The sequence below is a fragment of the Hibiscus syriacus genome, unplaced genomic scaffold, assembly GCF_006381635.1.
Source record: "Hibiscus syriacus cultivar Baekdansim isolate YM2019G1 unplaced genomic scaffold, ASM638163v2 tig00111276_pilon, whole genome shotgun sequence".
Taxonomy (NCBI): Eukaryota; Viridiplantae; Streptophyta; class Magnoliopsida; order Malvales; family Malvaceae; genus Hibiscus; species Hibiscus syriacus.
The window spans coordinates 1688129-1832307 of record NW_024063043.1 but is presented as its reverse complement, the minus strand read 5'-3'; the positions used below and the strand labels follow the sequence as shown (position 1 = coordinate 1832307).

Here is a 144179-nt window from a genome sequence, read left to right as displayed (position 1 = left end):
ACTCTTCCGTGAAGTTTGATTTGACTTGAAAGAATCATCCTGCTTGAGATATTTTTAAAATTTTCATTTCCTTGAAAATTGAATGAGAGACTTTGAAATTTGTTTTCTTATTCTTCGAAAAACTTGTTGGTTGGCATGCCCCAATACTTCTGTGTATGGATTGCGTTCATCTATTCTCAAATGTTTTGTCTCTCCAAACATGACTCCTATGATTTGGATTTACCTTATATTTGTAAGGTATTTTGTTCATGTATCTTCTTACAAAATGTATTTATGCAATGCAATGAAATGCATTAATGAAATGCATGATGAATGCAAATGATGTTTTTTATGAATGTATGAATGTCAATCCAAAGTGAAAATTTCCATTTCTTTTGTCTCCAAAGTTTGATCCTCTTCCACTTGATCATTCTTTTGTATTCTTTTTTCTAATATCAATGTAGCAACTTATGCTATCAAACTTGCATTTCCAAAGAATCTGATCCACTTATCTTGGTATCTTCTTTTGCCTTCAGAAGAACTGTTTCATTTATAGAACTCTTACCATACTTAGAATTATGATCTTGTTGCCCCCTTTTCTTGATAATACCAACTGTCCTTATTTGAACTTGTGTAGAAATCCAATAAAGCTTTCGTTTTGAAAAGTGAATTTATCATCTTTGAAAAGATAATCTATCATCCTTGCAGAATGTAGATATAGCTATGCTAAACCCAACAGAGATTAATCAGGATGTTAGCCAGTCTATTCTGATTTGACTCTTGAAACACATCAATAAAGATTATCCTAATTCATTTCATGTCTCCACATCTAATCAGATCTCGAACAAGGTTCTCAAACCATATCATGTTGAGATGTTTAATAACAACCCTGGTTCAATCTTAGTTGACTCCACTAGTTTCTTGTTGTTAAAGTTCCAACATTTTTCATGGAAAGAAATCATTTCTCATTTATGATTCTGGAGTGTGAAGGCAAACTTTATCCTATGTTAACCATGATCACAACATTGGTTCAATACCATAATTTGGTTCGTAAAACATTTTGACAACACATTCATCCTTTCCTATGGCTCTTGCCTAGATTTCTCAACCAGGGAACTCTTTATATGATGTTCAGAGCTTTGTATGATGTCACAATGATACTTCAGTAAAAATACAAATGGGATGCTTTAACTTGTTAGCATCATGTCAGAAAACTTTTGACAACACATTCATCATTTCTTGTGAATCCTGTGGGGAAAATGTAATTAAATTATGGATAAACGATGATGTATGGTCAACTCTATTGTTATTGTCTCACCATTTTCGTTCTTCATACCTTTCTGCTTTAGTGGAAATATTTGCTCAATCGGTAATCTTTCCTTGGATGATAATGGTTTTTAGCATGCCCCAACATTAGCTTCTTGTTAATGTAAGCCTTCAAATGCCCCACATGGATCATTTCTCTTTAGAATGCCCTAGCTTTCTATTTCTGATTGGAATGAGCCTACACAAATGTTTCATATGGGTTATTTCTGTCTGGAATGAGCTTTCAGCATGCCCAACATTATTTCATGCTCATGTGAGCCTTCAAGATGTCCCAACATTCCAAGTTGCAAGGTTCACTCTTAATGTTCATTTGATTTGAATCTCGTGATTCCATCATGATCCAACTTTGATATTGTCCCATCGTGGGTACTCATGGCTTTTCATGTCAAATCTCTTGATCTTGAATGCTCTCATTCCAGCAACTTGAGGAATTCTCTTCATATTGTCACAAACTTAAGAGATGATCAATCCTTCTGATAGAGATGTTTGAGATATGTGCCTCTTCCAAATGAATAATTATCTTCTTCTTGACTGTTTTCCTCAAAAGGAATGGTGTAAGTTTTGTTCCTCAAATTTTTTATCTTTCGGGCCACTTACTTTCAAGAATATGAAATGCTTCATTATTCTGGCCTTGCTAATTCTTTTTCTCAATAAGAGTATAATATGTATCAACTTTCTTCAAGATCTTTTCTTATTTAAAACTATCTTGTTTAAAAAATGTTATTCCTTTCTTATCAATAATGAAAGAATTTTGTAAAATATTGCCCCTTACAGGTTCACAATAGAACCAAACTATAACCATGAATTCAAAGAATATCAAAAGAATCAACAACTTTACTATTTCAGAGTTATAGTTCTTTGACAAGTATCAAGATTGAAAGATTAGTTCAGGTTGGCTTCCCTATTTTCTATGGTTACATCTTAGTGAAGATGTCACTCCTCTCTCATTCTTTTGTGAACATTGTCACATGCCTCACTTTCTTTGACTTGGTATCTTTAACTGGATGTGTACAAAATGACACAATCTAGTATAACAGTTAGTAGACCTTCTAAAGTATCTCCATTTCAATTCTCTAAAATCTTTGATTTTACCCAAAGTAGTGTGAAAACATCAATCTAATAACGAGATTCCTGTGTGGATATGTGTAAAATAGACTATAACAGGTATTTATTTCACTTTTTATAACAACTTTTTTTCATTTTGACTAGATAAATTTAGCTTTGTTGATATTAGTCGTCATTGGGCTAATTGAAACTTATCCATAAAGTCATGGCTATTACCAATTGCTCTAGAGGGATAGCTTTTCTGCTTATGACTCTTACTTTTAAAAGAACCTATTATAGTCTGTGTTTGGTGGAATTCAGAAAATCTCATTACCAAATTTTGATTTACCAGCAGCTGACTTTAGACTAGATTTATCAAAGTTTCATCGTCGAATCTCAACAATAAAAAGGTAATCTAGTCAGTTTCACAATGTCATGAAAGATGCCTCACGTTGTATGCTTAAAATATCAATACCAATCCTTTTGTATAATTCCTTACATTGGAGAAAGCTCTCTCATTTTTTGGGAGGGTGTGATATTTGGGGGATGCATTTCTTCTGAGGTAATGTTAGGGTCTTTTTTTCGGTATTCAATCTTGATACTTTGCCAAGAGATATAACTCTAACTGTAAAGAGCTTTTAATATAATAATATTCAAAGAATTTCAAGATTGCAAAATTGATTCAATGCTCATAACCTTAAAAGCAACACATTTTATTTCAAAAGGCGGAGAAAGGAACAAAAACATATTCAAACAAGATGCCACAAAATGAAAGGTACAATAGTGGTAGATAACAACTTCCACTGCCTCATTTTTCCTTAGATGTTGGATGTATAATCAGTCCAGGATCTGTCTATATTTGCCCCCATTTCTTGATCAATTCTTAGGTAGCTTCTTTGGACGAGCAATCTCAGCTTTTTCTTGAGCTATTTCTTGGTCAAATCCTATCATCATCTTTCCTGACTGGCAATTGGGCTCAATTTGTACTTCATAGCCAATTTCTTTGGTGATAATAGTGTATCCTGGTTCTGGATGTTTCTTACAGTAATTCATTAAATTGCCCCCTGCTTCTCTTGATTTCAAAATATCTGATACAGGAGTCTCCAAGGTTATATCTACCTTATTTCTTTTTAAACATGTAGGCAATCTCGGATTACCTTTCCTTTTGATCTTTCATTGCTCATTTTATATCTTCTTTTAGCTTGAGAGAAGTATCGAGAATTAAATCTGCCATACATACTTCATCTTTCTTGGCTCTACCTTGTCCTCCATTTGTTTGACACTATCAACTTCATTTCTGTAGTTGACTCCCAAATGTTTGATCAAAATGGATTGACTGTTAGCATCCACTTATATAATTCATGAGTCAGAAGATCTTGAACTCGTCGTTTGAAGTTGCCACAATTTTCAATGGAGTGTCCTCGTATTCCAGCATGATATTCACAAAAGACCCTTTTATTATATCATCTGTGTAAGGAGGTACCAAAGGTTTAACCAGACATGGGGTGATAAGTTGGGCTTCATGTAATTTGGCATATAACTTGCTACATAAGATTGAAGGAAAACATGGTAGAGATTCCCTTGATATGATCATTTCTTTGCTATTGCTTTCCTGAAAATGTTTGCTTTGAATGTCTGACTTTTGACCAACGTCTTGAGAGATATAATGACTTGAATATTTTCTTTCTCAACCAACTTTGAATTTCTGAGGAGCTTAGGTTTCCCATTTTCAAAACATAACAACCCTTCTGCCATAAGGTCTTGGACTTTTAATTTCAGCATTATGCAACTTTCAGTAGAATGACCAAGATCTCCATAATGATTTGCATGGATTCTTGATATTTTTTTCCAATTTGGATGCCAATAAGTACTAGGAGGGATGTGCGTCACAAGACCACTTTCGAAGAGAAAGAGTAACAACCCTGAATACGACACTGGAATTGGAATGAGATATGCCATCGTTTTTTCCTTCTTGCCTTTTTTTATCCATTTTCAATAGGACTTGTTCCATGTTTCTCTTCTTTGAACCAACTTCAATGTCCATGTTATCTTTCATATTTCATAATCCGTAAAGCTGAGTTGAATTGCTACATTTCACAACAGTTTCTTGGTCATTTGTCATCATATTATTGAAATCCAATCTTTTTCCTTAGACCTTTATTTTTTCATGCTCAATAGGGTCTTCTAACATTTTATCCCCATATAGTAGAGTAACCATCATACTCATCATTTCAGACATTTGTTCCTTGGAATCAGCTTGGAACCTTCTTGTTTCTTCAAGCATTTCTTGTTGAATTTCCACAAGTTGTTCTTGGATTCTCTCAATCCTTCCAACTCGAGCTAATATTCCATTCATGACTTTCAATCCTTTGTTAAGACTTGCCCCTGATTTTCAGAATTTCTGATTCTAAAATCTTTTATGATTACTCTCATGTACTGTTATGCAAAGTATGAATACAAATATAAATGTAAAGCATGTATAAAAGTGTAATTCAAGAGTAATTATCTTAAACAACTTCTATTGAACATAAAAAGGGTTTTTAATATATCCAAAGATCATTACATATAGGGATAGCTTTCCCTCCTAATTTCTCTATCCTTAAAAAGCCAAGTTAACTTTCATTTATGCTCCAGAATCAGATTGTCATCCTGCTTCAGTTCCCTTGTAAACCAGCTAAGTTTACCAGCTTGTGGGCTACCTTGCTTGCTTGGGCAGCAGTTTTCTTCAAGTCATTATCTTTTTCTTGAATCTTACCTGCCATCTCCTGAAGTTGCAGACAGTATTGTTCATTTTCTTATCAGAGAACCTTTATGTTCAAGAAGTTATTCTACCAGATCTCCATATTTATCCACTATTTTCAGCAATATATGGTTCTGAACTCTAGTATATTTTAATTCAGCATTAATCTCACATTGATGGATCAAATACGAAGTTTCCATATTGGCTATATCCTTCTTCATATCTGGTTTTCAACTTGACATTTCTCCAAATTGGTGACGACTGCATTGTATATTTCTTCAGCAATTTGAAAGTCATAGGAGAATTTCTTTGTTTCATTCTCATTTATCTTTTTCCAGTAGCCAACATCACTCTTCAGTATAATGATTTATGCCATCCATTCTTCAGGGGTATTTCCTATAACAACATTTTTGAAGGTTTGACTGACTTTTCGAAAATCATCAAGCATGGCTTCAACCTCTGTGCTCAATTTCTTGTTTTTTCTTTTCCAAAAATGAGCTTGAGCTTTATAAAAAATTCTCTCCCTTGTGACTGCTTCTATTGATGCTCTTACAAAAAAGCTTTCGGTACCAATCTAACAGGATTTTATGTGCATATCCCTCTCTTATTTAAAAGCTTCCTTGAGATATCCTTCTTTGACTGCTTCACAGTTTACTTGATCATGAAACCCTTTGTCTATAATGAAAACCTTTGATAATCATTTTTTGAATCAACGCCCTTGGGTATGTTATGATTATGCAAATGCAAACATAATAATTAATATGTGCATTTTCAGAATATATACAAAAACTGGTTAGTAAGAAAAAAAATCATACCCTAACCTCATGCTTTCTAGTTCCATGCTTTGTTTGGAAAAATAACCTAACCGCGTGATTTCTAATTCGCATGCATTTATTCAAAAATAAAATAAATAAAAGACTCAATATGCTTTCCCTTGTGTACTTAATTTTACAAGACTTCATCAGGTTAGGCCTCACCTAGACTCTAGTTCTAAGTTTTATTATATGCTGGGTTTTGGCTCTAGAGTAAGAAGGGTCAACGAATTGTCCTTTGTTGGTACCCCCTTGGACTGCCAAGCCCTCAATCTTGGTCCATACAGACTTTCGAATTAAGTTCAATTCAAAGAAACACACTTCCTTAAGTCCATACGAAGGTGAAAACCACGAGGAACATAAGGTGTGAGCTCAGAAAATGGTCCCCTATCTACGGAGGTGAAAACCACACGAGGGAATAGTTTCTAATTCACTTAAACAGGATAAGAGCGGGGTTTTAGCTCATATTGAATGCAATGTACGTGGGTGAGGAAAAGCATAAAATAAAAAATAATATACATCTTATTATTCTATTCTAATAACCCAAAATTAAATCTGTACACACATAAAAAAAGTAGTATGATAATAAAAATAATTAAATTAAAACAAATTTATTATTACTACAAAGATGAATTAATAAATTGGTGGATGAACTCTCATTTAAAAATAAACCAACGGAGTCGCCAAGATGTCGAGACGTTTCTCTACCCTGGCGATAGACAGTGCAAATAGTACACCCCAACGGTGTAACTAGTCTCGAAAAGGTAAGTGTTTATCCTCCATAAATCAGATAAAACACCAAATTGTAGGGTCGCCACCAATCTTTTAATTCGGTGAGATTGGTCACCAAAATGTCATATTATTTTAATAAAAAAATCCTAAGAAGCTCTATCTTCTCTCTAAAAACCCTCATCGGAGGGAGGCCGGTCATCGACCGGCCGTCGAGTGTCGCTGATCTCCGCCGCCGTCGGCCACCACCCACGGTGGCCGGATTTACATTACCAAATCGAAGCTCGATTTTCCTACACCCGATCCGATATTTTCTTCGCCTAAAAGTTGGTAAATCGACCTAGATCTATAAGTTTACCTTTGGCAGACGACGGTTCTTGGTGTCGCATGAAGACTCCTGAATCTTTAGGTAAGCTTCTCAGACTGTCCTCTTTTCCTTTCGGTTTATTTACTGCTGGGGATCGTAGTGATTGTTGTGTATGCTTGTTGTGTCTCTGTTGCTTCTCTATCTCTCTGTGTGTTTGGTCTTATTGTTGTTCTTCTTGCTTGTATAAATGCTTGCTGCCATTGTTGTTGTTGCTGAACAAGGCTATTTATAGCCCTCGTCGATCCACTCTTCGGACTGGTTAAAGAGGAGTACCCCCATGAGTCACCGGCCTATGGCGGTGACTCACCCTAGGGCTGCTACGTGTGCGGCTGATAATCTTCTTCTAGAGCCTTCTGGTGAGATCTAGAGTGGCGGTGGAGTCGTGGCAGCGCCGGATTGGAGCTGTGGAGGCGGCAGAATGATAACCCTAGGGTTCTGTTAGCTTGATTTGGACCAATGATCTACGTTGAGATCGAACAGCTAGGAGCTTCTGGCGGTGCTGGAGTTTATGCGGGAAACCCTAACAGAGTTGGGTTCGCTCGTGGGCCTATTGGATCTGATTCGAGCTCGGGCTTAGTTGTAAACAGGCCTGTGATTTACTTTGTAACCGGGCCTGTGTGCCTTTCTTTTAACCAGACCTTCGGGCTTTGTAAATAATATATATATATATATTATTATATATAATAATGTATATAATAAACGTCACTCGTACGAAAACTAGTGTCGACAATCATTAATTAAGAGATACGGGTGTTGTCGAGTTTTCCGATACTACCTAGATTTTCTTGATTTATTTAAGGAAATATATGTCCAATTGTTAATTTGATTCAAATTGATATCATCAATCTGTACAATTGCACTAAAATCAGGGGAATAAAAACTTAGTCAAAAAGTGGGTTATTAATTAATAATTCTCATAAAACTATGAGCCAATGATCAAGTTGTTAATAGGTTGATAAATCATGAGCATTTCTTTAATTTTGATCGCTTTAATACATGTGTATATAAATACTTTGTTAGAAGGACTCAATATTTATAGGCGTTAATTAAGGGTGATTAATATATCTTACATTTAATTGATTATATTTTCATGTTAAAAATATTATATTTATCATGTTAGAAAACATAAGGCTGTATATGAGCTAATTGTGAGAAAGTAGCTGATTTTGGGTAAACTACACAAAATTACATTGAATTTAGACGGTTTATCATTTATATCATTAAACTTTCAATTGCTCTAATTATAACACTAAGTTTTTATTTGACTTCAATTATACAATCAGACCATTAAAATCCGAACAACATATTAACATGGATAAAATAATATTATTTTGGTACGGTTATTGATGAATGAAACGATGTCGTTTAGGCACTAGACTTTAGGGATATATCTATTTTGCCATTAAATTTTTAAACAATTCACCTTTTGGCACTGCACTTTTCAGTCATCGTTAGTAATGAATCGATGACCGTCATTAGTTATCTTTTGCATCAAGATTGGTATCAAAATGTTCACATTTCACTCCTCTTTCTTTTCCTAGGATTAGTTTTCTGTGAAACCCACCAAAATTGACACTATTAAATAAAAGAATCATTCATTTTTAGGGATTTGGGTGTTTGTTCAAAAATCTGAACAGTGATAAACATTATTTCAAGAAGACAAACAACATACATCAAAACTAGCCTCATCATAGGAGATTGAAGTATTTTGGATTAAAATCCATAATTATGGGCACATATTTATAATGTATATTATTATCATAAAATATGAAATAATTAAGTGACTAATTATGTTATAAAATCATAAGATATTAAAAGTGTCATGGAAATAAAAATGTAGATACTATTAAAGTTGTATTCATAATTTGATGAGGGACAAAGTTTAAGTACATACAATAATTGATTCTTAAATAAGCTATATAAAGGGGTTATGGACCCAAAGAAATAGACAATCTCGTATTTACTCTTAACTCCGTCAGAGAGTTTATACTTAAGGAAACTCTATCTTCTGAAAAGATCACAACCAAAGAAAGAATCAATGATTTTAACCTATCAATTAATTCAGGTACGCGTCCGCATCTAGTATTTGTATTATGATGATTTCACATGATTAGATCCTTATTTGTTTTCATAGTTATTTATGATTTAGTCCTAACATATTAGCACGTCGAACTTTTATAGATTTTCGTCGATTTTGAGTGGATTTCATGAAAAAATAATTCGATGAGAAGAAAGAGGAGTGAAGTGTGAACATTTGAATATCGATCTTCCTGTGATGGCAATCAGTGATGGGCAATGATTGGTCGTCGATGGCGGTTGAAAAGTTTTAGAGCCAAAAAATAAACTATTTAAAAGTTTAATGACAAAATTAATACACCTAAAGTTCAATGCCTAAAACGATGTTGTTTTGGTCATTAATAGCACCAAAACGATATTATTTGCTTATGTTATCATAGTGACAGAAAGATCTATCCTCATTATCGTGTCGTTAAAATTTAACGATCAAGTGATATATTAAAGTCAAAACTAAATTTTAATATTATAATTAGAGTACTTGAAAGTTAAATAATGCAAACGATACATCACTTACAAACGATACATCACTTAAAATTTAATGATATTTTGGTGTAGTTTATTATAAAGACAAATATATCCCTTAAACCTATATTTTTATCTTGAAGATATATTATATTTACTTGAGTTTTTTTTCTATTTAAATTATACTCATTCTACGCTATAATATGATAAATTATTAAATTAATCCATATATTAATACTTATGTAACCAAAGTAACTACAGAACAAAAGAGATGCCTCTCTCGTGCCTAACTTATATGCAAATATTAAAAAAATAGTGATGGGTTGGATGGGTAACGTTACTTTACTAGGAAATTAGCACCCACTAACATGTCAACATTTACGAGGCAAAATCCAGTTAAATATTGGCATTATTTCCCCTTCTTACTATTTCCCCTTCTTACTATTTCCCAACGGCTTCACTTGCAAGTTGCAACCATTTTTATTTTGTCTTCAACCCATACCATAAGCCAGTATGGTCTTTTGCCACTCATTTAATCCAAATTTCTTCACCAGAAGCTTACATTCCCCGTCACTACAAAAAAATTGTTCTGCAGCGGCATTTTGAAAGTAAACGCCACTAACTTTAGACATATAGCGGCGTTTACATTCCAAACGCCACAAAATAGTAACTTTAGCGATGTTTTTATACAAAACTCTGCGATAAAGTAATACTTTAGTGGCGTTTTTATACAAACGCCGAAATAGATTCATCCATAGTGGCGTTTTTCAACAAACATTGTGACAGAGTAGTACTTTAGCGGTATTTTATAAACGTCATAATAGGGTTCATCCATAGTTGTGTTTTTCAACAAACGTCGCGACAGAGTAGTACTTTAGCAGCGTTTTTATACAAACGCTGCAATACGGTTCATCCATAGTAGCTTTTTTCAACAAATGTCGTGACAGAGTAGTACTTTAATGGTATTTTTATACAAATGCCATAATAGGGTTCATTCATAGCGGCATTTTTCAAGAACGTTGCCACAGAGTAGTACTTTAGCGGTGTTATTTTACAAACGCCGCAATAATTTGATATGTTTGTGACGTTTTTAAAATTAAATGCCGCAATAGTCTAGTGCTTTAACAACGTTTGGGTTTTAAAATGTGTTAAATTTTAGAAGTTTTATCTCCCTAACCCTTTGCTTGATCTTACTTTTTATTTCCCTAACATTTCTACTCCCCACCATTTGCAAAGACCCGACAATATATTGTTGATTGGAGTCGTTCGACGCCGTTGTGACCTTCACTTCCACGCCTATAACGATCTCGTCGTTGTTTCGAGTATAATTGCCACCGTTCGATGTATTCGTTGTTCCGAGTATCACCGTCGTGAAAAGAAACATGCGAAGCCGTCGAGCAGCCGTGCCAGTGGTATACGCACGCTCTCATATCTGAACCGCCCCTCTGTACATGATTCTGATAATCCCCAGGAGTTTTACACCGATGGCGAGGAAAGGTATTCTTCTTTTCTTTTTATTTTTTTTTTAAATTTTCCTTAATTTAATTGATTATTTATTTATTATCATAAATCATCCAAACGTTTGCTTGATTGTTGAGGAAAATTAAAGGTTAAGGAAGGATGTTATGTATTGACGAGTTGTTAATGTTCAATCTTGGTTGATTTTCTATGGCGTTTGAGGATGAATTTGAATTTTACAAAAAGAAAAAAGAAGAAAAAAACTTAATAGTGGATTAGAACTTAAGTAAGAACTTACCGGGGGAGTTTGCTAGAGTATATTAAATTTTAGCTTGGTACTCTAGGGTTGGAAAGTTAATGGTTCAAAAGTATTACCACTGCTTTTCACATTGAAATTAGATTTAGTGCTTGGTAAGCTTTCTCGGTTTGAAATTGAGTTTGCTAGAGCAGGTCAAGTTGAATTTATCATTGAAGTTTGACGGATTTACTTTAGCATCAGGTGGGATATATAATCTTATTGAATTTTAAGGGATCTCAATATGTTTCTTTGATGACGCCACTTTTGATCTTATGTGCATGGAGTGCAAGTTGAATCATTTCTGGGATATGCATTCATAAATGTTTTTTTCTTAGATATTATAGCGTATTCAGTATAATTATTGTTTTATTCAAATAAAAACATGCAATCCAGTATCTTGTCACAAACACATACTATTTCCTGGGTTTTTTTTTTTTACCTTCTCATGCCATAAAAACTCAGGGCAAACAAATTTTAACCATTCTTGATTCAGTGCCTGCATACTTGATCCGAAAAAATGAAAAAAAAAAGAGTGGGTGGAATCATAGAATTGGCCCCAGGTTACTTGCCTGCTGTTTATAGAACCGTAAAGAAAGCTGGAGGTCTTTGCACACTACAGCAAAAGTGGCTTATTGCGGCATTTTTTTTATTTCTAGCGGCGTTTTTAAACGCCGCTAAAAACACATACGGCGTAAAAAAAACGCCGCTAAAAGCGCCGCTAAAGTTTGCGGCGTTTTTCAACAAAAAACGCCGCAATAGGTTACAACATATAGCGGCGATTGTTCAACAAACGCCACAAAAGGTATTGATATTTAGCGGCGTTTATCATTAAAACGCCGCAATAGGTTTTGATATTTAACGGCATTTGGCAGACAAACGCCGCAATAGTCGTTGATGTTTAGCGGCGTTTTCTTCCAAAACGCCGCAGTAAATTTTTATTTTTACCGGTGTTTTCCTAAAAACGCCGCAGAATATGTATTGAGATTTTGCGGCGTTTTTATCAAAAACGCCGCTAAATGTATGGTATATTGCAGCATTTTGTTACAAACGCCGCTAAATAACACAGAATTTAACAATTCTAAAAATTATACTTAATACCCCAAATCTGTTTTTTCAACCTGTTCCATTATCTAACAAACAAAACAGCAATAACATCAAATCCAATATAATAAATAAAAGTTTTCATTAACGTAATATAGGTTAAGTTAAACACGGTTCAGTAACATTAACATAATGCTCATAACATAAATGAGGCTACGATGGTGGATTGAGGTTGCGTTTTTTGTATCATCAGCATCATATCATTGAGTCGTTTTTTCAAATTCTTTACATCTCTGCTGATACATTACTTCTCTCTGTTCTGCCGCTGCCTCTCTCTGTGCTGCCGCTGCTTCTCTCTCTGCTTCCGCTGCTGCTCTAGCTGCTTCCGCTGCTGCTCTCTCTGTTTCCCTGCTTCATTTTCCGCTTTCAAGTTAGCCATTTGTTGATCCATCTCAGCCAACTTTTCTTTTAAACGACCAACTTCTAATTGGGAAGATCGAGACTGTGATGACATGTACTGTGATGAACTGGATCCAAAATATTTGGTGGGAGTAACGAATGATCCTTGATAGCGCACCCGACCATATCTTTCAGGACCCAAAACGTCATTAATAGCTTGGTTTTCAATGTCATCATCATTAACAATACCTTGACTCGAAGCAGTAGCATGATACTCTGCCCTTTTCTGCCTCAATTTTCCTAATAATAAAGTGAATAATTAATTAAAATAAAAAATGTCATGGTACAAATATAAATAAAGTCAGGTAAATTTAAAACATCTACCCAATAACGTACCATAATTTCTGCAGCGTCAGCAGTCATAGGAGTGCCATCCTTCTTCGTATGTGTCATGTCGAAGAGTTGGATTCGACCAACTTTAGAACCGGATGTATTTTCCTACAATGTACCATAATGTAATTACTATGAGTTAGTATGTACATGGAATACAAAAAAACTATTTCAATAATCTATAATACCTCCTCATGAGCTATACAAGCAAGCTCTTCGATCCAGCCGTGTGCGTAAACTTTTGTTGTTGCCTACTAGCAACACCAACATGCTCTCGGTCCTACAATGTCAAACAACCACTTATGATGATTTAAATTTTGTTACAAGTATTTATGAAAAACATCATACCTGTCCTTTTTGAGAACTCCAAAATCTGACTACATCTTCCCATTGGTACCTGAGCATTCCTGGTGGGACTGTTTGCAACTTCTCTTCAAGGCTGAGATCATTCTTGAAGTATTTCTTCTTTAAGGAGCTCTTGTGATCCCTCCATCTCTTCCCTAACGCTTGCTTCACATAATCGTCAGAGAGCTCTAAAACAAATTTCTCCTATACAGCAAATAAGTGTGCACCGTAATATAAATTAGTATTGAATTTATATAGATATCTATTATAATGACATTATTACCTTAACAAAATCCAACGCTTGATTTTTATTACTATTAGGCATTTTGCGCCATGACTCATATTGATCGGTAACAGATTCGCATTACGTCCAACTATGCCTAAGTAACCTGCTAGAAGACGTGATTCTGGGCCAATAGGTTGACCGGCATCGTTTCTTGAAACTTTGACACGATGCCCAGGAGGAAGTTGGTATAATTCCTTTAAAGTGGTACGTCCTCGAGTCTTGCGCGTTCCAGCATTTTCAACTATATAAGAAATTATTAAATGTCAGTTTTGAAAATGAACAAAGTAGTAAATAAAGTTTCGAAGATTACCTTGAATTTCTACTTCTTCAACAGTTTCAGGAACTTCGGAAGACTCAGGTGCATTCGTTTCCTCGTTATTTCTTTCTACATGGTCTTCAGAAGCTCGAACAACCCGCAAATCAGATATTTTTCTCCTCGGCATTATATTTGTAATAAACAAACATGAGTAATAAAAACGATTTAATTAATGAATACATTGAAAGACAACATATTAAGGGTTATAACATTATAAATAAATAAATGAAGATAAAATCGTACAACAGTCTTATGTAATGTCAGTTATCATAAATATCTTCATCAACGTCCTCCCGAACCCATTGAAATTGTGTTGTATTACTGATAGTTTCATCTAAGTTTTGTGGTAGTAGAGGTAAACACTCTGATCTTGTTTCAATGGCATCTCTACTTCCATCCCCGATGTCTATCAAGTCTCTGGGAGTATTTCGAAGCACAACATACCAACCGTCATCCATTGGATCGTGACAATAAATACTTGTTTCACTTGAGAGGAAAATACATATGGTTCATCCATCAAACGTTGACCCGTGTGAATTAATCGAGAGAAATTCACCATTGAAAACCCGAATTTATCTCTTTTATACATCTGTTTACATCAACCCAGTCACACCGAAACAACACAACCTTTCGTTTTCCATAATAATCTAACTCAATAATGTCCGTAAGATTTCCATAATCGACCTCTCCATCCTGCGAATTATTGTCCCTTACAGTAGCATAACTTGTAGTTGATGAAGTAACTACGACTCCACAATTTTGTGTCCTCCTTAATCTTTCACGAGATTTCGTGTGAAACCTGAACCCATTAATGAGGAAGGCATTATATCTTTTAACTATTCTATTCGGACCTTGAGAAAGCCATTTAACTTCTTCACTAACTTCTCTCCCACTCCAAACCTATTACACATGAATGGTGAATTAATTTGCATTGATGTCGATATAAAAAGCAAGACATATATATTTATAAGTGTTCCGTAAGATTTATTTGCTTACCGTCTGGCCTAACCATTCATGAAAAGTTTCTGTGAATAACTTATGTAGCTCTCGATGATTTAATCTTCGGGAGCGTGCTCGAGATCTCAATACTTCTTTAAACTCACTATAAAGAATATTATGTCGTTAAAAATTGATAAATATAAAATATAAAGAGATTTCATTAGCATTGGGTCCGAAAGACTTACGTGCGAAAGTGATCTATTGAATCGTGATGGAAAAGAACATATCGGTGTGCTTGTACCCAAGACGTCATCTAAATGTGCAATTTCAACTTTCCCTAATGGTTGACCATAACTTCCAAACAAATAATGTTGAGTTAAGTCATCAGTACCTAACTCATCATTTCGATTTGGTCTATTCCATCTTGTTTCAACATGTTCCAATATCTAGAGCAAAATGTCATACATTCCTCTGCCAAATACCCTTCAGCAATTGATCCTTCCGGATAACGCTTATTACGACAATAAGACTTCAACTTGCCCAAGAACCTATACAGAAAAACATACTACGTAAATACATTTTATTCAAATGTATAATCAGTAGTAATTTGAAACGTGTAATTCAATTAACACCTCTCTATAGGGTACATCCATCGATAGAAAACGGGACCACCACTCTTGCTTCGTGAGGAAGATGAATTAATAGATGCACCATAATTGTGAAGAATGAAGGCGGAAATATCTTCTCCAAGTTGCATAAAGTCAAGGCAACTCGATCTTGTAGTTTATCAAGTTCTTCAACCATTAGAACTTTCCCACATATGGCTTTCATTATATTAGAAAGTTCAATGATACAAGACGTCACCTTACTCGACATGCAACCGCGAACAGCTACTGGTAGTAAATCTTGCATTAATATGTGATAATCAGAGACTTTAAACCATAAAGTCTTCGATCTTTAACACTAACACATCGAGAAATGTTTGATGCATACCCATCTGGGACCTTTATATCCTTCAACACCGTGCAAAACACTTCTTTTTCTTTCTTCGAAAGAGAAAAAATAGAAGGCGGCAAGAAATTTCTTCCATTCGGACGTAATTGCGGATGAAGATCATGTCGAATTCCCATGTCCACTAAGTCAAGTCGACTCTTAAGATTATCTTTAGATTTTCTGCCATCATTCAGAATGGTCCCGATATATTCTCACAGACATTCTTCTCAATATGCATTACATCAAGATTATGTCTCAAAATCTGCTTTTTCCAATAAGGCAACTCGAAGAATATACTCCTCTTTTTCCACAAGTCTACCTCATTTGGATCATCCTCTTCATCATACTCATCATCAGTTTGTTCGTCAACTTCAAGCTCTTCATTGACCTGTTTTGCCTTTTTCTTTGATCGTGTACTAGTTGGTTGATTCATCTTTCCATAAGTAAAATTGATATTTTTCAACATTCTGAATATTTCAGAGCCGGTTGTTTGGTCAGGAGCATTTCGAAACTCTTCATCACCATCAAACATATTCTTTTGACATCTAAATCTATGATTATCAGGTAACCACCGACGATGTCCCATATAAGAGACTTTTTTCCATTAACCAACCACTTCGAACATGTTTGTGCAGCACAACAAGGACAAGCATAACGACCTTTGGTACTCCAACCAGATAAATTTGCACAGGAAAATCATTAATTGTCCATAATAAAGTAGCGCGTAAATTAAAGTTCTCCTTTGTCAACACATCGTACGTTTCGACCCCTTCCCATAACTGTTTCAACTCTGCAATTAGCGGCTGCATGTAAATATCAATATCATTTCAGGGCCTTTCTCGCCGGGGATTATCATGGATAAGATGAAAGATGATTGTTTCATGCAAATCCAGGGAGGCAAATTGTATGGAACAAGTACAACAGGCCAAGTATTATACGAAGTACTCATGAGTTTGAAAGGATTAAACCCATCAGTTGCAACCGAGCCTGACATTTCGAGGATCTCTCGCAAAACTTGGATACTTGTTGTCAAATGACTTCCAAGCTAAAGAATCTGCAGGATGCCGTAATAATCCATCATCGGTTTGCCATCATGATGCCACCTCATAGACTCAGCAATCTTGGAGGACATAAACAATCTTGTAGCCTAGGTATGAGAGGAAAATATCGCAGAATCTTGATCGGTTTCTTTCTTGATCGTGCTTGAGCTTCATCCTCAGTAACATTTTCTGCCTCTCTAGTATCCATCGAGATTTTCCGCATACATGACAAGACTCCTGATTTTTTCGATCACCCCAATATACATACAATCATTCGGACAACTATGAATTTTGTCATATCCAAGACCCAAATCTTTGATCATTTTCTTCATATCTTTGCATGATTGAGGGATTTTTGCAAAAGGAAACACTTCTCCTAGTAACTCCAACAATTGCGTAAAGGAGTTACCAGTCCACCCTCCCAAGCATTTTAAGTGGAAAGACGAATGCAGAAAGAAAGCTTTGAAAACTTTGATCCCTCATAAGTTTGTTCATTCTTTTCATTCAGCAACTTGTAAAACTTTGCCGCTTCTCCATTTGGCTCTTCATCACATCCACTTCTTCCAATCTCAGTGAAATCATTAACATCATCCTGACATAATTTTCTGTATCATACGACTGATGATTGTGCATATTAAATGCATCTCGTAACATCCCTTCCATGTCATCTTCTCTAAAAGTTGGATGGGGAGAAGGAGCACGATAAGTCGAGTAACTCGTGGAAGCAGATCTATCTGATACAATCTCTCCATGAAAGATCCATTTTCTATACCCCCGAACAAATCCAAAATTACTAGATGCTCGTACACAACTTCACGAATGTGCCAATAATGTTCACACAATTCTTACAAGGGCAAAGAATCATATTTTCTTGGCTTGCATTCAGAAAAGCTAATTTAGAAAGTTTTCGACTCCATTTCGATATTCGACGCTTACCCTTGAGAAATCCATCCAACTCTTATCCATTTTTATTTCTGGAGTTTTCAATTTCAAATGTTAATTGCTAATAATATAGATAAAATTAGAACCTAAACAGAAGCATAAATTATCATATTTAGTGCATAATAATATTTGCATAGTATAAAACTAATCACTCGTAAATTATACAACTTTTAAATTGAACTAAATGTATGGGAGCAATGTATCTCAGTTAATTTATAAAAATTATAACGAGAATTATACAACTGCATACTATAGAACTAAATATTTACACATGTTTCATCGAAATGTAGCATTTACATCTAAACAGACTCATGTTTCTTTGTTACAGAGAGAGGCATTAAGAACTTAGAACGAAATATAAATGTTATTGTCTCTAATTTGTAGTATATATCCTGTGGAATGGAAAAAAATTAAACACCATGTTATATTAGCTATTCAACTTAAATCAATGGGTTTTTTTTGTTTAAACTTGAAACCAAAGTTCTTATTAGATTTGAAAACTTTGATCCCTCATAAAGTTGTTCATTCATTTCATTCAGCAACTTGTAAAATTTTGCCGCTTCTCCATTTGGCTCTTCAGTACTTCCAATTAATTCAAATTCAATGTTAATTGCTAATATTATAGATAAATTTAGAACCTAAACAGAAGCATTACATTTAATTTCACATCATAATAAATTGACACTAGAGGAATATTGTAATTTCTGGTTTATGTTAGACTTAAATCTTAAACTTATTTAGCATCTTTTTCTGACTCGACAACTTTTCAATATTTCAATTTAAAGTATTTATAACATGAAGAATTCAATTTAAAAATTCACATAATGAACCCCCAAATCTCTCCCCACACATACACTCAAGCATCTCCTCCATCAAAGCCCTATATTCATGCAAGAAACAATATGTAAAATAAAGTATCCTACTAATTTAGATTGATCACTTGATTGATTCATTATTGTCTTGTTTGACATAATAATAAGGAAAATGCCTAATAGTTAGCAAGTAATTTGCAAATGATGAGAGGTATTGCGAGGAATTCAATGGATGCTACAGTCGTTTTGTCTTTATCTCCCAATGTCTCCTCTACTAAAATCAAGAAAATTCCCAACACATTTCTAGGAAAATTAAACTTTAACGTACTTCTATTGATGATCAAATCATAAACTAACATTGAACATAGGTTGTATAAGTGTCTTAAGTACTACCAAGGTATCAAATGTAATCAAGAAAATATAAACTTCCATGACAAGAGAAATATTGATAAACTTCCATGACAAATATTATGCACTCATAATTACAATGAAATTTATAGCGAGGAACCTGAAGTGATATTTGAACAGGGGCAGCACGACGGTACAAAGGCAGTAGACTTGGGTGTTTGTTGACTGTTCCTGAGAAGACAGAAGGATGCGTTGCAACTTCTCAAGTAAGATAGCACATCCTTATCCTTAACAATATCATTGTTCTTAACCAAAAGATTTTTAATAATGCAAATATCTGACAATACATATAGTTGGCATAGTTAAGACACCAACTACAATGAAAAACCTCCCTGCTAAGTGGTAGATGCTTCACAAGTTCAAGTCAACAAAACTAGAAACAATCTTTTATGAAAGAAACTAGAAGTCTAGCATTTATGGAAAGTTGAATCAATAAAGATAACATACTACTATACATTCAAAGAAAAATAGTTGCAGTGTTTGTTGACTGGAGATAAACATTAGACAAGCACAAACATAGACATGGAAAACAAGCAGAAACATTAAACTCCAAATCCATTAACAAAATATCATGGACTAACCTAATGGTGGAATGTTGAAAAACTTGGTGGGTAAAATATTCCCATATGCTGCAGTAATGCAAAGTTCAGGCTACAAAGCACTTAAACTGGACAAGAAGATCTCCTATATAAATTAGGAAGAAATTTTTTATAAGCAGGTTAGAAAAGTTAATGGCTTTTATAGTACCACATTACACAAAGTAGAAATACTTCTACCTTATTTTCGTTGCTTCAAAAGTGTATAAATACAAACTGAAGCATACCAAACCAATGAATAACTAATCAAGACACACGCTTTTATCAACCCAACCACAAGTTAAAAAGGTAAAAAGAAATAGATAATTACATAAATGTTAACAAAAAGAACATATGAACGGACCATTATGGAGACTAGACTTTTATACTGATTTGAATTAACACAACATTACATTCCACTCAACAATTCAATAAGAGCTTTTAAAGTATTGAGATTGAAAGTAATTAGATCATATACAACACGATATAGGCTCTCACTGTCTAGGCTCCAGATTCTCACCCCCACCCCTCTTTTTCCTTCTTCCGTACAAAGATTTTTAGTTAACAAGATTTCTCAATTTCTAACTGAGATTGCTAAATAAATTCTAAAGACTCTACTGAATAAATTTGATTTTTTTTGTATTTGAGTGACATATCGAGTCTTAATTTAGAGAAAGTATTTGATATACATAATTGTGTAACAATAATTTATATATGTCTATTTTAATGCTAACACTACAATATAAAACTTTAAATTCTAAAACCTAAAATTTAAACCTTAAACCCTAAAATCATAAACTCTAAATTTTAAGTAGAATACTTGACACTAAAACATAACATTGTGCAAACTACAATTTATACAATATACACTTAAGTCCTATACTTATCTACCACATTACTCCATACTCCTAAGGTACATGTCACTTACCAAGCTTTTATCCAAGTTTCAGATATTTGGTTAGAATTTGGTACGAGTAAAAAAAAAGTCCTTTGTGAGTCCCATGAATCTTTTTTTACTATTAAGATGTGAGTCAGGTATTTCGATTCATGAACTCTGTAATTAATATAGATCACATATAATACAATAATAATAATAATTACTTTTTAAAATTGATTTGAACAAATGTATATGAGCTTCACTTCAGTTGCTCGGACTATCAAATGTCACTGAAATTATGACTGATTACACAGAAGTCTCAAATCTCTATAAAGTAAAATTACTAAAACATCAGAATTTATATAAATAGATGGTAATGACAAAGTAACATACACGAACGGTCTAAGTCTAGCTGAATTCACAGGAAAAATCTGAAGTCTAAAACTGGGTTGGCTGATATTCAAGTGATACCACCTTTGTTCACATGAAACATTTGAAGCATCCCTCTGGGGTTTGGAATTAGAAATTCTTATGCTTGGAAGGTCAGGCAATGAATGGAAGGTAAGAGCAATTGGGGTGACCAACATGGAAATGGAAGGTAAGAGCAATTTAGGTGACCAAAAGAGAGCATATCAGTCGTACGAACTTAGCCTACTCATGACGAGTTAAGAAAGATGTATTGCATATTGTTTTCATCAAAAAGATCAATTCATGGTGATGATCCCCAGAAAGGAAATGGAAGTAACTTGATTTTTTTTTCTTCATTGCTTTGGTAGCCGGTAAGAAGCATAGAACTAATGACGATAGGATAAAGAAATAATTAGAAGGATTAGTTAAAGTAAACTAATATTTTCCTACCAAACGAGGGGGTAATTGTTTCTCGTATATTTGAAAGATAATAACTCTTACATCCATGCTTGAATATGTTATGAATTCTGCATCAATGACTCAACAAGCATGGAAAGGCCGTACAATTGAGCAAGCTGGCTTGAGGAGAGCTGTCCATACAATATGTTTTGAACGAGGGCAAGAATAATTTTTTTTGAACAAATGCAGGTATTCAATCTCCAACTACAAAACTCATTGTCATAAATTTGAAACAATAAAAATCAATCAACCCTTAATTCGGTCGATCGATGGTTCAAGGTTGACTAACCGTTTCGATTCTGAGGCTGCGTTGGTGGAGAAACTTTTGGTAGGACGCAAATTGGAGAAGGGTTGTCAGGACGCAAGGTCAACGACAACGTGAGGCTGCGCTGGTGGTGGTTGCACTGGTGGAGAAGTTTGCGCTGGTAGAGAATGTTATGAACGATATTCAGTAAATGGGTACGAAAATTAGGGATTTGGAATGGGTATTAATTGTTTAACTATTGCGGCTTTGTTTTATACAAACGCCGCTACTGTATCATGTAATGGCTGCGCTTTTAACATAAACGCCGCGTTTGTACATGTCAATACTGGCGTTTTTATACAAATGCCACTATATATCAATATTGCGGCGTTTTTAATAAAAACGCCGCAAATGAACTATTTTATGTGGCGTTTGTGGTATAACGCCGCTAATTGCCACCCTATTGCGGCTTTTGTAAAAACGCCGCTATATGTCAACTCTATTGCAGCGTTTTTACTAAAACGCCGCTAAAGTATCAATTTATTGCGCTACGATTGGAAACGTTGTTATATGTTTAACTTTTATGGCGTTTCTTCTCCAAACGCCGCTAAAAACGCCGCTACATATCAGTTTTGCTGTAGTGGCATTGCTGATGAGGTTCAGGCTGGGCTTGCTTGCACAGGGAGCCATTTCTGGGGATTTGAAAATCATGGGGGTTTTCCTGACATAGTGACAATGGCAAAGGTTATAAATTCTTTCAGTATCTTAGTGTTATTAAAAGATCCCACCTGCCTTCCTATTATAGATATGATATATAACAGTAATCTTACTCTGATGGTAGATGTTTTTTCCCTTTAAATTTAAACAAAGTAAACCGCCAGAATCTGTTTTTGTGTAGCTTATTCATTCACTTGTAGCTAACTTTTGTGCATCAACATCTTTCTTTTATCACATGGACAGGGCATTGGAAATGGCATCCCTCTGGGTGCTTTGGTAACTACCCCTGAGATTGCGGCAGTCTTGACTCGCAGGAATTACTTCAATACCTTCAGTGGGAACCTTGTACGTACTGCTGGAGGTTTACCCCTGAGTTTGTTAGCTTTGAACTTAATATTCTTTAAAGATATCATGTATGATGAATGATGATAAATTATTTTCTTTAATAAATTACTTCCACCATATTCTCTAGCTCCGAAAAGAATGTTGATTGATAGAACTAGGCTCTGGTTACTGCAAAAGAACAACTGTCGTTACCAGCTCTTTAAATAATGCCATCAGACCCAAGGTTTAAATTCTTCAGTAAAATAATATTATATTAGTATTAATAAAAGTTTTAAGGATTAATATGGTGATGATAAACAATTTACTGGTACAACGAAGAGCAATCCAATCAAACTTGCCTCTGTCAACCTTTTGCAAATAGCGACGTTTGTGGTAAAAATGTCACTACAAATCATAATATATAGCGGCGTTTAGTATTACAAACACCACTAAAGCAAGAGAATTAGTGGCGTTTGTGGCAAAAAACACCACTAAAGACAGGATAATTAGAAGTGTTTGTGGACAAAACGCCAATATAAATCACAACATATAGCGGAGTTTGAAAGAACAAACGTCGTTATATAACTAGACCTTTTGCGGCATTTTAGGTTCACAAACGCCTCTAACTTTTGCGGCGTTCGTATTAATGGCACTCTTACTAGCACCGGTAGTGATTTTAGCGACGCTTAAAAACGATGCTATATAACTAAAAACGCCACTAAAAACTTATTTTGTTGTAGTGTGTTCTTTATCTTCATACAAGTACAACAGAAAGACCCTCTTATTTTTCTATATAAAAAGGTTTAGGCCAGGGGTAGCTCTCCAGTCCAGAGCCAGGGCATACCTAGGATAAAATTAGGATTTATATAAATTTATATATTGCCTACCAAAATGACAGTGGTAGGATTCGACTTGACCTTAGAAGTTCAATTCCTGAATTTCAACCACTTGTGTTAACACTCGTTGACACGACCTTCTTATTACATGTCAATAGAGAAAATAAATTATGCTGGCAACATCAGCAATTACAATATTGCAGCTACAACCCATTATTAGAGTAGTATAGTGGCGTTTTTCTACAAACGTCGCAATATACTGGTATATTAGTGACGCTTTTCTTAAACGCCGCAATAGATTGGTACATTAGTGCATTTTTTAATACAAAGCCACAATAAGAATGGTATTAGTGGTGTTTTCTTACAAACACCACAATAGGATGCATAAATCTCCAACATTTCTTCTGCCCGATACCAATTTTTTTAACCTAATCTTCCTCTATCCTCAACAGTAGACCATCTTCATCAAATTGGAGCGCCCGTCACCACCGTTGTGCCTTTTAAATGGTAAATAAACCAACAAATCTTTTCCAAAACTTGAAACTCTCCCCATTGATTTCCACAATTGTCAGTTTTGTGAAATTCGCTCCTTTTTCTTTACCCTAGGGTTTTCAATTGGCAGCCCAATGCAGGATCGACCGTGAACAGCCAAATTCTAAATGAAGTATCACAATGCGTGGAGAGCATGAATGGCGTCGAAGTAGGTCGTTGGAACGCTTCTCTCATTTTTTACAAACCAATTTTACGGGGTCAGCTGGCTCTGTCTCTTTCCATTCATTTCCCCCCGTTGTTTCTGAATTCCCGCGTGAAATCATTGGGTTTTCTCCAGTAAGTTTCCATTTGTTCGTTTTAACCCTCTATTTTTCTTCCTATAATTCGCCTCAATTTGATGTAAAAAATCTATTATAATTTATCTGGGTTTTCTTTTTTACTCGACCTGTTTTCAAGTTCTACTCTATATTTATTTACTTATCAGCAAAACTAAGCTAAACGATTCATTTTGGTTCATTTCATTTTCATACAACAAAATCCCATTTAATTCCTAGCTTTAGTTTTTCCTTTTACAACTTGTGGATTTAAAGTGTTGAATTTTAGTTATAATATATAGAAGTTTCTCCAATAGTGTTGTTACTGTTTCTAAGCTCAGTTTAATTTCTTATAGTGATATTTATTGATTGTGATATGTGTAGGTGAAGAAGGCGACAATCGATATTGTACGAGGATTAACAGGTCTGAGGATGGCTTGCTCTCGCTTTCCAACTATGCCAGCTCCGTGCTTCCATCGTTGTCTCGGCTTTTGAGTGACGATAAGGTGTTTATTTTTTTCACGGAACTTTCTTTAGCTAATCATTAGTGTTTGTCAGTTGAGTGATTTGATTGAAAATTTGAATCAATTAACACAACTACCTCTCTTTTGATTTTTTTGTTTTATGGAGAGGTTGTCTCATTTTTTGTCTTATCTCTCGGAATCTTTAATCACTTAGCAGAGGACTTTTTGTGCTTTTTAGATTGGAGATGACAAGATGCAAGGTTTATGTCATGTCCTATGACCCTTTTGATCTTTAATATAAAGTATATCTTGATCTTTAATATAAAGTATTACCAAGCATTGGATATGTTGCATGAATGCTAACATTTTAACGTCACTTGCAGCGTAACTACAGATTAGCAAACTTTAATTTTAACACATTTTTATATCGGAGATCGATATCACATTTACTTCATGCCACTGGGAATCTCAATTTTATTTCATAGTTTGAAATTTGAATAATCCATTACAGTGGAGCATATCTTAATTGATCGGCTATTGCACTTTACAACTGTTAACTAGCAAGATGCAAAGGTGAAGATATTTAGTCGCTTCTAAATTTTTTTCCTTTTATAAATTTGGTGGTTTTGATCATCAATTTGGAATTGGTGGTGTTATTACTTGCCACATTTCCACAGTCCAGTCAATGGGATTAACTTGCTTTTGCATTGAAAAAATGATGTGCTTGCATCGCGGTTTTCAATGATTGCCACGGTAGTCCTTGTGTTTTCTTGTGACTTCAAATTTGATCTAGGTATATTGGATGATGTAGGATGATTGCTATTTGTTAACCCGCTTTGGTTTTTATAGCAAACCTAATTACTTGTCATTTTTTCTTTAGTCTATTCTTGTGCTATGTTTAGATAAGTTGAAACACTTTATAAGAGTCCAAACTTCAATGAAATATTTCTTCCAGTATAAAACATCATTGTTTAGTCTTCTTGTTACTTATGTGGTTTGGGTTTTATGTTTTCTCCTCACTTGTTTTCTGTTTGAAGCATATTCTTTTCCGTTATCCTACCATACTATGTATCCATGTAGTTTTGCTTTTTGCCTAAGATATGTTTATTTAATCCATGTTCTTCAAGTAAGAATATTCCTTTTCCTTTCTCATGTTTTTAGTAATACAGATTCTGCGAATTAAAAAGTACAAGCATGCTTTGGTTTAAAGCTTGAGTTGATGTTGGTGATATTGAATAAAGCTTTTATTATTCTCTTTTCTTTCGATTTTGCTTATGTTTGTTTGTGTTGAATACTTTTGGATATCTACTATTATCACTAATTTCATTGTTGTGTCTCAGGTACAAAGTTGGTTCACATCTAGGTTGGAAGCACATGGTGGACAATCTTATTCAACAGCTGGCACGAAGCACTTGCATCTCAAGTGCATGGTGGAGTCATCGTTTTGTTGTTTCATGGAGCATCTTAAGTGATTTCTTAGGTTCATACTTTGTTTATTCTATTGAATATGTTGAACTATGTTACATTCAGTTAGATTTTGTAAATTTTGATTTATTCATATTTTACATATTTCTACTTAATTTGAATCTTAATTACATTTTAAGGTTGTTATTGATATTGTTACATGTTAATTTGGATAATACAAAATGGGAAAAAACATTTCGAAAATTAGTTGTGATATGGAATACATAGTTAGCGGCGTTTGCGAGGAAAAGCGCCACTATATGTGTAATTATTAGCGTTTGTTAGGGAAAACACCAATATGTACATCATTATTAGAAGTGTTTGTAACAAAAACGACACTAAAAAACTTGACTTGTTTGCGGCCTTTTTAACGTAAAACGCCACTAACCTTGCAGAGTTTGTATGAATATTTTTAGTGGCGCTTTAAAATGCCGCTATAGACCAAATCTGCATATATAGTGATTTAATAATATGATACCATCAAACTGAAACCGATAATCATAAGTAGTGTGCAGGCAGGACAACTTGATATCAATCTTTACTTTGTGATGGTAGAATGGTGACATCAGAGGCCCTCAACAACAGTTACAACTCTTATTAAAATATTTGTGTATCATGCCATATACCAGGACAAAAGGAAGCATACATAATTGGCAAACACATCAAGTACACTGCTTTTGCCTCAGATACATGTGATTGCTGTGACCAAAAGAATCAATCTGTATACGAGATGACAGTAAATCATATACATCTTGTTTGGAGTTAGTCTATATACGACAAACCAAATCATAACCCCAATTTGAAGTACAACTTCGGTAGCCTGGAGGATTGGGAGAAAACTGAAACTGCAACAGTGGTGACAGACAGACAGTAAGGAATGATGATTGTCTGTCTTCACTGTTGCGAGATGTAAAATGCATGTCGACTTGAAAGGCAGAGGGTGGGTTTTAAGACTGTGTGAATGAGACAGTTAGTGCTTGATGATGCATGCCACGATGTTTGTATTGTTTCCAAGACATGTTTCACCAGCTAATTCCAGTGCTGAGGATCTTCGGTTCATATTATATTACCTTGCTGTTATTTTGCAGCTTTATGACGTCCATTATGCCGTTGACACGAATGAAGGGAAGTTTTAACGACCATGTTGGGGGAGAATAACCAATAAGCCCATCAAGTGTTCGAAGGAGTGTTGGAGGCTGTGATCGTGTTGATTATCATTTTAAACATATATTATTTTATATTTATTTTAAATTAATCGAAAAAAAATAATCATCCAAATCATTTTAAATAAATTATAATTAATCATTAAACTTTTAGGTGTTATCTCGTTCAGACTATAATTATTAAATTACAATTATTTTAAATAATCATCCAAATATTAAATAAATTATAATTTTTAATTACAAAAATGTTTAAACTGTATACAACTTGAACTCAAAAACGCTATAAAGTAAATCCATCGTAATTAGCATGCATTTGCAATCCTACAAATATGAATAATGGCCTTTTTTATAACGTGTTAAATATTTATAACATTAAATAAGATTCCTACCAGCCAATTACACATTAAATTTATTTGATGAAATAATCTTTCTTAAATCAGATTATTGTGAAATATTATTTTAAAAAATATATGAATTTTACGTGAAAAAAATAAAAACTCGGGATTTTTTTTTTATCAAGCTAAAGATGATTGCAAAGTAATATATGTTCTAAATACTATAAATTATTTAACAATGAACGTTCAATCACTTTGTTGCAGTCGTTGGTGTTTATACTCGTGACCTCTAGAAACAACAACGATTCCTTCAATACTCGAGAATTTTTTTAATGAGATTATAATTAATTCACATATGTAACTAATTTTGATTCTGTGTATAAAAATTTATTTGTACAAGTCCCATGTTAAGCTTATTAGAAAAAGATATCAACTTGATTTTATTTACATATGTATCATATTAAATTAAGCCAAAGTAGTAAATATTGTAAATCATTCCAAAAACAAAATACAATATAATCAATTTCAAATTAAAATTAAATTATTGAGATGAAATTTGATGACATTAACTATGGTCTTAGACATTATTTTAATATTATTATGGATGTTGTGCCAACTAAACATGGTATCCACTTGTGAAATTTTGGTGTCAAGATTAAATTATGCACGGTCGCACTATGGCTAACCCACCAAAATCCAAACCCAAACCATCTACGACCCGTGCACCTGGTCTCGGCCTATTGGGTAGTGATCCAACCCCTGCACTCGGGTTGGGAAAATGATCATTTGAACAATGTTGGCAAGTATCGAGCATTCAAGTCCGTACCATTACAATCCGATTGCGATATATCAAAGATTAATGAATGAGTTTGTTCACAATCTACAAAAGAACTAAGAATGTTGGTATCTTATATTGACTGTGTAAATTGTTTTAGGAGATATTTTTTTCAATCTATAAATCTTAATCGCATCTCATTTATTTCAACCTAATTTTCTTTCAATATTTTTGTATCGTCTTTTTCTTTCTCTTTGATTTTTGTTTAGCCAGCGGCTGCACTAATCTTAATGTTTTGCCGACCGTCGATGTCTATAGTTCTCTGTTTTTTTTTATATTATGTCTTTTATCTTTTTTGAGTTTTTTAATTTTTAATAAGATTCTCTGTTCTTGTGATATGATTTTCTCTAGTCTTGTGACACGTGTTTTCTTGCTCTTGTGGCACGATCTTCATGGTTTTTGGTACGTGTTTCGCATACCTTTGCGGTCATTTTGGTTATCGCACAAAAACCATCACGCCATTTATTTTCTGATTGGTTAGTCGATGGTCACGTATAGTCAGATTCCCTTTTTTGGTAAAAGGTTGTTTGTCGATGTAATCAGATTGTATAGCAAAACAAACTGTCAGATTATTTAATTCACTTCACTCCTTTTATCACTTTGTCAAGCATCTCATTCGACAGAGACATAAATTTTATGAAGGTTATTAAGTCGTCATCCTCAATGGAGGACTGAACTGTGATAGATGATTAAGGAATTTTAGGTGTTTGTTTTTACTGTGTAAGGTTTGCAAAGCTTTTATGTCTACGCCGCGCAGACCACTCGCAGACATTGGGCTTCACAGACCGTTTGTTTTTTAGAAGACAGAAGCTCTTCTAACGTCGGCGCGTGGTCTGCGCGGTGCAGACGTCTTCTAACCTCTTCAAAGAGGTTTTATATTTAAATCTATATTATATTTGATTTTAATTTTAATATAATTTTTTAAATAATTAATATTAATTTTTTAATATTATATTAGATATTAATTTTAATATTAATTTTCAAATAAATTAAATATTAATTTTTAATATTATATTATAGATATTTAATTTTATATCATATAAATTATTTTATATATTATTAAAATTTTATATTTATTTTAATTATTTTGATTTAAGTTTAAATATAATATATTTTTGGATTTGTTATTTTTAAGTTATATTTAAACTTTTTATATAAAATGTAAGTATTTAAACCACAATACTTAATAAAAAATGATTTCATTGTTTGATAATTAATATTTTAAAATATAAAAAATTATAAATTATGTTTTTAAAATTTTAAAATATAATCACAATTAAATAAAAAATAATCATAAAATAATTTGATAAATTAAAAAATATTTTCTAAAGATATCATATAATTATAAAAATAAATTATGAATATATATTTAAAAAAAATTAAAAGTATTACATAATTGAATATTTAAAAAATCATATAATTTAATGATCATTTATAAATTTTATTATATAAAACTTATAAAACTAATAGTTCATGTGATTATGTGAGACTTATAATAGAATTAATAAGGTGGTGTTTGTTTTTCTAAAAAAATTATTATTGTAGTTGTATGAATTATTTAAATTTCAGTATTGTAAAACTAAAATTATTTAAATCTCAATATTGCAAAACTCTTTTAAGTTTAAAAAAATCAATTTATTTATATTTCAGTTTATTTTAACAGTCTGTAGACTTTAAAAAACAAACAATCTTCTTCTTGCAGATTGTAGACTTTTGGTCCACCTCTCCTACTGCAGATGTGGTCCGTAGACTGCAGACATTTTACCTCTGTAAAAATAAACACCACCTTAATGTTTAATGTTGCATTATATTTTAAAATTAACGTCATCTTATTTAATTTAATTCATCTAGTAAAATTAATTTTTTCCTTTTTCAATTGTTATAAGAATAAGTCGTTCTAAAATTACAGAAACCAAAATGTATTTCATGCTATAGTACCTGTACCTATACCTATAGTCCATGATGTTAATAGCTTAAGCATTAATAAAAAAACTTAATGTGAATTTCCCACTTACAACATAAAAGAAAACAAGCAGAGAAAATGTGTCAGCTCGTAGCCAAAGCTGTGTTGGTTTTTTCTGGGGAATTCTTTTTGTGTTAACCTAAAAATCTAAATGAGCTTCTTTTTCTCAAAGAAGGCTTTCAAGTGCCAAAATTGTAGTCCTGCTACGGACAAGCAAAGGAAAAGCGACAGCAAGGACAACCAGAACATCTTGGAGGTTGTAGCTTTGTTCAGTTCCAGCATTTCTTCTTCTCTGCAAAAAAAAAAAAAAAATCATACAGATCAGGCATGCATTGGTTGGAGTGAAAACTATGGTTCCTTACCTTGCACGCAAATAAAACATTTCCTCCTCAATGGAGGTAACCACATCGTACAACTTGTTCAGTTCCAGTTCCATCACCTGGAATTTACCCAGAAATGGAATTTACAAGTCAAGACTGCAGATATGCAGAAACAAGAAGACAGCAACTGGTATGCAAATATCAACATCAACTGACTACGCTCGCTCAACGAACAATGATAAATAACATTAATTAAGAGTACTATTAATTTAATTTATAAAAAATTAAATTTTAAAATATTTAACGTATAATTATAAATTAATTAAAAATAAAAAATAAATTAGTTAAAATAAAGATTAAAATATATCATTGATCATCTAACTATTGTCTATTTTCATGTTGACAAATATTTTTGAAATTTATCAATCATGTCACCTAATTATTTAAATGCATTCAATTAAGCCACTTATCGTTAATATTTAACAGAGAAGCTAATCAAGCAGTTAAAATATTTAGTATAATTACACATTTGGTCAATGTCACTTATATATTTTATCAATTTGGTCTTAATTTTAATAAATTAAAATAAACTTAACCTTCAAATCATATGGTACCACGTATAATGACCCAAAATTCAACTTTTTATTTTAATTTAATTTAATTTTAAAGTTACGACATATTATATATTTATAACAAAACAAAATTTGTAACAAAATATTTTTCTAAAAAATTGAATAACTCAAACAATAATTTATGATAATAGATTTAAAACAAATTAAATTGATCGCCATTTTGATATAGATCAATCCCTTAGTGCAAAATTTTTCAGGCTAAACCCACCGAGAATCTTATCAGTATAAACTTTTATTAAAGATAGACATAAAGTTTTATGCTAGGAAATGAAATTTTAAAATTTTAAAATTTTAAAGGAATACTGTGTCAAATATGAAAGAAATATATCACATTTTTTATTAGAAATTTACTGCATAAAAATTTCTTAGTTTTACTGAATAAAAATTTATCGTAAAATGTCATTTACAAATAGTAGTAAGATAAAAATTTTACCCATCAAACTTTATATGCATTGGCTAATCAAATCAACTATATTTTTCTTAAAACTAAAAAGAGGTTATAGTACCATTGACGAGATGATTTTGAGAACCATAAATAAAATTTCTAGTAAAAATTTTGTTTTGTTATAAATATAAAATATGTCATAACTTTTGAAATCTTTTAAAATTAAAGATTTGAGGGTTAAATTTATTTTAATTTATTAAAGTTAGGATCAAATTGATAGAATATATAAGTAACAATGACCAAATGTGTAATTATACCAAATATTTCATATGTCATATCAGCTTCTTCATTAAATATTAAAGACAAGTAACTTAATTGAATGTATTTAAATAGTTGAGTGACCAGATTGACAAAATTTTAAAAATATTGGTCAAAATAAAAAGGAACAATAATTAGGTGATCACTGATATAATTTACTCTTTATTTTAAATTATTTAACTTTAAATATTTAACTAATTTATAATTTAAATTTTTATAAATTAAATTAATATTACACTGCTCGTCGTGCGGACTAAAATTTTCCTAAGCCAAAACAAATAGAAGTTCTATTTTTAAAGGCCTACAAAACTTACCACGACGTGGCCTTCCCTGGCAATATTAGACCAGTCCTTGGCGTGAACTCCAGTTCTCCAGTCAAAATCAACGGTCAGCGTGATCCGCGGTGAATGATCATCCGCCCAGAAGCACGCCGTGTAACCTCCCTCCTCCGCCGCCGTGAATGCAAATTGCCCCGTCTTCACTTTTTCCGCCCTGTGATAAGTGTTTCCCTTCGGCAACGCTACCTTCATTCATTTGAGCAACCCCCACAATAAGAAGAAGAAGAAGAAGAAGCAAATTTCAATATTTTTCACTTTGAAAATTTAATTATAAAATAAGAGGGTAAAAAACCTAAAAATCAAAATAATATATGTCAGTAAATACCCTGACAGTGAGCTTGTGAGAATCGGGCAAAGGGTGATCTTGGTTTGGATTGACAACGTGATACTTCCCCACCGTCATAGAATCGCTTTTGATGTCTTCGGATACGCATTTAGTATGTCCCGATTGCAATTCAAACCGTAATGACTGGGACGCAGGGGATAAGATCCCCACTACTAGAAGTAGAACCACCATTATGACCGATCCAAGAATCATAGTCAACCACTCTACTAAGAATTTCAACCGAGACTCCTACTTTTCTTTCCCTCCTTTAGTAAAACGAAATCGAAGGGGAAAATAAAGAACAAATATTACTTTGCCACGTGGTGATGTGTAATTGGAAACTATATGCGAGTAGGACTTGGGCTGTTCTCTCCTAAATTTTCCTCGTCTTTATATACCAAAGATCCGAGTTTTACTGTTATTCTTTTGACTGGTTTTTTGCAAAAATAAAATCGATTTTTAATTCAGCCTATGGGTTTTTTTAATTTAATGCTCCTTGTTTTTATTATTTTATAAGATAAAGCCTTCACTTTGCTTGAGAGTTCAGATTAAGAATTTAATTATGATATTTATATTAAGCGTTCAAGTATATTTTGTCTTTTAAATTTGACTTTTGGACTTGTTTAAGGATTGATTTATTCGATCAGATTCCAAGGGTTCACACGGATATTGAAAGCCACGACATTATAAGAAACAACTCAGCCCAACTTCAAAAAAGCACAAGAAAATGGGCCAACAATTGCAATTGGATCTTCAAAACCTAGACCATCTCAGTACTGTCTTTCAAAACAAAATTCTGGCCTAATAGGACAAATAATTTAATTAATTATTCCAATAAGACATATAGAAGTTTATTTAGAATTCTATGTCATTTATTACAGTGATTTGGAGCTCGTCAAGTTGAGGTGACGAGTTTCAATAAAAAAATCTTTTTTTATTCAAACTTTTTATATTTATGTGATAAAAATTAATGATTAATTTAAACCAATTTACAATGATTAATTTAACTAAATAAACAAAGAGAAGATATAATAAATCATAACGTTAAAAATATATAAATAAGTCAACTAATTATTTTAACAAATAATATTTTATAAAATAATCAAATAACACAAAAATGTAATCATGTAAATAAATATATTAAATTAAAATTAAGTTAGTCCTTCAACCCAATGATGACATATGGCATGGTACATGACACCAGTAACACGTGACATCATTCGATTGGAGGTTAAGTTTATTTTTATTTTTTAAATATGATTAAATTAATAGAATATATAAATAATAGGGACCAAATATGTGATTGAACCAAAATATCATGTCACTTGATCTGTTAACTGTTAATCACAGTTAACCTAGAGTGGCCATATCTTAAATAAATAAATACAAAAGTGATTATATCTTAATTAAATAAAAAAAGAAGTAATCATAACTTATGTATTTTAAAATCACTGACCAAAAGTAGACAAAACATAAACATAAATGATTATCCGTATAATTAACTTTCATTCTTATAATATGTATTATAATCTATTCAAGTGGTCTTTTAACAGAAAATATGATTAAAATTACGAATAACACATAATAATAAATCATAAATAACTAAAAACATACGAAAATAATGGAAGATACTTGGATAAAAATGAAAGTGTACTTAGGCCATCTCTAGTGCATTTCTATCTCTACTCTAGTGCATCTCTATCTATACTCTAGAGATGAAATAGTAATTAATCTCTAACGCTATCTCTACATTACCACTAACTCTACTTTATTCACAATATTTAACTATTATAATATTGATTTTGAAAATATAAAATAAAACATAAACATTTCTAAAAAATATCAAGATAAAAAATATAAATAAAACATTCATAAATAATATTACGAAAATACAAATAAATAAGAAAATTACAATTCATAATAATAATGCGAAAAACATAAATTACATAATTATATATTTTAATTCTCCGAATTAGAATATTCATTCCACAAATGTTCAATTAGTGCATTTCGTAGAGCAAAATGAGCATTTGTATATCTGATTTGTCTAAATCGGGTAAGGAATTCTTGAAACTGAGTCTCATCATCTTCAACAAATTCGAGGAGGCGGTGCATCTCTTCCTTCAACAATTGGAGAATTAAGATCTCGTTCATCATCGATTATCATATTCGACATTTGTTGTATTTTAATGTTTCAAAAAATTAGTATGTTTATTTATCTAATTTCAATGTATTTTTATCTATCTTGCAATTTAATCTACTTTAATCTAATTTAATCATTAAAAAAATTCTGTTTTTATGTTTGTTGTATTTTTATGTTTCAAAAAATTAGTATGTTTATTTATCTAATTTTAATATATTTTTATCTATCTTGCAATTTAATCTACTTCAATCTAATTTAATCATTAAAAAAATTATATGTTTTTATGTTTGTTGTATTTTTATGTTTCAAAAAATTAGTATGTTTATTTATCTAATTTCAATATATTTTTATTTATCTTACAATTTAATATACTTCAATCTAATTTAATCTAATTTAATCATTAAAAAAATTTGTATCGTTGCTACATTAACAAGCTAGATGTGTAGCAATCTGTAGAGTATCGTGATACTGTAGCGCAGGACTAAAGCATTTAAAGTGGAGATTTACTCTACAGTGACGCAGCGTTGGAGATGCCCTTAGTATAAAGGATGGTGTTATATTAAGGTAAAGAGAAAATTGAGATGAATTTGATTGGTGGATATGTGACCAATTAATGCTGCTTTGATTTATTCTGCACACAACACGTTTCTTTCCAACTTGATCCACCGTTAGCCGGAGAAAAAGTGCCCCCACCGTAAAATAATAATAAAAGAAAAAGGCCGTTCCGCCGTGGGATTTACTCGGTCAAAATAGTTCTTTGCTTTATCCTCCTTTTTCAGTATGTGTCTAAGGGCAATGCACCCATGTGTCACATTAACACCATTTATGATATCACGTTCTTCAATTAATTAATTAATTTTATTTTACATTTAACAACACCTGATGCTACACTCCAACACTAGCAAACTCAAGAGTGAGGTATTAAACCTAAACAAGCCTTCCACCTTATGTTCCTTATTTTTTTAACTTTATTATATCATATATTTATTTTTCTTTAAATTTTTATTTATTAATAATTTTATTTTTATGACATGTTTTCTTATATTTTATGACATATTTTTTAATTCTATTTTTAATACGTTTTTTATTTTCTTTATAGGTTTTTTAACTACTATCGTTTAATTCTCTCACAATTAGATTTAACATTTTCTCAACTGATCGAGATGTTGATTATTTTTTAATTTATCGATCTTTTATGTTTTTAATCATCGAATTATATTTGGCTACGTGATTTGCGTATGAAGATAGTTTTTCACGATGTTCGACTCTGATTTACGTTTATTGATGGTCTTTCATTAGTTTGATTCTCTATTGTGGTTTGTTTGTCGATGCATTTAAATCTATTTGTATCTATATTTTGTTTAAATTTTTTGAACCAGTTATTAACATGTTCATCGTATGGTTATTGTACGATCTCAAGTGATTAATTTCTTGTGTCAATGGTTATATGGAATGTCTTAATTAAACAATTTTTATAATAATTTTTATTTATTTAATAATTAAATAATAAATTTTAATAATAAAAAAAAAATTCATTATGTATATATATATATGGACCGTTCGGATCGGGTAGGTGATTTCCCCTTAAATCTGGCCTCGCCTTGCCCCAAAATTATACACTATATAACTTGTCTCGTTCCATCCCGAGCGTCAATTTTTTTTAAAAAAAACCGCCCCTATAATGTTGAGTCTGGTTGAGAACTATCGGGTCCGAGTATTTTGACTATCTTTGCTTTTAAGAATGAATGCTCATACTCGAACTTAAAATCTCAAGAAATAACAACAAATTTTTTATCAATTGGGACCATATTTTATTCTTTAATAAAGTTAACTACTTTTATTTGCATAAAAGAACTAATGATGATGTATCCTGTAGTTAGAGTTATATTTTGTAATGTTAATCAATGAGTTATATTTTGATCTTTTTGAAAATTTGTATATATATATATATATAAATTTTAATATACGTAATATTAAAAGAGTCAATTATTTTAAAAATAAATGTTCTAACAAAGACAATATAATCAAATGAACTTTAATATCGTCTTCAATTTTCAACCAAATATTAAAATTTTATATTTCAACCAAGTTAACTAAATAAGTTAATATAGCATTTTATTTTTAATTATAATAAATCAAGCATTGACTATATTTTATTTCGGGGTTCAATCCCACACCAAGAAATTATAAACAATATATAACCTTTTTAATTCGATCATAGAAAATCTAATCCCTATTTTCAATAAAATAGTTGTCAAAGTTTGACAACTTTTGGTGGTGCCCTTTTAGTTAAAAGGGTAAATACAGCAGTTCATCACAGTTTTTTTTAATTAATAAAATTTAGTACTTTGTTAAATAAATAAAAAGTATAATAATTTTTTTTAAAAAAATTGAAGAAAATTAAACTATATGAATTATTTATCCTTCAATAATCAAGAGAACAAAATTAAACACTGATATAATAGAATTTTTTTATAAAAACTAAACCAATCCACTCATAAAATATAACACATTGATAACTAACTTTAGTGTGACTCAAGTATGATTTACTTAAGATTCTTGTGAGCACCTATACTATACACATAATAAAAAGAAAAAAAGTTTAATGCTTAGTTTATTATAACGAAAACCCAGTAGTTCACCACAGTTGTGTCTCTCATGCTATAACCCTAAAAAGTTTGACAAGTGTTTTAAAATAATTACCATTAAATTCAAAGAAAAACAATACATTTAAAGAATATTACCAGTTTCCTGGAAGAGCTAAAAAATAAATGACTGTCCCTTTTTTCCATATGTATGGGGTAAGAGGGAGGTAAGATAGTAGGTTACCCCCAACATCAGGTTGAGAGCAGCTTCCGTAAGAGACCTCCGAATTATGAAATGCCCTCCGTGGGACTCGATCCCACGATCTCAAGATTAAGAACCTTATGCTCTACTCACTGAGCTGGATGATCATTTCCCCTTGAAGAGCTAAACAATGGGCCAATTAGGTATGTGGGACGACTAACAATAATTTAAAGCTAAAACGGAGGGCCATGGCCATGGGCACGATGAATATTCAATTCAAACACGAAGGCTTTGAATTTTTGTCTTTGATAAACAGTGCTTTACAGCAAATAAGATAACATAACAGATACAAACAACGATTTCTTCACCTCCAACGTTAACTAATATCATAACTTGAAGCAACAAAGAAACAGCAAAGCTGAGGTCAATTTCGCTTTCAGTATTTATCCAATATCATATATTCAAATTAATTATTATCTATCACTTTCTATAAAATAATATCCGTTCAAAATCTTTTAGTTAAATAAAGATAAACATGTAATTTTTTTTATAAATATATTACAAATTTAATTATTCCAATTTGAGATCTAAAATAATTATATTTTTTATCATTAAAATTATTATTTAAATTTAAATAATTAAATTATATTTAAATTAAAAAAAGTATATTTTTACAGCCTCCGAAGAAAGGCGACTAGATGTAGCCCACCGCGGTATTTTAATTTATTGAGCAGGTCATTGGAAACAGCACAGCAGTACGGAAGATACACTGAAAGAGAAAGGGTCAATGTTTTCTCCTCTTTAAATAGACACACACACGACCGATGTCGAAACCAAGTTTAACATTACCCGCTTCTTGCTATCTACTTATCGCCTGTCTTTCTCTGATTCCAACAGTGAGATATACTGAAAGACCAAATTGTTCGGTTCCTGTGGTTTCTTCCGGCAATAACCACAACTGCAAAAACATGAAGTTCGGGAAGGAATTCGCATCTCAGATGGTGCCGGAATGGCAGGAAGCTTACATGGATTATGACTTTCTCAAGACACTTTTAAAAGAAATCCATGGCTTCAAGCAAAGGACGAGACCGCCGGCCACCCCTGGTGGTCTCAAGCGAAAGATGACACTGTACAGAGCTTTCAGTGGTCTGCTCCAAAGGCACAACAACAACCAGCAGCCCACCACTCCTTCCTCACCGGACATCGAAGATCAACGGCCTATCTTGGTGAACTCCGTCGACCGTGATGGTTCCCGGAGTTACGAAACGACTTTCCTTATGCAAGCAGACGAAGGGGGAGAATACGAGCTGGTGTTCTTTAGGAGGCTCGATGACGAGTTCAATAAGGTGGATAAGTTCTATAGGTCCAAGGTGGAGGAGGTGACAAAAGAGGCTGAGATCTTGAACAAGCAAATGGATGCTCTGATTGCCTTCAGAATCAAAGTGGAGAATCCTAAGGGATGGTCGTGGGAAGACAGGTCCGGCGAAATGACCCGTCTCGCCTCCGAGGTCGCTTCCTCCACCGCCGCCTTGGCTGCTTCGACTCCTGCTGGTGCCAGGGCAAGTAGTAAGTCATGCACCACAAAGCACAACGACATATAAATTTAGTTCCTGTACATTTTATGAACATGTTTTTGGTTGATTTGCAGGGAGAGCTGAGCACATGGAGGTTATAGAAGAAGGGCCGAGCGTTCATGAAGATTCAGATGAAGATAAAGAAAACAAAGCTGAAGTTCAAAAGGCAGTGGCCAATGAACTTAAGGGTCGTAAACCAGCTCCATTACATATTCTAAACCGTGTCAAAATGAACAACACCCTTGCGACCCCTCGATCAACCATTAAAGGTGTTCTAAACGTACCTAAGCACACTGAGCTGAAGTTTAATAGGGAAAATCTTAAGAAAGTTGAGCACCAACTTAAGCGGGCTTTTGTTGAATTCTACCAAAAACTGCGACTTCTAAAGAGTTTTAGCTTCTTAAACACATTAGCCTTCTCAAAAATCATGAAGAAATATGACAAGGTATGTATGTATTTGTGTGTACATATCACTTAATCAACTTTCCCCTCATATACATGCCCCATTGGCTTCTGGTTTTTAACAATATTTTGTTCTTCATGCTTGCAGATCACTTCAAGGTGCGCTGCAAAGCCATACATGAACATGGTAGATAATTCTTACCTAGGTAGCTCCGAAGAGGTGAGCTTTTCTTATAAATTAAAAGCAGCCCCTAAGGTGCCAAGAATGGCTTAGATAACTGATGATTAGCATGTTTAATCGCAGGTTACCAAACTTATGGAGAGAGTTGAAGCTACGTTCATCAAGCATTTCGCAAACTCGAACCGCAGCAAAGGGATGAGTATTTTAAGACCAAAAGCTAGGAAACAAAGACATAGAATTACATTCGCTACTGGTATACCGATTTAACTTCACATGTATATAGGGAATTCATGAAGCAATCCATCACCAGTAAATATAAAACGCTTTGCGATTCTCAGGTTTCTTTGCTGGATGCACATTTGCTCTCATAGTGGCACTTATATTGATCATTCGTGCCCGAAATATCTTGGGTCAAGATGGAAGGAACCAGTACATGGAAACCATGTTCCCTCTTTACAGGTAAGTTTTTGGCTTTAAATGTTTCTTGGCTAGCATCTCTACTCTCCTAAACCTTCACATCCATGCCCCTGCAATTCGATTATTAATCCATTTGTTTGATACGTGCAGTTTATTTGGATTCGTCGTTCTACATATGGTAATGTATGCCGCGAATGTATACTTTTGGAGACGGTATAGGGTCAATTACGCCTTCATATTTGGTTTCAAGCAAGGAACAGAACTAGGCTACAGAGAAGTTCTGCTTGTAAGTTTTGGTCTTGCAGCACTGGCACTAGCTAGTGTGCTCTCAAATCTTGATATGCAGATGGATCCCAAAACAATGGATTATCAAGCATTCACCGAAATCCTCCCTTTGATCCTCGTTGTGGTAAGATTATTGAATTTGTTCTTAATGACAGGAACTGATCTTTTGCCAGTATGTATTGAATGTTACTGATTTCTTGGTTCTTCTTTGCTCTGCAGCTTGTGTTTATCATACTGTTCTTGCCATTCAACATCTTATATCGATCGAGTCGTTACTTCTTCCTCACATGTTTGTTCCATTGTATCTGCGCCCCTCTCTACAAGGTAAGAAAGAGATATCTTAAGGGTCTATATGATCAAAGCGATGATCGGATCAGACTTATTAATTGGTTAACGACTCTACTGCAGGTCACACTACCCGATTTCTTCCTGGCAGATCAGTTAACTAGCCAGGTTTGTGACTTGAAACTTACTGTCCGACTATGTTTGAAATGGTCATCGATATAATCGTTTTAGACCCTTTGTTTTGCCTTCAGGTGCAAGCATTCCGGAGCCTCGAATTCTATATTTGCTACTACGGATGGGGAGACTTCAGACACAGGCAAAACAGCTGCAAAACCAACGCCGTATTCAACACTTTTAGCTTCATCATCGCTGTGATCCCGTACTGGTCTCGCCTCCTTCAATGCCTACGGCGCTTGTTCGAAGAGAAGAACCCCGAACAAGGGTACAACGGGCTGAAATATTTCGTCACGATCGTCGCCCTCTGTTTGAGATCCGCTTACAGCCTCAACAAGGGGTTAGGTTGGGGAATATCAGCTGTGGTTTTCTCGATTGCAGCGGCAATCTTCGGTACTTATTGGGACCTTATCCACGACTGGGGACTCCTGAAACGGCATTCGAAGAACCGCTGGCTCAGAGACAAACTCCTTATCCCTAACAAAAGCGTGTACTTTGGTGCCATGGTGAGCATAATGAATGCGTAAATTTTAATATTCGCCGAGAGATTCCATTTTATTGTGTGTTGTAACAGTGTTTGTTCATTGAAAAACGCAGATTCTGGATGTTTTGCTGAGATTTGCATGGCTGCAGACGGTGTTCAATTTCAACTTGTTTGATCTGCATAGACAAACGTTGGTGACCATAGTGTCTAGCCTGGAGATCATCCGGCGCGGCATGTGGAATTTCTTCCGGTTAGAGAACGAGCATTTGAACAACGTGGGCAAGTACCGTGCATTCAAATCGGTGCCCTTACCTTTCAACTACCATGAAGACGAAGATAAAGATGAATAGGATGTTCAAATTTCAACAACCACAATAAATATGTGAAAACAAAGGGGGAAAAAAGCTGTAATTATTATTATTTGATTCTTTCTTCGTGAGATGCTGTTTATCTTACAGTTTTTGAAAAGGAGGTTTGGACAAGGATTGCTCGCATACAAGAGAATGTTGTGGAATTCGGGTTAATTTCCACCAATAACAGATATACCTTTAAACTATTATCTAGGTGATTAGTGTGAAAACGATTGTACTAAAAATCACCCCAAGGTAGATTCCCAGGAAAGAGGAGGGGTCACAATGGTTCCTCTTAAAACCCACTTTCCTTAGACAGAACTAACAAGACAAATAATTTTAATAGGACAATAATTAACAACAACTATACCCTACAATAGCTATTAAATAGACATAAAGAGAACACCAAAATTTAACGAGGTTAGGCTAAAATTATGCCTACCTCCTCGAACACTACTAAAATAATATTTCACTAATAGAGGAAATATTACAAAGAGAGAAAGAGTACAAATAACCTTTAATAGTGAAGAAGGCTTATATTTGTGGGATGATTAACTAAGGAGGAAGATGACTTTATTTATAACAAAAGAATTTCCCTCCTCCTTATACACAACCAATGTGGGACTTTGCCCAAAAACCAACAAATCTCCACCTTGGCAAATTCCACAGACATCTCTAAAAAATCCAATCTTCAGTAGTGTTTGAAAATTAATCTTTCAATTTGTAACAATATTGACCAAGTCTAAACAATGTTTAAACTTGACCGCAGTTACCACTTTTGTCAACATATCAGCAGGATTCTCAGTGGTCCGAATCTGTGGATTATGACTCCACCTTCTTCTAGAATCTCTCGTACAAAGTGATATCGAACATCGATGTGCTTCATCCTTGCATGGTAAACCTGGTTCTTTGCTAAATGAATAACACTCTGACTGTCACAATGCACTTTGATGTGCTTCTATTCCATTCCCAATTCACCAAGCAACCCTTGAAGCCAAATTGCCTCCTTCACAGCCTCTGTAACTTCCATACACTCTGCCTCTGTAGTAGACAAAGCCACTGTTGACTGTAAGGTGGACTTCCAACTGACTGGTGCCTTTGCAAATGTAAACACATAACCAATAGTTGATCGACGCTTGTCCAAATCACCTGCATAGTCTGAATCACAATACCCAACTACATACTTACCATCTTGTTTGTCCTGCTGAAAGACCAAACCAACATATACGGTGTTCAGAATATACCGCAGAATCCATTTCACAGCTTGCCAATGCTCCTTTCCAGGATCATGCATATACCTGCTCACAACCCCAACTGCCTGTGAAATATCGGGTCTCGTACACACTATTGCATACATTAAGCTACCAACAACACTTGCATACGGAACCTTTGACATGTATTCCCGTTCTGCATCATCTTTAGGTGACATGGATGCACCGAGCTTGAAATGAGGAGCAAGAGGTGTACTAACTGGTTTTGACTTCTCATTCATGCCAAAATGTTTTAGTACCTTCCTTAAATATTCTTTCTGAGACAAACAAAGCCTCCCCAATTTCTTATCCCTTGATATCTCCATGCCTAGAATCTTCTTTGCTTCACCAAGATCCTTCATCTCAAACTCCCTGTTCAATTGAGTCTTTAGTTTCGCAATTTCTATCTAACTCCTGGAAGCTATCAGCATATCATCAACATAAAGAAGAAGATATATATAGGATCCGTCTTATAGCTTGCGTAAATACACACAATGATCATATTTGCTTCTTGTGTACTTCTGCCCTATCATAAACTTGTCAAATCGCTTGTACCACTGCCTTGGAGATTGCTTCAATCCGTATAGCAATTTTTCTAATTTATACACCATCTCTTCTTTTTTAGCAACTTTGAATCCATCTGGCTGAGTCATGTAGATTTCCTCATCCAAGTCTCCATGTAAAAATGCAGTTTTTACATCCATCTGAACTAGTTCCAAATCCAACTATGCTACCAAAGTCAACGAAATTCTGATGGAGGAATGTTTTACAACTAGAGAAAATACTTCATTATAATTTTCTCCCTCCGTTTGAGCGTAGCCTTTAGCCACCAATCTTTCTTTGTAGCGGATATTATTCTTGTCAGGAAATCCATCTTTCTTTGCATATACCCACTTGCACCCAATTGCCTTCTTTCCCTTCGGAAGACTAGCTAGTTTCCACGTCTGATTCTTTTGAAGGGATTGTATTTCTTCATTCATGGCGATCCTCCACTTTTTATGTTCTAAACTTTGGACTGCTTCATCAAAAGTGACAGGAACGTCATCAATTGCAATTGGTGATGCAAAAGAGACCATATAAGCATAACGAGCAGGTTGTCTAATGGTCCTCTTTCCCTTTCTGAGTGCAATTGATTCATGTTGCTGTGGAGGTTCTTGGGTCTGAACCTCTTCTTCATTTGATTCTTCTACTACCATAGGAGAGTCAACATCAGTTTCTTTACTGGCTGGGTCAATTCTGCTTCCTTCAAACTCCACCTGTTTGGGAGTTCCATCTGTCTGCTCCAATTTTTCTGAAGTCACCTTTCTCAACATGGTAGATTCATCAAAGGTAACATCCCTGCTAAAGATTATTTTCTTTGTTTTTGGACACCAAAGACGATAGCCTTTCACACCATAGGTGATCCCCATAAAGATCGCATTCTTTGCTCTTGGATCCAGCTTTGACTCCTTAACATGGTAGTATGCAGTGGAACCAAACACATGTAAGGAATCATAATCTGTAGCAGGTACTCCAAACCATTTCTCTAATGGTGTTTTACCACCAATAGCAATTGATGGTAAGTGGTTGACAAGGTGACAAGCATAGACCAAAGCCTCAGCCCAAAATTCTTTGCCTAACCCAGCATTAGACAACATACACCGAACCTTCTCCACTAATGTCCGGTTCATTCGCTCTGTCACCCCATTTTGTTGTGGTGTAGATCTGACAGTGAAGTGCCTGACAATACCTTCTTCTTCACAGACTTTTAGAAATGGATCATTTTTGTACTCTCCACCATTGTCTGTACGGAGACGTTTGATTTTTCTACCTGTTTGAGTCTCCACCATCTTTTTCCATTTAAGGAAAAATCCTACCACCTCATCCTTTTTCTTTATTGTATACACCCAAACTCTCCGGGAAAAATCATCAACAAAGGTTACATAATAGTGTGTCCTCCCAATAAAGTTATCTTGGAAGGCGCCATACATCTGAATGAACATAATCCAAAATACCTTTAGTATCGTGGATTGTTGTTCCAAATTTCACTCTCGTTTTCTTCCCTTTGATGCAGTGCTCACAAAAAGCTAATTTGCAAGCCCGAGCCCTTCAATAATCCTTGATCTATAACCAATTTCAAGGATTTTTCACCAGCATGACCCAAGCGCATATGCCATAACCTGGTTGCTTATGACTCCTGTTCATCAGTAGAAGCTGCCACTGCTGCTGTCCTAACAATTGTACTACCCAGAAAGTAATACACATTGTTTCTTTTCTGGATTCCCTTCATTATCACCAGTGCGCCAGAGATAATCCTCATAATCCCATCTTTTTCCCTCACTTCTAAACCTTTTGACTCTAAGGTTCCCATAGAGATGAGATTTCTCATTAAATCTGGTATATAATGGACACCTGTTAAGGTTCTGATTGATCCATCCTGATTCCTCAAGTGAATTGAACCAATCCCAAGTGTGTCAAGAGGGGAATTATTTGATGTGTAGACAATTCCACCTTTTAGTTCTTTAAAATCAAAGAACCATTCTCTATTGGGGGTCATATGGTGGTTACAAGCTAAATCTAATAGCCATGAACTGGAACAGCTGGTTGATAGCGTAGCAGCGAATGCGAAATCTGAATCTGCATCATCATACTCGACCACATTTGATTCTGAGACAGCCTTCCCCCTTTCAGGTTTCCCTTTATTCTTTAGCTTGATACATTCTTTCTTCAAGTGCCATTTTTCTCGACAAAAGGCGCATTCATCTTTGCTCAATCTGGACTTTGACTTCGATCTCCCTCTCATTCCTTTATTCTGACTCTTCGAACGACCTCTAATAACAAGAGCTTCTGCTTCGACACTTGTGTTTTCTTGTTTGTCTTTCTTTCTCAATTCATAACTATACAAGACAACAGTTACTTCACTGAGAGACACATCAATCTTCCCATGAAGTAGAGTAGTTTCAAGATACTCAAACTCATCAGGAAGTGATCCCATCAACATTAGAGCCAGATCTTCGTCTTCAAAAGTCACGTCCATATTCATCAGATCAGTCACCAGCTGATTAAAGCTAGTAATGTGATCATTCATAGTGGTACTTGGTACATAGTTGAAGCGGAACAATCATTTTTTCATGTAGAGTTTGTTCTGACCGCTTTTCTTTAAAAATTTCTCCACGAGTGCCTTCCATAATTTACTTGCAGAAGTTTCCTTAGAAAATGCATACTTCTGCTCTCTAGAAAGACACGATCGAATAGTACCACATGCCATTCTATTGATCCTCTTCCATTCTTTCTCCTTAACATCATCTGGTTTCTCTCATTCAATAGCAATGTCTAGACCCTGCTGAAATAGGGCATCTAGAACCTCACTTTGCCACATGCTGAAATGACCGGTGCCATAAAAAAATCTCCACTGCAAATCTAACATTTGTCACAACATTTCTTGCCAAAATTGAAGATGAAGAAGCGTCTGTCATTTCTGCTACAAATTCTATTTAATAGTTGCCAATGCAGAATGTCAATTATCCCAAGGAAATTTTTTTTCTGATGTGGAAGATCAGCCTAAGCCGCAACCACAGAGCATAATAAAATAAACCAAGAGCGCTGATACCAATTGTTGTGGAATTCATGTTAATTTCCACCAATAATAGATTCAGCTTTAAACTATTATCTAGGTGACTAGTGTGAAAACGATTGTACTAAAAATCACCCCAAGGTAGATTCCCAGGAAAGAGGAGGGGTCACAATGGTCCCTCTTAAAACCCACTTTCCTTAGACAGAACTACCAAGACAAATAATTTTAATAGGACAATAATTAACAACAACTATACCCGACAATAGCTATTAAATAGACATAAAGAGAACACCAAAATTTAACGAGGTTAGGCCAAAATTATGCCTACCTCCTCGAACACTACTAAAATAATATTTCACTAATAGTGGAAATATTACAAAGAGAGAAAGAGTACAAATAGCCTTTAATAGTGAAGAAGGCTTATATTTGTAGGATGATTAACTAAGGAGGAGGATGACTCTATTTATAACAAAAGAATTTCCCCTCCTCCTTATACACAACCAATGTGGGACTTTGCCAAAAAGCCAAGAGAGAAGACTGATGCTGTTAAATATGAGCCCACCGCTTTCTTTTAAATATAATATATCTAAATTAATTAATCTTTATTTTATTTTTAAAAAATAAAATCTAACATTTTCTTAAATATTATAATCTTAATTATATCAATTATATTAAAATTCAATCCATATAAACTTACAAATATAAATCTAACATTAAAAACGATTTCGAAACGCTTTTTTTTTGTTACATGGTACACGTTGTTCTTTGTTAATCTTATAGATTGATATTTAAACTTTGCTAGATGCATGGTACTTATATTTTTTCTATCTAAATTGATTATTTAATTTTTATCACATATTTTGATAAAAAATTACTATATTATATAAAAATGTATTTATAAAAAATGTATGACGAACGAGAACAAGTAAAGTATTTTTATGTCAGTCTATTGACATTGTGTATGATCATAAAAAAATTAAGCTTTAATTATTTTATTTTTAGATGAGATAAAATTATAGATTATAAAATTAAGATTTAAATTGTCAAATAGAAAACTTTAATTGAAAGAAAATGATAAACATTAAGGATTTATTTTTGATTATGTCAAAATTTAAATAACCAATATATGCATAAGAGCCGAGAGCGACAGAAATTTTGACCTAAAAATGAATAGCATTTGGATAGAAATAGCTTCCTATTTTTGAATTTACCAGAAACCAAAATCAAAAAGGTAAAAGGGGGGGATCCAGCTTTGTAGTGGTATTTCCTTTTAGTTAAGCATCTGTTTATGGTGGCATTCCGTTCTGGATTTGTGTCTTACCAAGTAAAGGCTATTCATGAATATTGGCCTTCTGTTTCAGATGCTCATACATGCATGCATGCCACATGCACATGGATAACAGTAGAGGATGAAAAGTGAAGAATCAACACTTCAATTAACAGCAAGTTTCTTGCTATAGGTAGATTGAACTATGAACAATCACCACTTCAAATTTATGTTGTAAAATTTCATGTGATCATTGCTGATTACCATCCCATACCACCTTATTCTTGTTTCAGTTGTGTGTAGGGCAGGAGCGAAAATGGTTTGCAGTGTTGAAAGGTTTCTCATGTTTCATTTATGGACTTTTAGTTATATCAAACGTACGAATACTATGTTTCATTTATGTGTTCCAAATAGCTGATAATTATAAAATGTTACATCATTTTTTCCGTTTTAATTTTATTATAAAAAATTGGAAGGCTGACTTGGCCAAATTTATTAATAAAACCAGAGAATAAATCTGATTTTAGATTTGTATACAACACGTGATGGACCATTTCTTGGAAGTGAATGTTAGACTTTAAGTCTCGTTGTATTGCATTGGACCAGACTCGATCCTTGATGCTGCTCTAATCTAAAGTTGGACCCATTACTAAGTCAACTTTGACTTTATTTATATATGACATGGATCAACGTCTCGGTTTTTTGTCTGTCGGCATGCTTGCTGCTTCATGTCCCTAGCTGATTAATATACATGCAACACTAATACATTATACCTACACAACATAAAATGGAATAAAATATTATAGGATTGTAAAAAATATGTAGGTATGTATGTATTATTATTTTAAAAAAAATATATTCTTACGTCTGATTTGATATGATTCTCATGAAGATTTTTTTATCAACAAATATATTTTTCCATTCAAATTGAGAATGTCATTCTCACTAATTTCTTAAGTATTGCATGATTAAATCCATATTTTAACAAAAGGGAGCGACTAAATCCAGAATTACACCGTTCATTGATAACAAAGATATCAATAAAGCCCCAATCTTTTAAGCCACGTCCTCCTCGTTACGTCTGTAGACACCCGTTTTTGTCCGAGTCTTTTTTATTTTGTTTTATTTATTTCTATTTTTTTATTATTATATTAATTTTGACTACATTTTTTTGTAGGCCAGATACTAGCCCAGTTATAATCCCACCAGGAGGCCAACCTAAATCTAAAGCCCAGTATAACTGGAACCTATCCAGATCCAACAAGCATCCCATCCAGCTACCCAACCCAGCACCCGATTGAAGCCTGGACCCGAACCGGCCCAGAATCCGATCTGACCCGATCCAGTGTCAACTCTCTAGGGTTTTTGAAACCCTAGAGATAGCCATCGCCGCCACCAGACCCTACTGTCGCCGCTTGTTCCCGCTACCGACGATAAATCTGCATCAACAGTGACCCAAAATCATATCAAACAACCAAGCAAAATAAAAATAATGAAATCAAGTACAAATGCTATCTCAATGTAATCCCCTCGGTAGCAGTTTCAAGGCAAGTGTATCAAATGGCAGGAAAAAATCAAATCATCAAGCCATCTCACGCATGCAAAAATAAAAAGAGAGATACAATCAAAGGGAGGCTATTTCGGATTCCATTTGAAAATTGGAGAGGGTTTTTTAGAAAAAAAACATCTACCCAAAACACAAAAAAAATACCGAACCAAATACCAGAAAAAAATCGAAAGGAAAAGAACATATAGAGAAAAAAAAGAAAGACAGGGAGATCTTACCCTTGTGGAAAACCCCATTGTTATAGCCTCGCCAGAATGTAGAGAACCGGTATCGAAGGCAAACTTTCCCCTATTTTGGATCTAGGGTTTTTGAACAGGGGTTTCGGTTTTGTTTAGGGTAGGAGAAGGGTTGGTGTTTAAAGGGAGAAGAGAATAAGAAGGCTAAAGGTTGGTTTTGGGTTGTTTACCTACGCCATCGCCGTCGTCTACGGAGGCCTCTGGTTTACTCTCCACGGCGGAGACAGAGGCTGAGAGGGGGAAAAGTTGATAGCATTTTTTTGCTCTCTGTTTTAAGAGAGATGGAAAAATGAGAGAAATAGGGAAATGACCGGTTTAAGGCCTTGATATTGGCCTTATATTTGGTCATCAATGTGACACCGTTTTACCAAGGGTGTATCTGCAATTGTGTGTATGGGTTAACTACACGTTAGGTCCTCAATACTTTGTAATCGTATATTTCAACCATTAAATGAAGTTCATATTTCTTTGATTTCGAGCCTTTATTTTTCATTACTTATGTTTTAGTCCTGTTATTACCTACTATGCTATTCTGGTTATTATTTGATTTTGGTCATAATATTTGCTATTATTTTATTTTTGTCCCTGTGTTATATTTGGTTTAATTATGATTCGGCCTTCATGTTTGTGATTCATTGCATTTTAGTCCTAAGTTTCATTGTTGGGTTATTTTCATTCCTAGTGTTTGAATTTGTTTAAAATGTAGATTAGGGCTCTGGTGTGTTTATATTTTTTGATTAGGTCATTTAAATTTATGTTTTTTCAGTTTGAACCCTTCAAATGTCTATATTTGCTATTTATACCCTTTAAGTTTCCATTTTGTTGTTTTAGCCATGTAAATTTCTATTCTTGACATTTTAGTCCTCTAGGTTTTTGTTTTTACTATTTTAGTCCATAAGTTTTTATTTTTTCCATTTTAGTCCCTTTAGTTTATGTTTTTATTATTTTAGTCCTTTAAATTTATGTTAATTTTATTTTAGTCTTGTAAATATTTGTATTTTAATGATTTCATTTTAGTTTGTAATGTTTATTTATTTTTATGCTAGTCATTTATGTATGAATGTATTTTACTTATTTTTATGGTTATGTGTATTATGTAAATAATGTTTTCAATTCTATTTAATGTGATCATGTTATTTTGTATTTTTAATTACATTTATTTCCATTGTATTTAACCATGGTTGAAATAGTTGAATCGTTTCAAGGACACGCATTCGTAAAATGAGCGTGGAAAGTACCACTTAGTCGAAGCGGTGCGATCCTGTACGGCATTTTAACGACATAGTAACTTGAAATAAATCGAGTTTATGTTACTAATTAATTTATTTTAATGATATAATGTGTGCTATTTTAATTCACAATTTATTTCATTGTATGCAAAATGCAAATCGTCAATTTTCATTCAATTCATATTTATTAATGAGGGAATATTCTTTTATTGATAAGAAATAGTTCGAGTTAGCTTTCCCAATGGAGATTGCTAATTTCAAGATTTCCTTTCGAGTTAAAGAATTTTATGTAATTAATTAATTCGAAGCAAATTAAACAATGTTCAATAATCTGATCATCTTTTAACTTTATACTCGATTTGTAATTTCCACTATTACAACATTGTGTAAGCGACACAGTACCAATTCTGGGCGTTGTGGGGGTGCTTATCCTTCCCTACGCGTAATCGACTCCCGAACCCATTTTAATTAAATCTTTGTAAACGCAGACCCGTTTTTTGTCTAAAAAATGATTTTTCTTAAAATTGTTTTTGTTTAAAAGACGTTTTTAGGTATTCGACTTACCTAACCCAAAGGTCGATGGCGACTCATTTTTCAATTTAATTCAAATTAATTCCAAATCACCAATTTTTCCAAATTAAAGTCATAATCATTTTTTAAATAATAAGTAATTGTTTTATTAAAAAATTGGTTATAACAGCTTGGCGACTCCACTGGGGATTTTTTTAGAGAGTCAAGTTGTAGGTCGCTTATACATTGTCGTTGTGGTCGAAATTATGAGTTCGAGTCTTTAGTTAACTTCTGATCTTTTATTGAAATTTTTAATTGCTTTATTTTTTGTCATACTAATATTTTATTTTTGGCTTTCAGCTTTATCAAGATTTTATCATTTTTCCCTTCACTACAGCAAAATAGAGTTTTAGCGGTATTTTTTAGTCCTATAACGGCGTTTTTAAGCGCCGCTAAAAGTACTTGCGGTGATAGAAAAAATACCGCAAGAAGTGCCGCTAAAGTTAGCGGCGTTTGAGAACAAAAAATACCGTAAAAAGCCATGATCTATAGCGGCGTTTTTAGAAAAAAATGCCGCAAAATGTCAGGTCTATAGCGGCATTTTTAGAACAAAAGCTGCAAAAGGTCAGACCTATAGCGGTGTTTTTGAACATAAACGCCGCAAAAGGTCATAACTATACCTTTCTTTAGCTAATATTAATTGATTTTGCATATTTCATTTCTGATATACTTCACCTAAATTTATATCTAGCTTTATCTAATTAACAACAACCATACATTTTAATTAAGACAAAAAACATAAAGAAAAATACTTAACAACAATATAAATTAAAGGTTTTTTAATGGAGAGAGAACCTTAAAAGACATTAAAGTACAAATGAGTTACAATTGAACCTCAAAGTGTAGATATACATGGATTTGTTGTTCGATACATCCTCAATTTCACTAGCGTCATCATCAAAACCTCCAAATATGCCTTCTAAAGCTACTTTGTTTCCCATTTCATTGGAATTTGTCCTATTCATCGTCTTGACATCTTCTTTGAAAGTATAATTTGACAGTGAAGGATCTCTCCTCAATAGATTAAAAACAAATGGGAAACGATGTGCCAGTCTATTGAAGAAGCTGCTTTTTGTTGAAGTTTTTTCTTTAAGATTACTGTAATTACAATAATTTAGATGAGACTAAGAAGAGAAGGAAACAACCAGCAGAACTTGCATTCATAACCTACATGTGAGTGATTGAGAACTGAAAAAAGATGTTGCAACAAACATCAAAAATAGGAAGTCAGGAACCATGAAAACTAAAATATATTCTACATAAGAATGTAAAAAATGTAATCATAAAGAATTTTTTTAATAATGTACTGGTTGCCATCTTACTTTTAGAAGTTAGAATTCTTACCCCAAGATAACAACTGTTGTGACTAGAAGGTTGGGCTTCAGCATAGGATCATGAAATACAAATATAATAATGTCCTTTGTGTACTCTGTAGTTTGACGAAATGTACGCTAAAAGGCTTGCAAATCGTCATCGCTGATAACATTAGAACTTGCAAAAACACATATAACTATGCCATCGAGGTCCTACGTCCAAAAATGAAACTTATGTCACATATGCATTAAAATTTTCTTAATGATACCTTTACCCCTGTACCAATAAAAGGGCAGTCATGCATAGCTTGCGAAATTGACGTTCTGATGCTGTAACCAGCTCCAAATCTAAGTTTTGCATCTTTGTACTTCCCAATAATCTAAGCAAGTTTGCATTCTTAGAAAAGCAATGAAATCTTATAATTTTGGATCAATAAAGCATGCATGTTTAAGTCCCTTAAATTTCAACCGATGTCGAGAAAAAAAGTGTCAGTAGCATATCCAAAGGATAATGAAGAAAATGTAGTTTAAGAACAACATATAAAGGGTTGAGTAATAATAAACTCATGGGTAGTAACTAGTACAAAATGCAATGTCATGTCAACTAACATTTATAACTTATGAAACTCCAAGCACCTTAATATTAGCATGAACTGCGTCAATGAGTTTTCTTTGTATCTCCTGGAGAATTCCCAGAGCTTACCAATGATATAAGCATGCCATAAATTTCAGAGCCAACCCAACAAGCCAAAAGAAATGCTGACACTTATGACAACTGATATGGAATTTATAGCAAGTATAACAACATTATTGACAGTTCTCAAAGCCTCATCTAGAGTTGCCAACTCATTTTTTAGCAAGGAGTCGGTGTCAATTTATGCGAATAAGAAAACATGTGAGAACTCCCGACATTATAATGGGAGTCTTTTAGAGATAAATATCATAAATGATATAAATAGATTATCAATAAATTTTTTAAAAGAGATGATAAATACTCAACTAACAAAATCTTTATGTCATGCTTACCAATACAAAAATTTGTCATCTCTTGAAGTTTTCCCGTCAAATCCTTGACCTGCAAATTGTGTTACACAAACTGAGTTAAGAATCAATTTGAATTGTTATCATAATTATAAGCCAATAACCTAAAATTTCAAACTTCCCCCTACTGGTACACCAAAAAAGCGATCTGTGTAACTTTATGCCTAGTACGAAACCATAGAGCTCCCTAATACTTAGAAATGTTAACTTCTGCAAGACTCCAGCACAAAACCCATAGACAATGACTACAAATTTCCTTTTGAATTAGCATATCCAAATCAAATGTAAACTCCTGCAAGATTCCAGCACAAAACCACAGGCTCTGGTTACAAATTTCCTTTTAAATCTTAGCATATTCAACTCTAGTTGATTTTCAAATTCCCATTTGTCATTCTACATACTTACCAAAGCTGAGGGTTTCAAGCTTTAACACAAAAGGATTTCCAACTAAGGAGGTCATCTCCACTTAGTCTTTTGCCATCAATTTATCAACCTTTTGCATCGGCAATTCTTAGTGGCAACTAACAGAATTTCAGCCATACACATGACATAGCAATCTTCCTATAAAAGATTAATTCTTAAATCCAGAAAGGGGAGAAAAGTAAAAAAAATTATTATTTCAAAAGGGTTAAGTTAAAATCCACTCAAACTAGAAAAAAAACTATTTACACGACTTGTTACAGGTGGTAGAGAAGTTAAAGATTATGAACGAAGAATGTTAGGAAGGTAATTATCAATCTGTTGAGAAACTAAGGACTACAAATCCTCCACCAGTCGCTCATGTCAAACCAGTAATTTCTAGTTATTCAAACCCTTTTGCTTATGTGTTTTGTAGAAAAAAATATACTACATGATACTGTCTCTATTGATTTTTGCTTCTGTTTATTCTTGCTTATTTCCTAGGCGTTGATTCAATGATCAGTATAGTTGTGTTGGTATGTTGAAGGTAACATACTATATTATACTCAAACTAGAAATAATTCATAGATAAAGAGTAGACTAACACCCCGTGTTTTCTAGATTTCAATCATAGAAAAATTAATTCTTTGCCGCAACCAAATTTATCAAATCCAATACAGAAAATCTTTGCATATTGATATGTATAGCTTTGAGTTGACTTTTGAGCTACAAATTACAACTTCAAATTCTTAAAAAAGTAAACAATCAAATTATCACTGATTATCAAAACAAAATTAATCATAATAATAAAAGAAAAATACCATTATTTCTTCGATTTCAGCTAGTCGATGAATCACAATCCAGAACAGTGACATCAGTGTTCTACCTTCACTCCCATTTGATTTTCCAAACCTTTAAAAATACGCAGAACTTTCACATTTAGTAAACAAAATAAACCCCAAGCTTACAGAAATTAGGAAAAGAAAATACCTTGGAAAGAGAGATTCAGAAATAACTTATAATTTCAAGGATTATATCTTTATATGAAAACAGAAAAGAGACTATAACCGACGCCTCCACCTTTTGAAAAATATTTCTGAAAAGCCTGAGTTTCAGGTTAAAAGAGAAGATAAAAAAATGGTGTATTCTATTTCCCTGAATAATAACACATACATCCAGAAAACACATTTCAACCGAATATAATTCCCTTAATCCAAGAACAAACATTTGAAGAAGCCAATTCAATCGAGAAATCATCAAAACAACCCTAAGAGCAGAGAAAAATACGATTCTTTTGACGGAACAATGCAGATTTGATAGAAATTTTAAACATACACAGAGAAGGATCCTTCGACATGATCAATCACACAAAAAAATCCTAAAAGGAATTACTGAAATAAAAAAATTGAAAAAGACGAACGAAATGGCAGAAATGAAATAGGGGAATGAAAAGAATGGAGATACATGGGTTGAATGTAAGGGGAAGATGGATCGAACAATGTAGGTCGAAGGATCAAAGGGTGAGAGTGGATGCAAAGAGATAAAAGGGAAGGGAGATGTATTTCGATGCCCAGGCTGAATCTATGGAATTAGGGTTTTGTTTCGATATATTAAAGTAGTGTTTAGGAGCAGCATTTTTTACGTAAACGCCACTAGGTTATATGACAATTGCAGCGTTTGTTAAGTATGAGTTTAAAGCGGCGTTTGGTATTGAAACACCATAAAAGTATGTGTCTATAACGAAATTTGTGTAAAAACGCCACTAAAGTATGAGTCTATAGCGGCGTTTTTATAAAAACACCACTACAATACTAGTTTATAGCGGCATTTGTATAAAAACGCCACTACAATACTATTTTTATGGCGTTTGTATAAAACCGCCACTATAGTACAATTATTTAGCGGCATTTGTATACAAACGCCACTAAAGTATAGTATTTTGCGGCGTTTGTTCAAAAACGCCGTTATATGTAAACAATTACCGGCGTTTGTTGTAAAAATACCGCTACATCTGCCGCTAAAAACCATTTTTGTTGTAGTGCTTGTTTTGTTTTCCTTTTGAGTCGAAGGTAGGTATGTTCCTCCTCACACACATAATGCATTTGCATAACATAAGCTCTAGACACGAGCTTCGATCCAAATAAGTCGGGTGAATGCTTTACTCTCGTAAGAATTTATTCTTCGTATGAGTTTTAGCAAATAACCTATGGGATACATACCTTATACCTTCGTAGGGATTTATTCCTCGTATGGGTATAAGGCAGTGAATCCCTCGAATTGAACTCGTTCTATTTGAAACCTGTAATGGGTGAGGATCGAGGGTTTGACAGCCCAAGGGGGCACTGACATCAAGGATAATTCGAGTCCCTTTTTCCCGTTGGAGACGAAACCATGCATATAGTGAACCGTAGAACGATCACCCTAGGTATAGTCATACTGAACCTTTTTCTGTCAGTAGGTACCCAAAATAGGTGTACACGAAAGAAGAATGACTCTAAACCTTTACCTTTTGCTTTAACTTCGTAGAATATATTTTTTCTCAAACAAAAGCATACAAACTAGATAACATGCGGTTAGGACTAATTTCTTGAAAATAGATAATTATGGGTAGAAAGGATGTCCGGGTAGGATTGCTATCTATTGAAAGCATGTTCGGGTAGATATCATGACGGGGTAGGTGTTATATTCATCTTTGAGTAAATTTTTTACCTGTATCGATTGTCTTACCTGTACTAACTAATTTTTTTATGCACACTAACATCTTTCGTTTATTTTGTTTGTGTTATTTTTCATTCTTCTTTGCATTGCATTGCATCAACATAACATAATGCGAAAATGTTGATCCGCAAGGGGATATTCAAGAGAAATTTTCACAAGGAGAGATAAAAATTTTCAATCAAGTAGTCACATACACAGACATACATCGAGGGCTGAAAGAAGTTCATAGTACAAGAAGGAGACTTGCTCGAGGATCGTACAACATTCGAGACTAAAATGATGATCCACTAATTCAATGAGTAATTCAGCAGTGGAGTCTTATCTACAATCATGTCATCGCTAGTCATCAAGGAGCGATGCAATGGCTTCAGTACCGCTGAGGCATTAATGGAGTTAGTTTATGGAGCATTAAGGGGCATCAGTTCCAAAATACAAAGATCCGAGACAAAGCAGTCAACTCAAAGATCATGCAATATTCGAGACTGAAATGATGATCCATTGATACGAGGAGTAATCCATCGGTAGATTCTCATCTACGATCATTCCATCACTAATCATCAAAGAGCGACGCACTGACTCCAGCACCGCCGGGGCATTAACGGAGTCAGATTACAGATGCACTTGAGGGTATCATTTTCAAGGAAGAAGATCCGAGGTGAAGCAGTGATCTATTCCAGACTCAACATCTAAGCGAATGCATGTCTGTAAAGTGGACTGTCTTGTAATGTGAAGGCTTTTATTTCTGGTGAAAATTAGGCTATGATATTCAACATTGGGATCAACATTTTTGCATCTGCATTTGCATCTTTGCATTTTGCATCTACATTTCATTTTTAAGCATTCATAAAAGCATGGAACCAATTTATGGAAGATTCGATGAAGTGTTCCTAACCACATTGACAATTAAAAGAAGAAGATGGAATCAGTACAGTGGGAGCTTGTTCAGCTGGTTGTACAACTGAGCCTGGTAGAATAATCTGAGAAAAGAGTCCCCGTTCCTTGAGGTCCATGATGTTGATATCACATAGGAAGCTCCAGACATTCTGCTGAAAATATAAGGCACTGAAGCGTAAGATCCAGAACCTGATTTACTCAGGGGCATGGGCAATTGAAGAATGATGGGGCATTGCATCTACCATTTGCACTGAGAGATTGTTTTGTTTGAAATCTTTTTTTGTTATGTCTTTAATATGTGCTTAAATATTTTAGTCTTAATGATTGAATTTATGCTACCTTCTAAGGTGGAATAATTGAACAAATTTTAATCTTTAGTTCTTTGAATATCGAATGAATTACAGATTCTTTTAGTTCTTCATGAATTATAGATTTTTGACATATGGAAAGACTAGACCTTTCTTATCCTGTCTAAAACCAAAATAAAATCTCTCGATTATTTACATGAAATAATTTATGGTCACTACCAAATAACCAAATGTTGACATTCACTTTCTTTAAGTCCTTGAAACATTATTTTCGACCTTGAAACATTGCCTTTATCTTTTTGAGACACAAAAAGTCATACCCATAACTTTGTTTTGAGCCAATAAAGTCACCATCGTCTTCTTAGACATAAACCCGACATTTTTTTTCTACTAATAAAACCTACAAGCACTGAGTACAAGATGTTCACTTGAACATGAACCTTCATACCACAGTAAACAATATGGGGCATCTCGAGAAGACAATGAGGGGTATCTCGACTCAGCTTCCTGAAGATGAGTTTGGACAATTGAGGCATGTTGGAAGCAAGAAGGAGAAAAAAGAAATTATTTCAAAATAATTGTATCATGCATTAATTACATTTTTTCATGTAAATAAAATTAATCCTGAAAATCTATCCCCCTGGGGATATCTTTCTATAAAGTGTTCTGTGTATGAAATGATGAACGACGTTCTTTCATTATCCCTTTCGTAAAAGGAGAAAATATATCCCTTGTGTCCCCATTTGAGCCTGAATGATATTTTCTTCTGATTCAACCCGAACCAAGGATCACCCTCTACACTGAGGGCAAGTTGGAGGAAATCTGCTCGCATGAGTGAAGACCATTGATTCAGATGAGATACTGAAGGGTGAACCAAATTCTAAGTGCGAAGATCAAATCAAAACAAAGAGAAAAGAAGCAAAGAAAAACAAAGAGCAAAGAGAAAAAAGCAAAGTAAAAGAAAGAAAAATCAAAGAAATCAGAACAAAGATAAAAAAACAAGGAGAAAAAGAAAAGACAAGAGGCATATGAAAAATTCTCTCGAGTCAAATGACGCATCAAGTTACAAACTATGAGATTGATCAAGCACAATCATTCCAGAATCACTTCACTTGAAGATCATAGAACATTAAGGAAAGACACATGTGAGCATATTCAAATTGAGTAAGACAAAATCGAAGGCATCAGAATGAATTGATCATTAGTTCAATTACCCACAAACACTTGTTTGGGCCTTTTATCCCTTTCTTTCATAATCGTGAACCATGACCTACATTATGTGCCTTAAAAGTCCTTTCTAATCATACATGGATTTCTAAACAGAAGAGACTATCTTCAGATTTCATCCGCCTGTTAGGATTAATCTTTTATTTATAAAAAGGTTTTCAAAAATCTTTAATGCATGATAGAGAAAAATAACAAAGGGGAGTTCAAGACGTAAGTCTTGAATAACGTCTTGAAACCAAAGGAGGATTCGAGTTGAAAACCTGAAAAGGTGGCTCGAATATGAAGATTATTGCATAGGAGGCGATCGTACAAATCCCTTAATAAGGCATCGTACAACTCGATTGAGATCATGAGAATTGGGAGTCGGAGTACACTTCCAATAAGTGAGTACAGAAGCTACTTTATTAGATCAATGAACATTAAATAAATGAGAACCCCATACCTTTGACCAAAAATAATAACCTGAGATATTTTTATCATTTCCTTATTTAACCATACCCCAAAGATGCATTGATCTTGACACTTGTCAAATAACTATAATTTATTGAAGGATTAACAGCGTAATTAATTCTTTGATATCTAATGAACTTTCGTTTCATGATTTGTTAATTTTGAAACCTTGAAAGGAGCAATATTTTCAAAACTTTTGATTAAACATTTTTCAAAACTCTTTTAATTGATATTTTCATACTTTTGAAAATACAAGAAGAAGAAAAACGTTTTTAAACAAGATAATCTCTCTGAATGCAATCTTGGAATTCAACGAAGATCCCTCTGAAGCTCAAGATTGAAGTTGGGGCAAGAGAAGGCAAATTTTGATGGGCAAGGGAAATAAATTATCTCAGGTTGAGGTTTGCAAGAGTACACCATAGTGGAAATGTAGACAAACTGAATCAATGATAGAGTAAAGGCTACTCTCGTAACCATTCTCCTTCCAGATTGAGAAAAGCATAAATCAACACACACATACATACATACATACATGCATACATGCATACATGCATACATGCATACATACATACATGCATACATGCATACATGCATACATGCATACATGCATACATGCATACATGCATACATGCATACATACATACATACATACATACATACATGCGTGCATGCGTGCGTTCGTGCGTGCTTGCATATATGCATGCGTGCGTGTGTGCGTGCGTGCGTGCGTGCATACATACATGCATGCATGCATGCATATATATACATATATACATACATGCATACACATACATGATACATAATAATTTGCATCAAACATTTATCATCATGTGTATTAAAAACATTTTTCACCTTACTTGAGGACAAATCAAATTAATTTCATTTTTGACATCCATTATAACATCTAAGATAGTCAGCACAAAATGCATCATTTTGATATCTCAGGAAATTAAAGCTCAGAAATGACCAGATGTCTCTAACTTGAAGAAGCAATGATTTGACTTCCTAAAGTCAACAATTAAGACATTTCCTCCGCCAGCAGGAACAAGCAGATTATCAGTATCCTTTGAGTTGTTTTTCTGGAAATAAATTTTTGCCTCGCTTGAGATAATTTTTCTAAAAACAAATTTTGTGTCGCTTGAGACAATTTCTTTCAAAACAAATTTCGTCTCACTTGAGACATTTTTCCTTTGATATACAAATTTCGAATTTGATTCACTTGAAACAAAAATTAATATCACTTAAGATTGTTATCTCTTTCCAAATTTCGTATCGTTTGAGACATTTTTCCTTTGAGAATACAAATTTTGAATTTGTTTCACATTAAATAAAGTTGATCTCACTTGAGATCGTTTTCTCAAAAACAAACTTTGTCTCGCTTGAGACAATTTCTCTAAAAACAATTTTGTCTCGTTTGAGACAATTTCTTTAAAAACAAATGTTGTCTCACTTGAGACAATTTTACAAATTATGAATTTGTTTCACTGGAAACAAACGTCATCTTTGAGTCGTTTCTTTTGAAACAAAGGATCTTTGAGTCTATTTCTTTTGAAACAAAATTTCGTCTCTCTTGAGACAAATTTTCTTGAAAAATCTTTGAGTCTGTTTCACTTAAAACACAAAAAAAAAATCTTTGAGTATGTTTCTTTGATAACAAAATTTTGTCTCTTTTGAGAAAGTTTCTTTTGAAAGAATCTTTGAGTATGTTTCTTTGGAAAGAAAATTTTGTCTCTTTTGAGACAGTTCCTTTTGAAGAAAAATCTTTGAGTCTATTTTTATGAAAACAAAGTTTTGTCTCTTTTGAGACAATTTCTTTTAAAACAAACATCTTTAAGATTGTTTCCCTTGAAACAAAACCTATCTTTGAGTCTGTTTCTCTTGAAACAAAAGTCTGAGTTATTTCGTTTGAAATAAAAATCTTTGAGTTGTTTCTTTTGAAAAAAATCTTTAAGTCTGTTTATTTTGAAACAAAGTTTTGTTTCTCATGAGACAGTTTTTCGTAAAAAAATCTTTGATTCGTTTCTTTTGAAACAAAAATCTTTGAGTCGTTTCTTTTGAAACACCTATCTTTGAGTTAGTTTCTCTTGAAATACCCACCTTTGAGATTGTTTCTATTAAAACAAATTTTGTCTCCCTTGAGGCAGTTTCTCTAGAAATACAAAATCTTTGAGTTTGTTTCTCTTGAAATAAAACCATCTTTGAGTCGCTTCCCTTGAAATGAATTTTGTCTCTTGAGACATTTTTCTTAAAACAATATCATCTTTGAGTTTGTTTCTCTGGAAACAAGGTTTTATCCCTTGAGACAGTTTCTATTGAAGAAAAATCTTTGAATTTGTTTCTTTGAAAACAAAATTTTTTCTCACTTAGATACAATTTTCTGAAAAACAAAGTTTTGTCTCTCTTAAAGTAATTTCTTTTGAAAAATCATTGAATATGTTTCTTTGGAAACAAAATTTTGTCTCTTTTAAGACATTTTCTTTTAAGAAAAATCTTTGATTATGTTTCTTTGGAAACAAAATTTACCATCTTTGAGTTTGTTACCCTTGAAACAAAGCAAATAAAATCTTTGAGTATGTTTTTCTTGAAATAAAAACATCTTTGAGTTTGTTTCTCTCGAAACACCAATCTTTGAGAATGTTTCCCTTAAACACAAATTTTGTCTTGCTTGAGACAGTTTCCTTTAAACGTCATCTTTGAGTCGTTTCCCTTGAAACAAATTTTGTCTCTTCGGAGACAGATGCTTTTGAAACACATCACCTTTGAGTCTGTTTCTTTTGAAACAAATCTTTGAGTCGGTTTCCCTTGAAACTATAATCACTATAGATGGCCAACCGTCCTCATCACGTAGGAACCGTGTCATCCCCTGACCAGATCTTTTTATCACGTAGGAGTCGTGTCACCCCTCGATAACCAGTCGTCCTCATCACGTAGTAACCGTGTTATCACCCTCCCTAAAGATGGCCAAGAACTCTTCATCACGTATGAGCAGTGTCATCCACCGACCAGATTTCCTTATCACGTAGGAGTCGTGTCACCCTTAGACGACCAGAACCCTTCATCACGTATGAGCAGTGTCGTCCCCCACCAACAAACACATCAACATTTGAACCAAAAAGAGAGAACCAGACAAAAACTGGTTGTCTTTTTCGTCTTTGCCCTATTCTTGTTAACACAAGAATATGCAAAGAGGGGCAGCTGTAGACACCCGTTTTTTCCGGGTCTTTTTTTATTTTGTTTTATTTATTTCTATATTTTATTATTATTATTATTATTATTATATTAATTTTGACTACATTTTTTGTAGGCCAGATACTAGCCCAGTTATAATCCCACCAGGAGGCCAACCTAAACCTAAAGCCCAATATAACTTGAGACTACCCAGATCCAACAAGCATCCCATCCAGCTACGTGACCCAGCACCCGATTGAAGCCCGGACCCGAACCGGGCCAAAATTCGGATCCGACCCGGTCCAGTGTCAACTCTCTAGGGTTTTTGAAACCCTAGAGATAGCCATCGCCGCCACCAGACCCTACTGTCACCGCTTGTTCCCGCTACCGACGACAAATCTGCATCAACAGTGACCCAAAATCATATCAAACAGCCAAGCAAAATAAAAATAATGAAATCAAGTACAAATGCTATCTCAATGTAATCCCCTCGGTAACAGTTTCAAGGCAAGTCCATCAAATGACAGGAAAAAATCAAATCATCAAGCCATCTCACGTATGCAAAAATAAAAAGAGAGAGATACAATCAAAGGGAGGCTATTTCGGATTCCATTCGAAAACTGGAGAGGGTTTTTTAGAAAAAAAACATCAACCCAAAACAGAAAAAAAATATCGAACCAAATACCAGAAAAAAAATCGAAAGGAAAAGAAAATATAGAGAAAAAAAGAGAGGGAGATCTTACCCTTGTGGAAAACCCCATTGTTATAGCCTCGCCAGAATGTAGAGAACCAGTATTGAAGGTAAACTTTCCCCTATTTTGGATCTAGGGTTTTCGAATAGGGGTTTCGATTTTGTTTGGGGTAGGAGAAGGGTTGGTGTTCAAAGGGAGAAGAGAATAGAAAGGCTAAAGATTGGTGTTTGGGTCGTTTACCTACGCCATCACCGTCGTCTACGGAGGCCTCTGGTTTACTCTCCACGACGGAGACAGAGGCTGAGAAGGGGAAAAGTTGAGAGCATTTTTTTGCTCTCTGTTTTAAGAGAGATGGAAAAATGAGAGAAATAGGGAGATGCCGGTTTAAGGCCTTGATATTGGCCTTATATTTGGCCATCAATGCGACACCGTTTTACCAAGGGTGTATCTGCAATTGTGTGTATGGGTTAACTACACGTTAGGTCCCCAATACTTTGTAATCGCATGTTTCAACCATTAAATGAAGTTCATATTTCTTTGATTTCGAGCCTTTATTTTTCATTACTTATGTTTTAGTCATGTTATTACCTACTATGTTATTCTAGTTATTATTTGATTTTGGTCATAATATTTGCTATTATTTCATTTTTGTCCCTGTGTTATATTTGGTTTAATTATGATTCGGCCTTCATGTTTGTGATTCATTGCATTTTAGTCCTAAGTTTCATTGTTGGGTTATTTTCATTCCTAGTGTCTGAATTTGTTTAAAATGTAGATTAGGGCTCTGGTATGTTTATATTTTCTGATTAGGTCATTTAAATTTATGTTTTTCAGTTTGAACCCTTCAAATGTCTATATTTTCTATTTATACCCTTTAAGTTTCCATTTTGCTGTTTTAGCCATGGTAAATTTCTGTTGTTGACATTTTAGTCCTCTAGGTTTCTGTTTTACTGTTTTAGTCCATAAGTTTTTATTTTTGCCATTTTAGTCCCTTTAGTTTATGTTTTTATTATTTTAGCCTTCAAATTTATGTTAATTTTATTTTAGTCTTGTAAATATTTGTATTTTAATGATTTCATTTTAGTTTGTAATGTTTATTTATTTTTATGCTAGTCATTTATGTATGAATATATTTTACTTATTTTTATGGTTATGTGTATTATGTAAATAATGTTTTCAATTCTATTTAATGTGATCATGTTATTTTGTATTTTTAATTACATTTATTTCCATTGTATTTTATCCATGGTTGAAATAGTTGAATCATTTCAAGGACACGTATTCGTAAAATGAGCATGGAAAATACCACTTAGTCTAAGCGGTGTGATCCTGTACGACATTTTAATGACATAGTAACTTGAAATAAATCGTGTTTATGTTACTAATTAATTTATTTTAATGATGTAATGTGTGCTATTTTAATTCACAATTTATTTCATTGTATGCAAAATGCAAATCGTCAATTTTCATTCAATTCATATTTATTAATGGGGAATATTCTTTTATTGATAAGAAATAGTTCGAGATAGCTTTCCCGATGGAGGATTGCAAATTTCAAGATTTCCTTTCGAGTTAAAGAATTTTATGTAATTAATTAATTCGAAGCAAATTAAACAATGTTCAATAATCTGATCATCTTTTAACTTTATATTCGATTTGTAATTTCACTATTACGACAATGTGTAAGCGACACAGTACCAATTCTGGGCGTTGTGGGGGTTCTTATCCTTCCCTACGCGTAATCGACTCCCGAACCCATTTTAATTAAATCTTTGTAAAAGCAAACCAGTTTTTTGTCTAAAAAACAATTTTTCTTAAAATTGTTTTTGTTTAAAAGACGTTTTTAGGTATTCGACTTATCTAACCCAAAGGTCGATGGCGACTCCTTTTTCAATTTAATTCAAATTAATTCCAAATCACCAATTTTTCTAAATTAAAGTTATAATCATTTTTTAAATAATAATTAATTGTTTTATTAAAAAATGGTTATAACAACGTCGATTATACGCCTTGCTAAAATCAGAAGCGTGCCATGACTTTCCCTAGGGTCAACATGGTATATCGTGAAAGGCATTGTCCCCGGGAGGAACAGAAATTGCATTGTCTTGTTCCGGCACCGAAAGGATACGTGACTCTGTTTCCCTAGACTAGGAGTCGAGATTATGTGCCTTATGCTAATGACCCCTATAAGGCCTTGACAGTCGAGAAGGCTATTCAGAATTGGATCCAATACGACGGTAATGTGTTTAGGTTCCCTGGTGAAGGAACACAGTTTCCGCAAGGGGCGGATACGTATATCGATCAACTGGCTGATGTGATTCCTAGTACTAACGGGACGGTTAGGACTGCACTCGATACCGGTTGTGGGGTATGATATGTTGCTTGCTCTTCAAAGTTTTATTCTTCAGCTGGCCTAATGATTTGTTATGGTAGAATGCATTTGTCTTTGTTTGTATCTTAAAATTGGTTATTTATGTTTAGGTTGCGAGTTGGGGTACATATCTCTGGAGTAGGAATGTCCTTACCATGTCGTTTGCACCTAGAGATTCACATCAAGCACAGGTCCAATTTGCTCTTGAAAGAGGTGTACATGCTGTTATTGGTGTTCTTGGGACCATAAAGATGCCATATCCATCTAGAGCTTTTGATATGGCTCACTGTTCTCGTTGCTTGATTCCGTGGGGAGCAAATGGTGAGTTATATACTGAAATCAAGGTTTTTTATGTTTAAGCATGACTTGTTTGATATTTGTGTAGATTTTGTCCTTTGAGGTGTTGTTTTATTGAAGATTTCTCGTAGCAGGAGTTGACAGATTGATGAATGATTATGGATTTGTCTAACTGTAGATGGGAAGTATTTGAAGGAGGTTGATCGTGTTCTTAGACCAGGTGGTTACTGTATACTTTATGGTCCTCCAATCAATTGGAGGAACAATTACGAAGCATGGCGGCTTTCCAAGGAGGAACTTGAGCAGGAACAACAAAAGATTGAGGATGCTGCCAAACTCCTTTGCTGGGAGAAGAAGAGTGAGAAGGGTGAAATTGCCATTTGGAAAAAGAGAGTCGATGGTAATTCTTGTCACGGTAGACAAGATGATTCTCAAGTTAATTTCTGCAAAGCTGGAGAGGCTGATGATGTCTGGTATGGTTGTGCTTGATACTTCTTTACAATTTGCTGCAAAAAACAATATTCCATATCCTTAATTAGAGAACTTTTGGAATTAGTAAAGTTGCATTATGGAATTTTGCCTCTTCTTTGATAATGTTTAAAGTTTGGATGCTAATTAGCTTCACACCGCAATTCATGCATATCTAGTTGATCTTGTTAATTGTAACAAGAAATTGCCCTAACAGTGCAAACAATTGAAGTTGGAACCTGCAAATCATGTCCTTTGACTTGAGGAGCCTGTATTTTCAGGTCTATTAGTTCGACATTTCATTAAGCCTTAAACAATCATGTCACTTGTATTTGGGATCTCTAGCCTATAAGTGCCGGGGTTCTCATCAAAAACCAATTTCTTTTGATATATTTACGGTTTATGTTGCCAGTAATTAATTCTTTTTAATCTGAAATTTCATTTTATATAATCTTCTCTTGTGGTGGGGGCTAGGTACAAGAAAATGGATGAGTGCATTACTCCCTATCCAGATGTTAGTAGTCCGGAATAACTTGCTGGAGGGGAATTGAAGCCATTCCCAGAGAGGCTATATGCTATCCCTCCTAGGATTGCTAGTGGAAGTGGACCCGGAGTTTCTGTTGAGATTTATCAAGAGGACAATAATATTTGGAATAAACATGTCAATGCCTATAAGATCAATAGACTTATCGACTCTGGGAGGTATCGTGATATTTTGGATATGAATGCTGGGTTGGGAGGATTTACTGCAGCTCTCGACTCTCCCAAATTGTGGGTTATGAATGTGATGCCTACTATAGCAGAGAAAGATACCCTGGGTGTGATATATGAGCAAGGATTAATTGGCATTTATCATGACTGGTAAGGCTTACTAAAATTTTGGCCTTGTTTATAGTTTATGTTGTAATGAAATGTTCTTTTCTGTTCTTCGGTATTCAATATAATAATGGTGGTTCTGCCAGAACTACTTTTTGACTTCCCTTGTGATGATGTCCAGTAAATGCTTGCATAATATTAAAGTAGCCTTTCTTGTATTGTTTGAATTGTTTCATTTTGTTTACTTTTACTGGTTCAGGTGTGAGGCTTTCTCCACATACTCGAGGACTTATGATCTCATACATTCAATTTTTCTATTCAGTTTGTACAAGGACAAATAAGTATCCACGGTTCAATGTGCATTCCTCTATTTTTCAGTGTTGTATAGCCGTTCTTCTTGTTCTTTTTCGAGTACTTGTGTATTGATGGGAACAATAAGTTTACTTTTAGATTTGTACTTCGGTTAGACTATATGACATTGAAAAAATATACAGCATTAATTTGTGCATGATACTGTAAAATTCAATCAATGTTCTATTCTTTGGTATGAGCTCACCATTGTTAAGACTTAAGAGTTATTTGGCTTTCTATTTCTTATCCTGAACTTGCATATATTTTGAATGTACGCACAGATGTAATATAGAGGACATTCTATTGGACGTGGACCAAATTCCGAGTCCAGAAGGCTCAGTTATATTCCGTGTGAAGTTGACGTTCTAATCAAAGTGAAGAAGATAACAACAGGAATGAGGTGGGACACGAAGATGGTAGACCATGAAGATGACCCTTTGGTTGTAGTAAAGCAATACTGGACCGTGGGAGAAAACACGACATCCGTACAGTGAGCAGAAGAGAATGGTAAATCTTAAACCATGGCATGAACAGAATTTGGCAATGCGCTCTTACAAGTTGTTGGCATGAATTTTTTATTTTCGGGCTGAAAATTTTCATCACCAGAATAGTTTCAATGCAGGAGGCAGTGAAGTATGGATCATCATGTGTTCATTTGTATTAATTTATTTACCAACAGGTATAATAGCTATACAAGTTAAAGTTTTATGATTATTGAATTTAATCATATTTTTTGTTATAATCTTTGCATATTGAAATCATTTCGAAGGAAATTTGGGAAGTTCTCGAATAGACTAGCCGAGACAAAGGATCTATTGAAGTAGTGTTTTTAGGCTTGATACTGATAAATTTTCGCTTCATTATTGTCCCTTTCCAAGAATTTCCGGTCGATTAGAGACTCTATCTGTCTCCTAATCTCCGTTGGATTGGCGGGGAATCGTGATTACAACTGCTTTGTAACCTCAGCTATTATATTGTTGTGATCCAGCACCCTCCTTGTCTTCGTGATCCTAACCCTTGCAGCTTCAATTTGTGGCTTCATGTCCTCCTCCACTCTTCGTCTGGTCTCCTTTTTGATGTCTGATTCCTTTTTTGCGGCCACAGTTCTGATCTTTACCTTGTAAAACTTGCTTGTGAACTTTCGTTAACAAAAAAGTTGTCATCCTCGTCAATATCTTTACTCATAGGTTCTTTCCTAATAACATTCTTTCCCTTCACACACGCCATCGATTTCAAGCACCTTCTCAAATCTGAAGCTGGAATCCCAATGGCTTGTTCAATTTCCTTGTAGCTAAGCCTATCAGCATTGTTAGAAAGCATCAATACACACATTTGATAAGTTGAAACATTCAGCTCATGCTTCTAACTCTTCCCAAAAATTGCTTTTATATCTGCTATTCCCATGTTAGTTTGCCAGGACAATCTCCCACCAATATGGTTTCCGAGATAATATGAATGGAACTTCCCGCACAATGCCGATATCTCGGAGAGCAGGTGGTAAGTAATACTAGTCTGAGTGGGCCAAGTTCATGTTGTTAGAACCTGAACGACTAGGGTAGGGCCACCGGCCAGCTCAAGGTGGCTTGCGTTAAACCCTTGCATTGTGTCCTAGGAGGTCTTCAGGTCTGTAAACATGCCTTCTAACTTTGAAGTAAAGTGATATCCATATTCTATCCTAAGCTTGGCTATCAGATTTCTTTCTGCATCATCCGATACAGTGTTGCCCGACAAAAGCCGCTTCTCCAAGTGCAGCTATAGTACTTCTCAAACAAATCCTTGTCCTTCAAGTACCGGAGTAGCATCATAACTTTGTCGGGAATGATCTCCACATCCTCCTAACTGCCTCCTTTCTAAGTTTTACGAAGCTTATCATCCACAAAAAATGAGATGAACTCGGGAGAACCGTCATTCAGTTTAATGAAATATTCGAAAGAGGAGTCCATGGCACACTATAAGAATTAGGAATTTTAGAGGCTATTTAATCATGATACGAGATTTTTGTCGCAAAAAGTATGTTATTTATGACGAAAATTATTTTTGTCACTTTTGAAATGAATAATTGTAACTTATTTTTATTTTGTCACTCTTTAGATAATAATTGTGACAACTTTGAAGTTCATCATAAGTAATTCATCACTAATAGTGTTTTATTGTGACTAAAACAAGTTGTCATTATCAATTGGTCACTAATAGAATGGTTGAATTGGCGCCAACTAATTTTTCGCAAGAAAAATCGTAATAGTGACAATATATTATGTAGTTTCTATTATTATTCATAATTGCGAAGAAATATTTTTATCACTAGTCTTAGCTGGTGATTTGTGACGATAATTATTTTTGTCACTAGTCTTAGTTGATGATTTGTGATGATAATCGTTTTTCACTAGTCTTAGTTGGTGATTTGTGACGACAATAGATTTTATAATTATTGAAGTGAATAGTTTTGTCCTACTTATATTTAGCTACTAATAAAATGATTGAATTGACATCACATTTTTTAACAAAAAATATGTAACAATCATAACATGTTAAGTGATCACTATTATTATTCATAATTACTACAATAACATTTTTTTCACTAGTAAATTAATCATTTTATAATGGTATACTTGTGATAGTCTTACATTACATCACAACTACAAGAATATAAAGGGTATATTAGTAAATTGATAGTGACTATTAGTAATTTTGTCACAAATATTATATTTTTGGTGACAATTTTTTTACGACACTATTAATAAAAATAAGTGTGACGTATTTTTATTTCGTCACTGTTATAGTAAAAACTATGATGATTATATTTTTCTCACAATCAAATTCTCACTATAATTATATAATTGTGATACAAATTTCACAATCAAAATTTTTTGACACTATTAGAATATGTAAATTAGCACAATTATTTCCTTGATGAGAAATGATATGATAGTGACGAAATATAAAGTGATCACTATTATTTGATATTTAGTGTGACAATAAAGTTGATTCTCACTTAAAATTTTACTTTTTGTTGTGATAAATATTAACATCAATAATAATTAAAATTGATGTTAAGATAAACTAGTTTGTCAAACGGTAAAATTGTGTTATTAGTCTTATGCTCTAATTTGATCAATTTTAGTATGTATACATTTTAAAAATTTAAATTTCGATAACCTTTCAAATTGTACAATGACTATATGACTAATAAATATTAACGAAATAAATGAAAAACAATACTATAAGCTTTGATAGTGCCTATTGAGTTAATCGATCTACGAAATAGCCAAGAGGGGGTGAATTGGCAATAAAATTTTTAGTGGAAGCTTTTTCATAAAATAGAAAATATTTGCACAGCGATTTAGAGTGGTTCGACTTTTTCAACCAAAATCTACGTCCACTACCTTAGCTATCCACACTAAGGATTTTCCAACAAATTCACTAATTTGTTCTTTCTTTTGAGGACAAAGAGTAACCTTACAACTACCTCAAGAATTATACCCCTAATTCTTGAGAACACTCTCTCCCAAAGAAAATATTACAAATTTCACAAACTTACAGAAAAACCTCACAAGGCAAGTTGTTTACACAATTCTAGAACAAAGAAAGAACACTCAAGAATGAATACAATTGAGTACAAATGATGTTCTTGAACGCAAAATGAATATTGAATGAAAATAGACTTGAATTGCTCAAACTTTATGTTTAAGGCTTTCTCTTTGTTTCTCTCACAAGTGTTGTTTCTATTATTCAAGTGTTGTTTCTATTATTGATCAATGGCTCCTCAACTTGTTTAAATACACCTTCAATTGATTCTAAACGTTGGGGATCATTGGTGAAGTCAATAGAGCCGTTATGGTGTGAAAACCATTTAAAAAAATCTATTGGGAGCGTAGGTGTATCGGTACACTCTCAAGGTGTATCGGTACACTTAGTGTAAAATTCAAATATTTTGATCGTTGATTGACCTAGTGTATCGGTACACTTGGGGTGTATTGGTACACTAATTACATTTGATGTTTCTCCGAGCCAAGGGTGTATCAATACATCAGCCAGTGTATCGATACACAAAATGCATTCGATGTTGGGGGTATATCGATACATCCAAGAGTGTATCGGTACATCCCTTTGCAAAATTTGTTTTTGGCCCGATTAAGGTTTGAAATACTTTGTAAAAATTGATTCAAAAATATTTTAAGACTAAAACACGATTTTACGCTTAAGTAAGGATTAAAATTGACATTTAAAAAACTTGGAATAATATTTTTATATTTGAATAATTTACTCGAATATATAATTTTAAATCGAATAAAATCTTAAAATTCAATTTTACTTATTTGTTATATCAAAACATCAAAATGTTTTCAACAATCTCCCCCTTTTTAATATAACAAAACATTTAAGTAATTTTAAGATTTTCTTTGAAAAACATTTTTGAAATCAATTTTGAAAATTGAAAATTACTCTCCTTACTCCCCCTTACTTTATTCTCCCCCTTTTTGTTAAATCAAAAAGACTATAAAACGTTTTTAAACAAGATTTTTAATAAAATGGCCAATTGATATAAATAGATATAGCTTAAGCTGCTAAGATCACAATCAAGAGACGGAGTAGCCATTAGTTCATAAACAATATTCATAATCAATGTGTAATGGTAAATTGGTCATAATTTGTCTAAAATGTAAATTATGCATAGCATGAAAATCCAATCTAAATTCAAGTAGCTTAATTCAAACCAAAAGCAAAACAAATCCAAACATCCATAAACATCTAAGTTTAATCATCTAAACACATCAAAATGTTTAAACAATAAGTTCTAAGTTCAATAACCAAGAAAACTAAGCAATAAGGGTCTAATCATCTATTGGTGGATTGGTAGGAGGATAATGTGCTCGCATAGAGGCCATATCGAGTGAAAACACATTAAATCGTTCATTCATAGCTTCATTGTTAGCGCGCATCTCCCGTTGAATTTCCAATTATTGAGCCCACATAACGGTTAAATGAGACTCAATGGATGCAAACCTCATATCAAATGACTCCAAAAATGATTAAAAGTATGGAGGCATTTGATCCTCTTGCTAGATCGGCTCGTCCTCGGGTACGTGATCATTGATATCTCGCATAAGCTCTTCAAGCTATGGATCATCCTCAGCTGCCGGTGTCGGTGCTGCTCGTGAATAACTAGCACCCTCTGTTTTCTCGGTGGATCGAACCCATTGATCCTTTTCCCCAGACCATCAAGGTTGTGAGATTTATTGGGTTCTTAAGGGGGATGGCTACATCAAGCGTGACCATAAGCTCAGATATGATAAACAAATTGCTTAGAAGAGAACCATAAACCAATGTTTCTATATATTTGGATGGGACATTGTTCACGGTTTCTACAAGCTCAGCGAAAATGATATGTGGCAAATTTAATTTCTTATTCTTTTGGATACAATGTATCCACCATAAATCTAGAGCTCTAAGGGAGGATTATCTACCTCCTGATGGTCTAAACCACCAAGAGATCATCAAATGAATAAAATGCTCGTGATGAGTCTTTAAGGTACTCGCACTCTTCTTATCCCTATAATTTGTAGCCACGGTTTCTTTTTCGTTGTCTAAACCCTCGTTATCTAAACCAAAGGTGTTAGTGATTGTGTCAGAGTCAATATAAAGGAATTGACCTAAAAGAAAAGATCGAATCCCTATGGTTTCAGTTTGACGCTCGTTTTGGATACACACCGAATTGGAATAAAAATGTGGACCAGTTGGTGATAAACGATGGGTTTTAGCTGAAAGAGTTTATCAAATTTCCACGATTAGATGGTAGGAAGATATTCAAAATTCATATCGACCATGGCTTGTATAGAGGGGATACGCTTTTCCCAGATTTTATATGACTCGAATAAATTAACGAACCTATGGTAGAGATCTTGTCGACGACCAGGTTGGTTAAAGAAAGAATTAAGGATAGTCATATCGAGAGCGTTTGGGTTTGGATTGGGAGGTGGAATAGGAGGTCGGTTTTGAAGTTTGTTTGAAGACCGACTAGAGGATGACCTAGGGCGTTTAGACATGATTAGAATCAGAATGGATAAGGTTACCTGCAATTTGAAAATACATGTATGCAATATAATCAATCCCAAAACTCAATATGAGTCCTCAATATTCAAGGTTCTCTAAATATCCTTATGGGCAATTTTTGAAACTATATTTAAAACAATGTTTGAAAAATTATAATATGTATAATTTTCATGAAAACAACATAATTAAATCAAAAACAACAATTTTAAAATCAAAACATATTTTTTTATTAATTTCGAAAATTAAATTTTTTAAAAAAAATATTGTGTTTTTGATGAAATTAGTTGTAGATTATAGTTCTAGACTACAATCTAATAAATGGCCGATATATAATTCAACCTAGAACTAATCAAAACTAGTCATATGTTCAAAATCAATAAAATAGGAGTTTTAGAAAAAATTTACCTGAAAATTTCGGATTGAGTGAGAAGTGATGTTGTTTGCACGAATTTGATGATTCCAACAGGTTTATAAGTTGAAGAACTATTGAATTTTGACTATAGATTGAAGGTTTTGAGCAATTTGGAGATTGGGTATGAAGAGTGAAGAGAGCCGGCGGAAGTATTTAGTTTTAGGTTTAGAGAGAATAATGAAATTTTAGGGATTTAATACCCAAAACCCGACGGGTGTATCGGTATACTCCTGAGTGTATCAATACATCCCTTGGAGTGTATCGATACATATTCAAGGGATGTATCGGTACACATTTATAGTGTATCAATACATAGCGAGGGGTATCGATACACTGTGCACAAAAAATTCAAAATATGTTTTTAAGCACTTAGAATGCTAAATTAATTAGCTCTAGTGGTATTGACAACTTATATCGCGAAAATTAAATATGTTCAATCAATCAAATCTATCTTTAAATTTTATTTGAACATATAATTAATTTTCACTAAAGATCATAAACTCCATTTCCAAAACGATTTGTTCCAACTTTATAAAAAGAAGCTTTAAGATCATCAATTTCTTTTTGATGATCGTCATTAACTTTTGAAATTAAGTTATGCAAATCAGTGTTTTTCTTTTCAAACTCATCTAGTTTGATTTGCAAATTTTTAATCTTACTCTCAATATCAAAGTGGTTTTGGATATGAGATTATTTTCGTTTTTCAATTTTGAAATATCATTATTGTATTTCAAAAATAATTTATCATAATCCGAAGCCAACCCAATATATTCCTCTAACAACTCATCAAAAGAATAATCTTCGAAATTAAATGAGTTAGAGGTTACCTGAGAATCACCCCCGAAAGCTATCAAGCATAAGTTTGCTGCTTCTTGTTTCTCTTCATTGGAAGCTTCATCATTGCTCCATGTAGCCACGTGTGTGTTATACTTCTTCTTGGTTTAACATTTTTTTTAATTGCGGGCAATCATATTTTATATGCCCAGACTTTTTTCATTCGTAGTAAATGATCAGGTCTTTCTCCTTCGGTTCATTTTTGAAGCCTTCATTTCGTTTGAATTTTCTTCCTCTATTAGGCTTCACTAGTTTTCTGAACCGTTTGGAAATAATGTCATTTCCTCGTCATCTTCATCAAAATCACTCTCATATTTTATAGATTTGAGAGCAACTCCAACGTTCTTCTTCTTCTCTATCTCATTCTTTGTCTCGTCCTTCTTTTCTAGGTCTACCTCATCTTGAATCATCATTTCACGCGTGAGGAAAGAACCGATGAGTTCATCGAGAGTTAGAGACTTTAGGTTTTTAGCTTCGATGATCGTCGTCTTCTTCGATTACCAAGCTTTTGGAAGAGAATAAATTAACTTCCTCAAAAGCTTCTCGTTTGGAATGATCTCTCCATATGATTTGAGACCATTGATAATCACATAAATCTATCTGTCACAGCTTTGATGTCTTCATCCGGTTTCATCCTGAAATTTTCATAGCTATGAGTTAGAAGACTAATTTTAGATTATTTTACCTCGTTTGTGCCTTCATGAGTGACTTATAGTTTATCTCATATCTCCTTGGTGGTTTTACAAGATGAAACTCTCTCGTATTTGTAACATCCTCAATACCGGGTTAGTGACTAAATTGTAAAGTCTCAGAATTTGGTGATTAAAATAAATGAATGAATAGTATAAAGATTCATGTAAATTATTGTGTAGGATGGAATTGAAAGGAAGAATGAATGAAAGTACAATAGAGTAATTGCAAGGAAAAATAATTAAAGAAGGGATAAGTATGTCTATATAAGGATACACGTGGGTGGAAGGGGAGAAAACACCCAAGACTTCCAGAGTTCTCTTCTTATTCTTTCTTCCTTGTGTGTGTGAACCAAAGCAAAGGTAAGATTTCTGACTATTGAGTTTCTTGTTAAATTTAATATTGGGTTTTGATTATTAGATGATAACTAAGCTTAAGGAAAGCTTAAGTTATCTTAACATCAAAGGATGATTGAGTTAGGAGAGATTTAAGATTTGAAGTTCTTAAATGAAATCTTGGAATAGAGTTCATAACTAGAATTGAAAGTTAAATTTGACTTGTTATCAATCTAGTTAAGATATACGAAGTGTTAAAAGTGGAATTCAAACATGTTGATTTATTGATGTAATTCTTAAATTACATATGAATGATAGAATTTGGAGGTTTAAGATGAAATAAATGAGTATAAATTGGTTTAAGGATGTGTATTATAGTTAAGAATGAAAAAGAGGATTAAACATTAAGGATTTAATCCAAAATGAATGAATTTTCGGGTTCAAAAGAGGATTCTGGGCAGAGTGCATCGATGCATATTCATAGTGCATCGATGCATCAAGGTTAAAACCCAGAAAATGTTTGAAGGTGTATCGATGCACAGGTAGTGTATCGATGCACTCTTTTAAAATAAAAAGATCGAATGCAATTAGTGCATCGATGCATAAGGCATACATCGATGCATCCCATTAATAATAAAACATCGAATGCATTTTATGCACCGATGCACAAGTAGTGCATCGATGCATACCTTCATTAAAAGAGGAAATTGACATTTATCTTAATCTAAAGAGTGAACCATTAGAGTATATTAGCTATAATACTGATATAGGTCCATGTGTGATTATGTAGATACTAAAAGTAAACTTATTCCGGAACGATCAAAGGATTAGAATCGAATCAAAGCAAAGCTAAGGTGAGTGCATACTATATGTATAGTATAATGGAATAAGACTTGTGATAAGTCTAATTTCTATATTGATTTTCATAGTACAATAATTGTGAACATGCATACATGATAATTATTGTAATACATGCATAAGGCATATATATATGTTCATGTGATTGGATAAATGATGTATATATATATGAATAGATGCAAATACACATGTGATATGATATGTGATATGAGAACATGACATGAGCTACATGATCACAAGAGAAATGACATGAGCTACATGATCACAAGAGAAATGACATGAGCTACATGATCACAAGAGAAATGACATGAGCTACATGATCACAAGAGAAATGACATGAGCTACATGATCACAAGAGAAATGACATGAGTACATGAACATATAAAATATAAGAATAATGCCCATAGTATACGATATGAGAGCTATAGGTGTAATTGGCATGCCAAGAGTCAAGGGTATAATAGTCCTTCGGGACGTAGTCCTTCGGGATGTAGTGGTCCTACGGGACATATATGACAGTCCTTCGGGACTAATACTGAACTAAGGTTCGGTGCCCCATGAGGGAATTGATACGAGCTGTGGTGACAACATTAGTGCACAACCTCAATGCACTCACATACCTCTATTCTCAATAATATACATGGACAATTGTAATATAAAGTAAAGTGAAAGTGGTACAAGAAAGTAAGTTTTGTACATGAATGATATGATTATATATGTTATTGTGTAGTAGATACATGCATGTTAAAATGTCATGAAGGAAATGGTAAGAATACATATTCATGAAGATATTGTTTCATATTCATTTATTGCCTCACTAAGTCTATGACTTAGCGTGTAAGTGATTTACACGTAGGTACCAAGAAATAAGAAGATTCATAATAGCAGTGGCACGGACAACAACATTACTAAGAAATCATATCAGAAGTAATTGAAAAGTAGGTATTTTATTGTGTATAAAGTGTTGGTATGTAATAAGTGGTTAATTACGAATCCTCTGATCGATTTTGTATTATGTGGTCTCTTTTATATAAATTAAAGTATTTTGTTTTAATGAAAGTTTTAAATTCCCGGGATTTTTCTTTAAGAATCAAAGTTTGAAAAGTCAATGTGACATCTTGGACTTGTATTTAGGTCGAATATGAGTTGGGGTGTTACATTTAATGGTATCAGAGCTACTGTTTAGTCGATTCTAGGCATAAACCAGAGTCTAGAGTGTTTGATAATGTATACATACCAACAAAATAGTGGAAACTTCTGATCTGATGGAATAGTAAGTATGTTGTTTTGCTAATAGAACTATATGGTTGTATTTTTATAGATGTCCGGACGAGGTAGTTCTAGGAATGAAGCAGGAGATGATAGACACGCTAAAAGTAGTAATTCACTTGCCCTGGCCAGGCAGAGTGAAGAACAGACATCCTCTGGAATGCCTGTAAACTATCAAGATGTATTCTTTAGAACGTTAGACGCGGTATTGACGCGTTTCCAACCTCCTGTTACTTCAACTCCAAAAATAAATATTGCAAAAGAGTTGAAGGGATTAGGAGCTCCAGAGTTTAGAGGGGAAACCGATGAAGGTCCTGTTACTGCGGACCTTTGGCTTAATGACGTGAAGGTCATGCTTACGGGACTTCATTGTTCTGATGCTGAGAAACTAGATGGAGTAATTTCCTTGTTGAGAGGACAAGCAATGATCTGGTGGACCAATGTTACATTGAGGATGTCTAACGCCCAAGTAACTTGGTCATTATTTTTAGAAGAATTCAAACATAAGTACATCGGAGATCAATTTGTTCGTCAAATGAAGTAAGAGTTCATGAATTTAAAGCAATGGAATCACACTGAATATGAGTATGAGTGTGAATTCAATAAGTTGAGCCGCTTTACTGCCGAGCTAGTTCTTACGGAGAAGGATACTTGTGAGTGGTTTGTAGAGGGGTTACGTCCTCGGTTGAAGGAAATGTTAATTATCTTGAATTTATCCTCGTTTCAAGAGGTATTCAACCATGCCAAGGCTCTGGAAAGAGCTCAGAATGAGAGGTTTGAAAATTTGAGAGCTCAGACAGTCAAAAGAACGGGTGATTCTTCGAGTTCTGCACCATCAAAAAGGGGCAGAGATACTGGTTTTCGACCCCAAGTTAGATCAGAGTCAGTGGCATCCTCCGGTAGACAAACTCAGTCAGTGGGATCTAGAGCTGGGAGATCTAATTAGAGTCAAGCCAGACAATGCTCACATTGTGGAAAGAATCATTCAGGGATATACCGGATGATTTCTGGAGTTTGCTTTAGATGTGGGGACGCTGGGCATTTTGTTCGGGATTATCCAATGTTAACCAGTGAAGCTACACAGCCAGAGAGATCTATTTCTGCAGGCCAGAGAGTAAGAGGTAGAGGCAGAGGAAGAAGCCAATCGGAATCCTCTGCTCAACAGGAGATACACTCCACTGCTCGAGTGTACAACCTCAAGACCAATGAGGATTGTGATGACCCATCTATTATAACAGGTACCTTTCTATTGTTTGACAAATGTGTAATTGTATTGATTGATACGGGGTCTACATATTCATACTAGTAAGTGTGAAAGAATTGAACATTATTTTAGACTACTAGCAATGAGGTGATAGTGACGAACCCATTAGGGCACAGTGCTCAGATAAATTTGGTGAGCCGAGGGTATCCCATACAAATTCAGGGAATTTAATTTCCTGCTAATCTGATGAAATTACATTTCGATGAATTTGAAGTGATACTGGAATGGATTGGTTATATCGTTATTACGCTAATGTCGATTGTAGATTGAAAAGAGTAACGCTGAGAAGTCCAGAAGGGGTAGATGTGGAGGTATTTAGTGAAGGATTGAATCCATTGGCAAATGTAACTTTAGTAATGTCGGCGAAGAAGTTATTGCTACAAGGATGTCAAGGGTTCATTGCTAATGTGTTAGATGTTAGAGCCAATGAGAAAGGGATTGAAGGAATTCCTATAGTCAGAGAATTTTTCGATGGTAGAATTCCAGATTGATATAATACCGGGAACAGCGCCCATTGCAATGGCACCATATAGGATGGCTCCAAAAGAGTTGCAAGAATTAAAGATTCAATTACATGAGTTACTAGATAATTATTAGACCAAGTGTATCACCTTGGGAAGCTCATGTTCTATTTGTTAAAAAGAAAGATGGATCAATCCGTCTTTTTATCGATTACAGACAGCTCAATAAAGTGACCATCAAGAATAAGTATCCACTTCCCCGAATTGACAATTTATTTGATCAATTAAAGGAAGCTTCAGTGTTCTTAAAAGTTGATCTACGTTCGGGTTCATCAATTAAGATTCAAGAGAAAGACATTCAAAAACGGCGTTTAGAACAAGATATGGTCATTATTAGTTTATCGTGATGTCGTTTGGAGTTACGAATGCACCAACTGCTTTTATGGATCTAATGAACAGGATATTCCAACCTTATTTGGATCAGTTTTGTGGTGTTTATTGATGATATTTTAATATATTCAAAGTCAGAAGAAGAGCATAGTTCACACTTATAGATTGTTTTACAGATTTTACGAGACAAGAAGCTTTATGTTAAATTTTCTAAGTGTGAATTTTGGTTGAATGAAGTGAAATTCCTTGGTCATGTAATTTCTGCAGAAGGAGTTCGAGTGGATCCCCAAAAGATTAAAGTTATTCTGGGTGGACTCAAGAATGTCAAGAGAGTTTTGAAAAGTTAAAGAAGATTCTTACAGAAGCTCCAGTGTTAGTTTAACCTGAGTCTGGTAAGAACTTTATAGTGTATAGTGATGCGTCTCATAGTGGTTTGGGATGCGTATTAATGCAAGAAGGCAAAGTGGTGGCCTATGCTTCGAGACAACTAAAACTGCACGAGAAGAATTATCCAACACATGACCTAGAGATGGCGGCAGTAGTGTTTGCTTTAAAGATCTGGCGTCACTACTTGTATGGTGAAAAGTGCTACTTGTATACGGATCACAAGAGCTTAAAATACTTGAGACTCAGAAGAGTTGAATTTAAGACAAAGAAGATGGGTGGAATTTCTCAAGGATTGATGTTGTTGATTGATTTCCATCCCGAAAGGCAAATATGGTAGCTGATGCCTTGAGTAGAAAGACGTTTGTAGCGTTGAGAACTCTTGATGCTAGATTATCGTTAAGAGAAGATGCTGCAATTTGTGCAGAATTGACTGTCAAGCCAGCATGGCTAGATCAAATTAAAGAATTGCAAGCTAAAGATGGAAAGTGTTTAAAGAAGATCCAACAAATAAGAAATGAGGGTACGATTATGAGATTAAGTCTGATGAGAATTTGTATTATCAAGAAAGATTGGTAATTCGGATGATGATGAATTAAAGAATGATTTGTTAACAGAAGCTCATTGTCCATGACATGCATCCGGGAGGGAATAAAATGTATATGGATCTCAAGAGTCGATATTAGTGGCCGGGAATGAAGAAAGACATTACGAAATTTGTATCAAAGTGTTTGACTTGTCAACAAGTCAAAGTTGAGCATCAGGTTCCATCAGGATTGTTACAACCAATTTCAATTCCTCAATGGAAATGGGAAAACATAACGATGGATTTTGTCACGGGGTTGCCTTTAACTCGAACAAAAAGGATTCAATCTGGGTGATCGTAGATAGATTGACTACGTCAACCCATTTTATTCCGATACGAACTGATTTCTCCATGGATAAGTATGCGAAACTGTATATTAGAGAGATTATATGTTTGCATGGTGTACCTATTTCCATAGTTTCTGATCGAGATCCTAGATTCACATCACGGTTTTGGAAGTCATTACATGGAGCACTGGAACTCGATTGAACTTCAGTACATCGTTTCATCCTCAAACCGATGGTCAATCCAAGCGAACTATTCAAATTCTGGAGGATATGCTAAGAGCTTGTGTCATTGAATTCAAAGGATCGTGGGAAAGGTATTTACCACTTGCTGAATTTGCGTACAACAATAGTTATCAGTCAAGCATCAAAATGGCTCCCTATGAAGCTCTATACGGAAGAAGATGTCGTACGCCCTTGAACTGGTATGAACTTAAGGATCGAGAAGTTATTGGTCCTGAGTTGATTCAGAATACGGAAGAAAAAGTTCAAGTAATTCAGAATAATCTGAAAGCTGCAGCTGATAGACAGAAATCATATGCTGGTTTAAAAAGGAAAGAAATTGAATTTCAAGTCGGAGATAGAGTGTCCTTGAAAGTGTCTCCGTGGAAGAAAGTATTGAGGTTTGGACGGAAAAGAAAGTTGAGTCCTAGATTCATTGGACCTTACGAGATTACTAAGAGAGTAGGACCAGTATCATATCAGCTAATTTTGCCACCTGAAATAGAAAAGATACACAATGTCTTTCATGTCTCAATGCTTAGGAAATATCGATCTGATCCATCCCACATTGTGACTCCTGAAGAAATTGAAGTTCGACCACATTTAACTTATGAGGAAGAACCTGTTCAAATATTAGCTCACGAAGTCAAGCAACTAAGGAACAAGACTATTCCATTGGTTAAAGTCTTGTGGAGGAATCACAAAGTAGATGAAGCAACATGAGAACGTGAAGAGGACATGAGGATTAAGTACCCCTACCTCTTTGCATAATGAAAATTCGAGGATGAATTTTCTTAAGGGGGGAGAGTTGTAACATCCTCAATACCGGGTTAGTGACTAAATTATAAAGTCTCAGAATTTGGTGATTAAAATAAAATGCATGAATAGTATAAAGATTTACATGTAAATTATTGTGTAGGATGGAATTGAAAGGAAGAAGGAATGAAAGGACAATAGAGTAATTGCAAGGAAAAATAATTAAAGAATGGATAAGTATGTATATATAAGGATACACGTGGGTGGAAGGGGATAAAACACCCAAGACTTCCAGAGTTCTCTTCTTTTTCTTTCTTCCTTGTGCGAGTGAACCAAAGCAAAGGTAAGATTTATGATTATTGAGTTTCTTGTTAAATTTAATAATGGGTTTTGATTATTAGATGATAATTAAGCTTAAGGAAAGCTTAAGTTATCTTAACATCAAAGGATGATTGAGTTAGGAGAGATTTAAGATTTGAAGTTCTTAAATGAAATCTTGGAATAGAGTTCATAACTAGAATTGAAAGTTAAATTTGACTTGTTATCAATCTAGTTAAGATACGAAGTGTTTAAAAGTGGAATTCAACATGTTGATTTATTGATGTAATTCTTAAATTACATATGAATGATAGAATTTAGAGGTTTAAGATGAAATAAATGAGTATAAATTGGTTTAAGGATGTGTACTATAGTTAAGAATGAAAAAAGAGGATTAAACATGAAGGATTTAATCCAAAATGAATGAATTTTCAGGTTCAAAAAGAGGATTCTGGGCAGAGTGCATCGATGCATATTCATAGTGCATCGATGCATCAAGGTTAAAACCCAGAAAGTGTTTGAAGGTGTATCGATGCACAGGTAGTGCATCGATGCACAGGTAGTGCATCGATGCACTCTTTTAAAATAAAAAGATCGAATGCAATTAGTACATCGATGCATAAGGCATACATCGATGCATCCCATTAATAATAAAACATCGAATGCATTTTATGCACCGATGCACAAGTAGTGCATCGATGCATACCTTCATTAAAAGAGGAAATTGACATTTATCTTAATCTAAAGAGTGAACCATTAGAGTATATTAGCTATAATACTGATATAGGTCCATGTGTGATTATGTAGATACTAAAAGTAAGCTTATTCCGGAATGATCAAAGGATTAGAATCGAATCAAAGCAAAGCTAAAGTGAGTGCATACTATATGTATAGTATAATGGAATAAGACTTGTGATAAGTCTAATTTCTATATTGATTTTCATAGTACAATAGTTGTGAGCATGCATACATGATAATTATTGTAATACATGCATAAGGCATATATATATATGTTCATGTGATTGGATAAATGATGTATATATATGAATAGATGCAAATACACATGTGATATGATATGTGATATGAGAACATGACATGAGCTACATGATCACAAGAGAAATGACATGAGCTACATGATCACAAGAAATGACATGAGTACATGAACATATAATGCCCATAGTATACGATATGAGAGCTATAAGTGTAATTGGCATGCCAAGAGTCGAGGGTATAATAGTCTTTCGGGACGTAGTCCTTCGGGATGTAGTGGTCCTACGGGACATATATGACAGTCCTTCGGGACGAATACTGAACTAAGGTTCGGTGCCCCATGAGGGAATTGATACGAGTTGTGGTGACAGAATTAGTGCACAACCTCAATGCACTCACATACCTCTATTCTAAATAATATACATGGGCAATTGAAATACAAAGTAAAGTGAAAGTGGTACAAGAATGTAAGTTTTATACATGCATGATATGATTATATATGTTATTGTGTAGTAGATACATGCATGTTAAAATGTCATGAAGGAAATGGTAAGAATGCATATTCATGAAGATATTGTTGCATATTCATTTATTGTCTCACTAAGTCTATGACTTAGCGTGTAAGTGATTTACACGTTGGTACCAAGAAATAAGAAGATTCATAATAGCAGTGGCACGGATAACAACATTACTAAGAAATCAGATCAGAAGTAATTGAAAAAGTAGGTATTTTGTTGTGTATAAAGTGTTGGTATGTAATAAGTGGTTAATTACGAATGCTCTGATCGATTTTGTATTAAGTGGTAAGAATGCATATTCATGAAGATATTGTTGCATATTCATTTATTGTCTCACTAAGTCTATGACTTAGCGTGTAAGTATTTACACGTTGGTACCAAGAAATAAGAAGATTTAGAATAGCAGTGGCACGAACAACAACATTACTAAGAAATCAGATCAGAAGTAATTGAAAAAGTAGGTATTTTGTTGTGTATAAAGTGTTGGTATGTAATAAGTGGTTAATTACGAATGTTCTGATCGATTTTGTATTAAGTGGTATCTTTTATGTAAATTAAAGTATTTTGTTTTAATGAAAGTTTTAAATTCCTGGGATTTTTCTTTAAGAATCAAAGTTTGAAAAGTCAATGTGACATCTTGGACTTGTATTCAAGTCGAATATGAGTTAGGGGTGTTACAGTATTCATCTGATCCAAGAGCACAAAATAGAATATGGATAACCTTTGAGTTGAGCTGGAACATCTTCGTCTCTTCTTCACTCCACAAATTTGAATGAGTGGATGGTATGATATATCTGTTCTCCATAATTTTCCATACTCCCATTTCACTTGCTTGAATGAAAAAGAACCTCATTCTATTCTTCCAATAAGCATAATTAGCTCCATTAAGAAAAGAGGCTTGTTGACGGGCTGAGAATCAAGAATGAAGTCGAAGTTTGAAGTGGAGGTCATTGATGACTTGACTATCGATATAACTCTTCCTGAATCAATTCAAGAGGTGGTTAAACCTTCAAATGAGTGAGGCTCTGATACCAATTGTTGAGTTAATCGATAGAAGAAATAACCAAGAGGTGGTGAATTGGCAATAAAAATTTTGGTGGAAGCTTTTGCAGAAAATAAAAAATATTTGCACTGTGATTTAGAGTGGTTCGAGTTTCGCAACCAAAGTCTACGTCCACTACCTTAGCTATTCACACTAAGGATTTTCCAATAAATTCACTAATTTTTTCTTTCTTTTGAGGACAAAGAGTAACCTTATAACTCCCTCAAGAATTATACCCCAAATTCTTGAGAACACTCTCTCCCAAAGAGAAGATTACAAATTTTGCAAACTTACAAAAAAACCTCACAAGACAAGTTGTTTGCACAATTCTAGAATAAAGAAATAACACTCAAGAATGAATACAATTGGGTATAAATGGTGTTCTTGAAAGAAAAAAGAATATTGAATGAAAATAGGCTTGAATTGCTCAAACTTGATGTTTAAGGCTTTCTCTTTGTTTCTCTCACAAGTGTTGTTTCTGTTATTGATCAATGGCTCATCAGCTTGTTTAAATACACCTTCAATTGATTCTGAATATTGGGGATCATTGGTGAAGTCAATAGATCTGTTATGGTGTGAAAACCATTTAAAAAAAATCTGTTGGGAGCGTAGGTGTATCGGTACACTCAGTGTAAAATTCAAATATTTCGACCGTTGGTTGACCTAGTGTATCAGTACACTTGGGGTATATCGGTACACTAATTACATTCGATTTTTCTCAGAGCCAGGGGTGTATCGGTACATCAGCCAGTGTATCGATACACAAAATGCATTTGATGTTGGGGGTGTATCGATACATCCAAGAGTGTATCGGTACCTCCTTTGCAAAATTTGTTTTTGGCCCGATTAAGGTTCGGAATACTTTGCAAAAATTGATTAAAAAATATTTTAAGACTAAAACACAATTTTAAACCTAAGTAAGGATTAAAATTGACATTTGAAAAACTTGGAGTAATATTTTTTATATTCGAATAATTTACTATAATATATAATTTTAAATCGAATAAAATCTTAAAATTCAACTGTACTTATTTGTTATATCGAAACATCAAAATGTTTTCAAGAGTGTCATTTAATCTTCAATTATGATTAGTTTTTTCTTCAAAATAATTGATTAATTTTTATATGTAATTTATGATCTTTATGGAGATATAGGTGAATTTTGTAAACACCAATTAATTATTAGTATTTTTTAAAATTTAGGAATTTCACTACAAGGGGTTAATACATTGTCAAATATTTTTATTTTATTTTCTAAATATAATTTAAGAACACTTGGTATATTATTTTAGATTTAAATATTGATATTTATTTGATTATATTTTAAAACAAACCTAATTATTTTTTATATTTATCTTCCACAAACGTATTTTATATGAGAAATCATATAAAATTTACTTAATTTATAATAATAATAATTAATATTATATATATTAATTAAAATTAATTCCAACAATAGTTTTACATAAATATTATTTTTTGTCACAACATATAATTCTTTCTTAGCACAGTGGCTAGGCATTGCACTCTTTCCCTGAAGGTCCCAGGTTTGATCATCTTGAAAGCCACATATTATATTAATTTATTAAAAATAACATGTTAAACCAACAACTAGATGATTTAACGAGATGAGACACCTAACAAATTGGGTTGGGAGAGTCACCCATGCTTATGTAATATTGGATTTGAAATCAAATACTGGTGGTTTATAAAAAATAAAAATATGTGGAGATGTAATTATGTAAAATCATCTATCGTTAACGAAAAATAATTATTAATCGACCATAGCGTTTAATATTTAAGTTTGTCAACAACTTTACATCCACAAGATAGTGAGGTTGCATGGAGTCCTGACTTCAATCATCTAGATAGAGACCCCAAATTCACTTTTCGGTTTTAGAAAGCCCTTCATTATTCCCTAGGTACCAAACTCCATTTTAGTATAGTGTTTCACCCTCAGACAAACGACTAATCATAACGTGTTATTCAAGTTCTTGAGGATAACTTGAGGAGCTTCATTTTGATTTTGAGGGTAGTTGGAAATATCATATGCCTTTAGTGGAGTTTGCTTATAATAATAGTTATCAGTCGAGCATCCAGATGGCCCCGTACGAAGCTTTGTATGGACGTAAGTGTAGAACTCATCTTTGTTAAACTGAGCTGAGTGAAGGGAAAATAGTAGGACCAGGATTGATTCGACAAACTGAAGAAAATGTCAGACTGATTTAGTAGACTTAAGAAGGCTTCAGATAGGTAGAGATCATATGTGGATTTGAAATACAAAGAAAATGAATTCGAAGTGGGAGACATGGTATTCCTAAGGTGTCCCCGTGGAAGAAGGTACTTCGATTTGGACGCAAAAGAAAGTTAACCATGCGTTTCATTGGTCCCTGTGAGGTGCTTGAAAGAATCATACTGGTAGCATGTCATTTAGCCTTTCCCCCAAAGTTGGAGCGTATTCATAATGTGTTTCATGTGTCCATGCTTCAAATATATAGTTCCAACCCATCGCATGTCCTACCCTTAGACAAGTTGAGTTGAGCCTTGACATAACTTATGAGGAGGAACCTATCAGAATTCTAGCCAAGGAAGTGAATGAGCTGAGGAACAAGAAGATTCTCTTAGTAAAAGTACTTTGGAAGAATCATAGGGTTGAGGAAGCTACTTAGGAGATCGAGGAAGATATGAAGCTCCAGTATCTGCATATTTTCTACCCAAGTAAATTTAAAGGACAAAATTTCTTATTAGGAGGGGAGAGTTGTAACGCCCTGAACCTCGAGTTAGTAGTTCGGGTAGATAGAGACCCAAAGTTTGAGGCCCAAATGGACCTTAAAAATAATGGACCAAGTTTTTGTTAGTGGGATTGAGTTAAGGCCCTTGAGAATTGATGTATGGGATGAGTGTTTTATGTTGTGAAAAGTTGAGGGATTAAAGGTGTAATTATTCCCTTGATGTTTTGAAAGTTGAAAACTCTCCCTTTATATTATGATTATATGTGAACCACTCCCTTTATCTTCTCACCAAATAATCTTCTTCTTCCTTCTATATCTTATTTCTTTCATCTTCATTCCAAGTGAGATTATAAGAGTTTCAAGTGTAGTATTGTTTAACCAAGGTAAGAATAATTCCATCCATCATTCAAGCTTTGTTTTAAGCTCCATTTCATTAGTTTTAGTCATAGAAACAAAAATGGGTTTTGAGAAGTTTTTGGGAGAGTTCATGGTTCTAGTTTGTCTTAGTGGATTCAAATTATATATTATATCTTAACTTCAATTCAAGAAGCTAGTTGGATTAGTAATTCATATTCTTACCTTTGTTTAGTGAAGGAGATAGGAGAAAGCTCAAGAACTAAAGGAAAGGAAAAACTTAGTCTTGGTTGAGTTGAGGAGAGTTCTAGCCATCCAATAAGCAAGGTAACACATTCACAACCCTTCTATACTATTGGTGAGTCATTAGAAGAGTGAGATGGTATAATGATTGAAGTGAGCATGATAAGCATGTACATGGTATTTTTCATTATTTGGAGCTATAAATATGTTTAAAGCCTCTATTATAACCCTTATTGGCCAAATAAAACTTTAATAATGTTTGAGGACCTCACTAAGGTCTTTGAGGATAAAAGAATAAGATTTTTCGTACTTGATTTATGCTTTTTACAAGTCGAGTCTCGATACTGGAAGGTCAGTATCAAAACATGTCATTCATTTATGGGCAAATTCATGTTTTTCTGGGCAAGAGTATCAATACTATCAAGAGGTTTCTCTACCCGGTGACGGAAAGTGCAAATAGTACACCTAAGTGTAACTAGTCTCGAAAAAGTAAGTGTTTATCTTCTTTGACTCAGATAAAACAATAAATTGTAGAGTCGCCACCAATCTTTTAATGTGGTGAGATTGGTCACCGACCGGCAACCATTCGTCGGCGTTGTCAGCCACCGTCGACCAGCATCTACAGTGGCCGAAAAATACCAAATCACCCAAAGTTATAGATCCGAATTCCCTAAAGCCAAATTCAGCCTCTGTTTCCTCTAAAAAGACCTAGAAATTCGTAGATCTGAAAGAAAAACCTTCGGTATTTCGATTCCTCAGCTGCGCGTGGAGACGTGTGGATGCTCCGATAGCACTCGGTAAATCTCCCTTACTTTTTCCTTTGATTTTGTTGATGTTGGTGTATAATGTATCTCTCTACGTTTCTAGCTTTGTGGTCTCTCGTTGCTTTTTTACTTCTATTGCAAGATCTGCCTTATATAGGCCTCGGTGAGCCATCTGTGATGATGACTTTTTCAGTGAGTTGTCGAACCTACGGTGGTGACTCGCCATAAACCAGTGAGTTGTGCGACTCTGCTACACCTTATGGATCATTCGGGAGAGCTCTGTTGGGTTCTGGAAAGGCGGTGACAGCGTGGCTTTCTTTGGTTGGAGCACTTAGAGGAGGTGGTCGGAATAGCCCTAGGGTGTAATGAGAACCCTAGGGTTCTTGCTGGTCATGTTTAGAGTCGTTGGATTTCTCCAAATCCAACGATGATGATTTATTACAGCGCTGGAACATATGTGAAACCCTAAACAAACTTGGGTCTATTCCTCAGGCCTGTTAGGCTGCTTGGGTCGGATCTGGGCCCAAACCGGGTCTGGGTCTATTGGGATTTGATTGTAATCGGGCTTCATGTTGTAATTTATTTTGTATTTGGGCCTTCGGGTTGTAATTGGGTCTTGCATTTGGGCCTGGAACCAAAATTGTAATAAGAAATAATAATAATATACTTATAAAACTCGGACGAAAATGACTGTCGACAAATACTTTCAAAAGTATCAATACTAAGGGCACAGTCTCAAGACTCCCAGACATGGTATTGAGACCCATTTTTAGAAGCTTTTAAAGTTTCGGTACTTCAATAGAGTATCGAAACTTTGTCAATCGTATTGATACTAAAGGGCAAGTATCGATACCAATAGTTTGTTTTGGGCCAAAAAGTCAATTTTAAGGGATTTAGACTCGAGGTATCCCAACACTTCATTATATTATCAAATAAGACTACAAGTGGAAATATTAATGATGTTAATTACATTTAGAAACAAGATCAATTAGGGTGACATGAAACTAGCCTTGATTGATGCTCAGGAAACAACCAGGACACCTGAGATTCCTTTAGAAAATGCTAGCATTATCAAAAGTATAGATGCAATCCAGATATATCCTTAGGTAGTGCACGAGGCACTTAAAGCTAACTAGCTTGGGCGTAAAGTCCCACACTCAAGGAGTGGGCTAGTCGAAGGGGTTGACCAATACATAAATTTTGGGTAACTAGCCTCGGTAGACTAAAGGGTTGTGTTAGCTCCGGGATGCAGAACCCTCAACCTCACTATGATGTCTACGATATAGTAGAGAGTGCAGTATACGAGTATACTTACTATTTCAGTTAATCAATTAGCTTGAGCATGACATGAACACTTGTAGTATGATTTAGTTGTTTGTGTGCATCGGGCTAGTTAGCCCAGCTTTTGGAATTTGTTTCCTTACGTAGGTTAGTCGAGGAGAAGTCAAGGGACCTTTTTTATAGCAGTGACCCTGACCCATGTAGTGCAGAGTACGTCTCAGATCATCTTCTTAGTGGGTATGTATGCTTGTGAAACTTTTGTATATTTGTATATATGAGTCGTAACTTATTTTGACAATGGTCTGTATGATTTGAATTACTAATTTTTGGGAGCACCTAATGTAAACTATTTTATTTAAATTGTTGTTGATTTATTTTAGCATGAATATTTACAAAGATCGTTTAAAATGGAGAAGCTAAAAAGAAAAATTTTGGTTAGCCACTCCGGTGCTTTTGTGTAGCATTCTGATCGGTCGACTGTGTGTCGAATTGGTTTAGGGTGTTACACAATTCAGCACCTTAACCTTCAAAAACTTGCACTTTCATCTTATATTCAGCACCCCAACTTAATATTTAACTAAAAAAATCAGCACGCTTATAGCATTTCCAACATTATAGTTTCTTGTTCAAAAATGATACCAACATATTTCAAATTTACAAACAACTCCCCTAATTTGTAGGACTGTTCAAATTCCACCATGAAAATTTACCAAATTTATAATTTGGTTCCAATCAACTTTCTAACTTAAAATTCCAACATTTCAATATTAAAATTTAACATCGAATACCCCAATTATCACATTTCTACAATAATGTTCCACAATTATCAAAACTTGTAAATTAGCCCATTTTATATCTCAGACTTCTAAATTGATTCATAATTGATCTCCAAATCACATAGAACACTTCTAATATCAATTCTAAACCATAGGAAAATTTTCAACATTTTCCCCAAATTATTCCCCTATGGACGAATACTATAAGTCCTTTAGGGCTTGATTTCCTTTCAATTTAAAGCATGAATTCAACTTCCTTACTTCAAATTTATGTTATTCTAACCATCACAACATCAAAATAAATCAAAATCCAATCATCCCTTAAAACCTAATTTGGTCGAATTCAATACAAGGCTTTACACATAATTTTAATCATCACACAAGACTTAGAACTAATCTCCAACATAAAAAAAAACATGATAATCCTTCATCAAATCCAAAATTAACAAACCCTACATAAACCCTAATTTTCAATCTCAACATATAAGCTTGTTCATCATGTAATATATTTATACCAAATGATAGAGAATTTCATGTAGATTAATTCTCTATTTCACAACTTAGTCCAAAAATCAATCATGTAAGCTTAAAAATGAAAAATAAATTTTTTTCTTACCTACTATGGAACTCACGGTTTGGAGCTTGAAGATGACAATTTTTTCTTGAATTTTCCAACTTAATTATCATAACACATGGCTTAATATAAATGAATTTAAAATTTATTTAATTATAGTTTACAATTTTGCCATTAACGAATTATGATGATTTTCATATACCATGGTAATATCTTCCATTAAAATATTCTTTAGTCAAAGATGAATTAATTTGGCTTTGATTTTCTACTTTGGTCATGCAATTTTCAAAAATTATATTTTAGTCACTAATTTTCAATTGTTCGGCCCAAATATGAAAAATTACATTGGTATGTGCTAATTTCCTCTGATCTAAAATATGGAAACAATATTTCCAACAATTATCTAGCATCCTTCAAATTTTCATAAAATTTTGATTTAATCTGGTTATCCAATTTCTATACTAAACTTCATCGCTTTATAGTTTTTTTATACAAATCTCGTACTGAAAATCTGATTATCACGAAAATTATTGTTTTCAGTCAAACTGTTTATTTATGGGCAAAAATATATAACTTTTTAAAATTATATTTTTTGTCCATAAATTTTTACAAAATTTATACTTTAGCCACCAAACTTTCAGAACATATATTTTGGCTACTAACCAAAATTTGGGTATTAATATGTGGGCACAAAAAAATTTAAGGTTGGCATAAATTAATTTTAGAGTAGGTGTACATTTATAAATTGAATAGTTAATAAACTAATTTTAAATTTAGGGTGGGGTGCTCACCTGAAAAGCATATAGCTCCGTCACTGTTCCAATCTACCTTTTTCTTTTGCTTCAAATATTGTAACCCGAATGGAGCACGAAAACAAAGAGAAAACAGATAATTCAACGATCAATAGGAAAGATGGTTAGACTGCGCTACTCAAAGAAAAGGATTCACCGATAAATTCTTTTGATGGGACTATGGTTTGAAGATTGAAAGATTAACTCTTGATTACATATACAGAAAAGGATGGATATAAACAGCAGAAAAAGCGATGAAAATGGAAAATGAAGCAGATACCTATTATTACGTTGACAAAGCGACGATGAGAAGAATGATCACTGGAGGTTGACAAAGCGACGATGAAGGCTGATAAAAGCAATTTTTTGGAAATATTTCAAGAAGAATGGGATCTTGTATGTTACTACTATATATAATAAACATTAGTAAGAGCTAAACCCAAACCATTATAACTAGGAAAAAAAGAATGGTTAATTGAAAACACAAGGTCAGTGATCTGATTATTTGAAATGCAGCCGATAAGCATTTTCTGCTAAAACTAGACCATCATGCAACGCTTGCCGATGGCAGACCCATCTGTGTTGAGCTTTAGCCACCCATGGGGGATGGGATCCACTTAACTGTTATGTTTATAACCTGTCTGGAGGAATAAATTTGGGTGGTGTCAACAAAGCATGGAATTCAAAAGCTTTATGCATGGCTCCAACTAGGACATAATAATTCAATTACGTGGCTGATAGGTCAGACCTTACGCCGCCGCCAGTGTTCCACCACCTTACAGTCTTTTAAGATATGGATTATCATTTCCCTATGCTCATTGCAAAGGGGACATGTGTCCTCCATGTTCATGCCTCGTTTAAGAAGAAAGGTTTTCGTTGGAAAGGTTTCATGCATGCATTCCCATGGCAAAAATTTACTCTTGGGAGCAAGTTTTGCCTTCCATATCATGTTCCAATCGAGTCGGTCACCAACATTAGGATAGCTCATTTTAGGGTTCTTGAGGTCCCAACCTTCAGCTTGAGCATATTCACTATAGAAAATGAACCTTGGGCCTCAAGATTCCGGCAAGTATGATCATGTTTCCAGACTGCAAGTTGAAATGGGGTATTACTAGTTGGAAAATATATTGTTGTAAAACAAACTGAAATAATTTAAATAGTTAATTAAGAAAGTATGAAGGTGATTTTAAATTGTAGTCTGCCTTTGTGTCTCTCTTCCGAAGAATAGGGAACCCTAAACACTCCCCCCCCCCAAAGTCATTTGTAGCTTTCAAGTGAAACATATTTGTTCTCTAGGTACTGTGGCTTTGGGAAGTATTAGGGGAACATAAGATTCTAGATATGTCCAAATTAATTCACTTTTTGTTCGATTCTCTGCTAAAAACTTCCAAGGATATATTGGATATTTAGTGCCAAGTGTTGCAGTCAGTTATTGAGAGAGCTTTTTTGCAAGCCAGGTACTCCATACAAAACAAAAATGACTAAGTTGGAACATGGATGGAGCTGCTAGCCTAAGTTGGAGCTTTAACAGAATTCTGAAACTTCAAACGGAAGCACTTCCTGTCCTTTCGAGTGGAGTTCTCACCATTAGAGAAATTTGACAGGAGATTAGAAAGAAGGAAGATAAAGTTCCTTGGCACTTCCTGATTTGGTTCCCTCACCATATTCCTAAGCATAGCTTGATAGTATGGATGGCATACGCATGGGGATTACTACTAATGGAATTTGTGTTCTATGTAACGAAATGATGGAAAGTCAAAACCACTTGTTCTTTGATTGCTCCATTGCTTCTTATTTGAGAGAGAAAATCCTTCTCCTTAACGGCCTAAAGAAGACCACCGTATCTTGGGAGGACATGGTAACTTGGGCTTGTAACACATGGAAAGGTAAATCTCTCATTTCTACTATACTTAAACTTGTTTGGTGCGCAAGCATCTATGTCTTGTGGGAGGAACGCAACCGAAGAATCTTCAAAGGATACTCCAGAACTTCTGATGAAATCCTCAACAACAAAAATATAAATAGGCTTGATTATGTTAACTCCAACCTCTGTATTTCTTGGGGGAATTGATTAACCGATTTTTTTTTTTTTTTGTAATTAGGTTTTAAATATTTATTGTGATCGGTGATTGTTTTGTAGCAGACATTGCTTTTTGGGTAATAAAATCTAATTATCCAAAAAAAAAAAACAAATATGACTGCCATAGTCGAGATGGAAACATAACTCATTATTAGAAAAGTAGCAAAAAAGAATTCTACTTATGAAACCCATTGTAGGCCTTTTCCATGTTGATTTTGATCATCATTTCCTCAATATAATGGCATTATCAGTGATAACCGGAAAAAGATAATGTGAAAAGATAGAAAAATGTGTCTATGCCCTTATTCGTTTTTGTTAATTGTGTGGCATATTGTTGTGTTAGAAGAGCTTTTAATTTATTTATTTATTTGGTGGGTGGTTTGTGTTTTGTGGGAAAGAAGGGGGTATCCAGTTAACCTAAGATATAAATACCTACATCCTAGAGTCATTTTTTTCTCTCGTTCTTTCTCCGGAAAAACTCCGACCATCGTCTTCCGGTAACTATTTTGCCATCTTAGACCATGTAGTGGGCTTGAACTTTTGGGACCAAAGCAGCAAGGGTCAAATTAATGACTTGATGGAGCCTAGCTTCTCAAGAGGCCAAGATCCAAATTCTCTTCTTAACTTTCGAGGTAACCCAAGTCCGGTATCCTTGTAAGGATTGAAAGACCAGACGGCCTTAGCAATTTCAACATCACAAACACTAGCCTTCCCCAATTGGAGGAAGAGAGTGAATCCCAAGCAAAGCAAGTGTTTCGAATTTCACAAGCACCAAGCTCTCTTCTGTAGTCTAAGTCAAGTGAAAATTGCTGGAGTAAGCCCGGAATCCATCCCTTGTGTGTTGTTGTAAGTGATAAATTTTGTGGTAGCTCCTTTGCTATATCGTCGATCGAGAGGTGGAAAGAAACGCTTGTTTCCATCACCTTACACGATCCAATTAACTCTAGACCACATAAGCCTAAGGTATTGTTCTTGGCTTAAAATTTCACCATCATCTCTCATTAAAGTTTGGTAATTTTCACGATATTTATTGTGATTATGCTCTGTTCATCGCCAGACTGCGTTTTTCCCACTTCTGCTTGATGAGGCAATACTGTTTTTGATGTATTCCTTCTTTGTATGTGTAAACTCAAAATGTATAAATCCACAAGTGAAAATAAATACAAACTACCAACTTATGAATTCGCAGAGCACTGCAAATGCAGGATTCCAAAAGTGTGCATAAACATAAAATACTATATGAAAAACTCTGGGAATATATAATTTATATAAGCCCATTGATTGTAAGTGTAATTACTACATCAGCCAACAGATAAACAACCTCCCACTACTTATTTCCCTCCATTTCAACACAATTCCAAGAAAAATTTAAGGATGAAATCCATAAACTCTAACGCCAATTAGGACTGTAAATGAACCGAACGTACAGCGAACGTTCGACGAAAAGTTCATTTATTTATTAAACGAACGAACATGCACAAGATTTTGTGTTTATTTAATTAAATGAACGAACACGAACAGATGGCTCGTTCGTTTATTTACGTTCGTGACGTTCGATAATATGTTCGTTCATTTATGTTCGTTCGTTTATGGTCATTCGTTTATGTTCGTTTATGTGAGTTCATTTATGTTTAGCTCAATCTCTCTAGAATCATTTAAAATATTACAACTCAATAAATTTTAATCTGATACCCATAAATATTTTAAAATCCAATTAATTTTAAATAAAAATAAAAAATCCCAAAACAATTAAATAAAATATAATAATAAAATTGTTAAGAAGGAAAAAAAATTATTTTCATTTATGTTGGTTTACGTTTGTTTATCTTCATTTATTATGTTCGTCTACGTTCGTTAATTTTCGTTTACATCCGTTTGTTTATATTTGTGCATTTATGTTTGTTTATAATTTAAATGAATGAACATGAATGAACACGAACAATTTACATTACTTAACGAACGAACATGAACAATAAAATTTTTGTTCATTTATGTTTGTGTTCGTTCATTTGTTCGGTTAAAATTAAACGAACGAACATGAACATACCCCTTTCGTGTTCATTTGGTTCATTTACAGGCCTAATGCCAATGTGTTTTGCTACTTAGAATTATTAAACCTATTCCTGTGCAACTTGGGAAGACAAATGGAATGGAAGACACGTTGAATGAAGTTCTGTAAAAAGAGATAAGACGTAAAAATGATGTATTGGAACAGGGGGAATTACCATCAGGAAGAATTCGGACTTGTGTGTGTGCTAAAGGAGAAACCAACCATGTTAACCACCGAAAAATCCATCTCTCAGCATCCCATTACCGCACAATTGTACACAAAGTTACCCGATCGCTTTCTGGCTAGTAAGTCCCATTGTGGAGGCCCTTTGCTCGGAACCCACGAATTGAGCTCTATAAAACTTCCACCTGAGGTGGTTGGACCGCCAATCACTATAAGGCGATCACCGCATGCTCTGAATGCAAGACCCCAACCATTCATTGAAACCGTTCTTTCGGGCAATCTTCCAATAGTCAACCATGATTTTCTCTCCTTATCATACTTCCTTACTTCCATGTCAGCATGATCAGCAGCATAAAGTTCGTTGTTTACAACTGCAACCAGAGGGGGTGCCCCAGCTGCTGCAGGCTTCTCAGCCTCACCATCCGTCCCACTCCTCCGAGGAGACATGTTAGGAATTCGAGTCCACTTTTTTAACTCTAAATCATACTCCTCCCCACAAGAGAGAGCCCTTGCATCATTCCCCAGTCCACCAGTTCCCCCAATTACATAGAATTTCTTATCCATGAATACCCCACTGCACATCTTCCTTGGGGTATTCATGCTTGGGAGAGTCTCCCAAGTCTGGGTCTCGGAATTGTACATTTCTGCAGTGCTCAGGATATTACCCTCAGAATCGCAACCTCCGGCTAAAATTGCTCTCTCCCCTAGACTAGCTGACCCAAACAAGCACCTTGGAGAGTTCATATTGGTCCCAAAAGTCCATGAGTTAGTCAAAATACTATATCTATATATCACTTGAGAAGTAACTTCCTTCCCAAATACAAGTAACTCGGTTCCCACGGCCAAGGATTCCTTGTCCGAATAAGTAAAACAATCATTGGGAGGCATCCTTGGCAAATGCATCCACTTGCGCTGAATCGGATCAAATGCCTCCCATTGAAGGAGGTCACAAGAAAAGTAAACCCAATGTTCGGTAACACCCTTCTGCCTCCTTGACTTATAGATCTCACCGCTCCTAATTACAGATCGAAAACTCCTATTCAAAGATGCGATTGAACCATAATCAGATCTTGAGCACTTGATCAGACAATTGATGGAGTTGTCTCTCCCAATTGGTTGGATTAACATATCCAAATCCGAACAAGAATCATATTGCGTACCATTGTCGCTGGAAGAATCATCAGACGAATGCTTAGGCAACTTGGTTTCTGGACAACAATCATCAGATTCGGCCATTTCTAGTGGACGCTTCCCATTGTAGGTGTAAGGCCAGCTGGTTTCTTGTTGGCAGGAGCTTGCCAACACGAAACACGAATCGCAGGCTCGATCCTCCAACATCACTCAATCGCTCCCCTCCCAACTCCAAATGGGAATATCCCAAAATAATTACAATAAAAATTTTCAAATCGCTGTAGGAACCGCAAGTTGCTTGCGCCCAGCAATTCAACCTATTCAAGAACCAAAACATCAATTATTGAAAATTCAAAACTTTAAGAAAAACTAAATCTAATTGAAACCAAAAAAAAATCGAATTAAATAAAAAGACGATCCAAGTTTATTTTTTTTTAAATCAGAAGCAGTTTTTCAGAAGGAAAAAAAAAACAGAATTCACGATCAAACAAGCAGAAGACAAGGAAGTATCAGATCTCAGAAGTTCAAAGAGTATAAACATGAACACGAACCGGTGGGGGAAAACAGCTAGATTCAAAAGAAGAGAGGACAAATAAGAAAACGCGGATTGGGTCTCTATTGATAGTTTCACTAAATCTCATTAGAGAAAGAAGCAAAATGATTAAAAACTTCAACAAAATAATGAACAAAAAGCAAAAAACAAAAAGGAAAGAAGTTAATGAGAAGCATAAGCAACAAAAATAACAAGAATTAACAATAATCTTGTGAGAGACTTACTGATTGGATAACACAAATCAAAACCTCTGTTTTGATTTTTCTTTTGTTGTTGTGGTGGTGTGTTTATTGGGTTTTTGTTTTCCCGATCAGTAGGTGGTCTCTTTGAATGCCATGCCGCCTGCTTATCCTTTGGATTCTCTCTGCAGACCACAACCAGGGAGCTTTGGTTTTAGCTTTGCCACCATGTCCCTTTAAAAAGCTCAGCACCCCCTCTCTCTACTCTAACCCCCACAATAATATATATATAGCTTGTTATTTGATTTATTTGTGAAAAGAAAATAATTAAAAAATATATTATTATCCTTAGGATAGATAACTATTTATATTAAACGATCTCGTTAGTAAAATATTATGTTATATTCATTATAAATTTTGAGTTTACAGGATGTATATTATGTGATTATACTAATAAAAAATATTTATAAAAATAATTAAAAGCTGTGAATATTTTGATTTTGTTTTATTAAAGGTTAACCCTATTGGTTTTGGACATTCAATTTTTAAAAAAGTGATGGGTTGGAGGTAAGAAAGTACCGCGGCAGTTAAGGGTGAAAGCCGGTTGAGACACGTGCTGATTGCGTAAATGAATATGAATAGAATATGAAAAGTGATAAACAGCCCCTCTCTCTTTATTTTAGATTTCGACACGGAATTAACACCCCGTTACTGTTCTGAGTCGTAATTTCTTGGCAGCTTCCGTTAGATGGAGTTTTATTTTTCCCAATTCACTGGTCAAACCATACATTAACACTATCCACCCCAATCATAATTATCTATTAATTTTTAGTTCATCAAGTAATATCGGTTGATTTTAACAGTTATATTTATAATATGTATTGTCATTTAATTAAAAGAGTTTTGAATATATTTTTTATATTATTTTAGACTATTCAAAAATTATCATTATTTTTTTATTTTAGCTTAAAATTTTAAGATAAAGTATATTCCCTTTTACCACTAAAATAACTCAATAAATCTAATTATTTTTCATGAACACAATTTAAGAATATGTTAAAGCTAACGTAAGTTATTTGAACTTAAACAATAATAATAGAATTCATTAAAGGATCTCAGTAAAATATAATATTTTAAAAGATTTGTATTTGAATAGTTACGTTTGTAGTATATATATGTGTGTCAATAACTGAAAAAATCTTAAACAAATATTAACTTACAATAATAAAATCGAAGAAATATGCTCTCATTTTTTTAACTTAGGTTTTCTCTTAATATTTTTTTGTTGTCTTCCTATTTTCTTTTATTTTTATTTAGTTGACGACGATATTAATCTTAATATTAATTACAAATCGTTAGTGATTATTAATTCTCTTATTTTTTTCTTATTTTTCCCCTTTTCTTGTGGTGTTTTAATTTTGAATAATAATCTATGTCAATTTGACACGTTTTTCTTTGCTCTTGTGATATTATTTTTATGGCTTTTGGTACATTTTTCACATACCTTTGAGGTCGTTTTGGTGCTTGCGCAATGACTCTCACGATATATATTTTATGATTGATTTGTTAGTGAACAAGTATAGTCAAATTCTCTATTTGGTAAAAGATTGTTTGTCAAAATAATGTAGTGAAGTAGCTTGTCATATAGTTTGATTTGATAATTACTTCTTTATCACTTTATAAAATTCTGTTCGATAGACAATGAACTGTTATGAATGTGACTGGATTATTTTGATGTTGGTTATCATTCTCAATAGAAAAATTTATCTTTTTTCGTATATTTAAATTTAATATTTTTTACTATTGTTCCTTTTCTTGTAATTTTAATTCATTTCAATATTTCTATTAATAAAATTCACTCACCATTATTCTGAAAAAAAAACAATAAAAAATCAGAAACAGACGTCATTGAAGGCAAAAGGAATTAGTTTTGGTCATATATATCTGTTAAAGGTCTTGTTTATATTTGACTAACGAAAAAGAGTTATTTGGGGAAATCCACAGCCGAACAATTTTGTTGTCAAATCAAAACCTCCGACATCTAACTTTTTCATTACCATTAACAATGGAATTTCCACATCGTCAACAACATGTCCTTGCCTGCCTTTCTGTTTTTTTAAGACGGAGGGAGGTAGATGTGGGTTAAACCATAACCAAGGCTGGTTGGTTTTCAAAGGTCCAACACCGACTTTCTATTTTATTTTATCCCAATCTTCACAGAAATGGTTTACAAGCACCCGCTGTCGTCACCTAATTTTCAACTTTTTGCTTAAATGTATGTCCTGCGAGTTTCTCACCAGATAATATACCTTTCAATTTTTGGCATTTTTATTACTTATTTGCAATCTATAATATGAGAATTAAAGTATATTATGAACACTAAACTAACGAATTCGAACATTTGGTATTTATGAAATTTTAATGATTCGTTGCAAATGAAGCTCCATTCCGTTAGTTTGTACCAATTCAATATAAACTTAATAGTTTTTCGACCTAAATAATAATGTTTTGTGTATAAAGTGGATCTTCAGAGTGTATATCAATTCTAGGACCGTTGCATCGTGTGTTTGCGTGTATGACTTGGACGGCGACGACGTCGAGGAGGACCGTGCGAGGAAACTAACCACAGCCTCCTGCGCCGCACGTTACTGCGTGATAAAGGAAAACGCAAATTTATAAAAGAGAAAAGAAAACTCAAAACATGCGCACACACGTGCCGGCGGATAGGTTTTCATTGGGGTAAGCGCACGACCACTGAAAGGCAAAGACACCGGTATAGGGAAACGAGACACGTGTCGGTGCACGTGGGGCGCTCTAAGTGGATGATCATTCATTTAAGATAAAATAAATTAAAGCCGTTGTTCATAGCTTTTGTCTTTTTACAAGTTTCAACCACGAAGATTGTGATTATTTTAAATTAAGGGCCGCGTCCACAATCTACACTTGCCCTATATATTATATCGGTAGAAAGACATTAAAGGCTGAAAATTATAACAGTACGCATGGGAGAATGTCCGTCCCTGCCGGCTTTTGCTTTCAACTTAAACATATTTTAACCTAAAAGTTAAAGACGATAATGATGATTAAGATTTTTTTGTCTGTCAAGATAAATATTTTTATTTATTAAAGATTTTACTGGCTAATTCTTTAAGATAAAACGGAATTGGGAGATTACCCTTGTGGATGAGCATTGATTAAATTACGGAAACCGATCAGAATTTGGTGGTTTATGAAATTCTCAAAGATTTGGTCTACTAAGTTTATACCATTGGGAACGAGTATAAAGATGGCTTGACAAGTACTTTTCGAAATCATCACAATCGCGAAGAGGTCAAAAGAGGACCGAATCCATCCGCCCAATTTATATTAAGGGGGTTGGAATTGCATTTCTTACACGGTGCAAAATATAAAATAAAATTCATGAACCGAGAGGACACATAGAACCAATCCTTCGTGGCCACGTGTTGATACTTTGGAGAGACGTGTGGTTATGTGAAGCATCGTTGGACGGTGAGAAAGGTATACTAATAAAAGTAATCCAATTTGCATTCGATTTTTTTATTTTATTATTTTTCATGTTCATGTACCCAAAGCTCATAATTTCTAAAAGGAATTTCGCACCACATTGACTTGTAGTTTTTATTCTTAGAGAATTTTTCATTCTACGATTAGGGTAGGGTATAACTCAGATTGAATTAATCTATCTGGTGATAGTATTTAGACTTTTCATACAGGAATAATGATGGTGATTATCAATGGAGAAAGGAGTCGTGCCCATTGTTGATACGCAATCAAGTACTAATGAAGAAAACGGTGGGCGTCATTTGTCCTAATGTGTCACATGAATATCTATAACATAATATTTTCTTATGTGTATCTCTCCTCTTTTTATTTTGAATCTACATAGATAATATTTTATCATGTCCATCCTTATTTGAAAGTGTAGGAGAAGAAAGAACAGATCGAAGAGTGTTCGATGCAGTCGTATTTTCTAAAGTTTAATCTTTTTATATAATTTAAATATTTTTTTATTATCGATCTAATTTTACATCTTTGAAATTTTATAATTCTACGATTTCTAAACTTATAATATAACTTCATAGATTTAGATATTCTAAAATATTGTATTTGTCCACGAAGAGCGGTAAAAATCAGGGGCGACAACCGCGCATGTAACATGCATGGTGGTTTACACGCGCAGAGAATATCAATTCAATACTGCATTTTAGATTAGGGTTTATCTGGCAAAGGGCCCAACCGATGCACAAAATTAAAATTAAAAGATCCTCTCTCACCCAAATATTTATACTTTTAGAAGAGGCTTGAAAAAAGGGTCATCTCAACAACTTTTCCTGTTTTTTAATTATGACTTGCAATTCATTACTTGTAGCTCCCCCTTTTGCTCTCTTTTGTATTAATAGAGGTAGCTGATGTATAAGAATATAGCACAATATCCACATGATTTTATATTATAAAATATGAACTTAAAATTTACGAGATACGAAATTATAAATTTTTAAAGATTGTAAAATTAGATTATTAATAAAAAAAAATATTTGAATTAATAAGAATTTAAAACTTTTAAAAGTACAAACACACCACAACACTGCGACGAGGCCAATCTGATTTTCAAGATTGTTAACGTAGAAAGAATGATTTATAATGGTTTGATAATTTGCTAATACAAGATTCACGTACGTTGGAGGTCCTTATCCAATGCATGCATTAACGTGAGCCGCCCATTAATTTCAAGGGTTTGCATAGGCAGAAAACGAAGATTTGGGCCAATTTATGGAGATAAAGATAGACAATACGTATACGTATTCTTTTATGCTCTCCTCCTCTCTTGATTCCAAGAAAGCAAAAAAGAATAATATTAAGAACCCCCACCTCTCCAACTTTTACAAGTGAGATATTATGTGGAATAAGAAATGGTTGAAGACAAGGCCTGTGGAACAACAGTAATCTTAATTAGTGAAGACATGGATTTAACGTTTCCCGAACAAAACACAGTGAGATTTTGACATGTATTGCATCATATTCCCTTTGTTTATATTCTCTCTTTTTTTTCATTGTTTGTCACTTTCTTCGATGCTATTTACCACCCTCCATTTACTTATTCGGTTCAGCTCAGACTTCAAAGTTTTCAAAAGGTTCCTTCCAAACGAGTAAATGGGATGATTCTACGGCTTAACAGTTTAATATAATACTAAAAAAGACGTTATTTAAAATACCATAACCAAACATAATATTTTAAGTTATTATTTTTTTTTATTTTTTTCGTGTGCAAACTTTATTTGTAATATTTTCGGTTGCAATCGAAATATTACATTTTTCATAATATTTCTGATTAAACTAAAAATATTTAAAAAAAAATATTTTAGGTTGCGTGCAACCTAAAATGTTATACTTGTTTATAATATTTTAAATCGCGTCTTTCCTTAATCTTATATTAATACGTTGCACCGTAGAACTCTACGAATGAGTATGCCTGAAATATAATTCATTATGCGATTAAACCCGGCCGAAATCTCACTTAAGCTGGTTATTAGTGTTCACAAATATCAATCATCTCGATTTTCTAACCATAAGAATATTAAAAAAATATTTTTTAAAAATATCAATAAAAACACCCTTAAAATATATATATATTTTATTATATCCACACACTTCATTTTTCACTCGAATAAACCCTTTACTTCAAATGAAATATGGATTTATATTAAATGTTCCTTGAGGTGCAAATGAAAGGTTAGGTTTTATTCAACAGCATGTTAAAGTTTTAAGGACTCATTTAGGTACAAACAAAAGTTTGGAGGCTCATTTAAGTATAAATTAAAGTTCAAAGATTTATTTGAATGAATGAGTTTATATGTTATTTGGCAGCTAAATTTAGTTTCAGGGTTTAAATCAGTACATATGCCTTTCTTTTTTATTCAAATTAATATTTAAACTCAACTTTTGTGACACATTTCTAACTTTGAAGCTCATGTGTACTAGTTTTAACAAGAAAATCTAAATGCTACATTGAACCATAAAACTAAATTTAAGTATCGAATATATTATATCGACCCTACATACAATTGCAAAACTTAAGGGCCCTTTTCAGTATTTTAACCGAATTTAACATTTTGAATAAGATGGATCGATTAGATAGATATGGGTGAAACTATGATGGGTAGGTTTAATTTTGAAAGGCATGCATATGCATTAATGCTAATATGAATAGAAGACACAACAACAAAAACAAAACAAAACTCTATTTCATATAATGGGATAAGAGGGAGGTAGGGTAGTAGGCTGCCCCTAATATCAGGTTGAGAGCAGCTTCCGTGGAAGACCTCCGACAGTAGAAAAATTAAAAGTAAAGATAGAAATGTCATGATGTATAAATAAATAAATAATTAACATCTTCATATACTAATATGAATAGAAGACTTGAACATAAATCTCATCACGTTATCGATATTCAATGGGCAGTAATGGTTTGAGCTAAACCAAACTAAATCTAACCCTGTAAGGCTAGCTATGACCCTGCCAGGGTTCACTACTAATTTATGTTAGCAGGGCAGCAGTTAGGCATGTCAGGGTCCACTATGAAGTACATGAATGAAATTAAGGACATCAACTGTATACATTTATTTGTTGATACAATGCATGTATTAAAGAATTATTGTTAATAATGATTAGATAAAATCATGTTAATTAATGTAAAACTGTGATGAGCGAAAGAAAGATGTTTAGAATAAATAATTGGATGGTTTAGTGAGATGATGTATTAGACTTTTTTAAATGAGATTATACATTTAAATTCTAATTCCGTCAATGAAAAAATTACATTATAATTTATAATGAATTAGAAAAGTGTAATATTCGATGTAAGTTAGTCGATCAATATATCGTTAATAAGAAAATATTTTTTTGGAAAAGAAAGATGTTTAAAAGGAATGATGAAAATGGACCCCAGATGGTACTCAAAATATGAGTACATTATAAGCAAGCTAATAATTGGAACTTAGAGAAGAGTTGATGTTATGATGATCAGTTCTCTCATGATTTGTATCAGTGGATTTAAAAATTTAAGAGTGGGTCTAAAATTTTAATTTACTTTTTTTTTAAAATAATGGGTATGTAATTGTAATTTTTTTTCTTTTTTTCTTAACACATTAAATTAAATTTAATCACATTTCCAAAATAATAACATACACTTAACCTATGAGAGTTTAATGAATCCGCCACTGATTTGTATGCGCTTCAAATTGAAAACATGCTAATGTCCATGCTAATTTCATTGTATACAAAAAAAAAAATTAAATTCATAATTTCCACGGGTTGTTAGGTGAAGTGGAGCCCACTGTGAACATAATAAGTGAAAAATCTGAGGTCACGTGTCATAAAAATTTGTGGGCCGTTGATATAATGCAATGCAATCCTTTTAACACGGTATTTATGTTCAAATTTAAGTAGGAAATAAAACAATGAAGATGTAGAAATTTGCATAGAAGTACACGTTCTCCCCTCAAAAGATTATTTCAAGTATCTAGGGTCTATGATACATAAATATGAGGGGTGTTGATGATGACGTGACATACCATATAAAGGCGGGATGGCTAAAGTGGAGGGCTAATACTGGAGTTTTGTGTGACAAGAAGTGCCTCTAAAACTTAAGGGAAAATTTTATAGAATGGCAATAAGACCAACATTGTTGTATGGATCAGAATGTTGGGCAATCAAGAAGGATCACGTAAGGAGGATGGAGACAGCAAAAATGAGAATGTTTCGATGGGCATGTGGTAGGACTCTGTGGGACATGACACCAAACTCTGCTATTAGGACGTCTTTGGGGGTGGTGCCTGTATCCGAAAAAATGAGGGAGGGAAACTACGGTGGTTTGGGTATGTCCTTAGGCGACAACCGTCGGATACGGTCAGGAGGGTAGAGTTGATTACAATCGACGGTGCCAGAAGGAGAGGACGACCAAGGCGAAGTTGGAAGACTGCTTGAGATCTGATTTAAAGAATTTAGCCCTTACCGAGGACATGACCTCTGATAGGAAAGTATGGAGACTTAAGACCATGGTAGTCGAGTAGTGCGGGTCACAATCATAGGTTATAACATCTATGTCCTCTTTTTAATGTATTTGTAGTAATTTCCATGACTTCTACTTTCTTCACGTTTCTGTCATTGGGATTTATGAAGGCTTAGATCTAGGGTAGCGGAGTAGTGTTGCCTTAGTTTAGGTTTTAACACATTTGACTTTACTCCTTCTCGTAGCTTGCTATCGTTGACTTCTGTGTATCATTCTCTTCATGTTTCCTCTTTTTAAATTTAGTCGGATCTTACGTTTCTGTCTATGTTGCAGAGATTTTTATGCAGAGATTTATTTGCAGGGATTACTTCTCATTATAGACGCGCATAAGAAGACTGCTTATAAAAATAAAAAAAGCGGTCAACTATGTATTTATTTATTTATACATGCATTGCATTTTATCTTTTTTGTAATTTTTATGATTGCCGGAGGTCTTCCACAGAAGCTGCTCTCAACCAGGCGTTGGGGGCAACCTACTACCCTACCTCCCCCTTACCCCATTGTATATGGGAATAAGGTTTCGTTGTTGTTGTTGTTGCTTTTAACACGGTAGTTTCGGCCTAATACCGTAGACAGGCTAATTATGCAGCTCAATACGACATCAGATTTTTTATTTTGAAAATTATGATATTTGTTACATTAATTTGGAACTCGTCACGTTACGATAAAATTTAATAAAAAAATTATATTTTACTAGAACTCGTCATTTTGACTTGATGAATTTAAATAAAAGAATTTATTTGGGCATTGTAGCATTTATCATAAATCTCAAATTAATTTTCGAGAGGACTAATAGATTAATTTTTCCCCGTATGGCTTATTGGGCCAATTTTACCTTATAACACTACTTTGTAAATAAACGAAATCTGACACAAAACAATGGACTTGTTTAAGGTGGACTAGTGACCCAAGCTCGAGGTCCCATTCAAAATTTAAGAGTTGGACTTAGATATTAGGTTTGGAGAAGAGCTTGACAAAAATTGTGTCCAAAATTCAAGGTATTAACTCGGACCAAGGTGTTTCCTATGTTTTTGGTATTTTATATCATATTATTTTATCTTTGTGTATTATGCGATATATTTCATATAAAAGATAAATTTATAATGGTGTATAATATTATAGGGATATCAAGTATAGTTAAATTACTCAATATGCCATATTCTAATGTAGAACTCAGTTTGGAATAAGTTTTGCATATATTGCATTTATGGTGACTTGCTGCATAAAAAGGCATTGTAGAACTTAGCACGTCAAATTCGATTTAAATATTTTGATTTTTTTTATAAAATATTTATGCATGCAATGTGTTATTTGATTGTTCTGCATTTTGATATGTTTTTGACAAGCTTTGTAGCGCATTAAGTTCATTTTCCTGTACGATATTTGACCTTTAATCACTAAACCTAGAAAACCATTCATCAGATCCAGTTGGTGAAACATTTATAATTTTACAATTAGGTCAGTAACATGTATAGAATGACTATCTCGACGATGAAAAATTTTCTATTTGGATTAGAATTTCTTGATATAATTTATAATGATTATTTAAATTAAATAAATCTCAAATGATTTCAATAACTTAAAAATAAGGTTAAAATGTATTCTAAGTTTGTACTTTTGAAGATACTTTGGTAAATATGATAAACTTAATAAGGTGAGGCAATGGATTTATTTAAGGAGAACCAAACTGGAGGTCCAACTCAAACTTTGAGAGTTGAAGTATTAGGTTTGAAGATGAGCTTCACAAAAAAATTGTCCAAAATTCAAGGTACTAACTCGGCCTGTTTTATGTTTTTGATATGTAACCATACTATTTTATATATTTCATATAAAAGATAAATTTATAATATCGTATAATATTATAGGATAAACTATTTCGAAAGTCAATTTTTTTGTTTGTTTTGATTTTAATAAAATTATATTTAATTTATTATGTTTCAATCACTCATGATTCATCAACTTTTGAAAGCTATTTTTTCATCCTCTAGAGAAAATTAAAAACTTCTTCCAAAACCCTTTGTTTCTTTGTTTAAGTGCAACCCAGCCATTAAATACAAATTCTAAACAGACTCTACCAACTTCAACGACCCCTCGAAGCATTTCTACGATGGGTTTGTCAAAAATCTCTCATGCAGACCAATGTTTGCGTTTTTTGTAATAGTGAAAAGTTATGAACCAAATCTATCTTGTTGATTGTTTTCCAAGACTCTGTTGTTTATTTTTTTTTTCAAACCTCATCAAGTTAATAACTTCGAGCATTCCCAGAATGAAATGTTTCCCAGCTGTTTTTGCAAAGTTCAAGCGAAAGGAGGAATTTAAGGCCTTGATTGATGACATTAAAGATAGAAATTTTAAAAATGTTAAAGTCAAATTTATGAACCTTTTGTTATGGTGTTCTACTACTGTGTTTGGGGGGTGCTCAAGAAGTTTTTAGAACATAGGGCTTTATGCTCAAAAGGGTATGGATTTTGAGGTTGTGGAACCTTTTTTTAGGTATGATTGATAAAGGGGTGAATCTAAATTTCACGACTTAATACGATTTTAATAGAACAACTTCTAAGGTTAGAGGAGTTGGCAGGGTTGAGATAAGGCTGATGTAACACTCACAGACTGATACATGTGACCTGATCCGATCCGAGGTGTCACATTAGGGTTACTGGAGCGATCCACAATAAAAATCCAAGAAAAATTAAAATTTTACCAAACTCAATTTAGAATTGTAAAACCACGTCAGAATATTATAAAAATTATTAAGACGTTAAAACAAAATTCAGTAAACAAATCATCGACTCTTATATACAAACAAAATATAACCTACAAGCCCCCTAATTATAATGGTACATACTCTACAAGTAACACCGAAGGAACTCCATTACTGATGTTGACAACTGCACATGCTAAATTCCTTAACCTGAAATGGTGAGTAACAGAGTGAGCTTTGGGAAAGCTCAATAATACAAAACTATCATAAAATGCTATAGGACAAGCAGATAAATGGCAAAAAATAAAAACTTGCTTATTGATCCATGTATATACATGTTATTGTAATGAGTTAAGGTTCCACTAATTTTTCTTAGTATTAGAAAAAGCTTATAGTTCAGAGGAAACGTTCAGAGGAACATATTTAGGAGGTTGAAAACAGGTGTCCAGTGTGTTCCCATAAAACCAGAGTAATGAAATCATAGTTTAAAACATTAGTTTTATTTCATTAATACTTATTTTTAAAAACATAGTAATACCCTCTAACTAAACACTCCATATGCAGTTTCTCAGAACTGCATCCATAAAGACTTACCTTAAGCCCATTGGGTGTAGGAGCCAACCTAAGGGAGCACCTAGGGTCCACAAGAACTTACCATAGGAGCCACCTAAAGGGAGTGCCCTCATGTCCATAAGGACTTACCCTAAGCACAAAGCAAATGAGCCACCATATGGGAGTGTCATAGGGTCCATAAGGTCTTACCATTAGGACTATTGAGCATAGGAGCCCACCCAAGGCTTGTCTTAGGTCTATAAGGATTTACCAGCCTGATCTGGTTGAACCTGCAGAACTCCATAATATATCCCAGATAGTACCCCCAGTATAAAACATATTGAACATCAATATCAAAATCGGAGCCAGATGTATCAAGTATCAGATACTAGAGATAAAAAACCAAAGATCAGAATCCAGAGATCATAAACCATGTTTTTATTTCAAATATCAGAGTCATACTTTTAAAATCAGAGAAAACATTTATGTATATGAAGAACACACTAGAGATTCAAATATCTTCCCGAAGGCACTTGGTAGTTATCAGGAAATGATATACGAAACTTTTGTATATTGATCAGATTTCGGAAACAAGATCCTTATTAGAAGGGTTCGACTATTAGCATATCAAATCAGAGATTTAGAAACTTATACTTCAAAACCATTTATGATTTTGGGTGCATCATAAAGGTATTTAAGAACCTTATGTTAGAATTATTGAGATTCGATATAACATGTATGATTCCAATATTCATGCTATTAGGGGCATTTCAGACATTTTGATTACTAGAGATTCTTAGTAACTTAGTCCAATAAAGGGGAAATGATGATTCAAAAAATTCAAGATTCATGTAGATTTATCATGATATTAGATCAACTTGAACTGAACAAATCTCAACATTGCGATATTTATCAATCATTCAGATCGAGATACTTTACGAACATTTACTTTTTAACGTTGACTGCACTAATTGAACTGATCACCTTCGGAGTCATCGTGAACAAATCTTAAAGAACTGAACTAGTATTTTGATGGTATTTATTATTATTCTATATTGCAGTAATATGCATAGTGACTGACGTGCTTGGTCGTCTCCATAATCCTTTAGGGCTTGTTACAATATTTAATATTTCACTGTATTTTCAGAACTTGTCCACAAACATTTCCTTACTCCATATCATGAGGGCATATGTGTCATTACAGTACTCGAGGTTAATATGGTCATTTTAGGGCTCAAGGGTATTTTAGACAATGTATGGTCCAAGTGCATATTGGTTATTTTAAAACTTGAGGATTATCCAATCATTTAAAATTAACGACGAGTCTTACTTTCAGTAATCTAGTCTTCAGACGATCCTTCAAAACCAAGAATCACATATTTTTCTATACCATAGGTAGAAACTGATTTTTGGGGTTATTCAAACATATTGGGAATTCAAACGGTGATTCCAAGTTTCAAAAAGATCAAAATATGAGCCCTCAAATCATTTTCACTATCACAATCGTCCTTAGTTCCCTTTACACTTTAAGGGTATTTTCGTCATTTCATTCAATTCTATCAGTGGCAATACTTCCAAAAATTAATCTTCAGTGTTTATTTAAGAATCAAAATTCTAGTTCTTTTGCCATAACGGAGGTTAAAATCAGTTATTAGAAGTTTCCTAATCAAACCAAGTATTTAACAAATGCATCTGTAGTTTAATATGGATCAAGAATGTTGTTTCAGGGTTATTTCCCACTTTCAGGGATAATCATGGTCTTTTTACTATAAGGGTTTTTATAATTTTTGTCCTAATATTTTCGGCATTTAACATTTTACGAAAACAACAAGAGTTTATAGATCCTAAGGTTAGTTCATTTATCACTTAATCACCAACCTTGAAATTATTTCTTATTGGTCTTTCAATTTATAAACAATTGATCGAGTCTTGACCAATTTAATATCATTTTTCCATTTCAGTACTAATTTAAGAATATTCATTGTGGTTTACTCGACCAAACATTTAAACCATACATCAATCAATTACCAACATGTACCGTAAAGCATGCATAGGTAGTAGAGTATTACCTCGATTTTCAAGCCACATCAATCGACCAATTAAACTTCATTCGATCGCCTTTGAACTTGAATTCCACGTCCCATAATATCTCAAATACATAGCAAATGAATTTACTTCATAAACGAAACTTAAACTTGAAACTTCATATTGAATCGGAGATAAAACGAAAAAACAACTTACTGGTTTGAATTTGGTGAAACGGACTTCAGATTTGGACTCAGGACGTCAAAAACTTAAAATATGTCTTTTTAGAAAATTTTGACTTTTTAGTCAAAGTCAATGTCAACTCTGAACAGGTTAACGATCAACGTCGCTCGACTTGGTTAACAGTTCGGCTTAACTCACTCGATTTAGCTCAGCTCGATCGGTCTGAATTAGTTTGGACGGTTTGGACATGTCCAAATAGGTTTCTAGAACCTCTCATGCAGAAAATAACCCCCATACACAGGGAACGACATGTGCAACACATGCGGCGATGACAGGGGTTGTTCTAGGCGACTGATTACTCCAAATTTAACCAAACACCAAAATTAATCCATAATTACTCCAAATATCAACTAAAAGTTAAAGAAAAATGATCAATATGGTGATCGGGAACTTACCCACGGGGGTCGAAGGAAAAACACAACGGTAGAGGACACTGCTGGTTGGGTCCTGACTAGAACTAAATGAGGAGCTCGATGATGAGGGCAGTGTGGTGAAACGACAACGAAGATGACTGAAAATAGATAGAATATGAGGCGATAGTGGGTTTTTATCGAAGTTTCAAATGTTGATTCAAGCCAACGATATCGGTTTACGACATGGTAGTATTTAGGTTTTGGTCGTAGGGTGTCGACAAGCGCACTGCTGCAGGCGGTACGCGACACTGTCAGGTGACGATCGAGATCGGAGTTGGGGTTTTCGAACTCTTCTTCTTCATTTTATGATGAACAATTACTGTTTTGGGTGTTTAGTGGTTGAGGCTATGATCATAAGATGATGACGATTCTGATGGTGGTGGTGGTGAACGCCATGGACGACCGGAGCAGACTGAACGACGGTGAAACAATGAGGGAGGGCTGAAGGCTTTTATTTGGGGGTATTTTTCGGGTCTTGCTTGAATCAAAAGGAGAAAACTTTTTTATGATTTAAAATTTGATTTAATAATTGAAAGATATTTTTACCTAACTTATTAGCAACAAATGTCTAGCCTGAATGGCTAAGGCTTAGGCTTAGGCTTAGCCATTGAAGAACATGGGTTCAAGCTTCCAAAACCACACACTTATTTTGTTCCCCTTTTTTATCAGTCAAGGGTCAAAAGAAAATGGGTAAACTAGGTTCTAAGCCCTGAATTAATTGAGAACTTGAAAATTGATATATTATTTCAATAACTCACACTCTAGTCCTCAAATTAAATTACTTTAATCTTATAAATAAACTTCAATATTTTTGGGGTGTTACAGCTGATAAATTTCTTATAAAAATGTTGAATGACGGAAGGATCAAGAGTGTTGGCCCTTGTGAGGATAATAATGATGAGGATGCATAATAGCGTGGAAGAAGGGATTGATATTCATATGGTAATATTGAAATCATGGTCAAATCCAAAAGCTTTGGAAAATTCCTTAATACTAGGGACGGGTATAGGTCGAGTTTTCAGTTAATCCGACCTAACTAAAAAGTATATATCTTCCACCTGACATAGCTCGAGTTTAAGGTGACTTCACTGGAATTAAAACTTGACTCGTCTTTTGAGAAATAAAATCTAAATTCTATCTACTCGACTGAACACAAACATATTTATAAAAAGATCTTAGTTTTATTAGATAAATTAAGGATCTAATTAAAAAAATAATGCAAAAAAGACAGTATTATTACAAGGCTTACCAAAATAAGTGCCCAAACTATACCTAAATTCTCGAAGAGGCGCCTAAACTATTTTTTAACTCATCCCGGTGCCTAACGTTACAAGCATTACCCATTTGGGTGCACGGACCGTCAACAACGTTAATTTTCCCATTAAGTGACATGTTTCATAATCTGGTAATTTTAGAAATTTACTTTTTTAAAAAAAAATAAAAATTTAAAAAAATTGTTTTTGAAAAAACCCTATTTTAAAAAAATCAAGAAAACCTCAAACTCTAAAAATTTCTTATTTTAGTCTCATTTACTCCAACCGTCGGTCATCTATGGCCACCTATTCGCCCGTGACCGGCCACCCATTGTCGCCTACCACCCAATGACCGGTCACAAATCTTACTATTATCTTAAAACCCAAAATTCTAAAATCCCTAAAATCTCAAATACTCAATCCTTCAAATTCGATCGTGATAATTGGTAGTTTCATCGATCTTGACAGTCTATCGTGTGGCCTTTGGTCATGGAAGGAGCGAAAAGGGGTGCGTCGCACGGGAAAGAAAAGTTTTGTTAATAATATTTTTATTTTTTTAAAAAAAAATTAAAATTATAAGGTGGTCATTATAAATTTCCATTAAGTTAAGTGACACGTGTCATAAAACTTAACGGGATTTTATAATGACTATTATAATTGGTGCACCTAAATGGTTAACATTTGTAACATTAGGCATCATGATAAATTGGAGAAAGAATAGTTTAGGATCGGGGCACCTTAAAATTATTTTATGATGTTTTTAAAATATAATAATAAATGTTAAAAAGATAATTGGAGCAATAGCTGATAATGAATGTAAAATCCATTTTTGCCGAGTGGCACAATGATTTAGAGGGCGGAAAAGTAATAAGAGAGAACAGAAAGGGTTGGGCGGCGGTTGGGGGGGGTGGAGAGACATGCAGTTGACGTCCAAACGAAGATTAGCACATGGGACTGCAAGCTGAACCAACTCCCCTCATAACACAAGCAAGAACTTTGGCCATGTGGAAACCAAGTTTCAGCTCTTCTGTTTTATTTATATTTTAGTTAAATTTATACTATTCTCTCTAATTATATTGTAGTTATTAATAGAATATATAAATTAAAAGAAAAAAGGTTGGAGAACATGCATGGATCCACCCTTCAGCTTCCATGTGCATGGAAATTAAGGCAGTGAGAATAATGGCAACAGAAGTAGTCAACGGTATAAAAGGTTAAAAAGAGGGATGAAACAGAAGATTGTAGCAGCTATGGTTGTAGTATTTATTAAAGCGTCTGAAAACCAAACATTTGACGTTTCTTTGGTGATGAGCCTGCCGGAGCAGGGGGGAAAAAGAAACTGTCTGCTAAAGTTGAAAAAGAAAGTTGTTTTCCCAACAAATCATAACTACGTCTAATCAAATAAACGTGTTTATGTATGATTTTATTACACAATCTTAAAGTTTTGCTTTTAGCATGGATTTATGTTGTCCTAATCAGTGTCCCTCAAAAGAGATTTAAACCCTAATGCCAAATAATTAAGTCAAATGGTGAAGTTATAATAATTTAGATTATATATCATATCGTTTGAAATTTTGGTTAACTTTTAAGAAGGAAAAAAACTGGTATGGGAATAAGCGATTGCATCAGATGGGGCATGGTGCTGGAGTGAAAGACAAAACAAGGGGAGCTGGCAACAGGAGTTTTGCTCGGGGTTTTCAAATCGCTATTCTTATCAGATGGAGCCATTTTAGAGTTGCAGAGAGGAAAAGAAAGGACCGAAACTGATGAACGGGTTTGGTCCAGATGCACGATAGGTGTTGGTTGGTTAGGTAGCAACCCCTGAATCTGATCCCGACCCCCCTCTTTGCTCTTGGTCCCCTCCTTCTCCCTCTTTACATGCATATCCAACTCATTTCTCTTTTTCTTTTAACTCAACCATCTAAACACATGACATCTTTCACATACTCCCCCCCCCCTCGCCCAAAGAAACCCTAAACTTTTTAGTCACCCTACATCTTTTTTTATTTTTATAAAACAATCACATTTCTTCATGCAATAGTAGTAGTGTTATTATCTTTTTACTCTTTCAAAAAAACCCACTCCACATTCACACACACACACACATATATTAGGAACCAATCAAGCTTCTTGAAAGTTGCTTCCCATTCTGAAATATTTATTTATGTCTAAAGACAAGTCTCTTTATTGAGAAAACAGTACTATTTGTTACTAAAGTATATGGGAAAAAAAGATAGTACCAGGAAGATGACCCTCAAATTATTGGAATCACTCCATGAAATTGTTTTCAGAGTCATCACATTACCAGGCTTAATTTAGTAAGCAACCATCTTTAGAGGTGGTCAATAAAACTCGACTCGACTCGAAAAAATTAATTTTTTTTAATTTAACTCAAAAAAGATTTTAAATTCGCGAGTCAAATTCTAGAATAACTCAACACTTTTAGTTATTAATGGGTTGAGTTTCTCAACTCTCATAATATATATATATATATTGCATATGAAAGAATATAAAGAATATATATGTATATCGTATATGATTATATAAAATAATTTAAATTAGAATCAAATAGAACCATAACATTATAATTATTTATATTTAAATTAAATTTAAGCAGAAAATCGAACAACTCAATTTAACTCAACTCAAATTTCATAAACTCAACACGAATTAAAAATAAAATTTAAAGTATAAAATAAAACTCACCAATTCAAATAATTCAAAAATATTTAAGTCGACTAAATCAAATATACACCCCTAACCACCCTTCCCCCTTTTCCCTTCCCCCTTTCCCCTTTCCCCTTTACCCTTTCCCCTATGCCTATGTCCTTTTTATTTTTCTCACTTTTGTCCTCAACATGCAAATGGGTTGTGTGTTTCATCATATTATTTAATAAAAAAATTCATGAATTTTCCATTTATTGTCAAATCAATTTTAAAAGGAAAATTGATAGCTTTTCCCTCCCAAATGCCAATAGCTCAAAGTTTAGCTCTAAAAGTAAAAGGGTTAATGCACTAAAGATCCCCAAATTATAACTCAAATTCTAATGTAGTCTCCAAACTTTGAAATCTTTTTATTCAATCTTGAAAGCATTAGTATCAATTAGTCCAATTAGTTTGGGAGTTAAAAGTTAACTTAATCTAACGCGGAACATATTTAAAATAAGAAAATTTTGCACTTCAAACTTTACCTTGAATGATTTGGATATTTTTTTATAGCGTCAATGAAAGAGCTTTTGTACAATGTAATTATATAGATTAGTGATCAAACAAGGATGATATTTTATTATTATTTATAAGTCTTCTCAAGTTTAATTAAACCAATTAGAGATTAGATAATACTTCAACATTATGGTAAGAGTTTTAAAATGATTTAACTTATTGATGCATGCCTTAATTAATTTAATTATAAATAATTATAATTGAATATCAATTATTTGACAATAAATGTTCAAATACGCTCGAATCTGAGATTCTAGGGATAATAACCATCCCTTAAACCATTAAAATCAATTAATTCAAAATTTAAATAATAATTTAGGGACATATTATACAATTAACTCAAAACATACAAAATAAAATTAAAAATCTCTGTTTTGTAACGAAATTAATCCATCTTCATATAAAAAGACAATGAAATAATAGACTCATCATTCATAAGCATCTTTCTCTCTCTTTCTCAGAAATGTATAGAGATAGAAATAATATAAAAGAAAATTATAGTTTCTTTTGTTCATAGAAGCTAAAGGTTGAAGGTGATCAGGTATATAAGCCATCGATTTTCCACAAATCTCAGCATCACCTTCAAATTCAGAAAATTCAAGTTTTCCTTTCTGCCTGATATACATCAGATCTCTAGCTTCCTTTCTTTCATCAAACAGCAAATTTGATGCTCCATGTCTTGTCATGGGATGGCCTTTTTCCCGGAAAATTTCATGCTCCAAGTCCAACCTCCTCACGATCACGAAGATCATCAACGCCCCACGAATTCCATCGATCAACTTCTCCCTCAGGAATTCCATGGTACTACTCCATTTTTCTTCATGCTTTTCATATGATCTTGTTTAATCCGATTCCTGGTTTTGATTTTCTGGGTGCTTTACCATAGGTGTTGCATCGTTTCTGGGGAAGAGATCGATGCCGTTTCCAGGGATAGATGTGTGTGAAGAAGCAAACGGTGAGGATGATTTATCAGATGAGGGTTCACAGGCAGGAGAAAAGAAGAGGAGGCTTAACATGGAGCAGGTGAAGACATTAGAGAAGAACTTCGAGTTAGGCAACAAGCTCGAACCCGAGAGGAAAATGCAGCTGGCTAGAGCTCTTGGACTGCAACCCAGACAGGTTGCTATTTGGTTTCAGAACAGAAAAGCCAGATGGAAAACCAAACAACTGGAGAAAGATTATAATCTCCTTAAGAGACAGTACCAACTGGTCAAAGCCGATAATGATGCACTTCGAGCTCACAACAAAAAACTCCATGCAGAGGTAATCTGTTTATTATGATTAATTTGAGCACTTTGTAAGTTAATTAATGCGGTTGTTGTGTGCAAGTAGATAATGACACTGAAGAGCAGAGACGGAGCAAGTGAATGTGTCAACCTGAGTAAAGAAACCGAAGGCTGTAGCAGCAATCGAAGCGACAACAGCTCTGATCTGAAATTGGATATGTCTGTATCGGCACACGAGAGGCCGTTAACGACACTAGTGTTCCGAGCAGCGTCGTCGAATTCGAGCCACGACGATCATCATAATCAGCCAACTCAAATGGTTAAAGAAGAAAGCCTCATCACCAACATGTTCTGCACCATGGAGGATCACACCGGGTTTTGGCCATGGCTCGACCAACAACAACAACATCATTTCAATTGAAGTTTGTTTTTAGAAATCAAGAGCTGGGTAAGTAAATTGCAGTGCAGATTGGTTTGCAGCAGCTCTAGCAAGGGCCATGAAAGAATATAGAAAGGTGATTCTCTTTAGCTACAGGTTTTTTAATTATTGTTTCTTTTTCTTCTTCTTCTACTTCTTGCTTTGAAATCATCTGTTTTTGTACTGTGGAGTGCATTGAAGAGAGTCCCTTGTAATGATAATTTTCCTTTTTTTCCTCCCTGATTTCATCAGTAATTGATCAGTACTAAAGGGTAAATGCCAAAATATATAATCCCTAGTTGATATCTTAATTTAAAATTTTATATACAAGAAAAAGCAGAGTATCCAACACACGTTCCGAGGGAAGATGACAAGCATGTACATGAAGAGTGGAAGCAAACAAGGGGAGCCGGAAAGGGTCGTTTTCCTGAATATCCACCCCTTTCTTCTTTAATTAATTTACTAAAATTTGAATGAAAACACCAGATTTAAAACGTAAAATCAAGTTCACTTAAAAATGTTAACACGTTAGCTGATAGTTCATGTTTAAAATTTAATAAAATAAAATATCTAAATTAAACATAATATACTTTCTTCTTTAATTAATTTACTAAAATTTGAATGAAAACACCAGATTTAAAACGTAAAATCAAGTTCACTTAAAAATGTTAACACGTTAGCTGATAGTTCATGTTTAAAATTTAATAAAATAAAATATCTAAATTAAACATAATATACTTTCTTAAAAGAAATAGCACTATTAATGGTAAGAATAGCAACTCATTTTTTTAATTGAACTAAGAATTACAATCGGTGATGATTTAAAAGGAGAAAAACGAACTAAAAAAATACGATGAACAATGGGTGTAAGGTTCAAGATCCTCTTTTTCGGTTTTGTTTGTGTGAGTTTGTATGTCCCTAACACTATGCAATAGGATGATTGATGTGAATCTTAGAATTGATGGTCATTGAGGAGTTGGCAAGTGGATAGATCCGATCGTCAAATAATAGATTAAGTTGGTGATAAGATTAACAATGATCATATCAAAGGACTGTAACCAAATACAGAGAACAACGAATCATCTCCGAATGAATTTTAAGATATCTTAAGAGAATTTTTGAAAATCTAAAAAATCTTCGTATAAAAAGAGTGATAATTCAAAGTAATTGTCAGTGGCATCCCAAAGCAATAAGTAGATATTGACATAAATTAATGTGTTGGGCAACCGATTATCTTACTGTCTGGTAGCTAACCTCTGATATTCCTCATTCAATTACAATAAAAGCACCACACATTGATTGTAAAGTAATACATTACGCGAATCTTTAATTAAGACTTGAAACAAATTATACTCAACTAGTCTTTTGGTGTCAACTTAGCCAGCCAAAACAATTTCCTTAATATGACACAAGCAAGTTCGTGATGTAATTATAAATTAAACGCGACGTTTTGTTCATTAGTTTAAGGGGAAAATGATTAGTTATTCAATGATACTTTTTATTACGGGGTCGTGTGAAGAGGTTTGAGATAATCTTCTAACAACAATATGCAGGCTGCAACTACCGACATTTGGTGAGCAGAGTTTTAAAATAGCATTTATATTTGATGATAATAAATTATATAAATGTATGCATGATTAATATATTAAATATAAAACACTAAAAAAAATTAGAAGAAAGTTGCAGTTCTTAAGAAATAAATAGTGGAGATAAAGTTTGTTTAGTGGGCACATGCATGCTATGGTTGGTTTGAATTCTTTTGGGTAAGGAGTTTAATATAGGCTTAAAGTCTCCATTGCCCCTTGATTATATTATTTTTATCAAGTTAACTTTTAAAATATTTTTAAGATATTTTATCCCTTCAACTATAAATCGTTACTCCATTTAACACCATTAAAAATAAAATTCACGAATCAAACAGAACACGCCTCATCACCATTTAATTTTTATTTTTCTTTATCTAAATAAATGAAAATCAAATAATAAAATGAAATAGGTAAACGACAAAAGTTGTCCCTCTCTCTTACCTGTAACACCACCCCTTTTCCCTAACCCAACACCTCTCCTTCCCCTCTCCTTTTCCTTACACGATTCTTTCCTCTTGCTTCTCTCCTTCTCCCTACACCTCTGTTTATAAAATTTATAGAATATCAAAATTACTCTCCTTCCTGTGTTTTTAATTGTGAGAGGAAGAACAAAAGATTGAATTTTCGTGAGATGAATAGTTTGTTTATTGGCACATTTTGGTTAATTGGGTTCCTTTGGTTTTTGATTTTTTGTTTTCATTATGATGATTCAATAGATATCATGAGTTCAGCAGATTGGCTGTTGAATTGTTTCTAATGATTGGTACGGTCGTTGGAAGCGCGGCAATGTTACGGTGGAGGTGGGGGGAGGACAGGTGGGTTGATGAAGAAGGGTATTTTGGGTAGTTTATCTATTTTATTTTATTATTATTACTTATTTATTTAAATAAAGAAAATAAAAATTGAGAGGTAACCTGACATGTTCTTGTTAATCCATGAATTTTATTTTTAATTTTGTTAACGGATTGTGTAAACGAAGTAACAATTTATAGTTGAGGAGTTGTTGTAACCGTTTTTGTCTAGGTACGAATTTTTATTTGGCGGGAAAAATATAATGAATAAATAAATGATTTTGATTAAAAAAATATTTTGAGAATCGCCATTAATATTTTTGGGTTAAGCATGTCAAATACCTAAAAATAATCTTTTAAAATAACTTTTAAGAAAACATAATTTAAAAGATAAATTGATCTGTGTATCATCAAACAATTTTAGTAAAAAAAGATTCGTGGTTGGTTACGTTTAGGGAATGATTAGCACCCTATAACGCCCAAAATTAATACCCATTAATTATAAATTATTTATATTATTGAAAATTTAATAAATCAAAATTATATTTAATTTATAATCCTGTTATTTCAAATTTATTAGTATAATTTTTAAAAATATATTAATATCTATATATTTAATATACATATATATATTTATTAAATTTTTTTCCTTAAAATAAAATAAAATATTTATTTACTTAGAAATATCAGAAAAAGACTTCTAGTTGCTTTAAGATAGCTCATTTCTTGATATTAAAAGATAAATAAATATTAATAAAATATTTATCTAAAAATATTAAAATAAATAAATAAATTAATATGTATAATTTATAAAAGTAGGATATTTATTTATTTAAGAATATCAGAAAAGGACTTCTAGTTGCTTTAAGACAACCCTTTTCTTAATATTAAAATATGATTATTTTTCTTAAAAGTAATTTATATAAAATTAAATTTATAAATAGGATTTTTATTTAAAATAAATAAAATAAAACAAATAAATAAATAATATTTATTATATATATTTATATGACTAAATAATAATAATAATAATTAAATATATTGAAAATAAACATATAAAATTAAAATATGACTAAACAGTGACTAAAATAAATAAAATTAAAGCTATAGTACTAAAATATAAAATGAAAGTATTTAAAATTAGTGATTAAATTATAACATATTAAATTTAAATGGTCTAATTCGTAACATATTATTTAATATTTTAGGGGCTAAACATGCTATTTTACCTTATTATTAATTTAGTGACTAAAATAAACATATATCAAATTTGAATATCAAATTAAAATAAATTAAAACATGCTTTCGGGATTAAAATATTAATTAATAAAATTATAATGACTAAATCTGTTATTTTACCTAAATTATATATATTATGGAAATGGCTAAATTATAAAGAAATAAAATTAAGAGACTAAATTATAATATATAAAAATATGCTTTAAGGATCAAATTACAAAGTTTTAAAATCACAGTGGCTTCGGGAATAGTTAAGTTGTTCGTAAAATTACACAAAGGCCCTCCCTTAAACGACTTCGTTTAAGGGAGGGTATATATACCCTATTATGGCCGGCCTTAAGGCCTTATTTTCATTTCTTCTCTTCTTCTTCTCTCTCTAAGGGAGAGAAAAAAATTTCTCTCTTGTCTCTCTCTATAATTCCTTCATCGGATGGAATCCGGTTGCCGGCCGGCAGCCATCTGCCACCGCCAACTTCGCCGCCGGCCACCGTCACAGGTGGCCGGAAAATACTAAAATTCCTCACCCATTTTTCCTAAAAAGTCTCCTATTTGCGTAGATCTTACAAAAAATACCTTCGATATTTTGTTTATATGGCGAGATTCAGAGGCTCCGGCGACTGTGTAGCTCCTTGGTGGTAAGTCCTTCAATCTCTTCTCTTTCTTTCGATTTTGTATTGTGGATTTATTGTTGGTTATGTGGGTTTTTGGTTGTTTTCTTGCTCTCTGGCTTGCTCTCTGTATCCCTCTTTACAGGTTCGGTCAATGGCTTTATAGCCATCACCGACGCTTGATTCGGACCGATTAATAAGGCTCCCTTCAGTGAGTCACCGAACCTCTAGTGGTGACTCACTGTTGGACGACGTGTGCGTCTGGAATGACTCTTCTGGAAGCCTTCGGTGGGCGTCGTGGCAGCAGGTGAAGCGACGTTGAGGTGGTGGCAGTGAAGACGACGGCCGCGTGGACCTAGGGTATCATAACCCTAGGGTTTCTCGCTGGGACCATCTGGACCGTTGGATATTGTTAGATCCAACGACTGATAGGAGCGACGGTTGGGTGAAGATGCTGAAACCCTAGTTGGGTTTAGGCTTATGTAACTAGGTCGGGTTTTGGGTTTTTGGGTTCTGGTTTAGGCCTGTAATAATAATAATAATAATAATAATAATAATAATAATAATAATAATAATAATAATAATAAAACCAAATGAAAAAAACTAATGTCTTCAGCTGCCCTTCTTTGCTTATTCTTGTGTTAACGAGAATAGGGCAAAGATGAAAAGATAATAAGTTTTTTTTTTCATTTGACTTTACTTGATTAGGATGTAAATGTTAAACAAATTCTTCTCAGTATGAACTTCATCTTCTTCTTTGGGATTAGTTCTTCTCATTATGAACTTTTCCATTGGGATGACAATTTATCTCCTTCTGTGAAATAATCTAGCAAAAAGTTGAACAAATTCTTCTCATTATGAACTTCTTCTCCTTCTTCAGATGAGTTCTTCTTATTATGAACACTTCTGGAAATGTTGATGCTAATCTATCTCCTTCTGTGATATAATCAAGCAAAAGGTTGAACAAATTCTTCTCATTATGAACTTCTTCTTCTTCTTCAGTTAAGTTTTTCTCATTATGAACTTTCTCTGGAAATGTTGATGATGATCTATCTCCTTATGTGATATAATCAAGCAAAAGGTTGAACAAATTCTTCTCATTATGAACTTATTCTTCCTCTTCAGATAAGTTCTTCTCATTATGAACTTTCTCTGGAAATGTTGATGCTGATCTATCTTCTTCTGTGATAGAGTCTAGCAAAAGGTTGAACAAATTCTTCTTATTATGAACTTCTTCTTCATCTTCAGATAAGTTCTTTTCATTATGAACTTTCTCTGGAAATGTTGATGTTGATTTATCTTCTTCTGTGATAGAATTAAGCAAAAGGTTGAACAAATTCTTCTCATTATGAATTTCTTCTTCCTCTTCAGATAAGTTCTTCTCATTATGAACTTTCTCTAGAAATGTTAATGCTGATCTATCTCCTTCTGTGATAGAATCAAGCAAAAGGTTGAACAAGTTCTTCTCATTATGAACTTCTTCTCCTTCTTCAGATGAGTTCTTCTCATTATGAACACTTTTGGAAATGTTGATCCATCGAGTGATGAATTCGAATTTTTGTTGAAATTTTTGAAATTCCTATCAAATATTCAACATGGATAAAATAAATGAAAATGCCCATATTTTTGCAAATGTCTAAATATGATGCATGAATATTAAGTTGATCTTTATTTGATTTCAAAGTGGCAAACTTGATCTTCCTTCACTTAGTCAAAATCATTTCAAGCTGACATTCTCTTTTTGGAAGAAACTCTATATCCTCTTTGCTTCATTTTCATAAAAGTCTTAGAAGAAATATTTCATTCATGAAGTTCTTGCTGCGATCAGAATTATGACCTTGTTGCCCCATTTTATCATGGATAACACCGGCTTTCTTTGTTTGGACTTGTGTAGAAATCCAATAAATATTTCTTCTTTGAAAAGAGAATCTATCATCTTTGAAGAGAGAATCTATCATCTTTGAAGAGAGAATCTATCATCTTTGAAGAATGTATATATCATCTTTGAAGAATGTAGATGTAGATATGCCAAACTTAGTAGAGATAAATTAAGAGAGCAGTATGTTCTGATTTGACTCTTGAAACACATCATAAGGAGAATTTATCCTAATTCCTTTCATGTCTCCACATCTAATCAGATCTCGAACAAAACCATTCAGACCATATTATGTCGAGATGCTTAACAACAACCTATTGTTCAATCTCAGTTGGCTCCACTAGTTTCTTGTTGTTAAAATTTTAGCTCCCCTTCTGTGGAAAGAAATCTTCATCATATCTCACTTCTAACCTTGAATTTGATGAAGACAAACTTTATCTCGGATCAATAAATGAAAACACCATATGATCGCAACATTGGTTCAACACCATAATTATTGGTTCGTAAAACATTTGACAACACATTCATCCTTTCATGTGGCTTCTGCCTAGATTTTCAATGTTCATAAAGCATTTGACAACACATTCATCCTTTCATGTGGTTTCTGATCAGATTTTCAATGTTCGTAAAGCATTTGACAACACATTCATCCTTTCCTATGGTTTCTGATCAGATGCCTCATTAGTGAAGCTCTTTCATAGTATTTGGAGTTTTTGTATGGCTTTACAAGGACACTTAGGAACAAAGATCAGTGGGAATATAAGTGGGACGCTTTGGCTTGCCAGCATCAAATCACCAAAATAATACAACTGTATGATGAACAAAGCAATTATGTATAGTCAGCTCGACTGTCATTGATTCACCATTTTCATTCTTCATACTTTTCTGTTTGATTGGAAATATTTGCTTAAAGTACCCTATTCCTTGCTCAGAATTTCTTTTCTGCTTTTCTGTTTTACTTGCTTCCAAATGACTCTATGATGGTAATAACTTGTTCTCTTTTAAAAAATGATTACAAATATTGATAAGACTTACTTTGGATTCCATGCACTTAAAAGTATTAACATAAAGTGATATCCATAAATCTTTTGCTTATTTCAAAATTATGTTAATCCATTTGCAAGATGTTTATATAAAAGAATATTTTGAATTTCGAAAATAAATTGAATTTCGAAAAGATAAACTTGGAATCTATTAATAAATATATAAAAATATATTCAAAGTCATGGAAAACATAGGAATGATAAAAATTCAAATGACTCAATAAATTATTAGCATAAGGATTTCTAAACTAATCAATTTGATATAATTTAGGGCACTGAGGTAAGCTTATGTCTGGCATCTCAAATGTTGCCTGAATGCTTGTAGATGTAAAGCTTCTCCCAAAATATTAAACTCTTAAGAGGGTTTAATTGTCAGATGCCTAATATCAACATGCATTTGAGCAGCCCTTTCAGGTTTTCAACTCAAATCCTTCATTTGGTTACAAGACGCCCTTTGCGGATTTTCATCTTGACCCTTATTTTCTATTTTCTTATTCTTCTTTTTTCATCTTTTTCTTTTTCTTTCTTTTTTTTTCTTCAAGCATAATATTTCTTGACAGAATCTGAGTTTATTGGATTTCTCATAACTTTTCCATCCATTTCTTCCAAGATCAACGCTCCTCCAGAAAAAGGCATTTTTTACAACATATGACCCTTCCCAATTAGGCATTCCCACGGAAATCTTTATATATAGGCAATATCTTCTTCAGCACTAGATCACCCTCTTGGAATTCTCTTGGATGTACTTTCTTGTCATGAGACTTTATCATCCATTTCTGATACATCTGCACATGGTAAATAGCTTTCAGTCTCTTCTCCTCAATAAGGTTCAATTGATCAAATCGAGCTTGGATCCATTTAGACTCATCCAATTTTACCTCTCTCAAGATTCGAAGTGATGGGATCTCAACTTCAATCTGTAAGACTGCTTCCATCCCATAGACTAAAGAAAAAGGCGTTGCCCCAGTAGATGTTCGCACAATAGTTCGATATGCATATAAAGAAAAAGGTAACTTTTCGTGCTAATCTTTGTAAGTTTCAGTAGTCTTTGTAATGATTCTCTTGATGTTCTTATTTGCTGCTTCAACTGCCCCATTCATCTTTGGGCAATATATCACTGAGTTTCATTCTTGATCTTAAACTGTGCACAAAGTTTAGTCATCATTTTATTGTTCAAGTTCAGAGCATTATCTGTAATAATTCTCTCTGGTAGACCATACCGGCATATTATTTCTTTCTTTATAAATTTGTAAACTGTAGACCTCTTAATAATAGCATATGAAGCAGCTTCAACCCACTTGGTAAAATAGTCAATTGCCACTAGGATGAAACAATGTCCATTTGATGCTTTTGGTGTGATTGCCCCAATGACGTCTATTCCTCACATAGAAAATGGCCAAGGTGTTGTCATTACATGTAAAGGCGATGGAGGTGTACGAATCTTATCCACATATACCTGGCATTTATGACATCTCCTTGCATAATGAATGCAATTTGTATGCATGGTAGCCCAATAATAACCATATCTCATTATTTTTCTAGCTATGGAAAGACCATTTGCATATGTTTCACATATCCCACTATGTATTTCCTCAATGATGCTTCTAGCTTTGCTAGTATTTACACATCTCAATAGCATTTGATCATTGCTTCTTTTATACAAAGTTTCACCATCAAGAAAGTATCCAGTAACCATTCTTATCAATGTTCTTTTATCAATCTCAGATGCATTTTGTGGATAACTTTGATACTTGATATATTGCAAGATATCATAATACCATGGCTTGCCATCTGCTTCTTCTTCTACACTGTAGCAATGTCCAGGAATTTCATATACTTGTATTTTGATCGGCATCATATCAACTTTTTTATTTGCATGAAACATAGTAGCTAATGTAGCCAAAGCATCTGTCATTTGATTTTCCCCTCGAGGGAGATAATTGAAGGTGTCACTTTCAAATTCTTTCAATAATTCGAGGGTAAAATCTCGGTATTCCAGCAATTTGGGATCTTTCGTTTCCCATTCTCCTCGTAATTGATACACCACTAACGATGAATCTCCATATATCTTGAGAAATTTAAATTTTCTTTCTATGGTTGCCTTGAATCCCATGACACAAGCTTCATATTCCACCATGTTATTGGTGCAAAAGAACTTCAATCTGCTTGTAAAAGGATAATAAATATTTTCTGGAGAAATTAACACTTCCCTAATTCCTCGTCCCAAGGCATTGGATGCTCCATCAAAATAAAGCTTCCACGATTCATCATTTGTTCTGACTTCTTCATTCATGGAAATACACAACAAATCTTCATCTGGAAAATTAAAACTCAGAGACTGATAATCATCTAATACACGACTAGCCAGAAAATCATCTATGACACTTCCTTTTATTGCTTTTTGGTTGACATATACGATGTCAAACTCAGATAATAACATATGCAATCTAGCCATTTTGCCTGTCAAAGCTGGTGATTCCATTAAGAACTTTAAAGGATTAAGTCTAGATATCAGCCAACTGGTATGATATAACATGTATTGTCTGAGTCTTCGAGTAGCTCATACCAAGGTACAACATAATTTTTGTATTGGTGGGTATCAAATTTCACAATCAGTAAACTTCTTACTCAGATAATAAATGGCTTTTTCTTTTATTCCAGACTCATCATGTTGTCCCAATACACATCCCATCGAATTTTCAAATACTGTTAAATAGAGAATTAACGGTTTATCAGGCACTGGTGATACTAAAATGAGGGCATTGGATAAATATTTCTTAATAATATCCAAAGTTTCTTGACATTCATCATTCCAGACTTCAGGATTGTTCTTTCGAAGTAACTTGAACACCGAATCACTTTATCAGTTAATTGAGAAATAAATCGAGATATATAATTTAATCTCCCCAAAAAGCCTCAAACTTCTTTTTTGTGTTAGGTGGTGGAAGATCTTGAATTGCTTTTACTTTATCTGGATCAATCTCGATTCCTTTTTGACTGACTACAAATCCCAAAAGCTTCCCTGACGTTACCCCAAAAGTGCATTTAGCGGGGTTAAGCTTTAATTGATACTTTCTCAATCTTTGGAAAAACTTTCTTAAATTTTAAATATTTGCTTCTTTAGTTCGGGACTTGGCAATCATGTCATCCACATATACTTCAATCTCTTTATGCATCATGTCATAGAACAGAGTTACCATTGCTCTCTGATATGTTGCCCCTGCATTTTTCAATCAAAATGACATTACTTTGTAACAGAATGTGCCCCACATGCTTACAAATGATGTTTTTTTCCATGTCCTCATGATTCATTTTTATCTGATTATATCCTGAAAAGCCATCCATGAAGGAAAACCATGCGTGTCCTACAGTATTGTCCACCAATGTGTCTATATGAGGTAATAAAAAGCTATTTTTCGGACTAGCTTTGTTAAGATCTCTGTAATTCACACACATTAGAACTTTCCCATTCTTCTTTGGTACTGGAACTATGTTGGCTACCCATTCTGGATATTTGGATGCCTGTAGAAAACCTGCATTTATCTGCTTCACCACTTCCTCTTTAATCTTCAACAACATTTCTAGCCTCATTCGTCTGAGCTTTTGCTGAACATGTTTATATTCTAGACTGATCGAAAGTTTATGCACCACTATATATGTACTCAAACCAGGCATATATTGATAAGACCAGGCGAAGATATCTTTGAACTCTTTGAAGAGATTTATCAATTCTTGTTTTATCTGGGCTGACAAAGTAGCACCAATTTTCACTTATTTCATTTCTTCATTGGTTCCTAAATTTACAGTCTCAATCTCTTCTTTGTAAGGTAAAATTTGTTTATCTTCTTTTTCTACCAGTCTTAACAATTCGGTAGGAACATCACATTCTACTTCATCCTCACACTCATTGATTTCCTCCAAACATATGGGCCGCTCTAAATTTATCTCATGATTAAATTTAGGAATAATCATGCTATTAACATTATGACACCTACAAATTTAAATCGGACATATTTCTGAAAAGATATAATAAATTTATAAAATAAATAAAAAGAACGAGAAACAATGAATGTAAAAAATGTAAAAAAAAATATAAGGTATAAAGAATGATTGCCATTTGAGAATTTTAAGAAAACTTCTTATATTTGATATTAAGTGAACTTAACATAACTGCCCTTACAAGATAACAAAAACTTTTCATATTCTTGGGCTAAAACATAAAGGGTGGTTCTGAGTATTACTCTGAGTTAACACTAGAAACTACATGGATATCCTCAGCAGTCCAATTGTTGAATGTTTCACCAGGAAGACAAGGGCGAATCCCATCCAAGTATTTGCCAGTCTTGTGGTCATTTGTGATCATGTTGATAAATAATCCTTCCATAGCTTCCTCAGCTATGCTTTTATCTTTTTCCAACTTTTTTTCTTTAAGAGCATCAACCAGTTATTGTTCCACATTAATCATTCCTCCGGATTTGAATATGAACTTCAAATAAGGAAAATACATGTGTTCCCATGGAATTTCTTCTCCTTTCAGTTTTTCCCTTCTATTTTCACCTCTTCTTTTCATCTCTTTGTTCCTTTGTTAAGAGTTGGGCTTAAATCCAAGCCCAAAATGATCTCTTTTTCATCTTCATACTTATAGGAACTGAACTTCCCTGAAGATTCTTTCCGAAACCTTTCCCAATTTTAGCTCATATGCCTAAAGTCTGTCGTACGACCATTTTAGTGCAATCAGACAATCTGGGATGTGGAATTTTGCTTTCCTCAGCAATAAAGGTTGCATTGACAAATTTCAAATCTCGGAAAGAGCACTCGAGAGCATCATCATTTGTTGAAATATACGGAGCATCACTTGTTACAGAAGCAATGATTTTTTCCTCAGCTCCTACACATATCAGTTAACCGTCAACAACGAACTTCAGTTTCTGATGCAACGAATAAGGAATAGCTCCTGTAAAATGAATCCACGGCCTCCCCAATAAACAATTATATATAGGGTGGATATCCATTACCACAAAATCGATATGTACACTACTGGTCTGACCAACAACGGTATTTTCATTTTTCCTAGTACCTCATTTTGAGTGCCATCAAATGCTCGCACTACATTCTGACAATTCTTCATGTGCAATTTATCCACAGGCATCCTTTACAGTGTAACCAATGGCATCAAGTTAAGAGCAGATCAATTATCAATCAGTACTCATGGCAACACATGGCCATGACAATGCGTGGTAATATTCAAAGCTTTCACTGATCCCATTCCACCTTCAGGTATTTCATTATCAGTGAACGTTATGTAATTATCAATGGCTATGTGCCCCACAATCCTGTCAAGCTTGTTGAGAGATATATCATCAGGGATAAATGTTTGATTAAGCATTTTCATCAAGGTATTTCTGTGTACTTCTGAATTCATTAACAGATCAAGAATTGAAATTCGTGCTTGTTGTTTATGTAGCTGCTCAACCACACTATATTCGCTATGTTTCAGAAATTTCAAAAATTCTTGCGCTTGTTTTTCTATTACAGGCTCATTGACTGTTGGTAGGGATTTATCATTAAATACCTTTTGGGTATCACAGTAGCTTTTCCCTTTTCTTTTTATTGTTCTGATGCATTCGATGTCTCAGGAGAGTAACACCTCCCACTTCTTGTAAAGAATCCAACTTCACTTACTGCTTCAGATGTCGAATCCACACCTTATGCTTTCTCTTCTGCGTTTTCCAGAGAAACAAATCCTCCTACCATTGAAACATTAGTAGTATAATTCCAAGGTACCTTGTGGGTATCCTTATATGGAAATGGTAAAGGAGTTGTGATAACTACTTTTGGCTTTGTTGGTGCAGGATTCATAGTAGATGATTTCACAGTGATAATCACAGGGTCACTTGTTCTCCGTCTAGGCTTAGAATCTTCTGATGCGCAAACGTCATCTTCTCTTTTTCCTGGCTCTTCTTCATAGAACTCTATCTCTTTGTCATTCATCAGTTTTTGTACCAATCCCCTAAATTCAGGGCATAGTTGAATTCCATGTCCCTTTCCTTGATGATATTCGTAATAATTTTCACCTTCATTAGGCTTTGGATTAAAATCTTGCTGAATTATACCAGATAAGGAGAGTTGTTGAAATATCCAACCAAATGGAGATTTATTTCAGAAATATCGATTATTTGCTTTCCTTCTATTTTATTCCTGGATTGCGTTCACGCTTTTATCTCCATGATTTGCCAGTGGATGATTCGACGTAGCTGGTGAATTGAATTCCAGTTTCCTAGTATTAATCAAATTTTGGACCACCCTTTTGAATGCTAAACAATTTTCAATAGAATGACATGTAATTCTGTCATGATAAACACAGTGTGCTTTTATATCATGCCATGGAGGGAATGGTGGTTGCATAGGAATCAAGGGATAAGGTTGTATTACATCTGCCTTTAACAGCGAATCATAGATTTCAACATAGGGTACTGGTAATGATGCAAAAGAAGGCCTCTTATTTTCCCTGTGAAATCCTCTGGATTCCGTTCGATTAGTGTTTGTTTCCTCCTTTTAACCCTTGGCTGGGTTATCGTGACACTTTTCGAAGTATCCTTGTTGTAGGCGTTCACATTGTTAACTTCATTCTCCTTTTTTTGATACATGAGTCTTTTGGAACTAGACCCCTCACTTGATTCAATTTTGCCACTTTTCATGACATTCTCAATGAGTTCTCCAGAAATTACCAAATCTGCAAAATTTCTGGTTGTATTCCCCATTAAATGGACTAAATATGGGGCCTTTAAAGTGTGGACGAACATTATTGTGGCTTTTTTTTAAAGTGGTGGCTGAACTTGTGCCGCTGTATCAGCCATATCTGGGCGTATTGTCTGAATGTTTCATTGTTCTTTTTCTCCAAATTTTGAATAGTCCATCTATCAGGAACCATATCTGTAACGTGACAGTATTGCTCTAGAAATGCTTTTGCCAGATCTTTCCATTATCTGATGTGGGCTTTGGTCAATTGAGTATACCACTTTAAGGCTGGTCCTGTCAAACTATCTTGAAAGCAATGAATTAACAACTTCTCGTCTTTCACATGACTTGTCATTCTGCGACAAAACATGGTAATATGGGACGAAGGGCATGTAGTACCGTCATATCTTTCAAATTCAGGAACTTTGAACTTAATGGGAAGAATTAGGTCTGGGACCAAACTCAACTCACTGGCGACAAACCCATAGAACGATTCAGTTACTTCTACGGATTTTATTCTTTCCTCCAAGCTCTTGATATGTCTAGTCAATTCTTCATTGGCTTTTTCTTTCTCATTCAATTCATTCAAATATGGAATTAGATGCTCAGTATTAAATTCTCCTATCTTCACCTCTGACATAAGCAAATTTTTGCTTGAAGACGCGGGATCCACTTGTTGATTTTCATTAGGTTTGGTCTCTTGAAGTGCCGATGTGCGAGCATGGATTTGCACAGGTGTGATACTAGGATGATAAACCTGTTCTGGTGTGAAACCTAAAGGATATATAGGTTATTGGTCAAAAGATACAGGATTTTCATGAATTTTTCCAATAGTAGCTTGCTTTTTGAGCATATCTTCTATTTTCTACATCATACTTTCTTGTGAATTTGCAATGCTGGCTTCAATCTTCTCTAACTTCATTCTCATTTTTGCTTGTTCTTTATTATGTTGTTCCTCGAGACGATGTATTTTATCCTCTTTTCTTAGTCGTTTTTCTAGTACCGTAGTGGTGTTGAATTTCTTGTTTGGCCAAGATAACTGCGATTAAAAATCCTTTTCATATTATTTTTTTTTGAATTTTACTTTATGAATGTTTATCTGAATGTAAAAATTTATACATAAAGAAAATAATGCAATGAATGTATGCAAAATGATTGTATGCAAAATGAATGTATGCAAAAGGTATTGATCCCAAAAAGTTAATTGTCATAGAACAACTTCCATCGGCATACAAAAGTTTCTATATAATAGTTCATAACTACATATACAACATAGATTTCCTATTAAGCTCTATGATTTCCTTAATCAGCCATGACATCTTCTTTCCGAACTTAGAAACTGGATCGACGTGATGCTCAATAATCTTTGCTTCAGCAGCTAACTCCCCAATATACCTGGAAACTTCGCTCATTTGTACCATGGCCTCAAATACCATACTGCTTCTATCTTCACTTCTTTCTTCAAAGAAATCAGTCGATTTTTGCCATTGTTCATTAGTTCCATCAAGAGTTTGCTCTAACTCAGTGATTCTGACTTGACAATTGTGCAAAGTACTTTCAAGATTTCAGATTCATCTTCGTAGTAAAGCGTTCTCCTCATAACTCTCTTTAAGATCACTAGGTCCTAGACGAACCTTATCTTGGAATAATGATTCTTCAAGTTGCAAGATGTAAGCATTAAATGTTGTGTTTTTGTTTCTACACTGATCCAATCCTCTTCAAGTTTTGTTCGTGTTTCTTGTGTCCTTTGATTAAGCTTCTGGATTTGCACATTTTTGTTTCTACATCATTGCATCCAATGGTTAGCTACCTCTTGCTCTGCTTCGAGTCTAGTATTGAAGTTCTTTCTCTCCAAATCCCATTTTTTTCTTTTCAACATCGAACTCTTCAATCCTTTGGCCCCTAACTTCAAGTTTGGCAATCATATTGTTCATTTCACTTTCAAATCCCTTGAACATGGTGTTTTTCTCAACCTCAAATCCCTCAATAATGCCATTCTTTATATCTTCTAATTCTTTGGCTCGATCCCTTTATTTTTTCATTTCATTCATAATCTTGCGACTTTCAGCTTTGTGCTTTATAATTCGCTCCCTTTTGTCAACCTCAAGATCTTCCATTTTCTTCTTTCCTTTCTCAAGGCTTTTGAATAAACGGATATTTTTTCCTTTCAAATCTTCAACTCGGCATTTCTCAATGTTCAATTCTTTGGTCATCTGTGTTGTTGCTCTACTCGATCCTGATACTCTCCGGGATTTTTGCAGCTCGTGGTAATTCTTCCTCAACGTTTTGAACTCACCATCTACTTTTTCTTTGTTTTCTCTCAGCATTACATATTGTGCTGAATGAAAGTCAACGTCCAACATAGCTTTATCTCATTGCATTTGTTCCAACTCTTTCGACCAACCCTCTCTTTCTATTTCAAACTCTGCTCTTTGGATTTCTATCTCTGATGGGACTACCCGAATGCGATCTTCCATAGAGATATCCTCATTTTGGTCTGGTAGAGGAATATTTTCATTTTTCCTGGCAGACATCCATTCCTCATAATCAGGGGTTAACATTACTTTCGCTGCTTTGGTTCGAATACATAAAGTTATTTTCCAAGCTTTAACGACATCCATGATGTTTCTTTTGTAATTTTTGCTATGAAATGCAAACTCAGACGAATGTAACCCAATAGTAACAGGAACAAATTGACGACCCTCGTACTGCCTTATAACTAGAAGTGGTGCATATCCAATTCATCCCCATAAACCGAGCAGCATCACCTAATTATATTCACCATATTTGTAAAAGAACTCTCTTTGTATTTGCCACGGGGGGCACCAAACGATGTCGTTGCTTTGCAGATTTCAAAGGGCATTTATCCACATGTCTTTCGTGACTTCTTTCGGGCATTCTTGCTCCAAAAATTCTTTCAACAGTGAGTAGTCCGTACTAAAGCGACGATAAGAGACCTTTTCTGTCCTCCAAAAATGGCTACGGATCCAGACATATAACAATTGTGCACATCCTGAAAATCGTCCACCTCCTAGTCTTCTACAAGTACTTAATGATCGAAAGGACTCTGCTAAAGTTGCAGAAGTATGATTGACCCTTTTTTGTAGTTGTTCAAATAAATCTACTATTGCCGCCTCAATGTATCCCAATGCTATCGGGAAGATGACCATACCATATATACCCAGAGCAAAGAGATCAAATAGTACTTTATCATATGGATGACTCTAAATGATTTCTTTGATGTTGGTCCAAGAAATGCCTTCGCCCTCGCCCTTTTGTTTTGTACGGGCAACTACCCATTCCTCTCGTACTCTTGCAATATTTGCTAATTTAACTCTAAAAGGTTGAGTTTTGATTGACCTTGAATAAATTCGATTCTCTAAAGCCCATTCTATATGTAACAAAGTTGTATACTCTTCAATAGTAGGAACCAAGTCCTCTTTATTGAAAGTGAAGCAATTATACCTTGGATTCCAGAATTGAATCAGGGCTCGAAGTAATTCATCATCAACTTCGACATAGAGCAAATATGGGATGTCCCCGTAACACTGATAGAACTGCAACTTTTTGTTTGAGTCACAACTCTCCCAAATGCCTCGCAGATCTTGAATATCATTTCTTTTTAGCGAAACTGGAGCATAACTTGCTAAATCTGGTACATAATCATCCTGCAGACTGTCTCCGGGTGCCTTTGTAATTCTTCAGACCACTGCCTTACTTCTGAGTTTGGAACTATTTGATTTGAACACTTTTTATCCATAGATGAATGTTTTTCAATGAGACGATTAACTCGAAGATCAATACCTTTAATCCTGTATGATGTCATGCAGACAACAAAAGTAAAAGAAAAACATAAAAAGAAATGAATTAGTTCAAATAATAAGGAAGAAATATTTTAATTTAATATCTACCCAAATATTTTTATTTAAACATGCTTTCTACATAGCATACTTTAAATAATACTATGATCTAACTTCACATGCAATTTATTTAACAAGGAAATAAATAAAAAAAATAAAGGCAAAAGTTAGAATTCATTTATCCTTTGTGTACATCTATTTTAGACAGAATTTCGGCATGGTTTCAGATCGAAAGAGTTTCTAGGGTTTACTATATGCAGAGTTTTAGTTCTAAGAGTAAAGGTACTCGAATTGTCCTTGTTGGTGCCCCCTTGGGCTATCAAGCCCTCAATCCTAGTCCATTATAGACTTAAGCGAATCGAGTTCAATTCGAGGGGACACATTTCTCTATGCCTGACACGAAGAATAAATTCTCACGAAGACATAGAGCATATGAACCCCGAAACCGACTTGCTAGGTCTGACACAGAGAATAAATTCTCACGAAGACATCGCTTTCACTCTCACTTAAAGGGACAAGCTTGATTATAAAGCTTATGTTATGCAATGCAAGTGTTGTGTGTGAGGAGAAATTTTCAAACCTTTGACAAACAATTAAAGAATGAAATTTAATACCTAAAATTAAAATAAAAACATTAATAAAGAAGAATATATATAAAAAATATTATGAAAACCAAAGTATATATAAAAAAATTTGAAAGAAAAGAATTATAAATTAAATATATTTTTAAATTCTTAAATTTCCAATAACATAGACAATTTATAATTGATTTTAAAGCTTGACCAGGTCCCCAGCGGAGTCGCCAAGCTGTCGTAATCGGTTTTCGCCCGGGTATGAATTTTTACTTGGCGGGAAAAATATAATGAATAAATAAATGATTTCGATTAAAAAATGTTTTGTGAGTCGCCATTGACCTTTTTGGGTTAGGTAGGTCAAATACCTAAAAACAATCTTTTTAAAATAGTTTTTAAGAAAACATAATTTAAAAGATAAATTGATTTGCGTATAACCAAAAAATTTTAGTAAAAAAGGATTTGTGGTAGGTTACGTTTAGGGAATGATTAACACCCCTATAACGCCCAAAACTAGTACCCATTAATTATAAATTGTATCTATTATTGGAAATTTAAGAATTCAAAATTATATTTAATTCATAATCCTGTTATTTCAAATTTATTAGTATAATTTTTAAAAATATATTAATATCTATATATTTAATATATATATATATATATTAAAAGTTTTTTTCTTAAAATAAAATAAAATAAAATATTTATTTACTTAGAAATGTCAGAAAATGACTTCTAGTTACTTTAAGACAGCCTCTTTCTTGATATTAAAAGATAAATAAATATTAATAAAACATTTCTCTAAAAATATTAAAAATAAATAAATTAATATATATATTTTATAAAAGTAGGATATTTATTTATTTAAGAATATCAGAAAATGACTTCTAGTTGCTTTAAGACAACCATTTTCTTAATATTAAAAATAAATATTAAAATATGATTATTTTTCCTAAAAGTAATTTATATAAAATTAAATTTATAAATAGGATTTTTATTTTAAAAAATAAATAATAAATAAATAAATAATATTTATTATATATATTTGTATGACTAAATAATAATAATAATAATTAAATATATTGAAAATAAACATATAAATTAAAATATGACTAAACAATGACTAAAATAAATAAAATCAAAACTATAGTACTAAAATATAAAATGAAAGTATTTAAAATTAGTAATTAAATTATAACATATTAAATTTAAATGGTCTAATTCGTAACCTATTATTTAATATTTTAGGGGCTAAACATGTTATTTTACCTTATTATTAATTTAGTGACTAAAATAAACATATATCAAATTCGAATATCAAATTAAAATAAATTAAAACATGTTTTCGGGATTAAAATATTAATTAATAAAATTATAATGACTAAATATGTTATTTTACCTAAATTATATATATTATGGAAATGACTAAATTATAAAGAAATAAAATAAGAGACCAAATTATAATATATAAAAACATGCTTTAAGGATCAAATTGCAAAGTTTTAAAATTACAGTGGCTTCGGGAATAGTTAAGCCGTGTGCAAAATTACACAAAGGCCCTCCCTTAAACGACGTCGTTTAAAGGAGGGTATATATACCCTATTATGGTCGGCCTTAAGGCATTATTTTCATTTCTTCTCTTCTCATTCTCTCTCTATGGGAGAGAAAAAAATTTCTCTCTCGCCTCTCTCTATAATTCCCTCATCAGAGGGAATCCGATTGTCGGCCGGCAGTTGTCTACCGCCGCCAACTCCGCCGCCGACAGCTGTCTACCGCCGCCGGCCACCGCCACCGGTGGCTGGAAAACACTAGAATTCCTCAAAATATAGATCCGAATGATCTAAGACCTATTCCGACCCCCATTTTTCCTAAAAAGTCTCCTATTTGTGTAGATCTTACAAAAAAATACCTTCGGTATTTTGTTTCTATGGCGAAATTCGGAGGCTCCGGCGACTGTGTAGCTCATTGGTGATAAGTCCTTCAATCTCTTCTCTTTCTTTCGGTTTTGTATTGTGGATTTATTGTTGGTTATGTGGGTTTTTGGTTGTTTTCTTGCTCTCTCGCTTGCTCTCTGTATCCCTCTTTGCAGGTTCGATCGATGGCTTTATAGCCATCACCGACGCTTGCTTCGGACCGGTTAATAAGGCTCTCTTCGGTGAGTCACCGAACCTCTATTGGTGACTCACTGTTGGGCGACGTGTGCGGCTGGAATGACTCTTCTGGAAGCCGTCGGTGGGCGTCGTGGCAGCAAGTGAAGCGACGTTGAGGTGGTGGCAATGAAGACGGCGATCGCGTGGCCCTAGGGTATCAGAACCCTAGGGTTTCTCGCTGGGACCTTCAGGACCGTTGGATCTTGCTAGATCCAACGGCTGATAGGAGCGACGACTGGGTGAAGATGTTGAAACCCTAGTTGGGTTTAGGGTTATGTAACTGGGTTATGTTTTGGGTTTTTGGGTACCCATTTGTAATTGGGTTCTGGTTTGGGCCTGTAATAATAATAATATTATTATTATAATTAAATTATAATATAATAATAAAATAATAATAAATAAATAATAATAATAATAATAATAATAATAGTAAAACCAAATGAAAAAAACTAATGTCTTCAGGAGTAAAATGTTTTGAAAAATATTTTAAATTATTCGATACAAATGATATAGTTCAGGGTAACGGCGTATTTAATCCGTTTAATATATGTATGTGGAAGTTAGATGGCATGTGAGCAGCAAAAGCATTTAAATGAGAGTGGAATTAATTATTCAATTAAATTGTGATTTGTAAGATGGAAATGGGCTGTGTGGACTGCCTAAACCAATATTTTAAGTACCAAGTTTTGAGTTATTTAATCCAAAACAACTAGATTTGGAAAGCTTTGTCTACCTATATATTCAAAACAATAATAAACAATTTTTTTATTAGTATACCGAAGGTCGAGGTTGGTACTGATTCAGTTTTCTTTCATGCATTGATCTCGTGTTTAGATAAAACTATATATATTTAAAGTTAATTAAGTAATTAATTAGAGATTGAGTTTTTTTTACACTGTTAATGTATTTGGGACATGAGGAAATGAGGTGTTCAAGCGTAGGTGAGCACTCAATATACTAATAACTCTCGCCATATTGATATGAGCAAATTACGATACAACATGAACACAACACTTGCTTCGGCTATTTTACAAACACTATTCTCAGCAAAACTTTGTTAAGCTATATTTCTTTCACTCACTATCTCTTGTTTTTTCACTCACATTACAACTTCCAACTCCAACCATCTAAGTCTTTTCATAGGCAATTCTTAACCTCCTCAAATTTGCTTGTCTTAGTAAAATTCTATGCTAAAATGTTCTCTCTTTTGCCCCTCAATTCTTCTCCATCAAGTATCTAATTTGTTGTTGCCTCCATCATCAATTTCAATTATACACATGTTTAATTTCCATTCTTAACTCTTAAAGTTCTCTTAAACATTTTAGGTGCTACCATGGAAGTAGAAGAGATTGCCGACATACCATTTCATTTTTATTTGCGACATGTTCTCTCGTATCATTCAAGAACTATCCATGCCTTGCCGACATAAGTAGCAAAATCAAATTTGAATTCTAACGTGGGATATTTTTTTGCATTTCGTTTGAGGGAATTATCTTTACATTTAATTTTTACGGTATATTTAAATCAATCAATTAATTTATTAAATATAAATGATTATAAACGAAATAACATGCTAAATGGAAAAGGTCGAAGAGTTGACTTGTTTATGGCTGAACATATCTAAAGCCCAAAGATATAAGCAGAAGATAGGGGTACTGAATATCTAAATTGGGGATTAGACGTCGAATATATCAGTACTGGCCCATATACTTGTTAGGGAAACAACCTTGCTTTTTCACCACCTTTCATATGCGTTTTTCCCCTGATTATCTTCTATTCTTTACTAGCTTTGAAAACGTTACAGGGAGGTTTATTTCCTACCATTTTCAAAGCGTTTTCAGAATCATATTACACCGGCAGGGTACCCGTGCGTTTCAACATGAAACGTGTGACATGCATTGATAAAACTAAAACAAATAATTTTTGACCAATTTCGACAGTGTGACTGTTCAATAACCAGATAAGCCGCTGGAAATCAGTTACTTCAACGCCTATAATGCCTGCTTCAATCTGGTATAATGTTTGCTCTAACGATTTTACCATAGCACTCTAAACAAATTAATAAATAGTGTAACTTTCACTTTGACAAAAAGGAAAGAAGGACGTACTTTAGCATTCTAATTACCATCCCTTCGGTAGTAGTATAACTATACCTTGCCATGCCCTATACCCCGACATCCCAGAATGATCGCATCATCCTCCTTCTTCTGGCCATGTGTTGTTTTACAGCCATGGATTATGCAGATGCTGATGTAAGTTTCATTAGTCTTCTCGAGCTCTATTCTTGTATTCGTTATCTCATCACTTTCGTCCATGAAACGAAATTAACACAAGGTTGTGCCATATGATTCTCAGTGGACAAATCATGGGGGCGACCTAAATAACAGAAGGTATGCGGCTGGAGAAGTGTTTCTCAACTCGTTAACAGTCAGGAACTTAGCATTAAGATGGTCATTCTATGCTGGCAAGGACATATCAGCAACTCCAGCGGTTGCAAATGGAGTAGTCTACTTCCCATCATGGAATGGATATTTGTATGCAGTTAATGCATTCAACGGTGGTCTAATTTGGAAGCAGAATCTAAGCGAGTTAACTGAACGATCCGGCACCGGAGTTGTCGTAAATGTTACTGTCTCAAGATCAACCCCGACAGTTGACGGGGACCTCTTGATTGTAGGGATATACGGACCGGCGATAGTGATTGCTCTCGTTCTAGCAACTGGGAGACTTGTTTGGTCTGCTACACTAGACCCGCGTCCCAGGGTTCTGATCGCAGGATCTGGATCAGTTTACATGGGGTTAGTCACCTTAAGATTTGCATTTCAAGTGCTTCTTTTTTTCCAATGATTAATTAAAACATTATTCATCTGATTGTCCTGCAGGGCCTTCAATGTAGGAGTTTCATCTCTAGAGGAAGGACTTCCACCAGAGCAATGCTGCACTTTCAGAGGCAGTGTCATAAAGCTAGCCGTCCGGGCGCAATCTTATGGCAAACCTATATGCTTCCAGATAATGGAGGCAGATTGGGAGGATATGCAGGAGCAGCAGTATGGGGAAGCGGCCCTGCAATTGATACAAGCAAGAGACTAGTTTATGTGGAGACCGGAAACCTCTACACAGCTCCTGTGAAGTTTTAAAATGTCAAGAGGCACAAAACAATCAGACAGCTAAACCAAGTCATCCTGATCAGTGCATAGGCCCTGATACAAATTACAACTCGGTTGTAGCTCCGGACATAGATTCCTGAAGGATCAGATGGTCGAGGCAATTGGGGGGCTACGACGTGTTTTATTTCACTTGTTTAGCTCCTAACAACCCTGACTGCCACCCGGGTCCTAATTTAGATGCAGACTTTGGAGAAGCTCCAATGCTCCTCACTATAACGTCTAATGGAACATTTTGCGATGTCGCGGTCAATGTGCAGAAGAGTGGCTTTGCATGGGCTTTAGACCGTGATAATGGTGGTATAGTTTGGTTTAATATAAGTAGGAACAAAAGGCCATTCTATAGTCACAATAGTGCAACTCATTTGATGCTTTGTGATCTAAAATTTGAGTTTATCAGCTGGCAGGACCCGGTGGGAAGGTGGGAGGAGGAATATGGGGCGCAGCCACAGATGGAAGAAGAATTTACTCCACCATCGCGAACAGTGATCGCCAAAGCTTCATGCTCACGCCATCTAACCAAACAACAGCAGCAGGAGCATGGGTAGCTTTGGATGCTAATACGGGAGATGTCGTATGGGCCACGGCAAACCCCAGCAACGACACTGCCCAGACGCCCGTTACACTGGCCAACGGCATCCTGTTCGTAGGTTCCGTAGCTTCTAACGGACGCCATCGACACCAACACAGGAAATGCACTATGGACCTACAACACTGGTGCTACCGTGTACAGTGGAATATCGGCTAGCTATGGGTGATTTACCTGGGAAACGGTTATACAGTTGGGCTGGCAAAGTTTCA

The 144179-nt window shown here is 33.9% G+C and overlaps 4 protein-coding genes, 1 long non-coding RNA gene and 2 pseudogenes across 5 annotated transcripts; 4 read left to right on the top strand and 3 right to left on the bottom strand.

Moving 5' to 3' along the window:
• Window positions 1-30818: 30818 nt before the first annotated feature.
• Window positions 30819-33203, bottom strand: LOC120157778 (transmembrane emp24 domain-containing protein p24delta9-like). Its single transcript, XM_039168806.1, has 4 exons — window positions 32991-33203; window positions 32642-32851; window positions 31035-31111; window positions 30819-30964 (listed from the first exon to the last, which is right to left on the bottom strand). The coding sequence occupies exons 1-4, from the start codon at window positions 33201-33203 to the stop codon at window positions 30820-30822; spliced, it is 645 nt and encodes a 214-aa protein (XP_039024737.1). The 3' UTR covers window position 30819.
• Window positions 33204-38806: 5603 nt separating this feature from the next.
• Window positions 38807-42188, top strand: LOC120157810 (phosphate transporter PHO1 homolog 3-like). Its single transcript, XM_039168827.1, has 10 exons — window positions 38807-39486; window positions 39569-39939; window positions 40045-40116; window positions 40201-40330; window positions 40416-40536; window positions 40645-40903; window positions 40999-41103; window positions 41188-41232; window positions 41316-41744; window positions 41836-42188. Exons 1-10 carry the CDS (start codon window positions 38889-38891, stop codon window positions 42070-42072), a joined length of 2367 nt encoding a protein of 788 aa, XP_039024758.1. The 5' UTR covers window positions 38807-38888; the 3' UTR covers window positions 42073-42188.
• Window positions 42189-65935: 23747 nt separating this feature from the next.
• On the top strand, window positions 65936-68829 carry LOC120157765 (annotated as a pseudogene).
• Window positions 68830-69086: 257 nt separating this feature from the next.
• LOC120157786 lies at window positions 69087-70430 on the bottom strand (annotated as a pseudogene).
• Window positions 70431-86658: 16228 nt separating this feature from the next.
• On the top strand, window positions 86659-96889 carry LOC120157805. Its single transcript, XR_005519167.1, has 3 exons — window positions 86659-86671; window positions 88228-88232; window positions 96822-96889. It is a non-coding gene; the product is annotated as an uncharacterized LOC120157805 (long non-coding RNA).
• An 801-nt stretch (window positions 96890-97690) lies between these two features.
• Window positions 97691-99862, bottom strand: LOC120157839 (F-box/kelch-repeat protein SKIP11-like). Its single transcript, XM_039168845.1, has 2 exons — window positions 99658-99862; window positions 97691-99197 (listed from the first exon to the last, which is right to left on the bottom strand). Exon 2 carries the CDS (start codon window positions 99085-99087, stop codon window positions 97816-97818), a length of 1272 nt encoding a protein of 423 aa, XP_039024776.1. The 5' UTR covers window positions 99088-99197; window positions 99658-99862; the 3' UTR covers window positions 97691-97815.
• An 18742-nt stretch (window positions 99863-118604) lies between these two features.
• LOC120157771 (homeobox-leucine zipper protein ATHB-13-like) lies at window positions 118605-119990 on the top strand. Its single transcript, XM_039168801.1, has 3 exons — window positions 118605-118911; window positions 118997-119373; window positions 119443-119990. The coding sequence occupies exons 1-3, from the start codon at window positions 118785-118787 to the stop codon at window positions 119755-119757; spliced, it is 819 nt and encodes a 272-aa protein (XP_039024732.1). The 5' UTR covers window positions 118605-118784; the 3' UTR covers window positions 119758-119990.
• Window positions 119991-144179: the final 24189 nt, after the last annotated feature.

What these genes read in the sequence shown, in the direction of transcription:
- LOC120157778 (XM_039168806.1), bottom strand. Translation starts at nt 33,203, where the DNA reads ATGATTCTTGGATCGGTCATAATGGTGGTTCTACTTCTAGTAGTGGGG. An exon ending in CTCACAAGCTCACTGTCAGG is followed by an intron (nt 32,852 to 32,990) that starts GTATTTACTGAC and finishes AAATGAATGAAG; the next exon opens with GTAGCGTTGCCGAAGGGAAA. An exon ending in CCAGGGAAGGCCACGTCGTG is followed by an intron (nt 31,112 to 32,641) that starts GTAAGTTTTGTA and finishes GGTAAATTCCAG; the next exon opens with GTGATGGAACTGGAACTGAA.
- LOC120157810 (XM_039168827.1), top strand. Translation starts at nt 38,889, where the DNA reads ATGAAGTTCGGGAAGGAATTCGCATCTCAGATGGTGCCGGAATGGCAG. An exon ending in ACCTAGGTAGCTCCGAAGAG is followed by an intron (nt 40,117 to 40,200) that starts GTGAGCTTTTCT and finishes GTTTAATCGCAG; the next exon opens with GTTACCAAACTTATGGAGAG. An exon ending in TCCCTTTGATCCTCGTTGTG is followed by an intron (nt 40,904 to 40,998) that starts GTAAGATTATTG and finishes TTTGCTCTGCAG; the next exon opens with CTTGTGTTTATCATACTGTT.
- LOC120157839 (XM_039168845.1), bottom strand. Translation starts at nt 99,087, where the DNA reads ATGTTGGAGGATCGAGCCTGCGATTCGTGTTTCGTGTTGGCAAGCTCC.
- LOC120157771 (XM_039168801.1), top strand. Translation starts at nt 118,785, where the DNA reads ATGTCTTGTCATGGGATGGCCTTTTTCCCGGAAAATTTCATGCTCCAA. An exon ending in TCTCCCTCAGGAATTCCATG is followed by an intron (nt 118,912 to 118,996) that starts GTACTACTCCAT and finishes GCTTTACCATAG; the next exon opens with GTGTTGCATCGTTTCTGGGG. An exon ending in ACAAAAAACTCCATGCAGAG is followed by an intron (nt 119,374 to 119,442) that starts GTAATCTGTTTA and finishes GTGTGCAAGTAG; the next exon opens with ATAATGACACTGAAGAGCAG.